The sequence below is a fragment of the Papilio machaon genome, chromosome 2 (genome assembly GCF_912999745.1).
Source record: "Papilio machaon chromosome 2, ilPapMach1.1, whole genome shotgun sequence".
Classification (NCBI taxonomy): domain Eukaryota; kingdom Metazoa; phylum Arthropoda; class Insecta; order Lepidoptera; family Papilionidae; genus Papilio; species Papilio machaon.
In genome coordinates, this window is record NC_059987.1 from 8,359,039 (window position 1) to 8,503,217 (window position 144,179).

A 144,179-nucleotide genomic window follows, 5' to 3' on the forward strand; every position below is an offset into this window, starting at 1 on the left:
CTCGTTATCGCAAAAAAAAATAATTTTTATATAAGTCAACTGATATACATTTCTAGAATGTAAAAAGAATAAATAGTAAAATGCTACATATTACTGCACCGGTCTGCAAAAAAAAAATAGTTTTGATGCTTAATAAGTTTTGATTAGGTGATTTTAAACCAAAATAAAGCATGGAAACAAAAACAGCAGGTAGTTTTTTAAAAATTATGATGGTTTTCTTGTTTGCAAATGAAATATGCGATTTAAATTTTTTGCCATAACTTATATGAAAGAATGGATTTCCCAGACAGTCTTGTTTACTTGGTAATGGGATACGTTTGCAGTGTTTGTAAATGTACTCAGCTGTGTGTGACGCGCGAAGAAATAATCACATTAGTGTAATTGCGATGCAAGGCGGAAAGTTTGTCCATTAGACCATTATTGATGGATTTTAAATTGCATCCAGTCCATCGGGACTTAGCCCTACGCCAGGTTGATATTAACTGGGGTGACACGAATCATATTTTCTTGACGTATCGATTTATAGTTCAAAATAACAATTTTATTCGTATAATATTCAAAGTGTATATTAAATATTTTTAATGATATAAAACTGACAGACTAAAAAAAAAAACACATTAGAAGATTGAAGCATTGCAGTACTGGTTTACTAAATTGAAGATAAAATTTTTAAAAAGCAACCCAAAGCCTTTTTATTGAGATATATCTGAGTCTATCTTTTGGATATTCGGACTCGACCTGCGGCCATATCATTTATATTTGAACCGGTGCCAAGCTCTGCAATCACAGTCGTAAATAGGCCAAGAGGCTGCAGTATCGCCGGGCACAGTTATAAACAAAGCCTCTATGCGGCAATAACAATAATTTTCACTATCGTACATAAATTAGAAAACACCTGATCTCGATAACTTTGAGACTATTATTAACTGGCAATACGCCTCAGTGTCGGGTAATTTTTTCAATCTCTACAATTATTATATAAAATATAATTACAATATAAAATTATTTATTTATTAGATTAAAATATCACGAATCATTTTTATTTAAGTTTTCTCAGTAATTTTTCAATGTAACATACAATTATTTTTCATTCAAACATCAATAAAATGCAAAAATGAAAGCACGCTGTGGCAAGAGAAAATTCCGAGAGGGTCTTAGCGCGCCAAAGCCTTTTTTATTCTCATATTTGTCGGCAAACCTGTCTCGCCGATCAAACAACATATCCGATGGAATATTTGCTCGTGTCGTTCGACATTCTTGTTGAAGATTGGGTCAAGATATGAGCTTTTAATTTACATTTTTAAAGCTATCGCCCTCGTCTGTCCGCGCGGAATTAAAAAAAAAAAACTAAATAGGTAGCCTATGTATTTTCCCAGACTATGTTCTACATCTCTGCCAAATTTCAGTAAGATCCCTTTAGCTTTTTGGAGATATCTTCTAATAAACGTCCATCCATCCATCTAAACATTCGCATTTATAATATTAGTAAGACAATGTTTTTCTTATCAATTCTTGAGCAGTAGAAATCAAAGAAATTAAATAAACCACATGCGCTGTGGATATCTTACCACTGTGGTAACACTAACGTGGTAATTGTGTTAAACCAATGAAGTTTTAATTCACTTTAAGTCTTATTTTTCCGAAAAGGTTTAATGTGAAATAATTCTATTATAATTGTAATAAAAAATCATACTCTTGTTGTCGCTGTAATTGCATCACTTGGACCAACGCTTCAAGGATCGAGTGTAGTGTACAGAATGTTTTCACTTTTCTACGCCGTTGAACCGAATACCATGAATACATACGGAAAACTTAAAAAGTGGAAATCATTTCAAAGACGACGCTTTCAAATTTTAACATTGCACACAGCAAACGAGCTTTCAAGACCAATGAATATCCCGAGAGAATAACTCTGTTGAACGAGCAATAGTTGCACTTCTATATTATTACTCATTCTTAGTATTATAGCGTAAATTATCCTGGAGTAAGTTGCATGGAAGCATGAAGATGTTTTTTAACGTTTTGGCTTCGATATATGACTTCAACTAAAATCTGTTTATAAAAATGATATTTTTACTATTCATACTCTATTAAATAAAATTTCTTCTTGTTCAAAATACTAACTTTTTTATTCTAAAACTCAGATATTCATCAATCTTTAAGTGTGACAGCAAAGAACGCAACTAGGTTAAATAAGTGGAACATGTGAAGATAAAGTAAAAAGTATATGAATTATCAAATATAAAGTTTTAATATTAACTTTAATTGAAAACAATGTTGATGTCACGAAGCTGTAATAAAACTTATAAAAAGTTCCAAGGAGCGACGCCGCGGACAGTATCTTTCCTTACGGACCAATTCTCACACTTTCCAATTAAAGAAGGGAAGAGGAAAATCGCTACGCTTCGCACATAACAAAGGGTAGTTTCTCTCTATTCCAGCCACTTAGTCCCCGCTCACTTTGTACCGCATTTTAAAACGGCATATTGGCGACTTCTATCACACAGAAGTGTAACAAAAATAATATTAAACAGATCACGACTAAGATATTTTTATAAGAAGATTTTTACATTATCGTTATATTTTATTACTAGATACTTAGAAAATCAACCAGAAGAAAGATTTTTACCTCATTTTTTTAACGATACAGCGCTTAAAAATGTTGATTATCCAGTCAAATTTAAGTACTTAAATTGTATTGTGTACCTTTCTACCTTTTTTAAAAACCTGGCTTGACTTTACTGTGGTTTTTCTTATCGGCAATTTAGAATAGGTATTACTTTTTCAAAATGAACTTAAAACTAAATGTATTCATGTCGGTGTGAGTTGCGGACAAAGCGTAGAATGTGCAGCGGTGCGTCTCGACTCTAACAATTATTTTAGTTTAGACCTGGTGGAGTGGAAAACTTCATGGATTGGCAAAGTTTCAGTATCGTTTGAAGATGACGGGGCGCGGAATAGCGATATTATTTCGTTTGTGTAACTGGAAATGTATTCGTGAAACAACATTAAAATTTAACGATAAACAATAATTTCAGTAACTATATATTTGTATGAAATAAGAATGGAATAATTATTTTAAACATCACATAAGTTTCTTATGATTTTGTACATACAAGAAAACATTTCCACCTGAAAAGAAAAAAAACTTACATTTTCATTATTTTGGGTAAGTTTTTTAATGATTTAATATTCCATATGTTTGTTACTTTATCCATACATACGCCTTTCTACGTTTAACTTTGCTACGAATATAATATACTAGACGCTTGGGAAAATTATTGTCAAAAATATGATAAAGTCATAGTAACATTTATGTGAATTATTTGTAAAATGTTATTAAATAACCAAGTATTAAGTAGAAGTACTGTACGGCTTATGTTAGCACATCATGCTACGGTCTTTATTTGCATGACTGAACACCGTTTAATTCTGCTTCGTGTGGTCCAATTACAATTTTTTACAATTACAACAAGTTTTTGTTAATTTTATTTTGTTGTATGCTACATTTAATTTATCTGTGATGGTTCGTAAAATTAAGAGCAAAATGCTTAAATTTATTTAAAGATCATTTGATTCACCAAAAATCATAGTCTTTCATGAAAAAATTTATTTTTTTACTGACACGAGTCATTAAATTATTAGTACGCAGTGAAATGTAAGGTAAAAGAAAACATTTACTAAAACATTTTTAAGAAATATTCAATTGAAAACACCACGAATGTGTGAGACAGTGAGACTTACAATGCAACTTAACTTATTTAGTTTATTATACTTGCTACGAATTGTCTACGTCGGGGTCTACGCGTTACTACGCTTAAGTTTTATAAAATGTACCACACGTCCGCTTCAATATTAAGTACCGCTTTCTAGGTTTACGACTTTATAACGACGCGCTAAACAGTGAATTATGTTGAAGTATATGTGTCGCACGATTATTTTATTCCCAGTTTGTAAAACATAACATAGAAATATACGTAGGACTGTTCTGCATTACTCTAATATGATGTAAATTTAAATTAAAACAATGTAATTTATAAAGTTATTTTCGCTTTTAAATAAAAAGTAAATACACAGTTGTTTTAAATAAAACTATTTTTTCTGTCGCGTTTCATTAATACATGATGATTTCAAAATCCGAAATCACAAAATCAGTGATCTAAAATTCAAATTTGGAACATTTAGATCAAAATGATAAGGAGATCTAACTAAAGTCGTAATTTAAGTTAAAAATATATCTGTATCGTATCATAATGTAATGTAATAACTAAATACAAAGCAGTGAAACAGAAATATAGCTATTAAAGTAAATGAGCAAATAATTATAAATGGCATTTGATATTCTGTTTGGAGCGGGACGTGACCGCAAAATGCAATCTGAATTAGGAAACCGCTAGGTGTGCCGGTGACGGCCTCTTTACCACGACCTACCCCTCTGTATTTACCAACGAAATTTACGATAAATTACAATATAATACATAATGTTTTTGTAATATAACAGCTGTTTAGTTTATTACATCAACCGAAATTTTATTTTGAGCTGTTTATTTTACTCTAGAATAGAGTTATGGATTATTTTAAAAAGTAAGTGTTTCATCGATAGTAACTTTATGAGCATTACATAAGATCCGGAGTCATGTTTTTTTGCATTTTCATATTTTTTATTCTCTACGACACTCGTCAAATGCTTTTGCGCTTGCTACACAGTACTTAAATATCTTAACTATTCCCTTTAACTAAAAGAAAAGATCAGAGCTACATATATTTATTACCAAGTTACAAATACAATTATCTAAACAATTTTTTTAATCCTATATCCCTACCACACTCCTCATAAGATCTTGAACTAAGACCCTTCACGAACGTACGAAAGTTTCCTAACATTGACTTAATCTGAGTCCGCAACAGTGGGAAGCTGCGATAGTTGACTCGGAACTTTGCATCGTAAAGTCGAAGTTGTCACGACCACTCGGGACCTGGTATCGGCGTTAAAGTGGACTTGTCGGATGCAGTTCCCGTGTTAAGGGAGGATATATCTTGAATTACGGACAATACGCGATTGCGAGGCAAGAGTAGAAGTTGCAGTGCAGAAAGCTTTTGACCTAATTTAATTGTAGTCTCCTTTAGACTAGAAAGGTATATTTATTTATAATAATTATGTAATATGTACAATACAATTTTATTATGTGTATTTGTTTTTCTTAAGTTAGAAGCCGTGAGCTACGTGCATATTGAATCCGTAGATGTATGAAGCGATACAGGTACGATCTCTGCTGTCTGCTATACGATACGATACGATACTCTGCTAAGCCCTTCTGATTATATACGTAATTGTTATGTTATGTTCATATCCATATTTCGATCCTTCCGAAAATAGTATTTACGATTTACTTACTTAAGGCATTTAAAGGTTTTATAAAATATAATAAAAATGAAATATATAGGTTTGTTTTGCTATATTTATGCAATCATTTGCAACATATCTTATTAAAATTGGGCACGCATAGAGCATAATTTTAGTTCTGCGCGGATGAAGTCTCGGGTAAAAGCTATATACAGTAAAGATGAAGAACGTAGTTTACATTCAAACATTAAGTGGTACGGAATACGTAATTTGACAAAATATAAGCCTCCATTACAAAGTACGATCGAGAAACCCATTTACCCGGGAACTTGAGACTCACGCTTAGTATCCGGGTAACAAGAGATTTAGGGCTTCAACGACCAATATTTACCCGGGCCCGAAATATGAGATAATGTATTTGGATTGCGATACCCGCGAATACGGATATTTGCGCGTCTAGGCGCGCCGTGATGAGAAATAGTAAATCTGATTGAAGAACACGATTACATGGATTGTGGTTGGAATGAGATCTGTAGATAGGTAAAAACTTACATGTTTTTAAATATTCGATAAAAGACATAAGGCATTTTATAATCGCTTTGTATGGTGACAAGGAATGAACTTTACATATTAATGGTATGAAAATGTAAAATAAACAAAACAAAATATCGATTTGAATGCAGTTATTTCATTTTCTATATGTTTTCTACAAATGATTTAGGTTGTTGCTTTTGAAATATAAATACAGTATTTCGGGCTCATATTAAATTTACTTACAAATATAACCCACTGTGAGTAAATATAGCACTTGAGCCTCACATCCATGGAGAGATTCGAGATTTGTCTGCGCCTCGACATTATCATAAAACACCTTAGTAAACAACCTCTAGGGTATTGTTACAGATCTCTTAATGTTTGCTCGAACTAAGCAGACGCCTCGAGCTTGTAACTAAAGCAAATCTCCGAAGAGGGAACAGATAACAAATGAATCGCGATCGATGTTCTATTGTCTTTAGATAAACATTGCTTAGAAATCAGTTCTTGTAGTCTGTACGTGTTTTATTTCATGAAACAAAAATCTATATATATAAAAGAAAGTCGTGTTAGTTACACTATTTATAACTCAAGATCGGTCGAACTGATTTAGCTGAAAATTGATGGGCAGGTCGCTTAGAACCAGGAAACGGACATAGGATTATTAATAGACATTTATTTAATCAAACATGCTTACAACGAGCATCGGTAGCAAAGAAACAAATGAAAGGAAATTATAAAATATTAGGTACAATTTTAGTTTGAAATCTGCACGTTAGTTGAATAAAGCCTAGAGATAATCCAGTTTGCAGCGGCACTAATAGTTTGAGCGCTGTTTAAATTACACGGGCGCACATTTGCGACAGAGATTCGAGCAAATTCCACGATATATTCCGATTATTGTCCGGGCGAACAAAAAACTGCGTTCATATTGAACAAAACAAAGCCGCAAACCTGAGCAATTTGCTTTTGCAAACGCTACACCATGCAATATTGTGCTTGTTTCATTTTTGCGCACGCCGCGCCGACTCAAAATGTATTTCGCGCGTAGAAAATATTTGGATGTGAAATTGCGTTGTTTTTGAAAGTGGAAATGTGTGAATTGTTGACAAGCAAAGGTTATGTGCGTTTCCAATAACACCGGGAAGCGGATATTTATTATTTCCATATTTTGCACTATACTTGATAACCTAATAAAATAGGTTAAGAAAATTAGAAGCGTGCTTTAAATTGTCATCGAAAACATCTAAACAATAACTTTAAAACAACATCAAATATTTTTAAAGTATCAAAGGTCTTTGTAAAGTATTTTTATAATTGGAACGAAATTTAAAAATTGCAGACCGTTTTAAAACAATGAGTTTCAACGTCTGCGCCGTCAAAACTTCATTATTCACTCGACATTCAAAAATATGAGAGAAAAAAGACGAGCAGAAAGTTCTCTACATAGGATACTGCACGACTGCGTGAGTTTCTAGAATTTTCCACGAGAGCGCACTTTTGAATGCACGTAGGTGCATCCGTCGTCTAACGTCTGGGAATACATAATGCAAATATGGATAATTATTATGCAGACAGTAGTAATATATGTTATTTTAACGACATTATTGCACCCCAGATGGGAAAATGAAAATTATTAACATTCCAATTTATGGAAATGTCCCAGACAATGGGCGTATTGACGATTAATAACGTAGAAGCTATCTGTTGCTATCTTCATATATTATCATCTTGCACTATCTCTTCTCTTGTCTCTTCTTCAGTAAAAAAAAATCCCTTAATTAGCTTTTTCACCATTTCACTGTAATCTTTGGAGTCGCAATATAAGAGATAACTAAATTTAAACCTTCAACAGTTCATAAAAGAGGATGTAATTCTATTAGCGGATCGTGGAATGGCCTAATGCAAAACGGAAACGCCGCTCCCTTGAGACAAACTCAATTAATTCCTCTCACAACACAGGTCACCCTCGATGAAAGCCTTTTAATTTTTTAAGACTTTCTATTGAAAAACCTTTATACTCGTACTAGAGTAAGATAAGATTAATTTACATGGCAACTAAATTACGCCATTGACACGACTAGTACGCTATTTTTTTGAAAATAAATTGAAAATTATTCCATTTCCTGAAATATCTGAGTGAAAGCTTAATAGTTTTTATTATTTTTTAATAAAGATACCCGTCAGTGAACAATCAAACTATATTAGGTTTTTTTTTTAATTATATGATGTCAAACGAACAAGCGACCGCCAGAATTGGCCGAAATACTAAGTGACCGCTGGCCATAGACATCCGCAATTGCAGATGTGTTGCCTACTTACTTAATCAACGGAGAAGGGGACGCACAGAAAGAGAATGTTTCCCCTTCTTATCCGTCCTTATCTTTGCTCAAATCCACTTCCCATCCTTTCCTTATAATAAAAGCATGGGAAGGGAAAGGGGACTAAAATTAGTCCTCCTCGTACTTCCATTTCACGCCTGTCTTCCGCGTGGTCGTTGTATTGCGCCGGGCGAGCCGACCAATTCGCGCAAGAGATGTTGTTGCTGACGTCTACCACTTTTTAGCCGACTTCAAAAAGAAGGAGGTTATCAATTCGACTGTATTTTTTTTATGTGTGTTACCGCGAAACTCCGCCCCTGGTGGTCCGATTTTGATAAAAAATATTTTAATCGAAAGGAAGTGCTTGCAGATGGGTCCCATTTTTTTATTTTTTTTTATTAATGTACATTTCTTACTAAACAAAAAAAAATGTCGTAATTAAAATTTTGTCTTTAAACATAAAACTTTAGTAATTGGTGTTTTCAAGTGTTTGGTAAGATAAGCCGTAGTTTCAGAGATTTATTAATAAATTTGTCGTATAAAAAGTTAGTAGGGTTGGGGCGGAGTGCGCATGACGGCGAGTAACTTGTTGGTCCGCGGCGTGTATCCGAACGGCAGTGCGACGCGGAGACGCGGACCAGCCGCCCCAGCGCATGTCCCGCCATTTTCTAATCGCTACAGATTATCGAAAACGCGTTCCGATTTTCAATAGCACGTTTTAACTATAAACGGATAAATTTTTCATTGTGTATTTTTATTTAATTATAAAGCATTGATTTACTTTGAAGTTTCGTTGTTATGGTTTAGTTAGTTTTGTTGATAAAATAATTAAGAAAAAGTTTTCTTTTAAGATAGGTAATATTTGGCTTCCAAAATTTGATCAAAAGTAATACATTTTTTTTATTTACTAATAATAATATTTTAGGTATAAAATTTGTTACCACACCATGGATACGACATGACAGTTTATTTAAAATGTGAAAATGTACTGTAAAGTGAAATAGAAATGATCGGTGATGAATTTTTGCTAGCGTGATGGCGACTAGAAGGTTTCTTATCGCTTGGACGATCTGGCTTGCGTTGCCATTGACAACTGGCCATCTTAATGTGCTCATCAGTCAGGCGGAAGTGAAAAAGTTATTGGGTAAGTATGAAGTAGCAGTATATTTAAAAACAATAATAAATAAGAATTTTATTGTATAATATTCCTATATTTTCTTTACAAAAATTATTTTCAAAGGCTAACATTGTTCTTAAGTTAAAACTACGCAATTAGTTATAGTATTTAAAATCTAAGGTAATCTTACTTTAAAAGCTAAGAAAATTAAGCAAAATGTTTTGATCAATTGTCGCCATGTCAGGCTAACATGGTTAGCAATATCAATTACTAACGGCTTTTTGAACATTTATCAGTGTAATAAACCGTCCCTTAACTACGCATTATTCAAAAAGTCTTCAAACGAAGAAAAAAAAACTTCTAATTAGAAACTACAGATAATATCCGCAATTGGTGCTATTTTCAAAGATACCTTTTTAAATGAAATAACAGTATTTAGAGTACTTAAGTTACAGGCGCTTTGAAATTTCGACTCTTACTGTTTTAATATGCACAGCTAATGGTTTGTAATAATAGGTGTATTTTGACACTTAATTGTCTTTCACATCATGTTTGGCCTACTTCGATAAAAATAATCGATTTCGAGCGATGTATCAATCGCTGAATTAAAAAAAAGCAATCGAATACAGTCATAAAGTATTTTTTCTTCTTTGTTATTATAAAAAAATGTTCAAGACACAGAAGTAGAAGAAATGCCAGCTCTGCCTTAAAACTACAAAACATTACTTTTTTCTCGATATTATTTACATTGTATCGAGTAGTCTTTTGTCTTTTTAGCCGACTTAAAAAAGAAGGAGGTTATCAATTCGACTGTATTTTTTTATGTGTGTTACTGCGAATCTCCGCCCGTGATGGTCCGATTTTGATAAAAAAAATATTTTAATCGAATGGAAGTGCTTGCAGATGGGTCCCATTTTTTTATTGACTTTAATACACAGATTGGAATGGAATTTCTTGCACTTGTAAATAGAAATATGTGTATGAAGGCCATGGAATAAACTGACATCAGCTTGATAAAAGAAAAACTGATATCTCGCATTACAAATTTACATTCACTGTATTGAAGATTTAATTAGATATATGAATTTTACATATTTATAGGATAAAGTGCTTCCGAGTAATACATATAGAATATTGAATATTTGCATACGGAATATATTACAGGAATTCATAACGATATTCCTTTTACCAGCGCTCGATCGCTCGTCTTCTGGTGAATTTCGTTTTCGTAAGAGTATTCTGTGCTATTTTTAAATGTTTTCATTAATTGATTTTACATGTAATATTTTGTAACATCAACGAGAGAAATATGGTAATCCTGGTAATATTGAAACTGTTTTCAGCATATAAAATGTCTGTTTTAACATTATTTTAGCTAGAGCGCTAGTTACTAAATCTTACTTTTCTTACTAATATTATAAATGCGTATGTTTGGATGGATGGATGGATGATTGTTTGAAGGTATCTCCCGAACGGCTCAACGGATCTAGATGATTTGGCACAGATGTAGAACATAGTCTGGAAGAACTTTTTGTACATTATTTTTAATTTCCGCACGGACGGAGTCGCGGGCGACAGCTAGTATTCTGTAAATTAGACTAAAAGAGTTGTAATATTTAAGGCCATTACTTGAAAATAAAAGTAACTGGAAATGAAAACTGTAAAAGTATATTATTTTTATTTATTTTATTTCACGAATTGATATATCTTATATTTATTTACAAAAAAATAATAATTTAATTTGTAATTGACCTATTTAAGAACTAAAAGATATATAGAAAAGGACATAACTTTTTTAATCTAATTGATAAGCGACTAGTCAAGACAAATTATTACTCGTACGTAGCGTGGCTCACGCACATATTTCTAAAACATTTTTTGGATCAAATAACATTAAAAAACTTCATTCCGTTCACCAATTACGGGATAGAACTTTAATAGATGGAATCTCACTTTTTACAATTACATGCTATAAATATTTTTTACCCAAATCTACCTAACTCGATTGCTTGGCTGTGAAAAAGTTACCACGCGTTTCTACGGTCAAAATACTTGTACCAAAACATATTGCCATTGCTTTCTTTGTCTCGGAAAAAACAGAGATAGAAATGTTTTTGTACAAGTGTTTCGGCAATGTATATGCCACATCGAAGTCCAACCGGCTCTTCGACCCGCTTGATTTATGACTTTGTCCCCTTAAGTTTTTTACTTACAAATAGTTCAACCCGCAGTTTTTGTTCAGGTATAAATCTAACCGTACGACCTTTTGTACTTTATATACTTTTTGCTGGCTTTTTTCTTATTGTGGGATAGATAAAAATGTGTACTTCTAGTTTTTTTATCTTATTTTTCAAAAACAAGAACAATTGTCACCTTACTCATGGAACTATAAATTTCGTATAGTTTCAAAAAGTATAAATGACACGTTGTACTTAATTAAGCTATATTGGTTTATTATAAAAAATAAGTAATTATTTTTAAATTTGTTACTTGCTGGAATACGAAAAAAAAAATTTTTTATTTACAAAACTCTTATCTTTGACACTATCAAAACATGTCGAATACAAAGACCTTACGCCTCCGCAGAATTGAAGTCATCCCCCGCTTCGAAGATCAAAAAAATGTAATTATCTACCCCTGATCTACCCTCAACCATTTATATTTGTTCTACAAATTTAACGTATTTCGTATACGCAATAGGACTTATTTCCATTGCACAATAACAAAATGACGGATAAATATTGATGACGGACATAAAATATGGTAAGATCTCTTAAAAAGTACCAATATTTTTATACAACTGTCAACAATAGCGACTAAACATTTGAAACTAAGCGACAAAGTTTCTTATCTATTTAAGGTTGCACTAAACTAAGCTCACCTACTAAAAACGATTTATGACTCAACCAAAGACCGTAGTTACTACTAAAGCTTACTTACGGAAACCTAAACTAAGAAAGTTATTTATGGATAAGTAGTTTAGCGATAAAGGTCACCGCACGCGTAACGGATTATCCTTACAACTTTTTTTTATCTCAATACATGTTTTATTTGTCACATTTCAGAAATCAAATTTGTTAACAATAATTTAATTAAGAGTGTTTTTGATTTGACATTATAAATACGAGAAAACTATTTCCTTATTTTTAATTATTATTTGAATTTCATAAATTTGTCAAATCTACCACAGTTAAAAAAAATAGTCACATTTTCCGTGTCGTATAACAATGGAGATAAATTAAAGCGCACATCAAGTAGTTTATTACTTTAGGGAGCACACGACATACAGATGCACGAATTGGGATCTTATTCCAGATAAAGAAACTTACCATCGCGAATTGCATACAGATGAATAGTCATTCTAAATTAACTTATCGCGGGAAACTAACACAATATTTAATTATTTCTTAGGTACAGTTTTCATGTAGGTTATTTGTAAAAAGTGCTAACGTTTTTTGACTAACTGTCAAGAACTTGTCTTTCTCTCAAAAATGCACAACGCAAAAAGTAATTAAAATAACTTAATGTTGCATAAAAATGTTGATAATCCAATGAACATCAAGTTATTCCATTTTCGTCAATCAAGTCGAGTAGTGTCAAGTCTTGCTATCTAGGTCAAATTATATTAAACTAAGTCATTTATTCGATTAAAATACTCCTCGCAAAATATAAATCATTTTTACGACAAATGAAAATAGCTTCAGAAGTAATAGAGGAGTGATAGAAGCGACATCTGTCCATAAGGGGAATTAATGATTGTTCAAACATCAATTTGGACGGTGTCTTATCGCCTCGCACCATGGCGTGGGGCGGCAACTGCCAATGGCAACTTAATGCCTGCATACGGCACGAGATAATTGTCAGCTTTTATATTTACTGTTTGCTGTAATTCGAAGCTAAAGTGACTCCGATAAAACTAAACAGTTGATTCATGTGTTAATTTATGTCGGTAAGTGTAGGTGATGTGATTTATTTTGAATTGAATTTTTGGTGCAATTTTTATTAGCTTTCGATCTTACTAACACATATGTTACTAATATCTTACTACTCTTACTAATATCATAAATGCGAACGTTTAGATGTTGGATGGATGGATGTTTGTTTGAAGGTATCTTCAACAGATCTCGATGAAATTTGGCATAATTGTAGATCATAGTCTGGAAGAACACAAAGATAGGGTCGCGGATAGAGTCGCGGGCGACAGCTAGTAATATTTTAAATGCGAAAGTTAAGATAGATGGACGGATGGATATTTGTTAGATAGTATCTTCATAATGCCTTAAGGGATCGCACTGAAACTCGGCGTACACGTAGAACATAGTCTGGAAGAACACACTACAAAATGAGTTTTAATTTTTTATTTCTGCAATGACGGCGTTGAGAGACAGCTAGTTCTTTAATAATCATGATATATTTTTTGTTAATGTAAATTAAAATTAAATTTCTAATTAATTTTTACTTCTAAAAGTTTTATTTAACAGACTAAAAACATTGTGCAGTATATACATTAGTTTGTCAGCGTGTTCTAATCTTAGACATCAGCTAACTATTGCTCTTGCCACTAAAAGCCATAAATCATAGATTATAAATAATAATCCTTCAAGAGTTAAATGTTAAATGATTTAATATTGTGTTGTCATAAATATCAACAGTGTAACGATTTAATGTTCCTCCATTTGGTTGGTATTGCGTTGCTTTTTAATTGGACAGATTGTGTCCCGTTATTTTTCAAACGTTGGCCCGCCGTCGTTCATCACGACCTATGATTTAGTAGGTGCGTAGTAGATACAAATTGCCATTGGTGCCGGAGTTAGTTAACGTCTCGTGTGTTAATAACGTGGCTCGTATTCTTATTGATGGTATTTGCTGCTTTTAGATATATAAGAATTGATATGTTTTAACATTTACGATAAGATGGCTTAAAAATTAAAATTGTGTCGTACTTTACGTAATTGTGATTGAAGAGGTGTTGTCATATTTTAGTGTTTTCTGGCAACAAATTAAGAAAGAATGGATGGTAATTAAAAAGTCTACAATCATTTAGTTTGATAAATTTAAGAAAGGGCATTACACTTTGAAAAGAAATACAATTTTTAAGATAAAATTTTCAATATAAAGTGTAAAAATGTCTATTCCCTGTTGAAATGAATTGATAACTGATAAAAAAGGAGGCTAAGCAAATATCCTACAGATTGAAAATAATCTGGTCCGAATCCAATGGGGGCTATGTTTAGTATGTTTTGTAATAAAATCTGCGCTGTGTTCGTTATCATATTTGGCTAGTGTTTGCATTCCTCGTATCGCTAGGGAGTCATTTGATTGGATATATCGAATTATCGCAGCGTGAGTAAATCATACCTCGAATATGCAACCTGTAAAACATATGACTTCTATTATAAATGCATAACTGAGGAATAATTTCGTCCGTTTTTGTTGCTTAACCATTTTCGATTTGTATCATTCATTTCTTATTCCTTTTAGAGTCTCATAGATTCACGCAAAACTGTTTATCAATCTTTTTTTATTAGTTGTTCCATGCTTAGTAGAATATTGTTTGCAGAAATTAAGATTAAATAAAACAAAAAGAGGTGTCAAGGGACACCCGGATGGAACGAAGTTCCTTTCAATTAATCAGCGAAGGAACCAATGTTTATTATTCTATGAATAAAAAACTTAAGTCTTCACAAGAAGTACATTTTATTTCTATGAATTTTCGTTATATTATATATTGTCACGTCGTTGCCATGGTGAAGTAGCGCTCATTGGTCGTTAACATACTTACAATAGCAAAAAGTGTCGTGACAACTTTTCGTAAGAATTTTTTCCGTCTAGCCCCCTTTCACAACGCGCGATAAGGAACTTCGTTCCAAAAATAAAAGCTCGAAATTAAATTAAAAGTTAAAGTTAAGTGCATGAAGGTCCATGGTTATAAAACCAATTTTACTGTATAGAGGCAGGCTATTACGACTATTCATTACTTATTCATTAAAACAAAGGATATTACATACTTTATATATTAATAGTATAATAGTGGAAGCCTAGTGTAATGGTGGGAAACATTAGGTGTTCGATGGAATAGTCTTCTTCGAGCTTTCTAACCCTAGGTTATTATTAACTGTCGACGAGACTGCAAATTAAATATCATGTTTGTTTCTAGTTTCTACATTTCTGTAATTACTGCATGAAGAAACTTGAAACAATTATGGTAACCTTTTTGCTTTCATCGTGAGGAATGATATGAAATATAGTGCTACACTTTTAAGCACCTCAAAGCATTAAAAATTATACTCTATAATTAATATGTCCATGCAATTGTTTTTTTTGTAAAACTTTGCTGATCAAAATATTTATGAAGCATTTTATAAATAATTATTTGACAGAAATATGTGTCGTCATGCCCCTGGACTAAAAGATAACGGCACGAAGTTAGACATTTAGTACCAACTTGAATCTCTGAAGTTATGCGACAACCATCATTGAGATGTCAAGTTAAATGAATTAAAGATTGTGTGCTAAATGTAGCAAATTTGATACCTACAAAATAAGTTACATATAAAATATAAGGTTCGAAACAAATATATGTAAAATGTAATATGACTTCGCGTTAAACAAAAACAATTTAACCAGCCTTTGTTTAGCGCTCTCTTGCAAACCTCAAGCTCTTTTCTTGCTTCAACGCCTCCATCAAGTTCCCAATTCACAGACTTTAATCTCGAGTAAAAAAGTTTGTAATAAAGTCGCAATACTTTTTTATCTTTGAAAAGGTTAATGTTTTTAATTTTTTTCGTGTATTATTTTTATAAATTTGTTACAAAACATGTTTTCTTAAAAAAAAAGTAAAGTCTTATCTATCCTAACACGAGAGAGGATAGCATAAAATCAATTCATAATTAGTCAAGTCCTGAATTTAGACATTGAAAAAAAAAACAAAACGGGTGAATAAATCAAATAAGTATCTCTTACGGAGATATAAACAAGCAATAAGTCTGTCAAGCGTGAACACTTCAGGACAAGTAAAAGGTGCACTACTCACGCGGCGGTGGCGCGCACGGCCCGCACGGAACGTAAACATTTCGCAGTTCGTTTACCGTGTTATTCTTGCGAGGCCGAGATTGTTTGCCTAATGCCCGCCACTAATGTTTTCGAGTGGGGATGAAATTGTAGACAATCGCTCATGGTTGTTTTTCTTCGCTGTTACGTGTATATGTAAGGAAATTGGTAATTTAAAGGTAGTATCGCCGTATCACAATATCTATAAATTTTAATAAAATTGGAGTGTCTGTTTGCAATATATGAAAAAAAAAACATATTTCCTTTTAAATTTTTTATGCTTTGTCTGTCTGTCCTCAAGGCCACGTTTATTCCGGGTAATCTCCGGATATGCTGGACCAATTTTGACGGTAAGGTAGTTGATACACGCGGCTTTTTTAAGAATTTAGAATTTAGGCATCTAGCCTTTTTTAAATTCCATCTTACGATAATTAAAGATGAAAAGGGACCAAGCATCTGCATTACCTTTGTTTCTAGGCAGGCATAGCTAAAATATGATTATATAATATAGATATAAAGATAACGGACGTCAATTGTTTTGTAATGAAAACTGCTAATTTTTGAAGATTTATCTTGAACGATGCCAATCAACCTTTCAATATCATGTCCCTTCTGACATTCTGGTTTGTTCGAAGTAATGAATTTATTCAACTCTAGGGAATAGAATAAAGTTATATCAGGATGAACAAAAATAGATATAAAATAATTAATAGTGGAGCTTCATGTTAAATAATGTGATACTAGTAATAAACAAAAGCGTCGCCTTAAATTAATTGTAAATAAGCTATCTTTAAAAAATAAAACTCATTTTGCACGTACAGGTATTTAACTGGACATAATCACTTATAAAAGTCTTATAAGTTGAGGTACTGAAATATACATATTTAGCTTTTAGCTGAGTGAGCCATGTATTTGTTGAGAAGTGCCCTTGGATAGAACCTCTTTAAGAGAAAGTTAGCTCAAGAGCTTCCGCAAACATATCGAGGAACGATCCTATTGGCTTATTTCTGCATTAACTTGTATGTCACTTAGAGTTACGTCCATTTCGATGCTAGTCGTATAAGAAAGAAAACCAAAAAATATACAAAGCTAAGTAGCTCGCAAAATTAGATTTGCTTCGAAATGAATAACAAAATCCAATCACGTATAAGCTTTGGGCGTGCTCATTCATACTCGAAAACATTTAAACCGCAATATAAACTTAAGATATAATAAATAATTCAACGCCCGCTGAAACGTTTATGGTTGATTCAACGTTTAATTTATTTACCCGCAAACAATTCCATACTTAAGGCGACGTTCTAATACTGTTTTTGCTCGGTCACAAGATTTGACTAATGGTACGCTTGTCGCGAACACTCCTGGTTTCCCACGGGCTCTTTGTGTACCGGCCCTGGAAGCAATTTAATGTGACTATGTTGCCTGTGTTACGCTTTTGAAGTACATCGCGGCTTTAATTTTACATTTGTGTCATTACATGTTGTTGAATCGTTTCAGAAAATTGGACTTATTACGAGACTTGTCGCTTAAATAAATTAACAGGACGTTTTCTATTCACGATTTCCTTCATCGATGGTTTAATGAATATAAATTATGTCCGAGTGTTATTAAAAACTTTAGGTTTATAGTAACCAGCCAATATTGTAGTACACAGAAACTCAAACTACTCTGATTCAATCGCAACCTCTTTTGTAATTTGTTCTTTTACAACATTCGCACAAATAGAAATACAAGCTTAGTAATTAATTATTTTACAATCTAAATTCAAAACAGAACATTTCTTTTCACTAAAATTATGTAAAAATAGTATCAAATTAAGAGCTTAAAAATATTATTACGCGTTGACTGTTTTAATATCATTATAATTCATGGAAATGTCTAAGTAAACACGGACCTACCGACGAAATTACATTTTCATGAGCATTAACTAATTACTTGCCAACGTGAAATGAAACCTGCCGCTCGGAAAATGATGAGTCATTTAAAAAATGAAAAGAAAGCGTCAAATCCAGCGCGTGGTAACGAGTTTCCATGGAATATTCAAAAGAATGTCGACTGGCACGCGTCGAACTCAACACCTTGTCGGGTTTCCTGGCAGAATTAATGACAGCCTATGAATTTATTAAAGTGTAACAAATTGGAAACCGCACATTGAACGGTGAAAGGATGTAAGATAAAAGTTTATTACAAAATATAGGTTGAAAAAAATTGGCTATAGTTAACCCTCCGACAACTCAAAGGCGAGAATTGTTTCTTTTCTTATTCTGTATTTTTGTATATAGATTACACATTTAACTACTATCAATTTTGGTTTAAATGACTTTTACATCTAAATTAGTTGTTGCCTGCGACTCCATCCGTGTGGAATTAAAAATAAAACTATAAGTATATGTGTAGTGTGTTCTTTCAGATTATGCTCTATCTCTATACCAAATTTCATCGAGATCCTAGTAGCCGTTCCGTAGATACCTTCAAACAAACATCCATCTATCCATCCATCCATCTAAAAAAATTCATTTATAATATTAGTAAGATGTACGAAAATTCACTCGAGACAGATATGTTGAAAAATGAAACTAAAACCATTTAAAATTCTTAAAAGAGGCATTTGCGAAACAAAGCCGAGAACAGACTAGATAGTGTCTTTTTAATTGCCTTTGAAGCTTTGAGAACGGTCGAGCGCACTCCACTCGGAGAGTACTATTTCACTGCTATATCCGCTACCGAAAATATTTTCGCAATGTATGCATTTAAAACAAAAAAAGTTATTTGCATTAGAACATTAAAATAAATAATGCTCTATGATTAAATGAAAAGCTAGCATTCCAATTTTAAATTCATCAAAAAGAAGAAATAAACACCTCAAAATATCTTTAGGTGTTCATACATAAGCTTTTTAAATAAAGACCTCTTCAAAGCAAAAACTCTACAATTTCTTGAATTCGTTACCTATACACTACTTACTTGTTATTACAGTTATCTTTAATTCGTGTATAATACGCCTGAAATGAGAAGGTATTTTTTATGTTTCATTATCTTATTATATGGAGTTAATCTATTTTGAGTCATCACACATATTTAAAAGGACTACAAGTAAAAAAAGACTCAAAAACACTTTTGAGAAAAAAAAAAGATATTTGACAGAAGTCTAAACAAGACTAACTAAATTAAGACGTTCATTACGTTGTTAAACTCGTCAAAGGAATTTTTTCATAAGGAAAAAGTGATAATTGAAAAGAAACTTTAATGAGACCGTCGCTTTTAATTGTTTTCTTTTCGTTACATTTACAAAGAAATATTTTACAAAAGAAATGAGAATTATCAGTGTAGTTATAAACACCTGTAAAGTATTACATTTCGCAGTTAAATTTGTTATGGCATAAAAAACAAGCAACACAAATAAAAAACGAGTAAGTACTATGATTTTTTAGCTATGGTAATAGTAAATAATGAATTTTATCGCCAATCCTAACTTGAACTGTAGAAGTAAACAATCAAGGAAAACAAATGAATATGGAAGCTCAAGGCTATCTTCGACTTTTAAGGTCATGACCTTTCTTTCATACAATATCATCAGTATTGCCATAAAACTTTAGGAGTCAAGAAGCAGCGGTTACATTGATAAACGTCAACTAGTAGAATAAACGTAAAATAAACACCATATTATTTTTGAATCCAATAAAGCTCAAGAAAACTTTTTATAGCGCATTACTTTATTTATATGTATACTTGAGAGAATAAAATAAAATAAATATGTACTCAACTAAAATAAAACAACAGATATTTCTAAGCAAAGCGTAAGGTTTCTTGTTCAATTAATAAAATAGATGAAGTTAAGGCGATAAAATTGATGTTCGTAGTAACTCTCAATTAAAGGCGAAACCATGAAGTTACCAGAATAAGTATTCTCTCTCGCGTGAAAACGAGGCCGCAAACAAATTCAAATTTATTGCGGCGATAACACAACTTCGAGGAGGCGGCATAAATTTCAGTGGCTGGGTATAACATTTTCCCTTCTTAGTATTTCTAAATATTTTGAAAAAACAAACACGCCATTGTAATTTATTTACAAAATTTCCATTTGTTGCAAAGATAACTTTCGATTCTTTAAAATAATTAACTTAATTTTTCTAAACATGAACTTTGATTATGTGTAATATCATCAAGAAACCGTATTAGAAAATTGTTTAATAGGTCTTCTTTGAACACAATATGTAATTGTGTAATTATCAGCTAAACATCTTTATGTGAAATCCCCGAACAAATCAACAGCTCAACCACGTCTCTCTTATTGACGGATTAATAATAAAACTCCAAAAATGCTGCAAATTCAAAAAAAATCGAAGCAAATTTTTCAGTGGTTTGTTTTTTATGTACCAAATCAGTTGAATAATGTCGCTCGCGTGTGCGCGGTTAACTAACAAGACAATAAATACGCTGTTATCACCATTTTAATAAATGCTCATGGAACCACCTCGGAATATAAACTAGCCGACGCGCAAAGTTTTATCTTGAGAATTACCCTCGCGACGACCGGATGTGAAAGTCTTATGGGTTCTATTTGGCTTGATAATTTAGTACCTTTTGCATATTCATTGGAATTAGTTGTAAAATTTCGTAAATTTCTGTATCTATATCATTCTGTATATCATACTAATATTATAAATGCGAATGTTTGGATGAATGTTTGTTTGAAGGTATCTCTGGAAGCTGTACGGATCTTGATGAAATTTAGTACAGATGTAGAACATAGCGTGGAAGAATACATATGCTATTTACTAAGTTTATTTTTTAATTCCGCGCGGATGCAGTCGCGGGTGAAATCTAGTTTTATATATAAACAAAAAAATGTTATGTCGTTATATAAATAATTTTCTGTTTTAAGTAATGTTGTGAAGAGTTTTAAAACAAAATATCAAAATAAATGAACATATTCAGACTTAAACACATCGATTAAAGCGAACTTTAAAATATGTTTTTTTTTAATGTGGTTACGTCACCTTAGCACCTCCTATACATATTTTAGTGAAAGCTTTTCCAGATCTCAAAGCCGTGTACCTTCACTATCACTTCATGAAACTTTAAAACAACCTCCGCTATACAAAGGGCTACGTGTCTTCATTGTTGATTAATGCCCTGGCGAGACAGGAGCATATGTGCATAATGTAAAGAAATAACTTAGAGAAATAACCTTAAACAGTTTGAAACGAGTAAAAAAAACAATCTAAAGTGTCATAATCTATATATATAAAAGAAAGTCGTGTTAGTTATACTACTTATAACTCAAGAACGGCTGAATCGATTTGGCTGAAAATTGGTGGTGGTAGCTTAGAACCAGGAAACGGACATAGGATAATTTTTACCCCGTTTTCTATTTTTTATTCCGCGCGGACGGAGTCGCGGGTAAAAGCTAGTTAGATTATAAAGAAAAGATGTTGATTTTATTTTTGTCTACATTAATAGATTATATTCGACGTGAAAGATAAAATTAAAATATTGTAAAATGTCTTATGACTGTTGTTTACTCAGTTTGATATTTTATAAGCCGGCATATTTTTTGATATGTTTAAATTATTTAAAATTATTATCTGCACAAAGTTTTTTTTAGTAATCAAAAGGGGAAAGGGTGTTATCACGGGAGAAGTATGCTGAGTAAAAAATAAACAGAGCGTCTTGCTAAAAGCAAGTATAGATGAACTTGAGAAGATAAAATATCGCGAGGCATTACGTACAAAGTAGCTCCGGGGCGATTTCTATAGGGTGTCTGAAGTGTAGGGGTGGCTACATACACCTCGTACAAAATAGGGGTAGTGATTCATCAATTGTGCAAAGTGCCACTTCATATTCAGTCCGTTTCACTGTCGCGTTCGCTTTGCCGCCTCCAAATGAACGCTGATTGGATGATCCGCCATTTTAATTTTAACTTTTTTTTATCACATCCCGATAGGCTTTTAGTAATTTCGAAACGGATCCCGTGAGTTAATATTTCGACAAGTGCTTGCGTATTAAGAGAGGATTTATTTGATGAATTTTCATTCGTTTCCATTTTATTTTTTCGCCAATCAAACGTTAGCCGTTTGTTTCAGTTTTAAAAGGATTATAAACATTTTTTTTTCGTTTATACAGCTGTGTAGCAATTGTTTATTATGAAAAAAGCATTTGTTGTTCATTATAAACGTTCTCACTATTCTTTTTTGTGTAAATAAATTAATTATAACAACAAGTAGGATTTTGGACTTAAAGGCTGCGCCGTACAGAGAGAGAGAGATAGAGAGAGAGAGCATGCATTGTGTATATGATTATATTTTTTAAAATATTTAGTAATAAAATTAATTTTTAAGGAGATTAATTTAAAAAAATTATAATGTCTCTTAGCAAACTTCACATGACATACAATTTATGAAAGTAAAGATAAAAGTATCAAAACTATAACATCGTAGTACTTTTTGAAACACTCCTTTTTTGGCTAAGCAAATAGAGTTACTTGGAAAATTTGACGTCGCTGCCCCGCCCCATGGGAACAGAACTAACATCTGGGGTGTACCCATCCATAAGGACATTGTGCAAGCTCCCAACTGTAATTCGAATTAGAATAATAAGATTTTTCTTTCAAATGCACATGAAATATTGACAGGGAAATGGTTAAAAAAACGCAATGTAAATTTTCAACCATGTTCATTATCTTCATGTTTTTTTAAATAAAAATGACATGACATACATAAAAATGACATATAAAAATGTAAAAACAAAAATCCAATAACCTTTAAGCGGCCAGTAACTATAATTTTTTTGGTAAATTTCACGTGTTTGTTAAATTAATGTTTGATCCTGATTAATCTTTTAAACATCTTAATTAAAGAAATTTGAGTAGTAAATAATAATTTCTACATTAATGATGTATGCCTAGTGTATATGAGCGTTAAAGACTTAAGAAAGTAGGAACAGCCCTCATCTTTAGTAACTTATAGATAATGCATGAGTATTGCCTTATTGTGTAACATATATTATTTGCTTGTTGCAGGTCTAGACGCGGAGTTATACTACGTGCGAGAGGGCGTTGTGAACACGTATGCGACGAGCTTCATAGTGCCTGTACCTGCGCACATGACTGACTTAGAGTTCATGTGGCAAGCGCTGGGACGGAAACCGGTTGGTTTGTTTATTGTTTCGTATTTTAATTTTGGTAGTCTTATCTATGTACTCTACACTTAAGATTTTTTCCTACAGAATTGCTTATTTAATATACGTTTATCGCATCGCATACTAGTACTATCTTATAAGCTAACTAGTACCTACTTGACTGGCTTTTTATCATAATGACTGATGCATTTTTTAGTAGGACTAAATAAGAAGGAGCCATCGATATAATTATAATTTAGCTTTAGAAATATCATAGAATATTTTTGAAAAACAGAACTACCGAGTTTATAGTAAAATGTACGTGTAAACAAATTTTTATGTTAACAGAAAAATCCTAACATTTTACATGTTCTATAAAAAAGTTTGTTTTGTGTATGACACGCGTTTAAATAAAACTTTATTCAGTTATGGTATTTGTTTCAGAAAATTACGATGTTTTTAAATTGTACGGACCGTAACAAAACTAACGCGAGCACTGGCCGTGTTGTCAAATTTGTTTTTATTCGACAAACAGCAGTTCAATTACCGAGGCGGTAATTGTATCTGTTGTCGTCCTCGTACTTTCCAATTTGGCTTCGAAGCGATTTAATTTTGGCAGACAAAAGACCCGGGGATTAAGTCTTCATTTTTGAAGCGCGATGAGTACTCTATTTTAATGATTGGTTTATATTATATACCTATACACTCAGCTTAATTTATTATTTTGTTCTCTGGATCTACATAGGTCACTAATATTTGATTATCAAACAACAGAGTGTAAATGTGTTTTAATATTGAACGAATGGAATTTCAGGTGGCTTATTCATAGAGGTAATTAAGTTTTGTGAATTCGAGTTCCGAAACTCATTTAATATGTGCGCTGCGAGAATGTTTTCAACAAAAGCTGTGGCAATTTTTAAACTCCGCCCGTCATGCTGCTAATGAAGTCGGTTCCCTTGTTCTATTGTTTTGACAGCACGAGGTTAAGCTGTTTGTCAACATCTAATAGCATATTAATCGTAGCTTTTGTAATGCAGTGTACGTGACTTTGTGGTAGAGACTTTCTTCTATTAGATGTGATAGGTTTTTAATATATTACGATGGGCCTACGACATTTATATCCTTCCATTACTTTCAAAGCTTAAGGATGTGGACTTAATGCGTGGTTCATTTGTTTTTAAATTCCTAACTAGAGCAATGGCAAGAAATGAATCCCTTTAGACCCTGTTATGCAAAAGAGGGCCTAAAATTATGTAAATTCTAAAAACAGTGGTCGGTTATTTGGTATCTAAAAATTGGCATTAAAACAAACTTTTCTTAAGTGATTATCATATTACGTTATGTTATAAATATTATAGATAAATATTTTAGGGTAGCGTGTTATCATATAATAAATATTTCAACTAAACTAAAAAAAATAATGTGTCTAATATGTATAAAATCTAAAATCATCAATTTGACGACTGATTTGGGTTACTATCCTAGCTTAGGACATAAAAATATCTGATTATGATGAATATCTTGGACCCGTGCATACGTCACAAATGACACGAATGCAATTTTGTGCACGTCTGTACCATTAAAACGTATTGCCGTTGTACAGTTGGAAGTAAATGACGTGTGGTACATTCACGCACTGCGGGATCGTGTAATCGTTGTTTATTATTCCGCACAGTTGCCGTACGTGATGGGTATAGACTACGAGAGCCGCGGCGCCATGCTGCCGCCGCAGGTCAATATATCCGAGCGAGGATATGTGCCTACTACGCTACAGACGTTTAGGTAAGGTTAAACATTTTTCTTACGCAATGTACTATTTAACAAATCACATAACTGTATTTTAAAATACACATTTGTTTAATGATTAATTCGATACTGTTTTGTTCTTAAAAGTCCCTTTCAATGGACTATACGAATGCAATAAACTTTAGATCTTTACAATGTCATTAGCAGGTTACAAAGTTCATAAAGTTAAGAAGATAGCTTAAAATATTTTATTATACAGTTTGTAACGTTGATGTCAGAATTACAAGAACTGATCAGTTCTTCATAGAATTTTGTATTAACTGATAAATATATTTCAGAGTACGACTGCCGTGTACAGGAACCAGAAGTGCGGAAATCTTAGTGACAATGCAACTCAACATCTCTGCTCCCGATCGAGCTCATAAAGACGTAAAATTGCTCTTCAAAAGAAATAAAATCTGCTTAAAAGGTTAGTGTTATTAATTTATATATAATTTTATTTTTTGCACAAGGATTTATTTGGAACATAATATCCAACAAAATATGGACAAAAGGGAAATGGTAAGAAAAGAATGATAAAGAACAAACCTTTAAATAAGTTCTACTGATAAAGGTTTTTTCGTCTTCATGTTTAATATGAACCTTTCTATAAATAAGAATTTGTATGAATAATAATGAAAATCGCACAATTTATTTAATACGTACCTAAAAGTTAAGATTAGTTTCTTACTTAAGGTTTTCCTTAACTCATCGTTAGTTTCTAACAATAAACATTCAAAATATTTGCGAAACTTTGTTAAACTGAAAAGCAAGAGTACAAGTATCTGTTATGAAACATTTCTTTAATATAACTTTAATACTTGGGTGGAAAACTGGCTGCTACTTCAGGTAGAACTAGTTCTTTAGTTAATATTACTCACGCATAGAAAACTCAAAACTTTATCCCGAAGGCATTTCATATTTAAATAAGCCAGAAACCTGGCCAAGTTCCATCCCGACCCCTCAATAAATCACTTTCCAATAGGTATACTAAAATAGCATAAAGCAATAAAAAGACTAACTTCTCCGGCAAACACTTTGTCTGGCAATAATAATAACAATAAATTTCCCAAACCCGCCGACTAACATCGCTTCAATGAGGGTGTTTCTATCACTGAAACGCTTATTCTGAAAAGCTTACGACTAGCAAATCGTGTCATATCTGGATGAAATTATCCGATACCGCAATCGACTTGTTTTATTATTCGTGAGGTTGTATTTGAATAGAGATTACTATAGCAATTTTTATGTTATTTTCAGAATAAATATTTGTTACATATTCTTGATGAGGGAATGAAACAAACTAGTTAATAGTTTTAGTATCTTACTAATACATATTATAAAGGCGAATGTTTAGATGGATGGGTGGATGAATGAATGTTTGTTTGAAGGTATCTCCGGAACGGCTCAACGGATCATGATGAAATTTGGCACAGATGTAGAACATAGTCTGGAAAATCACATAGGCTTATACGTTTATAGGCTAGTTATTACGTTTTTTTTTAAATTCCGTACGGACGAAGTCGCGGTCGACAGCTAATATATTATAATGACTAGATTTAAAGATTATTTGCTCTAAACTACATTTGTAACTTTAAATGAGCTACATGCGTCTTATTTTTAATATTGAATACAAAAATGTAGCAATCCTATCAATAAGAATAGAGTGAAATTCAAAACAGTACACCACAGCTTACTTCAAAAAAGCAATCTTAAATCTGTACCGGAATGATCTTTTGTTCTTTTAAAATAAAGATTGCTGAATTTCAGAACTGAAAGTATACTGGCAATTTTATTCACTCCACAAATCACTCCCTCGCATTCTTTATTAGCATGTAGACGTTTCCGTAGACGCAACAGGATATTTTGCGAGGGATGAAGACGCATTAGGAGGGTCGGCCGCGGAGTACACGGTCCCCTGTTTAATGTGTTTACAAGGAAGTATCGATTGTTCTATTGTACTTTTATTTGACTTGGAAATTTGGCGCTCCCTTTTGTAAGCGTCAGGTTTATTGTGAGACTTATCAAGATTTTGTATCGAATGGTAACTCAAATCTTACTTATCTTTCATCTGAAAGAACATTTACAGTGACTTATTTATTGGTTTTATATTTCGCTGTTTCTATTTATAACATTTTCTGATTTAGTTGATTACTTAGTAATGTCGACACAAAATGTGTACATACACATATGCCCTAAGAACATATTAAGGATATATGAAAATACATAATTACATACATAACTCAATTCGTCTGACTACATCCCTAGAGTCTTTATATTTGTCCTTGATATTTACTCTAATGTTATATTATTATATAACTTTGTATGACATAATATTTCTTACAAAATTCACAAACATTAACTAAAAGTTATATTCATTCGAACGAATTTATTTCTCGACGTCAAAGTTAATTACTTTAGAAGAGTAAATTATATTTCAAAAGTTATTCACTTGAAACTTGTGAATGTTTTAAGCATTCAAAAATAAAGAAAACGTCTTTAATTTTAAATACACCTGAAGAATCGTTAAACTTAAATGAGAACGGGTTACATGACAATCAATAGGTCAAGTTAATTAGAAATTTAGACAGAATATTACATATGATTAAAAATAATAAAGAGCAAGGATCTCATAATGATATGTTGTTTGCAATGTTATAATTACCTCAAAGAAATTACTAGAATTTTTTTGGCCATTGATTGAAAAAGTTGTAAAAATCTATTAAGTGCCAGAGTAACTACAATTTCTTTTAATTTCAATGATTTCCAACTGAAGCATTTAGATTTATAAAATGAAACAATTAGACCTAATTATATTAGGAATGCAAAGGAGTAAACAAGGTAAAATATTTGTTTCACCAATCTGTCTTCTCAAATTTAATCATTGCAACTCGTAATGGTTTCCGCTTCAAGACACTTTAAAGCGGACTATAGGGGGTGGTATTTAATAAAACGTTGAATCCTGAGTGCGTACCTGGGTTTATTGCTGTTATACCGTTCTCGTTCCCTTCGTATTCGCAGATAAGTTTTTCTATTATCCCTAATATTTCATTTAGTGGGTTTCATCTAATATCATTACGTGTGGGGAGTCTTTGGATAAATTCTTTAAAAGCTGCATTGTTATTACGCGCGGTAGGAGACGTGATGAAATTTTCAAACGGGATCGTTTTGTGTTCATTCGTTCTTATTACGCCTGTCGCAGAATTATAGCGTGGGGAGTGATTTGAGGTTTCTTAAAGAGAAGCTACCGGTAAAGTCATTTTATTCGCATGAAGGCATTTCATAAAGAAGCCGGAGTAACTGAACCTTCAAATATTTAATAGAAATAAACATTTTATAAGTCGATTCCTTACTACTTTAAGTACTATGATTTCTACTGAGTTTATTATAAAATCCCATCGTGTGTCCTAAAGATATTGCTTACTTAATTTTTAATACTAGAAATTCAAACAGAATCAAAGAATTATTAGCCTTCCTATTAGTACCAAAATCAAGGTATCTTAAAACAATTACGCATTAGATTTAAAAATGAATAATTAACAGTATGTTATATTTCTAACTATAATTTATATCCAACAGAGCCCAATAACATTTGTACTTGCCAACAGGTTTGTCTACTGTAGTAACACACAACGAAACGGCTCGTTTAGCTGGCGACGCGACACGTAGTTCAGGCGGCGTGCTGTTCGCGGCAGGTGGGTGTGCAGCCGCGGCTCTTGCGCTGTTGGCGGGCGCTGCGGCAGCTGGCACGCTCTACCGACGCGGAAACAAGGCGAGGCATCACGATTCCATACAGTAAGTAAACTTAAACTAGAATAAAATGTTCTTATTGATACAATTCATGTTTTTATTTAGACGAATATGTAGGGGAAATATTCTCTGTCTGTCTTAAAGGTAGGCAGCAACACATCTGATGTCTATAGGCATCGATCACTTCGCTATTTTAACGAAGTCAGTTTGCCGCTTGCTCGTTTGCCATCTTATATCTATCTATATATCTATATATATAAAAGAAAGTCGTGTTAGTTACACTATTTATAACTCAAGAACGGCTGAATCGATTTGACTGAAAATTGGTGGGGAGGTAGCTTAGCACCAGGAAACGGACATAGGATAATTTTTACCCCGTTTTCTATTTTTTATTCCGCGCGGACGGAGTCGCGGGTAAAAGCTAGTATTATAAAACAATTGAGATATTGTGGAAATCTCTTGTAAATTAAGTAATTTATATTACGTTAACTTTACCAAACTTTCTCTTAGTAATGATGACTACGGAAAGATAAATTATACTCCTTTTATTTAATTTTAATAAAATATGTGTTCTTTTGTTTTTTTTTTTTTAATTTTATCATGTTTTATTTATTGAAATACTACTAGTAATTTTTTTTACTCTGGATATCAAAAACTTCGAATAGTATTGGATAATAATTATAAATAATATTAGATTGTGTACGTTCTAACGAATATTATTATTACATCTTACTTTTTACTAATATTATAAATGCCAATGTTTAGATAGATGGATTGATGGATGGATTTTTTTATTCCGCACGGAAGGAGTCGCGTGCATCAGCTAGTCCTCTATAAAACATAATTGTAGCTATACATTAATTATTTAATGCACTTTTAAATTTCTAAAGTAATTATGAATAATTGAATAGGGAATGATTTAGAAGGAGGAAAGAAAAATTACAGTAATTGCACTTTACGGGGCTGAAATAGAGCTGTCGACGATTTTAAAATTGTCCAAAAAGCATTAAATCAGTCGAGTTGTAATTCTTCTGTAAGTGATACAACAACGTGCCTCGATGAAAATAACAATTGAATACTACGATATTGCAGTAATATAATCTATCTTATCTATATATATAAAAGAAAGTCGTGTTAGTTACACTATTTATAACTCAAGAACGGCTGAATAGATTTGACTGAAACTTGGTGGGCAGGTAGCTTAGAACCAGGAATCGGACATAGGATAATTTTTACCCCGTTTTTTATTTTTTTTCCGCGCGGACGGAGTCGCGGGTAAAAGCTAGTAAGTAATATCACAATATCTTAGATGTATTTTCAAATTATATCAACATACCAGCCACACACAGAAACACACTTATGCATACACACACACTTACGCAGCTAAAACATCATAAACACGGGAAAGGAAAATAGAACTTTTTGATGGTTTATTCTAAATTATTGTTTATATTCATTAAATTTACTGTTTTCACTAAGAACAATGTTATTTTACATAAGGGAAAGTCCTTTGCTCATTATGTACAGTTTTCACTAGTTAAGTAGCCAAAGCAACATTGAATATTGTAAACTCAGTGAAGATTTTCATTTTTATTTTTCACTAGCTTTTACCCGCGACTCCGTCCGCGCGGAATAAAAAATAGAAAACGGGGTAAAAATTATCCTATGTCCTTTTCCTGGTTCTAAGCTACCTGCCCACCAATTTTCAGTCAAATCGATTCAGCCGTTCTTGAGTTATAAATAGTGTAACTAACACGACTTTCTTTTATATATAAAGATTTTCATATAAGACTAGTTGTGGCCCGCAACTTCGTACGCGCGGAATTAAAAAAACTTAATAAGTTGTCTATGTGTTCTTCCAGACTATGTTCTACATCTGTACCAAATTTCATCAAGATCCGTTGAGCCATTCCGGAGATATCTTAAAAAACATCCATCCATCCATCCATCTAAACATTCGCAATTATAATATTAGTAAGATTACCGAAAAAAATGTGTTTGCATAAAACTTCAAATTATGTGGAATGAAACTTTGGGTTTTACAACTTGCATATACTTTTGATTATGCTCAAATAACATTAACTCTGAGTTATGTCTGCTATAAATTTATGACAAGTAACGCGAATAGTGAATACTTTTCCTCGAAAAATTCACATAGATTTACGTAAGTTTATTTTATGTCGAAAATAAATTATGCGAAAGACTTTACGAGATAATTATAACCATCTATTTTAATCTTTTACTTTTGGATGGAAAGTAAATAGTCCATAGAAAGAAATAGTCACATGAAATTTTTATATTATAAGGTGGCAAACAACCTTTAAAGAACGGAGGAGGGGACGCACAGAAAGAGAATATTTCCCCTTCCCATCATTTCCTTATAAGAAAAGGGTGGGAAGGTGAAGAGGTTTAAACTTAGGCCTCCTGACCGCATACTCATCAGACGAAACGCGGAATTACTTCTACTTGACGCCTATCTTCTGTATAGAAAATAGAATGATAGTTATAAAGTTTAATAAAGGGGGGAAGTGGGCAAAGTGTGTCACTTGCATGTTACAAAGTATATTGGAAGCTACCCTTGTCTCTGGCGTGGTTGATGGATGACCGCAGGGGAGGGTTTATCGATAGATAATAAATAACCCGGTGCGGTTTAATTGTCCGCCGCCTCTGGTGTTTTACAATAAAATATTGATGCCTTTAATACATTTTTAATTGCTTCAATGTATATTTGTTATTCGTGTTTTCAAACATAAAATGTTTGCTTTGGTTTATTTAAAAAAAAAAAATACACATAATGTTTGAAACAAAACAATATACCTACGGGTATGTTTGAAACTTGTTACGTCTACTAATCCACTTAGAAATTTTACATATAATCTTACAAAATAAATTTCGATGTTTATTCGTGAAATTAACCTTCAAAAAACTACATTTTTAAAGGCTTTTATTTTATTCTTTTATATGAAAATATTGTTGTAGCACCTCATACACGACTGCAGCGTACGGAAGCCATCAGAATGTTCTACTGAGACTAGATACTCTGGGCCGACCGCCCAGCTCTACTGGTTCCTACGCTACAATAGCCAGCTTGCATAAATTTCCATTCGGTAAGTAATGTTTACCTTCATTATAGCGGTTCCTTATTACAAATTTCTTATACTAAATTACACTATGATATTGTTCAAGTAAGTACTAAACAACTCTCAACAGTTAATTGTATTCGTATACGCCATTAAATATAAAAAAGAAAACGACAAGACATATCAATATAAGAGACGTGCAAAACAAGTATTTTAATTTATCTTATAATCGTAGGTACCGAAGTTGAATGTCATAGTCAGACACTTTGTTTTAGAGTTACAAGTGCATAGGTATAAAGTGACAATAGACTCCCCTAATAAAGTCCTTGGTATAGTAAAGTCAATGTTACTTGAATAGCGATAACTATCTGTCTACCTTGCTTTTACAAAAGGGCGACAGCTCTTCTAATTCGTGAAGAGTTAAGCTTGTGCGTTGTTATTCCCTTTTCCCTTAATATAGTGCAAATACCATAGAGATTTAATAAACAAACCATAAAAAATCTGTACGTGTAGAGAATTAGACAATTAAATATCGAAATATAAAATAAGCAATAATTTCCAATTAGGAAAATGTTAATTTATCAAACTTATCTCCTTGAATTACACTCCTTTTGTATGATTTTTATGACAATACTAAAACATACCCATAACTGATGAACATAAATGATTTCGTGGATGAAACGTAAAAGGTGTTAAAATTACTTAATATATTCTGGGAAGTATTTTAACACCCTTTATGATACGGGTGCTTATTGATTTATTTATTATCAGGCAGTCGACGTTCACCATCGCCGTATGCTACAACACACATCGGAGAGCACGTGTACGCGAAGCCGGAGTCACGTGTGTCGTATTACGCTGCCTCAAACCTTACGCACATTTCTCAGGTACGATCATTGTGATTTGAAACTATGGTATGATTTTGTTTTAATTATATTTTAAGGTAGCGAACGAGAAACCATTTCTCCGTCCCATCCTTAATTATAAGAAAAGGGTGGGAAGGGAAATAGGAGTAAATTAGGCCTCAGGCACTCACACTTATCAGACAAAACGTGGAATTACTTTAATTCACGCCTGTCTTTGTGTGTTGGTGGTATTTCACTGGGCGAGCCGTCCAAATTGTGCAACAGAAAATATTGTTACATGTATTTACTACTGTTAAAAAGATCAAATTATAGAAAATTTATCATATCATATTCGGTCACAGTTTTGCTCAACATGTGTGCATTTGTTTTTCTCGATTTTTTTTTTGTTTTATAATTACTTGAATGTTTGTTTTTGGAACGAAGTTCCTTATCGCGAGTTGTGAAAGGGGGCTAGACGGAAAAAAATCTTACGAAAAGTTGTCACGACACTTTTTGCTATAGTAAGTATGTTAACGACGAATGAGCGCTACTTCACCATGGCAACGACGTGACAATATATAACGAAAATTCATAGAAATAAAATGTACTTCTTGTGAAGACTTAAGTTTTTTATTCATAGAATAAACATTGGTTCCTTCACTAATTAATTGAAAGGAACTTCGTTCCATCCGGGTGTCCCTTGACACCTCTCAAGTTTTTTATTATGAACATTTTAACATACCTATACTTCAATAGTTGTATTAAGTATATTTTATTTCAAGATACAAATCTTAGGACTTCAGGAACCATTCAGATGTCTTCTATCGTTCCAGACAACTAAATCTTGCGTTCATAGCCCATATCGGACAAATTAGTTGCCATTACGTGGTCATCCTTGATCCCCGTCGCTATTCCATGTGCAAGTATAGAATTCAATATGTATTTAAATTGTATATATGTAATAAATATAGTCTATACTACATACAATGATAGTTGTATGTATAGTTAATATCAATTGTTAAAATTATCTATGAACCCTGAAAAAATCTGTTACCAATAAAGGGTAAAATTGTTACCTTCTGAACTCATTCTTCGATCTTGTTTATGATAACTATATAAAATATTAACACGTCTAATTTATAATCATTTTAATCATACTAATATTATAAATGCAAATGTTTAGATGGATGGATGGATGTTTGTTTAAAGGTATCTCCAGAACGGTTGCATCTAATGAAATTTGGCATAGATTTAGAATATAGTCTGGAAGAACACATAGGCTTATTTAGGTATTTTTTAATTGCGCGTGGACGGAATCAGGGGCGACAGCTAGTAGGATATAATCAAAGTAACTTTCTTCAAAAAGGGGGGGCATCTTTATTTATTTAAGTTTCCTTGCTGGAGGTTGAATGCGCATGAAATGAGCCCTTTACCTCGTTAGAGATCCAATTTGAGCGGCCTGCAAGACCCCACCCCGTCTCACCCCTCAGGTGATATAGACGTAATGCAATTAGCGATCTGCTACGACACGCAGTAACAACGCACTGGATGAATCCTTGTTACGTGGATCGTTGTTTTATCTTAAAAATAATTAAAAATGAAATAAAAATGGAATAAAAATGGTTAAAATTACTGAACACTACTCTTAAGACATTTATCTAACGATATCGTAACACATTAGTGTAGACTCGAGCGAGGTCATAGTCGGAGTTAAAATGAAATCTTCATTTCAAAGGTCAAAGTTCAAATTTTATTTTAAGGAATGACGCCTTAAACCTTTGTGTCGGTAACTCTAATATGGATAAAAATCAGATGTCACTAAGGTTTCAGTGATAAATATGTTAACCCTATAGTTTAGCAGACTGCAGAATTGGTTCGCAAAACTAAACTAGACAGCTAAGCCTTACTAAATAAATTGAATTTTATTCAATTTACTTTAAGATAACAAAGAGATGGTTAATTTTATTATACTTGGCACGGTTCAGTATTTTTAATTGGTATTCTTCTTCAGTATATAAATTTACAGGATATCTGTCGCAAAGAAAATATGAATTAGTCTTATTTAGTGAGGGAGGCGCGCTAATGGAACCTAGTGAGGTGGTGTAGGAATCGTAACTAAGGGGGAAACATGAAGTGAAAGAGGGCGCTTGTTGACTACTAATAAACGAGCTACAAATGAATGATTTTATTCCTCAATGAATAGTTATTCGTCTGTTAATTTTAATGTTATTGTTGTTTTAATTTGATAATAAAATTTGTAATTTTATTGACATAAACAAAACACTACCCTTAGTTGTTTGATTTGTAAGAGAAAATTAAAAATTTTCCTTATTCTTTTAAAAAGGTCGAGTCGTTTATCTACAATACTTTTACTTGTCAAAAAGGATACATGTGATGGAATGAAAAAAAAATGTCTATCAGTACTTCTTAAGTCTATAAAAGTAAGCATATTTAATTTATATTAACCGACAAAATCAAAATTCTTCGATATTAAACAAGTAGCAGTTTTCAAAGGAAATCGTATTCTTAATTTATTTTGCAGCGTTGCAAAAGCTTCGATAACTTTGCTAGTTATTCCGTAAGCAAAGTTTGTGTTCCTTATTCAACGTCCAATATAAGTTAGAAACAAAATTTAGCTTCAGAACTCGATTAACGATATCGTTCTGCATCTCGCTACGATCGAATTGAATTAGATGCTCGCACCTGACTTTAGTAAAATTCAGCCAAGATAAACTCTACAGTGGTCTATACCATACTTGTTGTTATAAAATTTTGTAGGACCGTAATCATTCTTAAATGTAAAGATGTAATTATAAAGAATTTGATCCGTAATTTGTTAAATCATTGTATCTGTAAAGACAGATCATTTTATCTCACTCTGTTTTCTCATTTCAGTATTTCATCTAATAAGTCATTCGTGTGTTTCGACCCACAACCCATCCATACATTTTTGCTTCCAGCTATCCGTACCTTGGTAGCCATCAAAATTAATTCTCCTCACGTCTTTATGCATGTGCCCAACATTTCTCGTCACAAGTCCATTCTACGCTAACATTTTCCTTTTAAATGTACTGAAACAATTGTATGTTTTACACATATCCTAAAATCTCTGTGTATCTCTTATTTTGATTAGCAAACGGCGAAGGATCGCATAACGGATCCGTCGGAGCAACTGCGTTACCTGTCGGCGCCCCGCTCCAATATACGTCTCGAGATTTTAGTGCACGAAGGGACGTTCGGCAGAGTTTACAAAGGAGTCTACAAACGCGGTGACATTTATGAGGAAGTTATTGTCAAGACTGTTACAGGTATGTCACATTTTGTAAAATCTATTTAGATATTTCATTTTCTGTTTACTGCACATAAGAAAGAATGTTGTTACAATGAAATGTTCGTATATTTATTCCGTAAAATAAATCACTTTTTGAAGCGTAATTAAATGGTATGTTCATTTCATTACTTGCATGCATATCCTTTTATTTCGTAGTATTGTAAAGAAGTAAATGTAATATTATTTAATTATTTGTCTCATAAAATACATTTTTAAATCGGCACTGAAACGGAGCACGAATAAATGATTTACAAATGTCAATTTTTAAGGTAGGAAGAAATTAATACCCGTATAATTCCACCCTGTGGTGGTTTGACTTAGGTTACCAGAGAACATTGTTCTGTTTCAAGTTTTTAAAACAACTTAACTGTTTGTATTATTTTGTTTGAAGTTTTCAACAATTACTGATGTAAACCAAAACACTATGGCCTTATTTTTTTCTTGTTACCTAGAAGTTGCATCAACGATGCAAGCGGCACTGTTCGTGGCGGAAGGCCTGCGACTCTGTGGTCTAGTTCATGCCAACGTGCTTGCACCGATGGCCGCGTGCGCTGAAGAGGCTCGCAAACCACTTCTTGTCTATTGCTGTGTTTCTCATTCTACTAATCTTAAAAGGTGAATATACGTAATATAATATATAATATTCAAAACATTATTTACTTTACAAAAAATTTACAGGATTTTAAATGTTTTAAGGTTATAAAAACGACTTACAAAACAAACTTGATTTTTTAAATTTTACGTTTACAAATTACTAATTGTTGCTATACAAAGAACTATTACGTAATCAACAATGTCTTAGGTTTCTGACGTCATGTCGGTTGGGCCAGCAGTCGACGCCGGCAACGCGCGAGCTAGTAGAGCTGGGCGCGCAGGCGGCATGTGGTCTGGCCTATCTGCACGTGCAGCGGGTCATTCACGCCGACATAGCTGCCAGGAATTGCATGTATGATAACTCCCAATCACTCAAAGATGAATTACTTTTTACTATCTGACAAACGAGCAAGCGGCCACCAGCATTTGCCAAAATAGCGACCGCTGCCTTTCCTGTTAGAAAAGAATATTTCCCCTTCCTGTGCGTCTCCTCCTCCAACAAATATTATCCCATCCTTCCCTTATAATAAATAGGTGGGAAGGGAAAGAGCACTAAAATATGACTTCCAGTCTGTCTTTTGTGTGGTTGTTGTATTACTCCGGTCAAGGAACAGATGTTGGTTACTGGCGTCTACCACTGTTACTTTTTATTTAAAAAAAAGCCAGGAGTTTAAAAAACGTAAGAAAGTATTATTTTTTTAACTTCTGGCTTTTTTGGCTCCTATTTTTCTTGTATTCTTTGTCAATAAGTAATTAAAACGTTTATGTTATTTTGTTTAGACTGGACGAGAAGTTGAGACTGAAGGTGACTGACAATGGTTTGTCAAGAGACCTTTTCCCCGACGACTATCACTGTCTCGGTGACAACGAGAACAGACCCGTCAAGTGGATGGCGCCGGAGTCACTGCTTCATAACCAGTATACCACAGCTTCAGATGTGGTCAGTTGCCAATCCCATAATACACCACATTTTTTCTTTTGCCTCATAAAAAAAATGTTAAAACGCACATTTTAAGTTTTTCAGCTTAAGTTTACAGTACTGTTGACCTTTATCAGTCTTTTGACTTCATGTTCGTGAACTCTCTGTTATTGTCCTTCTCCCAGTGGTCACTAGGCATAACCCTATGGGAGCTAGCAACGCTTGGCGCGGCGCCGCTCGCCGAGCTGGACGCAGCAGATGTGGGCGCCTTCCTCAGCGGTGGCTACAGACCCTCGCAGCCACATAACTGTCCTGATGAGTTGTGAGTATGATGTCTATACAATTATTTTACGCTGAAACCTATTCAGCGTGAAATAATTGCGATGATTGAAATGATACTATAAATTGTCTTGTTACAAATGTTTTAATATTTTAACATTATAATCAGGTACGGCCTCATGTCGTGGTGTTGGACGACACTACCTTCAGGTCGGCCCACTGCTCCCCAACTCCTCGCCGCCCTCCACGATTTTAGACAAGCTCTCAGCACTTATATCTAATGAATTGTTTTTCTTAACAACCTCTCTAAAGCTCTTTTCTATTTTAACAAAACTTTGTAAATTCTTTTCTTATATTAAAACGAAATGAAATTTAACTTCGACTTAGGTATTCGATATTGGAAATTAACTCTTAAATCAAAGTAACTTCTCAGAATATTACATTATCTTTATCTATAGCTGCTTCCACTTCATTTTCTTCTAATACCAAAGTGCCTGCGAAGATAACACGATTAAATGGGTATAAATTTTAAACAACAAAAGTATCGATAACAAACTTTGAATCCGATCTTTTAATTCAACTATTTAAAACAAAATTAATAGAAACTTATCCGTTAAAAAATATTATTCAGTAAAAAACAATCTTTTGTATGTAAATGGTTGATAAGTACATATTAAGTTGGGTACTGACCAACATTACGCGTTATAATGTAACATGTTACACCGAAAGCATTCATGCTGTTAGTACGTAGCGTTACGGCGAAACCTACGAGCAACATACCCCTTGATCAGAATGTTACATTACACCTCGTAGCATCGGTTAGAACCCAGCTAAAATAAAAATCACAATTACTATATAATTAGTGATTACATGAAAATTCATTAAAATAAATAAGCTACATGTCGGTACATAAATTGTATATTTTTAACTTATTTATTAATGTGTGATATTGTAATTTATAAGTGTGGTGATTTATAATTTTATTACATTTATACTGTAACTTATAACTAACACGTATAAAATGGGTGGGAACATAGGGTTTGCACTAAAGAAGGGAATTCATAGAATTCGTATATTTAAATGAATGTAAGTAAGTTGTCTGATCGCCATGTAAATTATTTATCATTAAATTGTATTTATTTTTCATATAACGATAAGACAAACATATTTATTTTATCAACTGTAGTTTTCTGAAATGAAACGTTTTCGAACTTTACAATGCGTGTTGAAACGAAAAAAAAAGTAAGGTCAATGGCATTTTCAAGACAAGGGAAAGTATACTTTATTTAAATGAACAAATGTAAATAAATTGGATGTGAATGAAAACGTGTAATTTAAAATCAATGTAATTTTATTGAGTCGATGTAATTGAATTAAATTTTGGAAATGATAAATGTAATTAGTTTTAACGTATTTAATATTATAAGATAAAGTATGTACGTTTAGAATAGAGTTCCTGAGGACATAAAAGTCCGTCCAGGCCAGAAAAGGATCAACACCAAAACAGTAGTTAGTTGTGGGGTAAGAACTGAAGTGACTTTGAAAATCTTTGAATTGGTTCATATTAAAAGTTCGAGCGATCTCGCGTAAAAACACCAACTGTCATAAGTGTCTACTCTTTCGAGCCTTCCTCATCTTAGCGCTGAATAGCAAATAAGCAAATAACACTGAGAATTTTTAGCAGAATAGTTTTAAAATTAACAGTATTGGCTCGGGTTTGACGTCTTTTGTAAATAAGTTTCAGATCCAAGCTACTTTGTAGTAAAGTGTCGCGCAGCTAAATCATCTTCACTTGGTCCCTCGTTAAGTCGGCACCAAGATATTTGATTACAAAAAGATCGCTTTTATGAGACATCAAAGATTTATCAAACTCAAACTTCAGCAATTCCACGAATAAAATGTGTCTATTATAATCACAAATTATTCATAGAAATAATAGCATAAACATAATTTAAATAATTTATAGTCTTAGTAAAATATTTTGTACATATAAAGATTAAATAGGACTTTACAATTTTAATCTAATAACGCTGTGGATTATATGATTACAGATTCATCGGTCTATGTTAACTTAATTTTTCTATCTTAAATGAACATTTATGTCTATGCAACACTAGGTTTAACGAAATTAATAATAAAATTTCAACAAATGAGAAATAAACTATTCAAACTTTCGTGAGACATTATCATTAACTAAAATAGGAAACGGCTAAACCACTAAGGTACATTTATCCGGTACATTTATTTTAGTAAATGAGAAATAATTTAAGTGATTTACGCAACAAAAGATAATGTTCAAGTTCAAATATAAAATTTTATTGATATTAACAATTGACAGTAGATAACGTAATTTTTGCACTTATACATATATTCCACTGAAGCTAAAAGCTACATTATGTATTTGGCCTCCGGAGGCCTAATTTTATTCTTCTTTCCCTTCCCACCCTTTTCTTATAAGGAAATGATGAGAAGGGGAAGTGGATTTAATGGAGGAAGAGATGCATAGGAAGGGGAAATATTCTCTTTTTATGCGTCTCCTCCACCGACGATTAAAAGTAGGCAACGTAACTGCAATTTCGGATATCTATGGGCAACGGTCGCTTCACCATTCCGGCCAATTTACTTGCTTGTTTGCCACTTTGTAATATAAAAAAATTGTATGATTGCTCACACTCGACACAAAGTTTAATTATGAGTAATAATAAACACACTACGTTTACAAATTGACTTATTATGACTAACTACATACAGATATGTCATTATTTCCTATGATTAAATAAAAGTATGTCGATTAAACAACATTTAGCAATTAAATTGAATGTATTAATGTTTAATGTAAGTGTCCAATTGAATGTTGTTTTATGTAGTCGATTTAAATAAATGTGCTATGTAATACAATATTATAAATGTTTAATGTAACAAAAGTTTGATCTGGTAACTAAATACTCTGTAACGCTTCACATAAGCCTCTCTAGATAATATTGAGGGTGCTACATTAATATTTTTTAAAGTTAACGAAGAAAAAAATTATAAATGCTTTGCATAAACACTTTAATTAATAAATAAAGAATGGGATTAAAAATGATTACAATAAGTTACATATAACTATGTTTCTTTATGCCAGTTAAGTTATTTAAAAGTTAAGTCATATTCTGTTTTTATTTTTTTTTAAATTGTCTTGCCTAATGTAATTGCAAAATAAAAAGAATAATTTTTTTCTTTCGCTGTCTTTTCAAAAATAATATACGACCAATATTTCTGGTCCAATTTGGAAAGTAAAGTAGGCTTTGAAATTTAATGAAACGCATGTAAATGCCGTTTACATGATTGTATTTAAAAGGCGTTATGGATGAAACAGGGTGGTTACCTAATAGGCATTATAATGCATGTAGCGTTCTTACTACTAATTTATTTGATTTGCAATTAATTTAGCGTTAGCTTGTAAGTTTTTTAATAATAATAATAAACAATCAAAGTACCTCTTACAGTTAATGATAATATTAATCATGTAATTCGCCGTACCAAATAAACCTTGCACCACACAGACGTCGATCGATAATGTGCCCAAAGCGAGATTGAAGCGGTTTTTTGTGTAATATTATTTATACATTTATGTAAAGAAATAGATAGGTTCATGTAAGTAGATACTAAAAAAGATACGCATAGATAGGTCCTAATAAAATACCAACAATTAAACCAATATATTCATAACATGGGGAGTTTTCTTTGTCGCCGCTACGTACGTCTTGAAATCGGCGTTTGTGTGGAGAAGGTTTAATGGATAACTTTGTGCAATACATAGGTCGCTAGTCTGCTTGCAAATGGAACGTTTTTATTTTTTTAAATACATTTGTAAAATAACTATCTGTTAACCATGTAAACAAAGAAACGTTTTTTATTTATTTACAGTAAGGAATTTAGTTAATTTGTACCCAATATCTACCTGATTCTTTTGTACATTTGTTTGATTGTTTTTTTTTTTATTTAATGTTTTTCTCATACACTTAAATAAGGATTCGAAAGTAAGATGTGTCATCTTTGTAAGCACATTTGATCAAATATTTGTCCAAACATTGGTAATAAGATAGAAGGATGATGGATCTGAATGGATGTTACTAGAAATGTGTCATATTGTAATGACTTTGTGTGCCAGATGTATGTGATTGTATGTTATATGTTATTGATGTCTTTAAATATTAATAAATACGTATTTGTTTAAATAGTGTAAGTGTATGTTTGTATTATGTATCCAAATATGGCTTCAGTGACGATTATAAAGAACGAAATAAAATGTTATTTTACAGTACACAAAAATCTTTCTCTTATTTAATACCTTTATTAGATACAATTTAACAAACCAGTACAATAATTATAACATTATAAATAACGACCACACAAAAGACAGAAGTGATGAGGAAGTATTTTCACGTTTTAAATGATGAGTGTGTGTGTTGATATACAAAATAATCAAAACTTTGGATAACAAAGTTATTTTAGTACCAAAATGTATTTGAGACTTGAAATATAACAGGTTCATGTTATCTACGTTCTTAAATACTTTCTTCATAGTTTAATATTAAAATTACTACTTTAATTTATAAATGCATTAATTTATCAATAAAACCTCTACATTTTTATAAAAAAAATTGAACATTTTTCTAAGTATATAATACATATCAAGATAAAAAAGATACATAGTATAGCATAGCTTAAGTCGCGACGGGGTGCTAAATAAAATTGTACTTAACTCGTTTCCCGACGCTACACGCTGGACTGTCGTCGACTTAATAGCATTGGCGCCTCCGCGCTAATTTAACTGTATAGAAATGTACGCCTTAGTCTACTTATGACGTAAGCAGCAGCTTTTGGCGCACAAGTCGTATCTAATATATACGTACAGCTAACGTAAGATTCTTTTAAGAATAAGCTTAATGTTTTTATTTAACTATACGTAGTCGTTATATAACTTTAATGTAGTATGCGAGTAGGTAATACTATTTTCTGTACCACAATTTATTTACGTAACAAAGAAGTATCAATCTTAGTTTACGAGTCGTTCGTGAAGTAGAATTAGCAACAGGTTAGATCTATTATGTACAAAATCAACGTTCTCATTTACTAGAAAATAAATCCGGTAGATTTTGTTATCTTACTAATATTTTAAATGCGAATAATTTTATGGATGAATCGATGGATGTTTGTTAGAAGGTAACTCCGAAATGGCTCAAGGATAAAATATCTTGATGAAATTTGGCACAGATGTAGAACATAGTCTGAAATTCCTCGCGAACGGAGTTGCGGGTGACAGCTAGTATAATTTAAAGATGTGTTCTTTTATAAGCCTATAAAATACTATAAAATAGGATAATTATGTTTATTTTTTGTAATTTCTCCTTGATTCATTACAATCCTTTCACCCCTAAGAAATCCCCGATACAGCCTAGCTTGTAATTAAAGCCGTTATGAAAATTTTTCATTAAAACCTGAACAAACGAAGTTCGTTAACCCGCGGCAATTCGCTAAGCCCGAAAGCCATTTTCTTCGCTTTTGTGAAACTTTAAAAAATTTCCAATAGGTATTTCCGTAGCTAGAAAAATTGCAATTTCTCTCTGTATATAAATAGCCCGCGGGAGGCGGCGCGACAAAGTGGCAATATTCTATCTCGACGGGGCTTCTCAAACAAGGGTACACGAGAGAGACATCAATATGCAATTCGAGTGTTGTAAAAAGGGGACAGTAAGGAGATATTAATTGGAGCGAATTGACGGAAGTTCACGCGGAGCCGTGTTTTTGACAAATTTCGCTTTGATACAGCGATTACTCTCACCTCAACGCTTCGAGGGTCGACTCTTAAATGAGCCGACATAAATAATGTCTCAGACCATCTCAGAAAAAAATCTAGATGTTTATTCACCAGATTGAACGACGCATTCACTGAGCCGTGCAAGAAGTTTGTTATTTCTTTTTAACAAGAGCAACAAGCAATCGAGTTCATGTTGTGATTAATATTATTTAATAATAATCATAGTTTATTATACTTTTTAAAGTTTAACATACGTTCCGATTGATATCTCATGCAATCTCAATTACGTAAAATTAGGTCAGTGCTTTTAAATTACAAAATTATTGTACCTACATGACTAGGATTGTAATATAAAATACAGTTACATTGTAAAACGAACATTAAAGCGTGTATCTTTGTAATTTAAAAACAAGTAGACAACATTTTACAATTAAATGAACGATATCAAAAATGGTCTGTGCTTTATTAATTAAAAATTCGTCAACCGTTAAAACGGATTAAATTCCCGTAATCCGATGATTTGATGTGAATTTTTGAAACAACGAATTAAACTAAATGAATAAACATTCGTCACCCTTCCGTTGTTAGTATTCCCATTTAAATAACATGAAATAAAAAACATTTAATTTAACAATATTATTTTATTTTCAGGCAATTTTCAATTCTGCTACCAAAATTACATTGATAAATATTGCACGAAACTAAAAACAAAATGAATTTTAAAGTGGCCTAAACATTATGAGATGTTTTGCTACATTATAGTAGCTGAACGCGGTGTGTAGTTTTTCGATAAACCAAGAAAACCATAAAGCAGCATAGACGAAGTAATGTCCAGCGTTTCGTGCAACAAAACCGCTCGTATTCAGGCTATTAAGCGAACTTTATGAGACTGGCAACAGTGGACTTTATGACCCGTAGTGGACTGCCGGAATTATTTGATAAGTTCCTGAAGAAAATCTTAACACAAAAATGTTTTTATAAACTGATAATAAGTTTAGATATCATATGTGTAAGTGATGAAAATCGCAGGGTTACCTTAATGCATCATATTCAACGACATCCACTCGTTACATTACAATATTGTGCAGTAACATTCCCAGTTCTAGCATCCACACCAAGTAAGTTTTTTAACGCCGCGTTAAAACTCGGCGTTGGCGGCCCTGAAACACCTAACGCTTTAAAATCATTCGTGTTCCGTTCGAACAGCGCAAAATGAAACACTACGCGATAAAAAAACGTCGCGTTTTAAAAGCGCTGCCGTAAGACCAGATCCATTGAAATGCATTTGTTCTAATTGAACGATTTTTTAACTCGCGATATAAAAGCGCCCGTGCGAATAAGTGCTAAGGGTTCTGCATATTTCGTCGGCCGACTACATTTTTTAGTGGCGACGGCAGATTGTAATCCGTGTTTGACCGCCCAACGAAGACATTTTGAAACTTTTGGTATCTTATTGCTAGAATAAGACCGCGTACGTCGGCCATATATTTTTGCTGACTTAACAGCAATTTTCTTAAGCTTCTTTTGTTTTTTTTGCGATATTTTTTTTGTTTTAATTTTCTAATGGACGAAGAAATCGTTATATGCGGATAACAGTGTATTTAATGATCCATTAAAACGCCCGTGGTCGCTAACTTTCTGATTGATTAGACCCATCGATAACGTTTTGAGGAAACTTTGTAATGTTACGAAAATACTTTATTAATTTTACTTATTGCATCATGTGATAAAGAGGCATCCATATTCTTATTTTTTTTTTTATTAAACAAACAAGCGGCCACTTAAATATTTTTGTAGATGCGTTCGTATGCGTCCAATCCTCCGACAAATTCACTTCCCTTTATCATCTGTTATATCCCTATAGAAAAAGATGGAAAGGGAAAGAGGACTACAAGTAGATTGCAGTATTTCCAAACCAGTATGACTTAGGGTCCTTCAAGAAGCAAGCATATCTCTTTTTCACAGGCCGGCAACGCATCTGCAATTCCTCTGGTGTTGCGGATGTCCATGGGTGTCAAGATCGCCTCGGTTTTCCCGCCACGTGTTTGCCCCCTTCTCTTATAAAAAGCACGCGCCCTTGTCAGGCGAAACGCTACGATTCGGTATTGCATCAGACGAAGCCATTTGTGCAATACACATATTGTTGCTGGCGTCGACTACTGTTAAAATAATTATTATAGCATACGGATGGACTTAAATATGTTACTACTATTAATTTTAATTATTTAATAAATGACAACGACAACTTTCCTATAATATTACATGTTACATTTACTCTTTATACAAAAGTGAAAAAATATCTCCATCAGGTCCCAAATCAGATTTACACAAGTAAATTAAAAAATTATAAAGGAAAATCCCAATTCACTAAAAGTTATTAAGCTGTAGCATTCACGATTCTGCCAAGAATGGGCATTGAAGATAACAGCACCGGGAATCGAAATCCCGCTGTAACAAAGCGTCGTCGTCGGGCGGGCGTTTCAGTTCACAAACAATATTTCATTATAGCTTTCGAGTATAATTGTTACAGAACAAACACGACTCGCGCCGAAGTTGACAATTAAAATGTTGGAGTTAGGGAATTTGTTAGTCGACTTGTTTGTTTAGCTTGTTTCCTTTTATTTTGTTTCTGTTCGTTAAAATTCCAAGCGTTAATTAATTAGTATTTGAAAATTCGGCAAAGCTACGAAAAAAATATTTAGGTCAACAAAAATTAAAAAGGACAGGTGTATAAATTAAGTGCTTTCAAGATATCCACAAAAAATTTAAAAATTAATGTAAACTTGAATCTTTTGGCATTTGGAAGAACTCAATGAGAATAGCAAATTTAAACAGTCTCATTCACATTTAAATGGTAAAATATTTTGTGTTTATGATCAGTAAATAGTCAGTATATAATCAGTGATACGAGCATATGTTGCATGAATTGGTCGGTTTGCCCGGTTCAATACCACGACCACAAAGAAGGCAAACGTGAAGTGGAAGCAATTCCGCATTTCGTCTGATCAGTGTGCCTACTGGAGGCCTAATTCTAGTTCAATTTCCTTTCCCACTTTTTTCTAATAAGGAAACGATGGGAAGGGAAATTTGAACGAGGAGGGGATATATGCTTTTTCTCTGTGTCCCTCCTCTGTCGACAATTGCGGATATTGGCAGCGGTCGCCTAGCTATTTGGATGTATTCAGATTGCTCGTTTTTCACCTTATGATATAAAAAAACTATTCATTCTGCACCTTATTGATTTAAAGGATCAAATAAAAAGGGACGTGGAACAAAAACCCTACGCGCTCTTCGAGTTATCATGATTTTTGCTCACCTTCTTGTAACACATGCTCTAAATGTTCATTTTCTAATTGATGGCAAATCTCTTATATAAAATGGATCAATTGATTATAAAGCTTAGCACGTTTGCATTAAGGTTGTTTTTTCTACTAACGTTTTTCAACAGATTACCATTTTGGGTAAAAATACTGTGATTTCCGTACGATAAATGGTTGGAATGATTCTACGCGCAAAAAATTAGTATTAGTATTTTCCAAAGACTAAAAAAAATCGTCAACCACAATTGTAAGGTACAACAATGTAAAAATTATAAAACTGAGTTTGAGCATCAAAAAACCACTATAGATGCTATGTAACCGTGGGAAGGCATTGCCAGAATTGAAGTGGAATTTAATACAGTCGAACCTGGATAAGTCAGTCCAGGTATTAAGATTTTTTTCCTTATGCTGGTTTTTCTTTCACTTGAGTTTCTCGCTGAGAGAGGTCGTCCGTTGGGACCAAACAATGACTCTCGCTTTTAGAGATTTTTTTCTTATCCCGCTCTCGCTTATCCAGGTTCGACTGTCTGTTCATACAACAAATTCATTTACCTAAAAAATAAAAAAATATGTCGTACACATCGAAAAAGATGTTTTGGCAGAAAAAGTAAATAAATTAACTAAAATTAGATATTATTATATATGTGATAATTTTTTATATTTTTATATTTTATTCCATTTCAATATGATACCCATACATGACGACATTGATAACGACGACATATTGTAACTTAATTATTTAAATAAAACACACAATGTAAGTTGTAAAGAATAAAGACTGGTTTATTCTAAGGCCAAATTACATCCAGTACAATTTATGAGTGTAGCCCCGGTACCGCCATCAATCTCGGTTAGCATCTAATAGGTAACTCATTGTGCATTTGTCACTGACTGCGTTATTACAGCCGCCGTAGAACGACGATGAAAAATACAACGACATCGAAAAGATACCTTTAAAAAATATGCCATGATTTGACTTAATAAGTCACTTTTATAATGTGTTACTTACAGTAATCTTTATCCTTTAAGTTTATATATTTTAACCGCTTGAGTTACTTATATCAATCTTGTTTATTGTAAGAATTGGTGTTTGTTGATACTTAAGAAGTACTGAAGTGATTTAAATTATTGATACTTGTAAAATAAATTACTAATTTATTTCACTTATTTATACTAATCAAGATAACTTGAAATTGAGATGTCCAACCAAATGATACTTAGTATCGCTTGTTTGCGATGTAACTTGCTTACATAAATTATATATTTATGGGTTATACGAAAGTCAATGTATATTTTGAGTGTTTGGTTGCGCTGCAATCGTAGTATAAACTTTACTATCGGTCACAGTCGAGTCGGTTCAGGCAGTATCGTAAAATTCAACTCACGGCAATACTACGGGCATGAATTTAAAACGCAACTGAACTCTAAAACGTTACGCTTACTAAAGTTTATATTTCGCGATACACATAAGAAACAAAGTAAATACATCAAAATATCTTTTCACCTTTAACAATTTGGTTTACTCTTATATAAGATAAAATCGCAGATATTGTCAATTCTTTTGCTAATTATATAAAATTAATGTTATTTTATGTCACCTTTTTGCTTGCACTAACTTATTCTATGCTTTATTCTAAACGTGGCAATTCAAAGACTTCATTTAACGCTTAAGATTATAATGTAATATTTTCATCAAAATATATTTAGGTTTATATATTTGTATATCTAAACAATGTAACATGAAGAGTAATCGATGCGTTACTGAATCGGTATTGACGACACTTTAAACAAAGAACGTCTCGATCTTTTAGGATGGGCCATTAAATAAGCGGATCAAGATACTTTAATTACGACCGACACATTTTTTAAATAGCTGTCGCCCACGATTCCGTCCTGGCGGAATTAAAAAAAATCTATGTAAGTAGCATATGAGCTCTTCAGACTATGTTCTACATCTGTGCCAAATCTCAATAGAACGGAACGGCTCAAGATCCGTTGAGCCATTCCGAAGATACCTTCAAACCAAACTTCATCCATGTAAACATTCGCATTTATAATATTAATAAGATTTATTTATTATGTATTACAAAAAATCTTACAATAATCATTTCGTCCCAAAAAACGACATCAGGAATAGTGAGTGACCTGTGGCAATGAAATTGTGGTACAGGCATCGAGTTGGTAAGTTAAAAAATTACATAATGACGTATTGTGCAGCATATATTTTCATGTAGAGCAGTTAATCAAAGCAAGGTAAAAATATAAATACATAAAACATAACGTAGTAAAAATGCTCAAATGCAATGCTCACACTAAGATTAATTATAAGTTTTAAAATTTCTCCTTTTATAAAATTATTAATAATTTAGAACTGAACTAGGGTTTTTTAATTATTATTTAAAAAAAAATTTAGGTAATTGGTTGATTGCACAGGGTTTCGTAAATAAAAAGTAGATCTCTAGTAATTATTATTTGTTCTGAAATAATTTCTCTTAATACTTAGTATTAGTTTTATTGCTTGTTATTGAAGAAAAATATCTATTTTCGTGGCCCTAAGACTTCAACCTTCATTCAATACGAGATCAAACGTTGCTAGGTCACCAACCATTTCGCAACAGACACTCAACCGTCTCAAATTACATCACCGTTGTTCACAATAATAAAATTTGTCTCCCTACAAATATCTCGGAATTTCACAATAAGATATTATTACAATAGGCATTGTCGTATAATAAATATTCACTTGAATTCTGTAAGAAAATATACTTGACATTTTATATACACGATAAATGATTATTTGAGAAGAAATTATATTAAAGTCTGTTGAAAGAAGCACTAGAAATAATATCTAACATGTTTGAACTTATGATTTATTTATATTTTATTTTATTTTCTGCCAGTATTGTGAACGTATTCCAATCAAAAATCTAAATCATAGACTCTATTACCAATTGCGAATTGAAGCACCAAAAATTCTTTAAAGTCCCCGAAGGCCCTTGTCAATTTAGTTGTTTGCCTAAATTCGCCAATACAAAAGATTACTTGATAATTGCCATAGTATTGTCTATCAAGATAAAATAACTCTTATATGTATATAGATGTAGTTGAAATTGGTTTGATGATATGATAATAGTGTTGTTTACGAGGAGTTGGTTAAAGTTTAATTGAATCTGGGGTACTGCCGAACGGGAAGCGAACCAAGACTTGATGAAGATTTAACGACAATGCTATAAGGCTACTTGTTTACAAGTTTCACAATATATTTCATTATCGCTTTACCACTTTGCTACAATGTTATTATACCAAATATAATTTATGACATCCACTTGAAAGTTACGGACTTAATGTTTTTTTTTCATAATAAAACAAATTTTGTCGTCTTGTGTGTTGGAACTTCTCCAAGTTTCGCAAGTTGTTCGGTAACCTTGAACAATTCCTTCTTATCCACGTTGCTTCGTTTTATTATCACTATGGCCATAAATGGCATGAGCAACTTTGTTTTAGTGACATTTGTAATTTTGAAACTTGTTTAGTTATTTCTATGATTTAAGGAACAAATTATAATGCCCCACATGTTGTTACAATAAACATCGTCTTATTTAAAATCTGTTCCGATTACAGTCAAAATATGCAGCAGTGTTTCCGAATATCAAAGTTATACTCTATAAAATTTGTAAAATTAACTTTATTGGATTTTAATCGTAGTTAATGGATATTGAATTGGAAGCTATTAGCAGTCGCGTAATGGCGATTAAAACTGAAGTTATGGAAATAATAATTGCTTGTACAGTGCTGCTATATTTTGCAACTAGCTTACTGACATTTTTGATCGTGGAAAACGGAAAATGTAACATCAACAAAAAGCTATGTGATGTAATTTTCCGAATCATTTTACTTAATGTGATTTCTTATACATCTCATGGTGTTGGTAACATAATTCTAAGCTGTATACAAATTGCTCTATCCGCGACGATTAACGTCTTAATAGAAAATTACATGCAAATTGTGTCCCGATCGAGAATCAAGTCGCTCTCAATGATGGATAAAACCGGATTTAAGCCGGTTTAAACCGGATTACTCCGCACCGAGGAGGCGTTCATTTATTATGTAAATACGCGACAAATTAAATCCAATGGGTATTTCATTTGACAAACGGTTGGGCTGTTAAATATATTGCTCTGTTTGTAGTTTCCTTTTCCGCCCCAATTCCGTCCCGATTCTAGTTTGTATTGTGTTCATCCTCAACTACAGGTGTGGATTCTATAAAAGAAAAATAAACAAAAGATATTTTCAAGGAAATACGAATATAACATGCTGTTTTACTATAATTAAAATGCTGTATTCTACGTAGAATCAAGCAGTTTTGCGGGGCATGGTATAATTGAAAGTGTAACTGTGTTAGTGTAACTTTATTTTAAATAAAAAAGTAGTCCTATTCAAAATGTAATCAAGGTAGATATAGAAAAGAATAGACTGCAAATGGTAAAAGTAAATTGAGAGATAGCCTATGTCGACTCCGAATACATGCCCGTTAAGTCGCGGTTCAATAGATTCAATTGAAATCAAATCAGAAATGTTTGTAGTTGTGTCCGGCTGTATTGCGTTTGTCCTGTCTCTGTTTTCCTATTCGAAACTGTTTGTTCCTGTATACATCAATCTATACTTCTACAAATAACATGACAAATTGAAAATCTTTTTGGTCCAACAAATGAGCTTTGTATGTAATTTTGTAATTTTTTTTAAATAGATGTAAAGAAAATCGATAATACCGTGCAGTAAACTGTTTTTTTTTTTTGTAATTCGTTATCATTTTTGAAAAACATATGCTTACAAAAATTCAATGCTTAAAAATATTTTTTTTAATACAATGAACCTTTCTCAGTAGAAAGTCAATCTTCTTTATAATTTTAATATTAAAAACATTCATAATATGTTATCGTACTTTAGCAATATTATATGAGAACTATCACAGTAACAATGTTCCACATAATTCAAGTTAGCAGCGCTCGTGTAATGCGTGAGGAGGCGGCAGAGAACTTTAAACTTTAGTTTAATGGACTTGTCGAGTTGTGTCACCGAGAGATTAAGTGGTGCCCGCACTGATGAAGCTTACAAATATTCATACCAAACTTTGACAATGAGGTTTACACAAAATGTTTACGTATATTCCTTGCTTAACTAATCTTATTATACTTTGGCATATATGTATAAGAGTGGCATATTTACAATTATATAATTAATAGTTACAACGAACACGTTACAGGCTAAATAAAGTAGTTTACCTCATACATTTTTGTATTACTTGACGATAGGGTAACCCACACTACAACCTAGTGTTAGCCTAGGGTTAGCCTATCCAGAGGAGCTCTCCCGCGCCCGGGAGGCGAGGAGAAAGACGACCGTGGAGCTCTGGGCGAGTGGCCTAGCGCACGCCCAATATGGCGTGCGCACCATAGAGGCCATACGCCCACAGCTCCCGGAGTGGTGTGAGAGGAGCCACGGCTCCCTTACCTTCCGACTGACACAGGTGCTGTCCGGACATGGCTGTTTCGGACGGTACCTGTGTCGGATCGGAAGGGAAGAGACGATGCGCTGCCACGGGTGCGGCGCCGATGAGGATACGGCGCAGCACACACTTGAAGTGTGCTGCGCCTGGACAGAAGAGCGCCGCACCCTGGTGGCGGCGATAGGCGGCGACCTCTCACTTCCCGGCGTTGTACGCGCCATGTTGGGAAGTGAGAGGTCTTGGAACGCGGTCTCCTCCTTCTGCGAAACAGTCATGTCGCAGAAGGAGGAGAAGGAGCGGGAACGCGAAGGGGATCCCCTAGCGCCCCCGCTCCGGCAGAGAAGAGTGGGGAGAAGGAGGCGGCAATTTGCCGCTGCTGCCCTTCTCCCCACGCCTTAGATTTGAGGGCCCGTAGAGGCCAAACGCAGGCGGGGTCACGGAAGTAAGCTAACGCGTTTCCCGTGGCCCCGCCGTAACGCGTGAGAGGGCAGTCTGGTTTTAGTGGGTATTCCGGTCGCCTTCTGCGGCCGGCGAGTCCCACACTCCCCTACGCCATTGCACAGCCCATTTCAATTTTCATTTTTCATTTTCATTTTCATTTCCAGACTTTAAAAAAAAAAAAAAAAAAAAAAAAGGGTTAGCCTATCGTTTTTGAGAGCCTATTGGGAGTTTTTAGCCTGGCGCAAATAAGCAATATTATTGTATTGTTTAGTTAATTGAACAGATTATAAATATTTCCTTGATAAGCTATCCATGAAATCTTACTAACATTATAAATGCGAATGTTCGGATGCATGGATGGATGTTTGTTTGAAGGTATCTCCAGAACAGCTACAAGGATCTCCCTGAAATTTAGCATTGATATAGGACATAGTTTGGAAGAACATGTAGGCTACTAATTTGCTTTTTTTTTAAATTCCGCGCAGACAGAGTCGCAGCTAGTTTAATATAAACGTATTAAAACTGTATTAGTACGACATAGAAAGGTGTATTGGATATACATATTATACGAGTACATACGTCTCGTCTGTAAGCATGATATGCCTTCAGTACGCGCTGAACCCCGCACCTACCCAATGTCTGTGTTTCAATTAAGCGTACTACCGTACACCTCCGGGGTCCATTCTATCCAATTAGGATTAAAGGTGTGGCGCAACTGCAAGCGGATGGATTTCTTGTACGCATTTATGAGATATATCGCGTTAAATAAATAAAGAATGTTGAATACTTCGTAAATTTGAATAAATTCGTTTTTTTGCAAACATTACACTCTTACGTCTAATGTTTTAGTCAGATAAATTGATGACACCTTGACGGTGTAGGATTTGCTGTGCCACCGAATCGGAAAGAGAGGTATTATATGGAAGAGATCTATGATCAGAAATGTCTTGATTAAGATTAATTTAACAATCGGATAAGGTTAATTTAAAGTCTACATAAAAGCACGTGTTCGTGTAGAATAATTGTATTTTTCAAATATTTATACACTCCACTTTTCTTTAAATGACTAGGACCCCACCTTACTAGGATCTGATCAAGGGAATAATGCCTCGTATTAGTGGGCGGCTTTTTGAAAGGTGTCCGTGATGGGTTTTTAATTATTTATCGACGGAAGTTGCGTGAGTCGATTTAAGAAGTAAGCATTTATTTATTCTTTGTAATGTCAGCTAAGTAATTGCTTCCGGAGGGTAGTTTAAGAGATATACGAGGTAAAGATGGAGTGGGTTGTGTTCGGTAATTTGGAAGTTTAAGTTACTTGTGTAGTTTTCCTCGTCTACGGCAAGACCAAATTCTGAGCTTATAAAACTTTTTGTGGAGACTAGATTATAAATATAAGGTTAATTTTTGTGATGCACGAAATGAAGATCTAAAAAGAAATCCACGTAATCAGAAAAAATCGTGCTTTATTTAAAAAAAAAATTACTATGAAATTTAAAATTATCAGTGACTAGACAGCAGACACTTATAAAATCAAACTTCGCCTTAAACGACTCGTCTGAGAACGAAGACAAAAATCGAACTATTGAAGTGTACTTTTCTTGGATAGTTTTATTCATTTCAGTAGATTTCACGGGTGATCGGCTCGCAAATTGCACCTCTCGCTCCCAACACGGCCCGTAATCGATTATACTGCCATCTGTTGGCAAAATAATGACTCCGTCTGGTATGCTTCTCCTTTGTTTGTGGATAGACTATCGAAAAATCTCCCATAAACAGATTTTTTCATTAACATTAATAAACTAAGATGAAAAAAAATTCTATTTAATAGGATAATAAACATCTTCCGAAACTAGAATATTGTTACATGATAAATTCGCACAAAATTATTTATACATACATAAGTATTCCTAAAATTGTAGAGTATGTATGTTATATCAACAAAAAGCATACTTCGATCTCATGATGTAGATATTTATAACGAAAAGTAAATTTTTAATAACTTTGTGTCTATATGATGGGTTATCTCCGAAACGGCTAGACCGATTTTGATGCGATTTTAACTGGATGGTAGATTATGTGTTCGAAGGTAACTTGGGCTATTATTTTATTTCTACCCTAACGAAGTCGCAGTAAGAAGTGTACAATAAACATATTCTTATTAAAAAAAAAAACGTAATTATAATCCGAAAGCTTTGTGTATTAAATCATGAAAGTAAAATCAGCTTCGGGAAATATTAAAAAATAATGTGATTTTTTTAAATATACTACAAGAAAAACCTCGTAGCACACCAAAAGCCGGCCATAATGAAACTATTTATCTCCGAAAGCACTGATCGGGGCACCCGAGCGAGCGAATGCGCCGATACAAAATACACAAACAGCCTGCCATTACATTGACACCTTGAGGAAATTTCACCCTATCACTCAAGAATTCAGGAATTAATGGAAAAGCTTCTTCTATTGTATTAACCCTTAGTTGCGATAATTGTTAACATTTCTCTTATTTTAGAGATTAAATTTAATTACAGTAACTCAACGATAGATTAATATTTATTTTGATAGTCGTTCTACCGTGATATAGTACCAACAGAACAAAAAGGTATTGTTAAGAAAAATCCATGCATCACAATTGTGTAAGAATTTCAACGCGTTTAACACACTCAATGCCACTGTATTTTTTTCTACGACCAATACAGCGAGTCTGTGGCATTGAATGTGTCAAAGGAAGATCCTTGTATATTTACATAGCGCGTCTCTTCAATAACAGGATAACCCCAACCCTACATCGACGCTATATAAAGTAATGATTGCCGTTTGCCGTTTGCCAAACCGTTAAACAGGCGCCGTTCCCTCGACGACGGGCCGTGAAAAGCCCTGACCCCGAAAACATCAAAGCGCTTTGATCTCACAGCGACAGGAATCAAGCAATGAGTTAATTAAACATCAATTTGACAACCTTCGTCGCTACAAACGTATTTGATTTAGGCGTAAATTTGTCAAGGGAGTGTTAAACGTAGGCGTACTTGCGGTGGAATGGGGATGTTGGGTCTACATACTTTGCCACGAATTTATTTCTACCATATTTAAAATCGTAACCTGAACGTATTTTTAGTAATTAAGAGGGATTTATTATCCATCAATTTTATAATTAAACATACCATTAAATAATCTAAGAATAGGTTCTTAAGACGATTTTTGTTATAATTCAATACAGTTTGTAGATTATGCTGGAGGTTTACCGAGAAAAAAACATCTGAATTTTCAGTAGGTACTAAAAATTCTTCTTCCTGATTATCACTAATTACAGCAGGGCGTCGCTCGTTTGTTAAAATTTCAGGGGGTCGTGATACGGTTCAATAAACTTAAATAGGCCGGGCAGGGGGTGGAGGATGACTGCGATACTTTTTACGAAATATGACGAGGGTGTATTTTATATTCATATTTTTTACTTATTTTCTCAAAGTTTTTTTAGGTCAACAATCTTCTGATGTAACTTCCTTATTTGAATAATGATTTAGTGTTTTATGATAATTTGCTTTAATATTATTTAATGTTAATGACACTATCATTTTTAGTAAGATTCGTTTTATTCCATATAAATTTACAGATTATTTCAATGTCGAATCTTAGTCTTGAAAATCGCACCCATTTATCTAAATAATGACTTAATCTACTAGCCTCCGTCAGAATTCGACACATAATCATTGCATTAACAGCCCTCTGTATCTAGTATCAATACAAATACACTGCCGCGGTAGTGTTCAAGGGGTGCCAAAGTGATACATCATAGTGTACACACCTATTTGAACTACAATCATATATATATATTAATTTATTTATAGGAAATAGCTCAGGCGAAACATCACATGTACCATAAATTTATGTATATGTCAAGTGTTCATTGCTATAAAAAAAATAACGAATTGGTCTTGCTTGCCAATTAAAAAAACTTAAAAAAGATAATAATTGTAACGTAACATACGATAATTTTTTTCAATAGTTTATGTGTTGTCTTACAATAAATAAAATGAACTAATATTCACTAGAACTTACTTTTTCATTGTCCAATTCCGAATTTCTACTACCGATCTCACTGTAAATATGTATATTTAAAACTTTAAAAAACTTAAGTTACTAATAACATGCATATACCAATAAACACAAAATATTTTATGCTGTAGTTTATCCCTTGATACCAGAACAGTTTGTTATCCACAATAGACTTCGTAGCTTGTTTTTAATATCGTATATTCGTCTCCGTTCTGGACACGAGCTCCCACTCGGCTTTGAATATGTAATGGAGCTTGGAACATCGCTACGTGACTCAAATGCTGATATTTATCATGTGTCCTTGAATTATTTCCCAACACTCAACGAGCTTACTTTAAGTTCGACTAGTTTGTAACTAGACTTCACGGATGAGCACGTACTGTGAAATTTTTAACTTTAAGAACAAAAAAAAGCTGGTAACTAATATCATTTTCAATAAGTGTATAAGGTCGTGACCTCATCATTATTCATAGGATTTCTTAGAACCTAATTTACACTGCACGATTAAAATGAAATAAAATATATCGAAGGCTTTTCACCGTGTTTGAAAAATAGTTAAAACTTTATTATCTAAAAACTCTTTTAGAATCCAAGCTAACGTTCATGATATCGAATTTTCGTCATCTTAATATATCCGAACCGAATACAGTTTCGCATGTTACAATTGAACAATTTTTTCATCAAGCACAATAATATTGTCTCTGACATTAAATGAACAAATATAGTATTATAAATATGTAAATTGCCGATAGATTGATAGTGACAAATTAAAACCGCATCCAAAGTGCCTTTGTTGATATAACGTAATTATATTTACTGACGAACTTTGTTTAAAGAGCAAACATAATACCGTTAAAGATATAGAACAAAGAGTCTAAATTCAATGTGATAAAGTTCAAATTGTAATAAATTGATTAGTAAAACAAATATAACAATAGCTGCATTGCGCTTTAATGTTAAGATTTTCATGGAAAAGGAATTTCAAAATTTATTTCCAGTTTTAAGTTTCTGTTAAAGTTTAAACTATGAAATGAATTTGAAGTAAATCAATCATCAATTCAAAGTGACACTTAAATTTTACAAGAAAGACGATTTTACTAATATTATAAATGCGAATGTTTATATGGATGGATGGATGTTTGTATGAAGGAACGGTTCAACGGATCTTGATGAAATTTGGCACAGATAACACCGAACATAGTCGGGATGAACACATAGGTTACATATAAGGTTTTTTAATACCACGCGGACAGAGTCACGGGCGACAGCTAGTATTACATAAAATGAGATTACTGCTTAATAAAAGTACAGCGTTTAATACGTATTCGTATTTTAAAGACACACACACATTTAGATTTGAAAGTGCCATTAAAAATATTTTTTTCATTTATTACAGTTGATTCCCACTTTAGAGAGCCTGAGGTACGTTATTTATTAAAACTGAGGGTCGCCTCGTCGTCGTCTTGCCCTCAGATTGCAATTTCATTGATAGCCTCGGGCCAATCCCTTTTCTTTTGAAGACTGATGCAGAAAATATGATGATATTGATATTGTTCCTTACAAAGTTGTCGGTAAAACTCCCGCTTCATCTTACCTTGATGGGACAGGAAGTCTATTACGTCGACGTTGTTTACATTTATCTTCGTTTCAATTTATTTACAGAAAAAATAAAGGAATCAAGTTATTACATATACATAGGTGTGTTGTATATACCTTCTAGTATTTTATGTCATTAACGAGGTCGTTTCAGTTACAGATTATCATTAAGGTCGCATTATCTTGAAGTAGCATAATGTACCCTAATTATAATATGTAAGTTCTAAGAGATTCACGAACGCCATTTGACTTTCTGCGTTCTCCCTTTTATCTACAACAATCATAAAAATTTAAGATAATCTCTACGGAATTACTCTCGTATGTCATCTTTTTTTTGCTTCCTTCAAAACTTTCGAAAAAACAAAAAACGTAAAAAAAATTAAACATACGTGTGTTACTTACTGAAAATATCAATACAAAAAAAAAAAACAATTTATACCATTTTATTTATAAATATTGTTTAAGTCGTTATGAACTACAAGTTTTAAAATGTTGCAATAATGGAAACTTTGTATCCCAGTGTGAAGATTCTTAATACAGAATTTGTGACAAAAATTAACTAGTTAGATGAAAACTTTTGAACTTAGCTGTCGACCCATTGCAAAACTCAACAAACTAAGCAAAGTTTTTTCTTAAGTAAACAACAAAGTAATAATGTAATTTTAAAATTAAATTGATAAATTTTATTTGACACTGGCAACAAAATAAATTATAAAGAGATAAAATCCAATATTAGACTTATTTATTTTTATGATTCTGTGATTTTTTTAAAAACAAATAATATCGTACCGTTTTATTAAAACAAAGACTCCCGGTTCCTTACGCCTCTACACTACGGCTTTGACAATAGCTTCAGGGCATTGATTTCCTTCAACAAGATTGAAATAAAATTGGAAATTTTTATTGGAACAAAGAGATATCCCCCTCACTTCCTATCGCAATTCCAACCGTCTCTCATATTACTGAGTTTATCAAATAAAGAATGTGACTAAGCAGAAAATTGATATCGTAACTCCTTAAAAATATGTTTTATTTTAAAGGCTACAAAGATTACGTGTAAGTTGTTTTTTAACATGGTCATTGATAATGTCAGAATTGAAGTTTTCGATTCTTAGAGTTTAATTTTACTATCAATTTCTTTTAAAATAAAATTGAACATAAATTTTGCATAATTTCTAAGTTTTATTTAAGTGATATTCCTTTAGTTCTTATTTCAAAACACTCTTGTTTGTTTAGGTGATAATACTTTCACTTGATTTACAATTTACACGGCGTGGTATTCCGCATTGCGGCTCGCCAGTTGGCTGGCCGTTTGCCATCAAATAAAGGTGTATTTAACGCGTATATTTTACACTAGATTTTTGTAAGCTTCCTATTCAGTACCACCTCTTCTGTATAAATGCTACAAGAAGTTTTAAGACGAAATTCTTCTCACAATATTTTTCAGAATAATTTTAATCATCACATTTCGATTTCGATTTCTTTACTCAGTATTTATCGCGCTCTACGTCGTAGCCGCAATCTGTTCGCGCTGTAGCCAATCCGTAGCTATTGCGTCGTAGCAGTCTGCATTAGAAACAATAATATATTTACAACGTTAGTATCAGTAAGATTTTATTTTTATGTGACAACTAGCTGTCCCCCGTAACTCCGTCTGCGTGAACTTAAAAAAACGTAATAAGTAGCCTATATGTTCTTCCACACTATGTTCTACATCTGTGCTAAAATTCATAAAGATTGAGCCGTTGAGCCTTTCCATAGATACCTTCAAACAAACATCCATTCGTTCATCCATCCATCCATCCATCTAAACATTCGCATTTATAATATTAGTAGATAGAGTTTCTTAAAATTAATTGTTTCATTGAAAAATAATGAATTATTTTATTTTACGTATTAATAAATTTATCTATAAATGACTTAGATAAAGTTATGTTAGTATATGAAGTTTTAGAGTATAATCATAGACTATTGTTTACAAAATCGGAAATAGTTATTCAAGTTTCGCCTTCGTCAAAGCGTCGTCGTGATCTACGTCAAGAACCTTTAAAGTTAAATTGAGTTGTGTATTTCAATAACCGTTTTCAGTAACCGGAAATCACAATAAAATTATTACATAATAAAACCTTTAGATACTTATATTAGACGAAGTACGAATTGTAATACATAGGGATTCAAAATTAAAGTTAGAATAAAAAGATTTGCATAGGAAAATATTTATTTTTTAGAGAAAATGTACATATATAATACTCGTGTGTAAGTACATATTAAGATACAAATTTTTTAATTGTAAGAAAAGCAGTAATTGAAATATTTGTCTATCGGTAATTAATGTTCAAGTTGTATTTATTTATTTATCCGTAATAATAATTTTAATTCCATTATTTAACTGCTTATGTAAGTGAGTGATTCAAACTTTATTTCAGTTAGTTACGTAATGTAATGATAAAAGCAAATTGTGGGAACACACAGTTAAGACATTACCGCACAACTGGGCGCGTGATCCGCCTCACAACGCGGCACAAGACGAGTGCATGTGATGCTCTTACTCTCATATCGCTATTACATTTTAATCTACCGCATACTCAGAACTACATACCTATAAGCCTTACTCGTATACCTGTATTAATAGATCTTAATATTTATATTAATCATACGTCTTTACCACGTTAATATTTAACAAAATATGTATTTACTTGTAGTTGTATATACATATGCTCTATGTAATCTGTAAAATAATAAGTGACTCTATTCAATCTTATAAAAACTAGTTTCTTGTTCAGTGGGCCTAGTACAAATAATTGTGACAGTCACCATCTTAACGACAAAAGATCACTAAAAATCTCTTACTAATTACGACATAATTGATAATGACGATACGATGGGATTGCTGAAAATATTCGTCTTAAGTTCATAGGTTTTTCATTTGTTTCTAATATTATTGAATAACTTCGATGTTCAGGATTTATTAAGTATTTAAAAATAATTATAATATCTACTTTCTGCCAGTATTTCACTTGTGTATTTCAGCAAAGCGGTATTGCCAAATTCAGAGTGGATGTGCGCCAAATAATTGAGGATGACGTCAATAAGTTAGTGTTAAGTGTTCAAGCATTTACACTAATGAGATAATTCTCACTTACTGGAGAGTTTTCATTCATTTTTGTTTATTTATAACTAAATTGATAAAATGATCTGGACACTTGCATTGACTGAAATAAAGTATGGACTTAAAGAAACTATTGCTGGGAGTTGCATAGACTTTGAATGTTTTTTCGGTTCATGAAATTTAGTTAAAAAAAAATAAGAATTCTGAAAGCACGCCATTGAGATAATAATTCCACCAAATGAAATGAAAATAAAAGGTCAGCTTCAAATCTCAAAATCCCTTCGACGGTAAATTGGGCACGCCTTCGCATTTATGAAACACAGTTTGTGGTTTGTACCAGCAATTTTAATCGTTACGTACATTACACTTAAAGCTCAAATTTCATTACAAATAACAGCATCACTGCACCTTATTTCAAAAGTGTCGACGGTGTCTTGGGATTTTAAAATAATTGGGTTTTATAGACGATCCGTGAGCATATTGTTATGACGTCAATAATGGCATACGTTCAAAATCCAACATAATATTTATTAAAATAAAGAAACAACCTAATTAGGATTTGATTTAACGTTTATAGACAAAAAAACAAATCTATTTAATTAAATACGCGTAAATACTTCAAGCTTGTACATAATGTCCATCCAATTGCTTGAAAAGTATATAAATTTAAGTAATATATAAACTGTGTCTGATTTCTGCAATTTCTGACAATTTAACTCAATTAATCTGACAGTTAATTTTGAAGCATTAATTAAAATAATTCTAATTAATATTTCATGATAACAAGCAACTGAGAGCGAAGTTTGTTCAAACAAATTTGTTAACCGTTCAAGGGTTTCGTTTGAATAATTTATTTAATGAAATTAGTCAACTTTGAATTGCGATTAAAGTTTTCGCTCGTTAAATATAATTCTTTTTGTAACAAAGAAACATAAGTTAGATTGCTGAAGTTAAATATTTTTTTTATATTACAAGGTGGGAAACGAGCAAGTGGCCACATGAATTCTCCGAAATGGCAAAGCGACCGCTGCCCATAGACATTCGCAATTGCAGATGCGTTGCCCACTCTCAATTGACTAAGGAGGAGACGCACAAAAAGAGAATATTTAACCTTCCTATGCATCTTCTCCTATTCCTATCCTTTCCTTATAAGAAAAGGGAAGGGAAAGAGGCCTAAAATTAGGCCTCCGGTACCTCACTCATAAGACGAAACGCGGAATTGCTTCCACTTCACGCCTGTCTTCTGTCGTGGTATTTCACCGGGTGAGCCGGCCAATTCGTGCAACTGATTTTGTTGTTGCTGGCGTCTACCATTGCTATAATATGAACTGACTTGTGATCTTTTATTTGAAATATATTCCTTATTAACTCTGCTAATGATACAAATATAACCAGCAGTATAATATAGGTATATAAAGGTATATATACTCGTAGTGTTCAACTTAAACGTAACGACTAAGGTATTATTAGCACTACTAACCATATTCTAATTAGAAAAATATACTTAAATCACTTATTATCATGTGACGAAATCTTTCAAACTGTGACGTCCCAATTTCCTATTTACGCCGAAATTCCTACCACACTGGATAAAATATGTACATAATTTTCACAGAGCTCTAAGCAAATTAACGCCAGATGTATTCACCCCTCTGAATCGTTGCTAATAACTGAACCTGCTTCCTTCCTTTTCCACCTTATCGTGTATTCCGACATACGTTAGGGGTTGTTTATTAAAAATAACGAAAATATTTTTCGTAATAGTTTTTATAGATTATTTTTAAAACGTTAAGGTTTTTAATTCATAATTAATAGGCTGAAAATCAGGCGTTAAAAAAACAACTGCTTCTGGGAAATAAAAATGTTACTTTGGACAGTTTTATTCTTGAAACAATGAATAGAAAATATTCGCGAATAAATATCACAATAAGAAAACAATTTGTCAGCCATCGTCTAGCGTTAATATTTCCGCAATAGCAATAAAAAAATCTGCGACAAATCCTAAAATCCCTGCGACAACCAACTAGGCACGCCTTCGAAATTATTACTCCTTTTCAATAGCTTGTTCGTTAATCGATGTCGTTGAATTTTCATCTTTATTACGTACAAATATGAGTTATTTTACAAAGTTATACATTACTTTTTATTTGACCTTTTCGTACTTCGAAAAGGTTTTGTGATGTCATGGCATTTTACGTTACAGGGTTTTGTGGACGACGTTGTACAATGTATCGCAATCTGGCCTCTGCGAACATGTGTCCAGTTTAATGGTCAAACTCACAAAGTAAAGTTTTTCAATAATAATATTAATAATACTTCTACCATTGTTACAAAAACGCATCAAATAAGTTGAGAAAAACAAACTGCCTTACTATAAAATACTTCACGTATTAACAGAAGACATCAAACGACCACACAAAAAAAAACACATTCAGTGGCTTTGGCAGTTAGTTTTAGAAACAAAAACTGTACTTAACAATGTTTACGTTCATCGCTTTAAGATAAAGAACACGCTATTCTTAGTAGCATTTTCCAACTTCTTTGTAGACGTAGCGAATGTTTTATTTTTCTACTAACTAGACAAAAGCTATTTAACGTATAAATAATTTTAAGCAAATGCAATGCTGAATGAATCAAAAGAAAAGGTAGATCCTCTTTTCAGATATTACCTTGAAAAATAGGAATATAAAATATAATCGTAACATAAGTAAATGTCAGGCGCCTCAGTGTCGGGAGAAGACTGAGCGAGGCGAAGTAATTTCCGCTTCATAGACTCTGAGTTCCGCAGCTAAGTGTCTTAGATATTAATATTAATGATTTCAAGGCGAATAATTTGAATATTAATTATAGAAAAATTGATTTTCGATACTTTCACTACCGCATTAACATCACTGGGATAATGAGTCTTTAATACAGGAAAAAGTAGAGGTATTTTTTTTATTTTATTCCATTCTCTTCACACCAATAGTTGAGAGAAAAAGGGGCATTATTTCTTTTATCAGATCCCCTAACTTACCAAACGGCGGTCTACCATTTGAAACTGGTTCATGAATACATAAATATAATCTTACTTTATAATAATATTATAAATGCGAATTTTTGGATGTACGCATAGATGGGTGGATAGATGGATGGATGTTTGTTAGAAGGTATCAACGGCTCAACGGATCGACAGTTTGGAAGAACTCATAGACTACTTGTTAAGATTTTTTATTTTTTATTTCGCGCAAATGGAATCGCGGGTGACAGCTAGTTTACAGATAAAATTCTTTCACAATTACATCGAAATATATAATATTTTAAGATTTTTTGTTACCTGAGAAATAGGTTACTGAAATGCACAATATTATCAATATCTATGGCAATTTTTTTATCGCATTATATACCTAGACTGAACAGTGAGTATGAATTATGCGAGTCAATGCGTGGGGTAATGTGTATATGCTAATTTTGCTTATGTGGAGCGGCGGACGCTTCCATGAACTGTGCAGGGGCGATTCCCAAACAATACTGCCTACATCCTACGTTAAGTTGTATAGACAGTTATGTGTCGACTTCGCTACTATATAATAAAACTGTAGTATACCTATTTAATAAACTAGCTGTTGCCTGCGACTCCGTATGCGCGGAATAAAAAAAAACATTAGTAGCCTATGTGTTCTTCCAGCCTCTGCCAAATTTCATTAAGATCCGTTAAGCCGTTCCAAGAATACCTTCAAACAAACATCCACGCCACCAAACATTCGCATTTTTTAATAATAATAAGATTATTTATGACATTTTTTTCTTAATTTTCATGAGACTAGCAAAAAGTTTTAACACTTGGATTAAAGTGAAGCAATGACAATCTTAAATACAGCCCTGAAGTTAACAAACAAAATATTTCACAGTACTCAACTAAATATGTGGTTTATTTAAATCTTTATCAGAATTAAATTAAATATCACTTATTGGGCCTGAAATGTGCATCTTTGTGAAAAAAATAAATGTAATTTTTTTAAAATTCTAAAGTAGTAACATAAAATAAAGTAATTAAAATGACGTTTAAAAGTGGCGCGACGACGCTGGAGTGGGATTACTCTTGAATTAATCCGAATAAGCGGGAAAAGTAGTGCTGCAATTTGTAATGCGAATTGCTAGAACTAACAGTTAACTCATAGGGGAATTAAATAGAGATGAAGTTTTTGTTTGCGCACCGCTTGTTGAATTTAAGTTATTGTGTTCCGGACAACTCAACAAACGAGTTGCATATACTTGTTATTGTTTTACTGCATAATTATATTAGAGCAAGCAGTGTTAGTAGCAGCCTGCAGTGTAATAAAGATTATGGTTTCGGCCTAATATTGTAAATGTTTGTTTTTGGTAGCCGGCCTTCAGTCATGAAGTGATAAGTCACTTCGATCATCATCATCATCATCAACCTGCTGTTATCCCTATGGAGGGTCGGCACAGTATGTACTATTCCTCCATACATCTCTATCAGACGTCATATCTGAATTGACCCCCTTCTTGCGTATATCCTCTTTCATACTATCCATCCATAATCTCTTTGGTCTTCCTCTACCTTTATAGCTATCCACATTCAATCTCATTACTTTTTTGTGTAGGACAAGTCACTTCTTTCGCAATTTTTTATCTCATAATTTTCTGCCATTATTCCGTCCTCATCTTAAGGCGTCCACAGGATTAGGCATTGTAGAATTTGGGTTTTGTGTTTGGTAATCAAAATGTGCCGAAATGTCGAATTTTTTAAGACAAAGAGTCTCTAAGATTTTTGATTGTAAGTCCTTCTGTATTTTACCGTTTTATTCCTTTTAAATAAGACGTTAAATGTTAAGGTATACATAAAAGTAAATGTTTAACTGAAACAAATAAATAAGAGAAAAATGCAAATGTTTCTTTTATAGTGAAATGCAAATGCAATGTTCATTCTTAGTGTGTTGATTTAAGTCCGTCTTTATGAGCTTAGCTCCTGTATTATTTTACTTTAAACTGCGCTAACGAGTTTCTTGGCAAACCAGAAACTCCGACGTGTTCTTTATAGAGGCTATTTAAATATGCATTAAGAAGTCTTCCGCAGATTTTATATTAAAACATAATCTTTCACGACCGTATTATCCTAATGGTTTAGATCAAAACTAAAGTCTTAGCTTATGTTATAACCGCTAATCGTGTAGCTCTAATATTAGAACGTTGTTTAACATGTTCCATGACACTAAAATTTTGTCATGTCAAGAACTAGCCAGGCAAATCAGTGGCACTTAACGTCGTCAGTAACTGATCTAATTCAGCTTTACCTTCCAACGAATTGAAGATACTTCTATATACACTAAAAATAGTGTTCATAAAAACCATTTCTGTCTTGCGGCTTGCATTGGGGCTATTAAATATGTTATTTTTTTTTTTTAATTCCTATTTTTTTTTTAATTTTGCTAAGCATAACATTACATGTAGATTTCCATAAATAAATAAATTTCGTTTTATTACGTCATCTATCAGTTTTAATGCGGCATTGTTTCTTAATTAGATATTTACGTGTAACATAATCCTACGTATCTAATAAATATAAACGAGTAACAAATCAACCATGAAAACGAAGAATTAAAGCAATTTGGCTACAACTCGAAGACATTACGTAGAATCTTAATAAGGAAATTAATTCAAACACGTTTTTTATAATTTAGGTCACGTTCGTTATGACAAAACAAATATTTAAGTAATTGAATACTTTCATTTTTTAACTTATTAATAAGTTTATAACTTACTAGCATTAGCCCGCGACTCCGTCCGCACAGAATTAAAAAAAACTTTATAAATAGCAATGTGTTCTTCCAGAGTGTCTTACATCTTTGCCAAATTTTATCAAGATCAGTTGAGCCCTTCCGGAGATACCACCAAAAAAACATCCATCTATCCATTCATCTTAACGTTCGCATTTATTAGTAAGGTTAATAACATAATAAATCTATACATATAAAAGAAAGTCGTGTTAGTTACACCATTTATAACTCAAGAACGGCTGAATCGATTTGACTGAAAATTGGTGGGCAGGTAGCTTAGAACCAGGAAACGGACATAGGATAATTTTTACCCCGTTTTCTATTTTTTATTCCGCGTGGACGGAGTCGCGGGTAAAAACTAGTAATAATATATTTAGCAAACTTATTTTTATCAAATAAGTTTTTTCCATTTAAAATCTTGTGAAGTAAATATTGACATAACTATATACTAAACATAATCATTATATGAATCTGTTGGAATGTCATTATTGTTACAAATTTTCCTTACATATTGGATATCGATAATTTTCCCCGCTCTAGAAACTCCGCTCTTAATCCCGCCATCGAATGTCACAACACGACTGGATTCTCATCTATGTGTCTTTATCCAAGAATTAAGTTATACAAAACTAGCCTTATAGATTACAATATACTTTACTTTTTACCTTTTGAAAATCGAACATTGTGATCTTGAAAGTTCATGGTAATTAAAACTCTATGGTCGTTATTTATAAATACTGGCAGGCAGAGGAAACGTTATTTTGCGTTGACTTGCCCTCCACTAAAGATCAAGCGCTCTTTTTCATTAATTGATTCGTTGTTTAAGAAGAAAAAGAGTAATCAAATAGTAAGATAAAAGTTGTGACCGATAGTTTTTATAAATAAAGTTGTAAATTTGAACAACATGTAATTCGTGTATTAAGTGACATTTAATTAAGTTTATAAAACGCTACTCGCTTATGAATTACGGTTTGTAGGATGATGAAACGCTGTCGATTGATTTATTACAATGTTAATTATGCAGCGATACTTGTGACAGTGAATTATAGCCAATACATTCATCAGCACGCGATTAGTATTAAGATCCTGAATTTAAATTAGTGTACAATTTTTATTCAATTAAAATTCATAGTCTGATAAAACGTTTAATCATCGGTTTAAATTAAATGACATGAGTAGAAACATAATAAAAAAACCAGTTTCTTTCACAATAGAAAGGTCATTTAAAAATCGTGGATTAAATCTTATTGCTTGAATTTATAGGACTCTCAAAGAGTTAATAAGATCTAATTAAGTTCGTAAATAAATGCAAATATTTGTCGTTCACAAGACGAAATAAACTTGCAATATTTAATTAATACAAACATAAAGAGCATTGATTAAAATTTGGCACGTTGTGTGTTGGCGTAATCCACGCTTGTTTTGGCACTAGGACCAAGTACAGTCTAATCTTCGACGATTTGGCAGCACTCCTCAGCATTACAAGTACACTCGCGTACACATGCTGTTAATTAAATGCTGACACAAACCAGTTGCGAAGTTGTAACCGCAACTAGCTTATGTTGAGAACATAGAGCACTCGTTAATCATTTCGATCATTTTAAGTAGGTATAGTTCCGTGCGATAATTATAAAATTATCGTTGTGTATAATTATGTAATAATAATATGTATGCGTTTTTACTACGGTTATATGTAAATTACTTCTTGCAGACGCGACTTCGTATGCATTGAAAATGAATTTACAAAATTTCCGCAATAGATAATGAATTCAAGTAATTCTGCATAAATTCTCCCAAAGTCGAGTTTTGAGACCCCGATTTACTGCATTCATAAAAGTAACGTATCAAACGTTAATTACAAACTTGGCACAACGACACATGTGTAGAACGATAAAAGAGTTAAAAACCTTTTGTTTTTGGTGTCAGGAAATGAAAGAAAGAAAAATGAAAGTGAAATCGTGCCCTGTTACAGTGTACCGTGTACAGGGTTCAGTTATGTTGTGCCGGCGGCGGCTCTATTGACTGGACAGGGGGAGATTTTCATAACAATCGTGTCTGGATTTGATTTTATATTCAAGTCTTGCTATTGAAATGCCACTGTGTTTACATACTTACGTATTGTAAATAAGTCCTCGTAACACTCGAATAGAAAAATATTATCCTTTTCATCTTTATTTTGGTAACTATTTATAAAAGTAAATAGTGTTCGATGATTGTCTAAACTATGGTTTGTCTTTGGTTTTAGTTCCCATTATATACAAGTAATTTTTGCAACTAGTAGTTTTTGCATTCTGAGATAGTTTTTAAAAGAAATAAGTGCCAAAGTCCTAATATATTAAATTTAAATTAACTTTCAAACATACTCAAAGATGTAATTTATAACCTCTATATATGCTAAAGACAGTCGTGATAGTGTGTATAATAATAAAAACTCCATTAAAATTAATGTTTGAATTGAATAAGCAGCTTACATTGCGTCCAATCATATAATGGAATTCATTTCATAATCCTCGCATCCTGTTTTGTCGGTTTGTTCGTACAAAGGGATTTAGTCCGGCTAAGTAATTGAATAATTACGTATTATATGTTAAATCCCAAACAAGACAACATTATGTTCAGTGGAATGGAATTGAATCGTGTAAAGATAGGTATAAGATGCCAATTAAATACGTATTTGTTTGAACATTGATGCAACGGAGAAAAACTCAGTTAGTAAATATTAATTTTATTAATATCTCAAGGTTTCTTTTAGAAGTAATTATGTACAGGATCTTTTACATATAGAGACTAGAGCTGTGACGAACACGACAACAAAGCTACGCAAAGTAATTTCCGGTTTTTAGTTTCAAAGTCTTCCGCTGCGCGAGTACTTTACATCCGGGACTTTGAACTGAGGTGAATTAATCTTTATTTAAGATATTACATCATTACATATCATAAAATTTACAATATGAAACCATTTATAGTCTATTTGTAACTAATATATTTCCAAGCTTAGCGTAATAATAAACATATAGTCTAATACACAATACACCTATCCCACGGGAACCGTAAGTATTTCCGGGACCAAAGGTAGACTAAGTGTTCTTCCAGACTATGTTCTACATCTGTACCAAATTTCATCAAAATGCGTTGAGCCGTTCCGGGGATACCTTCAAACAAACATCCATCGATCCATCTAAACTTTTGCATTTATAATATTAGTAAGATTATAAGATATTAACTACACATTCATGACTACTTTTTGAGTTTCTCTCGAACCAATTAATTACAGTTTTATTTAGAAGAGTGCAGAAAAACCAGTAGGTATACATAAATTACAAACACAAAACGCGTAGAAAAAAATTCTCAATAAATATCACTTTACTTAAACAAATCGTACAGCCTTTTAACCGCTTAAACGAGATTGCATTCTCTTGCAAATGTAGTTGTCGGAACAGGAAGTAATCCGGCGACTAAACAGCGGAACCAATTCTTAGTTCATCCGTTTGTGCGGCAGTTCGCTCCGGGACTACTAACGGTTCTCGAACTCGAATCACGTTGAAGAAATTCATCGGACATCGTGATTAACATAAGAAATTTTATGGGGTTGTTCGGAAAGTCATTTCATTTTTCTATTTTCTATGTTTATTTCTGTGTTTATTAATGCCTTTATCAGCTCCGACCGACCTTCCAGGATGTGGTGCATCTTCATCGAATATACACGAATTCTAAGTCCATAAAAAAACAAAATGCCTGACCTAATATTTTCAAACTATGCTCTACAAAAATAACTGGTAGCATAGAAACTAAAACAAAATTAAAAGTAAACTAAAATTAGAATAAAATAGTTAAGGGTGTTTTTAGACGTATTTATAGCTACCAATATGTCTTATTTGCCATCAACTATGAACACTAAACAAAATCATAACGACCAAGACTCATAAAATTACTTGGCAATTTTTTTAAGAGAAGAACATCTGATATGAAAAAACTTTACGACTCTGTTTACTAAAATAATATTAGCATATGAGAAGTTGCTAAGAGGGTGGAAAAGTTTAGAAAAAGCGCCATATGTTAACTCTGCCTTTTCTCAAACGTTATTGAGTGCTATCAAAAACATATTTACCCGGTGAAGGATTCCGGACAGTTTCAAGTTATTTGGACAATATTTTTGCAAGTTATTAGTTTACTTTGGCACAAAATAAACAAATATAATCACATAAAAAATACAACAATTACAAACGATACAACATTTTCGAAATTCTGAATACAAACTATATTATTTTAATTCAATTAATATTAATTTATGAAAATATTTTTTTCAGTCTTCGAATTGATTTCGTAGTCTTGTTTACGAGTCATAAATACAAAAAAAAACTTGAGAGGTGTCAAGGGACACCCGGATGGAACGAAGTTCTTTTCGATTAATTAGTGAAGGAACCAATGTTTATTCTATGAATAAAAAACACTTCACAAGGAGTACATTTTATTTCTATAAATTTTCGTTATATATTGTCACGTCTTTGCCATGGTGAAGTAGCGCTCATTCGTCGTTAACATACTTACTAAAGCAAAAAGTATCGTGACAACTTTTCGTAAGAATTTTTTCCGTCTAGCCCCCTTTCACAACACGCGATAAGGAACTTCCTTCCAACGTTCCAAAAATCGAACGGCGTTTTTCATTTTTGAAAAACAATATTCTATGTTTTACAATACACACTTACGAATATATTCATTTAATTAGAGATCGAAATGAGGGATGCATCACATTAGCATAGCCACACTCAATCCGTTGACTCCAAACCACTTTTGCACGGTCTGACGACTTAACGCCAATCAGGGCTTTGTAACACCCAATACGGTCTGGTGGCGGGATTAATAGAATAAATTTGCATTTCATCCACAGCTTCATCTACATTTGTTGGTAATTATTCGAGTAGTGTGCATATTTTAAGCAAATTTTCATTTAATTGTTGACTCTAGGATGGTCTGTCGTATTTTTGTATGTATACAAGCAAATTCTTCATTTAATAAGGTTAACCTTTTAAAGATGATCTTTTCAGTTATCTAGTTAATAATTGTTATCCGAGAAACCTTACTAGGGTTAAATAAATAAACGTTAACACTTTATTAGACATGTAATTTTGGTATTAAAAGTATTCAAGTGTCATGCAACAATTATCATTCCTGCAAAGATGAGAACCTATAAATGCATTTGGATTTTGTTAAAAAGTACTAAAGTGTAACTTCCGTAAATCTACAATCAGGTCCCTTATGGTCCGCAGTACTGCAAATAAAATACTTTAAAATGACCCTCAATTACGACCTGAGACAGTTTAATAGCGCAATACATTGCTTAGCAGAACTTCATTACGCAATATAAGCCCGATTTAAGCGGCACATAAAATGCAATGTACGCTGATAAAAGTTTGTAACCGTGAAACAAAAGCTAGTACATTATTATTAAGTAATAATTAAAAAACAATTTTAAAAACTCATTAACAATAATTATTATAATTACAGCGGTGTTTAGATGCGAATCTAAATTCGACTTCGTCCAAGACTTCGATGCTTCGTAAACACGTAAATCACTTAGAACGTAGCAATATTTTAGCAACTGTTTGACTAATAGCAAATTATATGTAACAGCATCCTGCTAATGGTACATAAATATCATAGAATCGGAAAGCGGGACGTGAAGTGCGCCACAAATTCATTGAAGTGAGGATTTATGAGTAGATTTTAGGTGCATTTCACAGGTCAGGTGCTAAACTAATTGTCATTTATTACTGAAGCAGACAATGAATACGTGTGAAATACAAACGCGGTATGTTGATTTTATAACGCGTTGGGTTCCTTTTAACTATGCAATTTTAAGTTTAGAATTATTAAAGTTTCAAGACATGTTGATTTTTTTTATATGCGAAGGAAGAAAACCAGCGGCGGGAACACCGAGTTCGAAGTCGATTTGTGGGAGATTTTATAACATGCTGATCTTGTTCTTAGACTAAAATTGTTTGAGAGTTACCTTTATAAATTTTCAGTCTTACATTTTATGTCTACGTCAGCCAGTGAGTAAAATGGAATGTTTAAAATATTTAAACGAAAACATAGCTCACGTTTTACAATTTAATAATTTAATTGAACAGTTTTTTTAATGTTGCGTGTTGCTTTAATTTGATATGCGTTCCCAATTCAAAATCCGATGACATGAAAGCGGCTATGGCCTGCGGCTTGTGGCCTGTACTGAAAATTATGTGACATTTCTTTTAAAACTGGCAATAACATTTACGTTTTGAATAAAAAGAAATAAAAACATTTTTTTTGTGCAGAACAGATTCGATATTATTAAGCAAATGTAGGCCCGTAATTTAAATGTGTCTAAGACTTTTAATTAAAGCGACATGGATTTAGTATCTTGTAAGATCAAAATAGGTTGTTTAACACGTTAGCTGCGAGGCCATTTTGGCGGAACTTTCAGCCAGTGCGTTTGAGGTCTGTTCGTGGCAAAGTTGAACTTTTTTCCAGTGCTATTGAGGCCTCTCCTGCCTCACAAAATTATGTTTTCGAAAAACATTTTTAAAAAATCCAAATTAGACGATATTTGCTTGAAACTTCACTATTATGAACTTAAATATGTGCATAATATGAATCTAGCTTCGCCTGGAGTTAGGACGTTTCGTTAATGAATAAAGTAAAATTAAAAATTTGTCATCGGTTCTGCCTCAAAACGCACTGAAAGGAAGGTCAATTAATGCATCGACTAGTGATGGGATTAAAAGAGAGTCGTAGTTACGATAAATGTTTATTGAGTATTAATCACTGAAAATGTTTTTCATTAAAATATGGTAAACAAAAAGATTTGTCACACTGGACACAAAAAGTCACAATTTTTTTAGTTTTCTTAGCAGCTTGCGTGCCATTCAATGTCAATCTTAATTTTTCGTAGCAACCTACGCAGCGCTTTCTTTGACCACCTCTTTGGAACAAATTATCAGCACATCTGCCGATAGGAAATCTTGAAATAAAATATATATTTTAGATCTCTTGTGTGTGTGTGTGTGCGTGCGTGTGTGTGTGTGTGTGTTTGTGCGTGCGCGTGTGTCTGCGTGTGTGTTTGTGTGTGTGTGTGCGTGGCTTTGTCTGTGCGTGTACTTATCCGTTCATCGATTTTAGGCATATATGGTACAAATTATGCCCTAGCGCGTAGTTATTTTACTATACCTGAAAGGAAAGGAAATTTCCTTTTTTTTAATTTGAGTTTTGTTGTTTATTTTGGATTTCGTAAGTCTTTTTGCGTTTACTTCTTTTTTTTTTACTCACAAGTGTGTTGAAAAACATCGTATGAGGGAGCATGATGATTGTTGGTCGCTCGGTTTTCTTGTAGAGGTCGCTTTTGAACAATGCCACCTCGCACGCAATAATCAACTTTGCTACCTAGTAGCATAACATACTAATATATGTCTTGTTTGCGTTTACGTTACCGCGTAGTACATATGTGAGAGTGTGGGTCTGTGTGTATGTATGTATGTACCTAGTCTTACTAATTTCAGTATAGCAGCCGTGGCCACCGAAGAAACAACTCGAACTTTCCAAAAGAAGATAAGACTTCCTACTATTAAGGAATCTGGAATTGTAAACCAGAAATATAAATATAACATTAAAATATATGAGTAATAGGTACATCAAGACCCATGCTGCAGCATTAGCAAAACAATCCACACTTAAAAAAGGGCAAAATTGCAAAGGGGATTTTTGTTATTGAAATATTGGATTTTAGTCATGGTGTGACGAGAGCAAGCTTTTGCTCTCGTCTCAGCGAATAATCAGCAAAAACATTCAACGTTCTCTGTACAAAAACGATGATCAGCACACAATGGTAAAAATTGCCACTATGGACTAAACTTCGAATGGAACTGTGACTTGCTTAAAATAACAGTGAAGAATAATCCACAACTGAGCACACAATTTAAGGCAACACCCATGTGCAAAACAAAATAATGATGATAATTGAGTATTGTTAGTGGTGAATGTGCGTGCGTGCGTGCGTGCGAATATTATATTAAGTATAAGACGTATTAATCGTGCTATTTAAGTAGAATTAGTTAATAGTAGCTTGGCTATTAGTGTTGTGTTTCTGGCTCGTAAATACATTCTGTGTCCGATTTATGCACTTTTGGTTCATCATAGACATAGGCCACCCCCTTAAAATTCAAAGTTGCAGTAATTTAGGTTTTGTATGGTATAAGTAAAATTTTTACCGAGGTCAATATAGTTTCTCATAACTCCAATAAACATTTTCAAATAAGTCAGATGAGTACTTCATCTGACTTATTTGGTATTATTGGTTTAAAACGTTAAGGATTTTAAAATAAAGTTCTACGCTCAATCTTTAATAAATCCTGCCAAAACGTCCTCGAAACTCGAAACGTTATCGAAATTTTTCACAACACTAAGCTAGGATGCGCGGCGCCCGCGCCGCCCGCGCTTCGTGCAGTGCGGCCATGAGGCCTACAAATTTTGAGATAGATTTGACCTCAATCCGCACTAGGCGTAATTAATTTCTTTTCAGTGCGTTTGGGGCCTGTAGGACCTCATTTTTATCTAATTACGCCATTGGGCTAGATATCGCAAGAGAAACATTTCTATATATTTGACTCTGTCGTACTCATAGAAATACTGATCTAGTAGCCTCCCGCACAGAGCGAAACAACTCGATTTTGACTGCCGCACCAGCGAGAAGTCACGCTTTGGGCCTGTTCTGCCTCAATCCGCAGTTAACGTGTTAAACCTGTAATAACAGCATGCATTTCCATTTATATAGCAAGGAGATGGTATATTATGCAGATTGCGCTGCCGTCTTAGTGGCGACGTCTTAGCGCCGCGGATGACGATCTAAAATTAATATAAATGTGCCATCACTAGGTATTACCTCATTTTATATGTATTTAATCGTCCTATTTAGATCCATATTGTTTTATTCGTATAATTTTAGAAAAGCTAGAAAGATTACATTCTCCTACATAGTTCACAATATTTTTACTTTAAAATAAAGAAATTTTCTACTAAATTTTTTACTTAGCAATTATCTGATAATACGCAAAGATTTAACGTCACGAATTCATTTTGTAATGTCGTGCTAGTAAGACTTAAATTAGAGTTTTATGAAAAAAAAAAAACAAATACATGTTTGTAAATAACAAAGTACGGAAATATGAAGAATACGATGGTGAGATGATTTAATTTTAAAAGGGAAATTTATTTAAAGCAAAGTGTATTTGAATTCTCGATATAATGAAAATCAATTTCAATCAGAATTTAAAATAAATAATACAGGATGGCTTAGTTTATACAAGCAAGCGTAAACGATTCAGAACCAAAGGAATAACATCCAACGCCCCGTTTCCCAAACGGTAAATTACTCACGCACGGAAGAGCGATCAAACGCCAATCATGGCTTCCTAACACCCTGTACTATGGAGAGAATTCCTAAATAAATTTTAACTAACCTTCTTTAACAGTTATTTCCTTGAAAGTGTAAAATTTAACAGTGGTAGACGCCAACAACAAGAACCTCTGTTGCACGACTAGGCCGGCTAGCCCGGTGAAATACCACGACCACATAGAAGATAGGCGTAAAGTGGAAGCAATTGCGCGTTTCGTCTGATGAGTGTGGTGCTGGAGGCCCAATTTAAGTCGTCTTCTCCTTCCCACCACTTTCTTATAAAGGAAAAGCCGGAGATGGGATGGGGATTTGTCGGAGCCTGGGGACGTAGAGTAAGGGAAAAATATTATCTTTCTGTGCGTCCCCTCCTCCGATGAATAAAAGTAGGCAACGCATCGCTATTTCAGCGAAACAGGTGGTCGCTTGCTCATTTGCCACCTAATGATATAAAAAAAGTAAAAATATACAATTATCTAAATTATACTGAATGCAACCTAAAACAAAGCATATTAAAACAATATTAACGAATATTATAAACGTTACGTAGCTAAGAAATAAATATTTATAACAGCAATAAGAGTTAATAAATAAAATAAATGAATATCGCCAATTTTATTAATTTATAACTACTGGCATGAAATATTAAATTAAAACACATGCATTATTTATAAGAATTGAATTTATTACATGTGTGGTTTGAACACATGTTTATGCAATTTTGTGGTTCTCGTTCATAAATAACAAGTGTATTTTGTCAAATTAATTTTAGACCCAAATCATCTATAGAAATTGTTTCTAAAATATTTAATGTATTGCATACAAAAATAATAATTAATTGGCTTAAATGCATTATAAAATTGTGTAAAATAATTTGAACGTTTCAATCAAAGAATGAAAAGACATGTATACGACTCATTTTTATAAGAACAACTTAGTTATAAAAACTACAACTTAATCCTTAAGGAAAATAAATATATGAAATATGCGTGCGATATGACAGACTCTGTCAGGCCGTATATACTTATGTAAGCGTCCGGGACATGTTTGCTTACTCCGGTTAACAAGTTTACACAGTGAGACCCCGTTAGACCTAGCCCTACCATGTGGACATCAAAGCTATTTTGTTACATATATGAATATTAAAATAACCTACGCTAGGTAACGAGCAATCATAGCTTGTATCCCTTGTTAGGTAAAAGCGTTATATATTTCTTTTTAAATATTAATAAAACACTGTTTTTATGTTTATCTTTGACCAAAGCCTTGTCAAACATAATTGTCAAAGATACGAATTGTTATCAAACATAGCTGTCTGACTGATGTCTAATGTCTGAAACCTCAAATGAAATATCTTTATTTACCTTAGGCTTATATTTTGCATATAGCAGTATCATGATTGTCAATAATCATAGGGTCTATAGTACTATCTCTCTAGTCCCAGTTATGCTCACTGATATTAAGTGCATTGAACATAAAGTGTACTGGAATCCCATTAAAGTAGGCATATGTCGGATTTTCGGGGCATTTGCAGCACTGCGTAGCTTCGTTACTGTGCGTTTAATGGCCATTCATTAACGTTTCATGCAACTACACCGAGATCAAGTGAAATACTACTGCATGTTATCAATACTGTTCGTTGTTCTATGAACTTCGTAACAGCGTTGGTCTTATATTTTGTGATTGAATACCGATGACTATAATCATTATAGTTTTGTACCCAGTATGTGTGAATGGTCCTTCATTTAAATAGACTATTTAAGAAATATTTTACATTAGCTGTTATAAAAAAAGAATATTTATTGCCTCAAAATGAGGGGAATAAACTCCTGTTTAAATTTGCTCATCGCTAAATTCTTCGGTCAATATATATAGCAATAGATATTATAGATATTGAATATCTACTACCTACTACCAATATTAATGTTCCGTTTGTAAATTCTTAGAGAAATAAAGTTCTTATCCATCTGAGCGTCAAGAAATCTTTAATCACAATTATATACAAATGTATATTTGTTATACAAACAATAGTAGTGGAAGTAATCCTCAAATCTCTTCATTTAAGCTCGTGTGTGTGCATTAGCATTCAGTGAGAGCTGAGTAGTGGTCATTTCAATTTGAATACACCGTTGCAGGTGCCGGTGAGTAGTGCAATGTTGTGGAAAACGACCCTGTTACAAAACGTTACACGGAAATTTTACAAAATAAAATTTAAAATATGTTTAGTCACTAATTATTATCGGCAACAATGGACCTGTTATTATTGTTGAAATGGTTTACATTGCTTTCAATATATGTTGCAGTTTCTATTTTTTTTTTAAGAAACCACGAAATTATAATTAATATTATAGTTGCTGCCTTTATGGCTGTTGGTTATAGTCACTATTACAATACAATTATAAAGTTTTTCTATTTTTAAGATTATTTCGTTTTAATGATATTTGAATTATACGAAAATGGTTACTAAAAATTTCAAGTATACTTTCTCCAATGAATTCATACAAAATGCGAAAACGTTTGTTGCAGATAGAAATTCCAATAACCTGCATTATTCTAGCAATCTGAGACTCGTGGAATTCGTTTTATCGAATTCTTACAATTTACACCTTTAATTTGCGAAATCAAATACTTTTTAAGTAAGTGTGGAGTGTGTCAATTAAAACTAAGTTTCATAGAAGAAACATCAGTCATTAACTTCGAAGTTTTATTATGAACTAGCTTTTACCCGCGACTTCGTCCGCGCGGAATAAAATGCACACAAGATAAAAAAGTTCCTATGCCCGTCTCCTAGTTCTAAACTACCTCCCTATCAATTTTCAGCTAAATCAGTTCGAGCGATCTTGATTTATAAATAGTGTAACACGACTTTCTTTTATGTATATAGATTAGTTTTTAGAAACTAAATAATTAACGTGACGTTTTAAACCATTTATTTAACTTTAACAATACTTTTACAATATTACTATAAATGTTTCTATTCACGCCTTACCTATATTGTTTGATTATCGCGTTGCCAAATTGAATGATCTACGTATGTATTGAATTGTCTAGAGGCGACAGGGCGTTGTTTGCCCTCTCACGGTAACAAGTTTATATTGCCGTGCCATCGTTAGTGCGACGCGCCTCTCTAAATTATATCGACATTGTGTATACAAACAGACAACGTTATACAAAATTAATAGGCAAATAGCAAAAAAAACTCAAAAGAAATATATAAATAAAAAGTAGCTGCTATATTTTCATTTTTGCTAGTTGAAAGGCGAATGTTTCTTGTTATAAAGGCGAACCAGTAACCAACGTGCTTTTGAATAAAGAGTATGTCCCAAGATAATGCCGAAACGAAATCCGTAATCTCTACGAATTGTTTGTAATAGCCACAATCGAAAATTAGCATTACCAATAGTGACATAATATCTATCAAAATTGGGAAACTGCTATCTTACTAATATTATAAATGCGAATGTGTAGATGGATGGATGAATGGATGTTTGTTTGAATGTATCTCCGGAACTGCTCAACGGATTTTGATGAAATTTGGCACAAATGTAGAACATAGTCTGGAAGAACACATAGGAAACTTCTTAAGTTTTTTTTTTAATTCTGGGCGGACGTAGTCGCGGCCAACAGTTAGTATCATATACTTGTTAAAGGTTACTTTACTTTAAAATCATAAAGTTATGGCATAAGGTTAAGGCTCGAGGAGGCATTCAATTTCGTCGTGCAAACATAATGTAAGAGAAAACATCTCACAGCAAATGTCGGAGGTAAACATGACACGGGCGTGAGCAAGCAATTGCCTTGACTTTAAGTAATATAGCATCTTATGTCACCGATCATTTGTGCTCTTCGTCAGTTTACAATCTGACTAGGCATATTATAAACTGATAAAAAAATGAGTTCTATGGCACAATTATAACAAAAACCTAGATAATTTTCTGGTAATGCCTGGTTGTTGTTGTAAAGATGATAAGTTTAAAGGACAAAAATGAGCGGTTGAATTTAATCTAGTAGAACACAACGCTCGGGGAAAAACAATTACAAAAGAATACAAAGCTCACACTTTACTCTTTATAGCTTGCGGGCAGTTTGTACGGACTTACGAGTTGCCTCGTAGCGACTTAATTGTTACTGTGCACCATTTCTGATAATAAAACGACTTAAATAATTTTAATTTTTTATCACGAAATTGCGACAAATTGCCAGTTGAAATAATAATGTTTTTTTTTTTTTTTTAAATATTTAAATAAATCAGTCAACATTGTAATATTTCATTTAAATCTTTAAATCGTAAGAATAAGCGCAAATTGTTATCTCATAATTTAATCTGAATACAATTTGCATATGAAACTATTGACATGACTTGAATCTTACTTCGGAATAGCTACAACTGTTCTAGAATTCCAGGTAATATAGAGGTAATTACAACGCTAACATGCCGACAAAGAGAAAAAGTTTATTCATTTATTCATTAAAAATTATATTATTAATTAAATATGTAATATTTTTTTAATTTGTTTATAACGATTCAAGGTGACTTCAAGTTAAAAAGAACAATAACTATCTTACCTACTTAAACAACAACTACGACCGAAAATTAAAAAAATGCTTAATCATCAGTAAAAACGCAATATTGGCTATGGCAACCAATTTCACCTGAAGTTTCTATAAGATTTAAAAACAAAGCAATACCCGAATTTTCATCTCAATATTTATAAAAATAACACGTATCTAAAAAGCTAATAAAAATAATAGTAAAACCAATTTTCGTATAAAACATAATAAGAAAATAAAGAATTAAAAGAAAAGATGACTTGAGACGGTTCTCCGCGAAAAGACTGATGTCAAAGAATGTTTGAAGCGGTACAAATAGCGCGAGTCAAACAACACGGCAATAAAGATTCATTGCTCAGATATTTTACCGACTACGAACTTGCAAACGACGCAAGGCACAGGCGAACAAGTATCTAAATAATTAATATTATTAAAAAGTCTTCATATTCAAGACAGTTCCCCTGTTATTATACTTGTAAACAACTTATTGCTTTCTCTTTCAGTCTCTTTTAGAAAAACAGAGACAATACTATCTTTCATTAAAGTGTTAAGATAATATAAATCAATTATAAGAGACATTATACGAATGTTTTCAGTGGTCTATGGTGATTTTTTTAACTCAGATTTTGGTATGTACGTAAGATAATTGAGTAATTATGATAGTTTTTAATTAATATTGTAAATAAAATAATTTATGTATGTCTATTAGTAATTTTATAATTAAAATTTGTTAAAATATTTAACTTGGACCACAATCCAAACACACGAATAAGTTTTCATTTCAATGTGAGATAGCGGAGGCGTTGTCATGGTAACAAAGAAGAATGCGAAGTACCGAAAATAAATTAGGTCCCAATTTGTTTTCATCATAATTTCGAGGGAAAGAAATTAAATAAAAGTATTCGGAATGTTCGTCTGCAATTAAAAATACTAATTTGCAGTCGCTATCATGTTCCCTAGATTAAGTTTTTGAGTAATTTAATCTGGTACAGTGTTTATTCTTTTTATTGTTTGTAGAATTCAAAAGTTTCCATTTACATGCGTTTCCACTATCAGTACACCTGTATAAGAACATAATATTTTTTTTTTCAAATAATATTGTTCATTGCTTTTTAGTGCACTAACAAACTAAAGTAAAATTTCAAATTAAGTCGAATTATATTCAAAAACTATACGTCTATCTACAAAAATGACTAGCAAATAGGACATTGCAAAATCAGAATTCAATAACTAGGAAAAGCACTGTTAAAGTTTTAATTAAATTAAGCATCTTTGTGCTGATAGCATGAAAGCTTTTAGCTTATTACTTATTGAATTAAGCTTTTAAAACATTCAACCCTTTTATGCTGCATTTTATGAAAATCTATCATATCAAAAAAATATGTATCAAAGAATATGTCTAGACAGTAATTTAAAAAATCAGTGGTTACAATAAACTAGGGAATGAAAAAAAGCTTTTTAAACTAATTTGTAAGCATACCAATTTTTCTCTTCTCCTCTTCGTAAATCTCTGTTATGTCTATTATTTTATCCTAGAATCAATGTTTAGAAATATAAAGAAACGTAACTTAACAGTAGAATAGTTCTTAGCTTACTTAAAGGCCATGGTTAGGGGTCCATACTGGAGTGGTATACGCTTGTTACATCAAAGAAATAGCCTCAAAGCATACATTTTAATGGAATACTGTACATTCAAGTCCACTCGTATACTAGCAATTCCATCCCGTGATAACTAAACCGTATTTTGAACGGTCAAATGACTTAATTTAAATTACCACTTTGAGACACCGCGCTCGCTCAAACGCACTGATTAATTCAATTAATTTACATTTGAACATATGGACTGTCTATATTCTACTAAGTACCTATATATCCGTTATTTAGATACAGGGCATAATTTGAATGTATTGAACAAAATTTTATTTTAATGTTCATCGTTCCTTGTGCGTACTGCAAAGGATTGGTACAAGTTGCCGGCGTCAGTTTTTCCGTCCAAGTAAGATGTGGAGAAGAAGAAGACCTTCAAGAGTAGAATGAATAGGCATTTACAAAGCTAGGGCGTACCATCTTTAGACCACATCATTACTTCATCAGGTGGGATCGTGGTCGAGCGCTAGCTTATTCAATATAAAAAACATAGCTAGAAAATTATCATCAATTTTGTATGTAAAAAAAACTTTCAAAATGAAAACCTAATGATTTCAATTATGCTTGTCGACATTCAAGTTTCCGTGGTGTAGCGGTTATCACATCTGCCTAACACGCAGAAGGCCCCCGGTTCGATCCCGGGCGGAAACATAATTTTTTCCATTCAAAATACAGCTTGCTGTTGACTTTTTTGATACCCTATTTATTTTTAAGCAATCATATTCTATTTTAAAGTTATATGCAAACAAAAAGTTTAGTGTTTTTTTAATAAAATGAGAGGAATGTGTCTAGACAGTGGAAACTGACTTACAGACAAAACATACAATAAACATTTACTTCTGGTACAAAAGTCCAATAAAGTTACGTCTTAGGGAAATGGCAGAACAATGTTCAAGGTAAACTTGTTATAGTACGTGAAAGCCGTTTTGAACATGGTAGTGCATTCAATTTAAAAGTCTCTCTACAATATAAAAGCTAAGATATTACTAAGAAAATTTTTATACAAGTAAAATAATACTATTTTGTGTATGACGAAAAAAAAAATATTTAAAGTCTACAAACGAATTTTTTATCATTTAAGTTTTGTCGTAGTAGTTAGTAACTTCGTTATTCAATTGGAACGATAAAAATTAGCAAGAATAATATTAGAAAGTTTATGTTAGCTAGTGTTGTACGTATATAAGTAATGTAAGTTCCTTTCACAAGAGAGAATATAGAACCATACAAAATGAATGTTGTAAATTTATATTGAATTCCGTTCGTGCGACCGCACATTTGTAAAGCGTTGCACAGCGTTGAAAGCTTTACGGTTTGTGGTAATTGCCGATGTTGTGCACAACACTATTTTATAAAAAAATATATATTTAAGCTTATAAGCTTATTTGGAATAATATATATTTTACTTGATAAAAAAAATAAAATTAATAATTCGCTTCTAAATTATAATTTTACCACGTTACTTTAAAATCCTGACATTTATGACTGTACTCTATGTCACTCTATATTTTGATTTACCTCAAATATCCTTTGATCGTAATCGGATTAACATAAACTATGAATACACCATAATTGTTATTGTTATGACCACACTCATTATACCATAAATATAGGTTGGCTGGCAGCGATCCAAATTATATGCCATTATTTAAACATATATTGCATCATATTGCTTGACATGGTTATCTGTAATGACCAGTTAAATTGTACGCTATGAAGTAACACTAACATTAAGTTAATAAAACGTGGATGGCCAAATTATATCTTGTTTTAAATTATTATGACAATTAGTAGAAAAAAATATTTTTTTAACACTAAAAATTAAGGTTGCAGGAGTGCACTGGATAAGGGCGGCAAGAGGACCGGGTATTGTGGCAATAAGTGGGGGAGGCCTATGTTCAGCAGTGGACGAACCCAGGCTGATTACGATGATGATGACTAAAAATTAAGCAAATAAATCTATCGTGTCTATTAATAAGCATCTCATTGTATTATTTTACACATAGGTGACTGGCTATTGTGTTGCTCGAATTTCACCTTAGTTTCATTATGCAGGATATGCAAATTTGCTTTAAAGCGTGCTTTGTACTTTGGTCAAACGTGTTCTCAGTCCGCGCAGTTCTAATGTATGCAAACTAAGTTTCTGATTGACATTTCAGACGATACAAAGCACGCCAAACAATCTATGATGCAGTTAGGAAATTTGATTTAGTCGATTAAATATTTATATTTACAGTAGCCCTTGTTAATAAACAACACACTCAAGCTAAAAGCTAGATAATAATGGCTATAGGCATCACTTTTAAATTTGGAACTATTATTTTTCACAAACACTCAAAACAATAACTCCATTTGCAAACACAAAGCGATTTGTTCAAGCCACGGGAAAGTATTCAATTTCGTCAGGCATAATGCAATTGAAAATAAGTTCGCTACTACCGGAAGTGCTGAAAACAAAAGCGGTGTTTACATATAGATTATTGTAGGTTATATATAATATTATATACATATATACTAATATTATAAATGCAAAATTTATATGGATGGGTAGATGTTTGTTTGAAGATATCTCCGGAAGAGCTGAACGGATCTTGATGAAATTTGGTATAGATTAGAACATAGTCTGGAAGAGCACATAGGTTACTTATTAATTTTTTTTTAATCACACGCGGACGGTGTCGCGGTCGACAGCTAGTATATTATAAGGTGGCAAATAACTAAGCGTCCAATTAAATTCTGAATTAGGCTATAGCAGTGAAAATACGTAAATAGTTAATCAGTTGATATATAAATAAATCTAAAATACACTTTACAGACTGCAACTAAATAAAGGAAACAATTATTGTGAATTATGGCACATCTTTCCGGCCTAGACAAGCAGAACAGCATCCAAATTTATATTTTATACGGCACTTTGTGTGAATTTGAATACTTTCCAGCTGCTATCAAGTATCCTGTATTGAAACTTTAGTGTAAATGACACCATTCAAAATGTTTGTCGTTCCAATAAAGTATAAAGGAATGATTTACATAAGAATGGCTAGAGAACCTAACTTAAATAGAATTGGACCTAAAATTATTTTGGCGTATTAAAATTACTTTAGAAATTCAACCCTGTAGGAGTTTCCATTTAAATTAAATTGGAAAAGTTAGAGACGATACTTAAGCTTATAACTAAGGGTAAAAGAGATAAATAAATCAACTTAAAATCTGAATTAACTTAAACATAAGGCAAAATAAGAATGAAAATAATTATTTACTAAAAATTCAATACTAAGACTACATTTCTCATATTGCTGTGTACCTCTTTTTTATGAAACACCCTGTGTAATTGTTTAAAATATTTGTGCTCGTAAAACTGAATACCCATCATTTTCCTTTCAGTAAATTAAATTTTTTAATTTCATTTCCACTGGAAGCATGGCTGTAATTATGCTCGCTAAACAAATAACTCGCATTTAAATTGTATACCAACTCTAAGCAATTGACTTGTATACAAACGCCATTAAAAGCTACAGTTATGAAAAGCGTTAAAGGTATTGACTGACAACGGCCGTCGGAATAACGAATAATAACTCACTCCCTGAATACGGAGACTTGTTAGTGTCCTCCGGTAACAAATTTTCACGCCTGCCTTCATTAGTGCGCACCGGTTGGCCGAAATGTTCTGCCATTGCACGTAACGTGGTATGAAATATTGTTCCTGCTATATAAATATATAAAATATAACCTTAGTACATAAGAACTGTAATTAATTAGTTCATTAATAGATAGTTCTGCATTTGAACAATGTAAGTTTAAGTACAAAGTTATTTAAAATGGGATATTTTTTTACAGTAACAGATTTTTAAAAGAGCAGTTTTTAATAAGAGTAAAGAAAGAATGTTTTCTAGCTGCATGTTTATTAACAGAAAATGACGTTTTTATGTGAATTTTACGTGACATGGTAATATTAATAATATACCTAAATATCCCCTTTTTTATTTAGAAAGTTTATAGAAAGTAAAAAATATTATAGAGAACTAATTAACATCTTCATTTGTATAAGGATAAGACAAAGCAAACGAGATCTGTCGCTTAGGAAGTGTGAATTGATGAAATCTTGTTTGTAGCCTCTTCGTAACGAGTTTACTCCAGACTACCTTCATTAGAGCACGTTTGTTAGCTTTGCCATATACGAAGCATAGCCCAATGGAACATTTATAATTAAATTATTTTAAAATCTCTTTATAGAAATAAATATAAAGAGAGGAATGGTAAAATGTACTTTACGAGAAGTGACATTAGCTTCTAACTACTAACTATAATTATTAGATTGCTTGTAGGCTGATGTAATGTCCGCTCTATAAAATATTTGACTATAGAAAGGCGCACTATTAAAAACTTATTCGTACCTTTGAAACATTTTCGTTGTAAAGTTGATCTGGAGATAAATGTTTATTGGTAGTTATAGAATTGACATCTATATTAAAGGCAAATATATTCAATGAATCAGGCTATCAGAGCTTGTTCGCTGTCTCAAAGCTGTAATTTACGTTGAGCTATTCGACCGTTCAAACGCAATTTAATGGTTGTAGGATTGGGATTACTAGAATAGCGCTTAAATGAAATATATTTGAAACATCTTTTTACCTTTTCAAGCCTTTACAAAACAATGTTATCATTTTATTTATAGTTAAATAAACTTGGATTATTTGGTATTAAAAAATTGTGGAAATATCTTGTCATTAATGTGTTAATAATTTTGCGTTTATATCATTAGAATATGTAAAAGACTATCCTATTACCTAATTTAAATCCGTATTGAAATATAATACATATGTGCTACAACAAAGTTGTTTAATATTAATTAAATATCAAGTTACAATGTTTCTTTGATGTGGCACTTCGTCGCTACTCTACAATTATAACTGATACAATATTTAAGCCGAGCTAAATTGACGTCACATTGATACGCTTCAATAACTATGTTTTAGAATTATAATTTATACTCATATATGGCTGCCATTACAAAGATATGGTATATTGAAATTTTATTAAGTTATATTAAATCTAATAAAAGCTGACGTATAATAATTGTTTTTAGCAGTCAATACCGACGACTTCAAATGTTGTTGGTAGAACTAAGCAGTTGACGTTCGCATTACACGGATCGTAGTTTGCAGAAATGCAGCCGGCTGAGATTGAATACTTCAAGCAATTAGTATATGTCAGCGAAAACGGTTCTTGTTTTATAAAACTGTCCTTTTTCGTTATTTAAGAAATCCTTCTCTACTATCTCTACTCATCTATGTTTATATAATAGAGAATATTCATCGAACAATTTTGTGTCTATTTTATTTTATAACAAGGAACTTTTTCGCGACATGCAATTACCAGTAGTTACCTCGTTAGTGTCGGTTGTTTTAAAGCGTACTTCAATTAATTCAGTATTCATAAATATTCCTCTTTTTTAATTAATCGCAAGGAAACATAATTCAATTTTCAGTTGTACATCGTACATGTATTTTGTACTTCATTCGTAGTTAAACTAAAACACGACTAATTTATAACAGCTCAAATGCACAAACTAATTTTTTTGTTAATAAAAACAAAATTGATGATTGTAACTTTATGATACCCACGTAAAGTCGAATGACAACTCACTTGTCAAAAACTGTTAGGGTCTGTTCACACAGGCTGGAGTTAGATCAGAGTAATTTTCATCGCAAATAAAATTGAGCTTTATAACATTGAAACAAGGTTTAATTTCACTATGCATGTATGTTCAAGCGCAAACGTAAAAAAGAAGTGAAAATAAATTAAAGCCTTATGTCAATCGTTTAGAGCTTAACTTTATTTGCGATAATGATTTGCTCTGCTCTCCGCCCTGGTGTCTCTAAACCTCATACCGATTAGGCCCAAGGCGGTCAAAATTTAATTGACATACATACAAACCTATATAAACACACACACTCACACATTCACTCGGATAATTATTAATACAATTACAATTGATTTGCTATTATGAAAAAATTAAATAAACACACATATTTTGCTCCTCTTATATAACCTTTAATGTAAAAAGACTTTTCGTTGCCAGGAATTTCAGAACAGTCGTTATTAGGAAGTCAAATTCGCGTCGTGTTCGTATTTTCGTATGCAAATTGTATTCAGAGGAAATTATGAGATAATTTTCAAAAACCTTTATAAAGAATAACATACCTATTTCTTATATTAGAATGTAAAGGTGAATATACACTAGAGTATTTTCTCAAACATTTCTATGTAATGTAAAAGCATAGTTTCCAAAGCACGTCTGGTTCGTGAATGTATGATACACTAGAACATATCATAGAGCGGCTTGTTGTTTTGTTATAAGTAAATGCTCAAGTCTATACCCACCTTAAGAGTGTGAAATTGTTGTATGATGTAAATCCGTAAGCACAAAAAAATTATATTTCATGTATGGGTTTCTGTTTGTGGTTCTTAAGTATTTCTATTGAAGGTGCAAATATAGAGTAATAAAGGTGAGGACCATACTTATGTCTTCAGTCTCCATTCACTTAACAGTTGTTAGAACTTGTTTATTTCTGTTGCAAACAAATATAACTCATATGCACGTACGGGTTGGATCAAATTTGCTAAAGTTTCAACATTGACAGGATGTTGCGCTGGTCTCGTGCAAAACAGATGGGAAGTAGCGTTCCGCTTGTTAGGATCTTAATTAAAGCCTAATTGATACCTAAACAGACAGGACGAGAGATAACCAAATTATCCAGCGATGCCTAAGAGCTGCCTGCGTGGAATCAACTGTAAATGTTATTCAATTAAAATTCATATTCATATATAATAGACAAGCATTTTTTCAATAAATAACTTGTATTTGACATAATTGGAAATAGTAAATTACAATTTAGGTTAATAAGTAAAATTAACTTAACTAAAAGAAAAAAAATCTTATAAGCAAAACCAACCGGCTGAGTTGATTTTTGAATCTGATTAACTGAAGTCAAACTGATAAAAATAAAATCTATATACATATATATAAAAGAAAGTCGTGTTAGTTACACTATTTATAACTCAAGAACGGCTGAATCGATTTGACTGAAGCTTAGAACCAGGAAACGGACATAGGGTAATTTTTACCCCGTTTTCTATTTTTTATTCCACGCGGACGGAGTCGCGGGTAAAAGCTAGTAAGAAATATATCGAAAAATAATTATAAAACCAGCATTGGAAATGTAAAGATTAGTCCATTTATTAGAACAGTAAATTCCTTATCAAGTGTTAGTAATGAAACTAATTAGAGTATCGAGTAAATCCGAAGGCGAAAATCTTTGTTAAACTGTTTAACACCACTCAACCCCGGACACCAAACCTTGCGGTCTAAAATCCTTCTTAAGCCGATTACATTCGCTAAGGCTACGAACAATCTACTAATCAAATAAATGCCGTTGTAATTTCAGCTTTACCAGTACAATATTCTACATCCATAGAAATATATAATAGTGTCCGATATTGCCTTGCCGTCTGTTTTCATAGTATTTTTTTTCTTGTCACTTTTTTATGCGATTGATTTATTAAAATTGTATTAGCCTTCAAATTAAATCGTATATTTCATTTTACTTTGAGTCTAGCATCGTAATAAAATTGTGAAAATTTTTCTAAAGTTACTTAATTTAGTCCAACTTGTATTTACTCGAGGAAAACTGCATTTTAAAAACATTTTATTAAAATTTTGAAACGGTGCTCACACCAGTCTCGTGTTTACCTCCGACATTTGCTGCAAGACGTTTTCTCTTACATTATGTTTGCACGACGAAATTGAATGCCTTCCCAGGCAAGACTAGCCTAGCACTTGTGAATTAAGTCAGTATTCTTTTCTGAAACATAAACGAAAGGGAATATTTCGATAACTTTTTCCATGAAGGTACCAGAATATACTGATTTCTATAATTATATAAAATTATTTAAAACATTACGTTTACTCACCTTGAAAACTCAAATTTTTTATAAGGAAAATTGCAGATTATACATTCAAGGTCAAAAAATTTGGTCAACAATCGTTTTTTTTTTTAAAGAATACCATAAAATGTAATTAAGTTTTATTATTGTTGAGATGTTTATAGGTACAAAATAAATAGAATTATAAGGTATGTACGTTAAATCACGTTTGCATGGTTGAGCAAGCTTACTTCAATCAGTGCCCCGTGACACCCGATACAGACTGGCGGCAGGATTAATTGAATAAATTTGCATTTAATCCCAGCAGCATTTCCATTTGTTGCTTATCACTCTAGTCATCCGGAAAATGTGGCGCGAATTGTCTCCTGTTATTTAAAACCGAGGTGTAAGCTCCGACTGCTTCTGCAACATCTATTATTGATATTTTCAGTGAATATTTTTTTTTTTAAATATTTACTGATATCCTTGAATTTCCACTACCGTCTTGTTATCCTTCTCTTTTCAAAGATAATGTTAGAGATGACAATATGGTTTTACAATTGTTTTCCGACTATAGAAATTTACAATTAAATTGGCTGGTATCATTAATGAAGTACCAGGACAACATAAAATAACGTGTAGTGATAACTGGTTATTACAAGATCATGTTGCATTTTCATGCAGACACACAAATTATGATTTATTATCGATTTTGCAACGCTTCTGTATTTTAATTAACAATGTCACAGGGTTATTTGCTCACGTCAACAAAATTAATTAGCTTTGGTTAGTTCGTGGTCACTGCTTCAAATATAATTTCCTTCTATATATGTTTATTAGGGATTTATACATAATCAAATATATATCAGATAAAGCTAATAAAATACTTCGCTATTCATTTCAATACAGTCTTTAAAATATCTAAATCTGGTGTAGTTGGTGTTTCGTAAAATAAAGGTAACTACATAAAGTGCACTTGGAAGCCATTTAAGTACGAATACGCAGGATTTTCCGGCGCACTGCTGCAGTGTTCCGAGCAAATCGGTCCGTTAGTTTAATGGTCATTCATTACTGTTTCAAACGCATTACATTGAGATCTATACTAACCAATGTACATTTCTGAACAAATCTATAAAGTAAAAGCAAAAAGGACTGAATAAAACCGTTTAAAAACCAGCTGACCAACGTATAATATTACTAAAAGGTAAAGAATAGTTTTCAGTATTTATTATTTCCTTTAAAATAAAGCGTATCACCATCTCAAAGGCCGGCAACGCATTTGCGATTCCTCTGGTATTGCAGATGTCCATGGGCGTCGATGAACACCTAGGTGTTCCCGCTGCTCTTTTGCCCCCTTCTCTTATAAAATAAAAATAAAATAAAGCAGTGTTTAATATAAGCCGTTACCCTGAGTAGTATTTCATTGCTGATCCATGCTTTAGTAATTTGGCGTTTGGGAAACATTACGATGATTGTTATTGCTCCTAAGGGAATTTAGAATCTTTCCTCACTTAAACTGGGGCACTGGATAATATTTGTTCATATACAGTTAAATAATAATGTAAGGTTTTCTAAATATAATGTAATTTTCTTTACGAAACTAAAGCTAAACTCTCTTCGTCATAAATTGAAGCTGATTTAACAATCAGTAAGGTTGGCAGAATTTATTAGAAAACTGTGGGACTTATATTAGAAAACAAAACTACATTTATGCAGCGAGCTGCCTTATTATGCAGATTGCGCCTCGTCGCTTTAGTAGTGAGAGTTGAAGACGAAGTATTGTTGTGCAAGTTATTAATACCGAGGTAGCACAACACAAGAATTATATTTTATCAATGTCAATATACAGCAACCCAAATGACGATCACTAAATGAGTTCGAAATAAATGAAATATGTACATATGTTATCATTAGCTATTCATTTTTCTAGTCTCACTAATATTATAAATGCGAAAGTTCAGAAGGATGGATGGATGGATGTTTGTTTGAAGGTATCTCCGTAACCGCCCAACGGATTTTAATGAAATTTGGCACAAATGTAGAAAATAGTCTGTAAGAACACGAGTTTCTTTTTAATTCCGTGCAGACGGAGTCGCGGGCGGTATCTAATTTATAATATTTTTAAATTTTAAATGAATTCAATAGTACATTGAAAATTTTATATCATAAATAGAGTAGTAAAAAAATAAGGTCGAAGTGATGAAGACTTAAACGATGATTTGATGCGACGAATACTTATGTGAATATAATCAATGAACCAAAACTTGAACCAGACGCCGTGCATACGTTTGATAGATTTTATTATAAGAATTAATAATAATATAGGCTACAACGATATTTTATAGAGATTTTTTATAGATAACTATAAGTACTTGATTACAACAAGAATCTCATCTGATTAATCCAAACTTAACTTACATGTCTCAGTAATATTGTATTATTCTATTCTGTAAATTTATATGTTATGTATTGTATGTATTGTATAAATATAATATTACCACAGGACTTAAGATAAGCAAGTTGCCACCATACAACATCCAACTCAGTTGTTTCTGATAATATGACGCATACCCGGCACAAACTTGCCCTCTGGCGTAATATATCTGAAACTTTATTTGCCACAAGCAATATACAAACTAATTTCATTGTAAATTTCATCAACAGCAAACATATTGCGGTTTTTGTGAAATCGCTTTCAACTACCAATTATTGAACTTTTAATATTACAATTTGAATTTTCAGAAATTTACAAATGGCACAGATGAAATTGTTATTATTTGTACTTATCATTTCTAGGCTGAAGTACTACGATTTTAAAAAGTGACATGACTGAGAAGAAATAGGCTCCCTTCCCCTTCCTATGCGCCTTCTCCTCCGTCGATTAAAGAAAGGCCACGCATCTGCAATTGCTGATGTCTAGGGGCAGCGGTCGTTTCGCTATTTCGACTTATTAAAATGACCGGTTGCTCGTTTGCCACCTTATGGATATAAAAAAGTATATTATACTATCGTAGTAACTTTAAAGAAAGTCTTGTGAAATTTTTGTTTGGATAATTTAATTTATTGTAATTGGATATTATTGTAGGGATTTTTATTCTCCCTGGATATCCTGATAGGTGAGATTAGATAACGTAACAGTTGAAAGTGCTCAGGTGCAATTATCGACGTTCCCAGCATTCCTATGTACCTTGGCTGTGCGGCAGGAGACTCTTATTGGATTCCACGAATGTTCCTTTGGCACTTGATTGTAGGGGACCTTTTGATTGTAGATGCTTTGCAGCTTTTATTCAATTTTTTGCTAGCGTTGATTGCAAATAAATGGGTTTAAACGATTCATATTACTAATTCCGATTGTAATTACTATTTCATTTTGTTTTAATTAACCAGTAATGTTTGTACTCATATATTATAAATTCGTTATTCTACAAATTACTGACTTTTATGAAGTAACTAGCTGCCGCCCGCGACTCCGTCCGCGCGAATTTAAAAAATAAATATGTTCTTTCCGACTATGTCTACATCTGTGCCAAATTTTTTTACGATCTGTTGAGCCGTTTCGGATATATGTACCTTCAAACAAACATCCATCCATCCATCTAAACATTCGTATTTATAATATTAGTAAGATATTATTTTACAATATTTAAGACTCAATTTCTTATAGAACAATTTAAATGGTAGTTTTTTTTTTAATTTGAGGCATTTTTGTGCGCTCTTTTTTGTTTATCATATTACGAACAAGAACAAGATCATATTAGAACAAGTGAACAACATTTCTGTAAATACTATTTTTGTTATTTCATTGAAATAAACAATATTGAACTAAACCTTTTTTCCAATAATCGATCAACGTACTTGAGACATAAAACATCCTTACGAACCCACTTCACTTTTTTGCTTTCTCTTTACAAGAAGTACATTTAAAGAAGTCTACTAAAATTAAGTCTAAGGAGAGCACGTCCGAATTTTATTGTACCTTCAACAATGTCGCAAGTATAATAAAATTCAAAGAACAAACTTATGTAAAATATATTTTATGAAGACGTTTCGTGAAGATATTCAATTATGTGAGTTAGTCTTGAAAACAATTTTTATGAAATTATATTGTGGGATAAAGTTTTGGTGACGAAATAGGGTAAACACTATCTGAATTCATCTTACTAATATCCTGAATGCGAATTTTGGATGGATGGATGAATGTTTGTTAGAAGGTATGACAGACAGACTACAGAATGCTTCGTGAATCTTCGTGAAATTTGTTATAGATGTAGAACTTATCCTAGACGAACACATAGGCTACAAATTGAGTTTTTTTTTAATTCCGCGCGAATGGAATCGCGGTCGACAGCTAGTTTATAATAATTTCCATTTTAAGACTATTAGGATTGCTACAACTTAACGGTGAACTGTAAAAGTCTACTAACATGTCTCCTTCTGGAAGTTCAATTAATTAAAGCACCAACCCAAGATTGTTTGACATAAAAATGGAGAGGAAGAACGTAGACTTTACGAAACTGGTCTTAGTACAATTCATTTCTACATAGATAGGTTCAATAATAATAACATGAAATATTTCTTCCTAGAAATGTTGGTTTCCTCGCTGTTTTACCGATAATTAAAGTTATCTATTCAAGTAGATGATGTAGTAAATAATGTAACGGCAGATATTGGCGGTTTCATGAGTACGTGATGAGGTCATTAATTTTCTCATTACCGGCTTCAATCCAGTGTTTATCTATTGCTGTACCAGACAGGTTGACATAGGGGCCGCTTCTGTTTTGTTTCAGAATGTTGCCATAACAATATAGGTTCACTTCAATAGTAAACTTTGTTATGCACGTGATGTGGGTTATTAAGTTCGATTATATTGACAATTTCTATTTTTAAACATTTAGATATTTAACAAAAAAATCTCTACCAAGATTTAAGTCTCTTACCGTGGGTTTCTAAGGCCAATATCTCCGTTCAAAACATATTGTTATCTTTGACAAAACAAAGATAACAATATGTTTTGAACGGAGATATTGTGATTAAAGATTTTTATACGGAGAATTTGGTATCAGAAACTAACGAATAAATAAGTTAATTATCTCGAACTGTTTATGTTCCTATTGGAGGACTCTACCTTTATTTTAAATCTGTTACTTTGCTTCAAAAATATAGACTATATTTTTATTAATATTGTGTCTATACGTGAATACGTGCATAGATTAAATTTAATACTATTCACGTAAAACTAAGTCGATGAAATCGTTTAATATCTCTTTTGTATTCTATGTGAACGTATACCTCATAAGCTTAGGTTAAATCCTGTCATGAGCCGATTACAATACGCAAAGCTCTTTGTTTGGTTTACCAATTTGTTGTACAGAATATGTCGCTATAAAAATATCTGAACAATTAAATGAACCAATAAAATACAACTTCGCTTTACAAACTATTAATTTTAAATACAAAGACGTGTTTTGGTTGTTTTTATTGAAATGGTTTTGTATATACTTTCTGAATTCTCTTCACATACGTTTAAATTGAAACTGTTTAGAAAATTATTGTATTTTCTGTGTTTTTTTTTCAAATAGAATAACAGTGATCACAAAATGGAAAGGTGTTTTTTTATGGAGACCCATGGTTACGTATAAAATACCGTTTGCTAAATTAAAAAAAAAATCATAATTCAGAAACATATAATATGTATTATAACATGTACCATATATACGTATGCGTATTACTTTTCCCCTTGTTACAAATAAAGCAAAAATATTTTGATTTGGTATATGTTACAGGCATAAAGTTGTAACTTATTATACAAACTCAAAGAGTTGAATTTACATACGATACGACAACAAACAGAACCGGTAATTCATATGAGTTCAAAGTACCGGAAGGAAGGCGCTTGTGCGACGGAACTCTTTGAAACTAAAAACCGGAAATTACTTCATGTCACGTTGTTTTCCATACATACCTTAAAAATACTTTGATGTACATATACTTATATGTTTTAAATTTGAAATAAAAACATTTTAACTGCATTAATTGATTGATTTCTTTAAGATAATGAGATGAATAAATGGCTCTGGAAACACACGGGTAAGAAAACATATATTTTCGACAACTTTTAACAGCCAAAAACTTAGATAAAACTAAGTTAATCATGGTTGTTTAATTTAATTTTAATTTATCTTAGTTTTCTATATTTATAAGTTTACTTTCATAACTGTCACTTTGGTATGTTCATTTTGACGTAACGTAATCACGGGAAAAGTAATCTACGTTAGTTGTCAATTTCTACGTAAAGCAGTTAATTAAGGCAAGCTTTGATGTCACCGACTGATGGATCTTTGATGTATGAAACAACTCAATTAAGAGCACACGCTCTCTGTTAGTTTGGTAAATTTTAATATGTTTGCTTCATTAGAAATACAATTTAAAATTATACATTGTTTGGTAAGGAATTTCTAAATTTATTTATATGAAAAAAAAATCTCAAAAAATGTACTATTATCTATATCTTCTTTGTATGTTAAATTGTCATAAATTAAAAAGGCAACAACCGGATACAAATCCATGCTTATTTGAAATTTACCCTCCGGCTAGATATGCCACTAAAACAGTCGTGACAGAATTATTCCTCGCATTATATTGTTAACAATTCGAACGTCATTTTTTTTTGTACATTTCGAATAACATCAGTATATTTTTTTATTTTCCTATAAATACTATAGTGTTTAATTCAAATTATTAATGTGAATCAACTAACACTATTGAATATTACACAAATAGTATGAAGACATTTTTTTTTTCATTTTATCCCATATGTCTGAAATTTTCTACTTTTCTTTGGATAAAGTTTGTATGGATGATATTTTTCTTCAGTAGAATTGCACAAAAACTCTTCATTACAAACTACTCATATACTAAGAGGAAGACGCGGGCAACAGCTATACTGTAATGTTTAACAGACTATTGAAAATCTTATGTTAATGTAATCACTGGCACTTTTTTACGCGGAGTCCTGCTGCAGAAAGTCAGTGGCTAATGCATAAAACATCCTTTTTACATTGAGTTTAAATTTAAAGTTTTTATTAAAATAGACTTCGCAAATTTGTATATTTATTTTACAAATTGGAAAACACATACTACGTAGTATTTACGTAAATTTTACAAGAAAAGAAAGAAGGGACTTGATGATTTCTTTAACGCTACAATGAATAATATATTTGTAAATATTTTATATATAATTGTCAAGTTTCCGTGGTGTAGCGGTTATCACATCTGCCTAACACGCAGAAGGCCCCCGGTTCGATCCCGGGCGGAAACATAATTTTGTTATAAGTTTATTCTTCTTTCATTAACTTACTTAAAATATCAATGTTTTAGATTTAGTAACAGAAGGTCTTAGAAATAACCATGATTTTTAATATAAAAAGTAAAAAATCTTAATCCCTTCCCAATTTACAAAATCTGTTTATTTCATAGAAATAGACGCGGGCTCAAAAAAGTTAATTTGATTTAGTATTTCAAATTACGTTTCAAGTTTAATAAACCCATTAACACTAACAAAGATGCCCAAAAATCTTTATTACAACGAAATTTGTGGTACCCGTTTCGAATTAAGCCTCTACGCAAGCTCTACGCCGTGGCTACGACCGGAGCTCGGCAATTTTCTTTAATTTATCGCCTCTACGGATGATTTATTACAACTTGTTTATCTTTATTAAGGGAGGTGGATAAAGTTACACCTTAAATTTAAATTAAGATTCCAGTCAACAATTAAACTCCATACATCAATAAGGTTGTGGTGTATTTTTATATGAAACAAATGAACTTTAACTTAAAACATTCTTTTTAGGAAAGTATTTGAAGTAATATATAAATTGACAAGTCTTTCAGGAACTGGTCCGATCAACTTAAACACGCACGATTACAATCTTTTCCATAGAGCGGAAAAATGGTAGTAATGTTCGGAAAACCATTATGTGAATCCTGAAAAGTCCCCATCGATCACGTATTTGGAAAAAAAAATAATTCAAGGTATTAATATCAAACTTGTACAACTTGTCAGCTGTACATCATAAAATTACCTATATAAAACTCTACGTACTTTTTCTGATCTAGGTAACCATTTCGCCAAAAAACGCGAATTGAATTTTGACCTTGAATTTCGCTGAGTTTACATATAATTTTATTCATATCAATTTTCACCTCTAGGCTTATAATTGTTGCTTTATTACCTTCATTTCGCATTTCGCTGAACCAGACCTTAATCACACAAATTTACATTTATAAATGTTATAAATTAATTCGCTATAAAATTCTACTTAACATGTTAAATCACGTTTAATAACCAAGTTATACAAGTAATACGATAAACTTAGGAAAGCCTCCACAAACATGGAGACGTGCCGACCCTACTATTGCGGAGATTTTGAGATTTCTAACTGACCCTTTTATTTACTTTACATTTCATGAGTCCATGAGTATTTTCAAAATTTAGATGATTGATGTTTAATTTAGTTATTCGAGTACAATAAAATATTTGTACTGACGAAGTAATAACAATGATTTCTAAAAAATTACAAGCGGCCACATGAATTCGATGACATAGAGAAGCGATCACTGCCCATAGACATCCGCAATTGCAGATACGTTGCCTACCTCAATCGACGGAGCAGGGGAAGCACAGAAAGAGGATAGTGTCCCTTTCTATGCGTCTCTTCAAGTTCATCCTTTAAATCCACTTCCACGTCCCATCCAGAATTATTAGAGAAAATGATTATTAGAGATTTCTTAAAGTAACTTACGATATTTATTTCTATGAAATTAAATTAAATTAAAATTTAATGATAGATAAATAAAAAACATGATAGTTTGATCATCACATGCACTCGACTTGTGGCGCGTTGTTAAGCGGATCAAGGGCTCCGCCAGAGGTAGGCGCCTCAACTATGGATGCGTACAAAATTTGACAACTGAAGTGCGAATATGAAGTACATTTTTTCTAGTAGTAGCTAGTATCTAGTTTGTTACTCAAATTTCAAATTTAAGAGATTTATCTCAATTTAAAAGTAACATTTTAGTCCAATAATGTTATAAATAAAGTCAATAGAAAAAACTTTTAAAGTGTTCCGAGTTCATTATACCTTTTCATCAGTTAAAGTTATAATTAATTGAGACGGTTCAAAAGTTAGACACTGTTAAGTGAATTAATCCAAAGTATGAAGCTAAGAAGCTGCATTAAACAAACCAGATAAAACTTAATGTTTGACATTAACATAAAGTGAAAGCTTTTAAACTGTTGTTAAAAGTACAGCCATGTCTAATGAAAAGTAATAACTTAATTGAAATTCTTTAGAAGAATTTAAATATTCCAATTAATAAAGTTTCTGTAAGTAAGTTTACTTATTTAGTTTAGCAGGTTGAGGAATAAAATTGAAAATTGCAATGTGAATAATAATAGTAAAGAGTTAAGCAAAGATAAAATTAACCTTTTTAAGTTACATTTTGTTAATTGAACTCTACATTTCGGCAAGAAATCTATCTAGAAGAGAAGTGATCAATCATTTTCTTATTGGTGGTTCTTTTATTACTTTTAGATTAGTTGAACTTGTTGCACGCACTAGTTAGAACTGTTATTTTTGTTTGATATTATTTAAGTTCACTTACTATTCTTGATATATTTTTTGACTATATTAAATAAGTACTTAATTTATACATACATCCCATTAAAAAAAATATATATATAGGGAGACATTATTTATTAGTTGATTAGAAAAAAAATGAACTAAAGGTCTATTTCTTGGCTCTAAAGTTTATTGCTTTGAACGCAATGATTTCCAGAAACTTCCCTTCAGACTTAAAAACTATTTTTGCTTTCAACTGTTTATTTATTATGGAAGATTTAACTTTACGCTAAGACTCTTAGGAGTTAAAGACAAGGAAAAGGTAAACAGATATTTAGTTCATTCAGAGAGTTATTTTGTATCTAACAATAGCAGGCAATAAATTAAGCAACTGAATAGCAAACTAAAAGAGGAGTAGTGTCCGCCAATCGTCAATAGGAATTAAATTTATCGTTTTGCTTCCCCTCTTTTCACGAACAAAATGTTAGTCTTTAGAAGTGCCTAGACGTGTGCCTTCTTTTGGTACGACATGGCAAGAAGTTTCTATTCTCTTAAGTCAAAAGAGATAGCGTTAAGATATTGTTTTAGTTTTAATTTTTGTTTAAAGTAGGGGAAAATTTATTAACCCTTGAATATCCACGATTGTGGATATTAGTAAGATTTTACAAATATTATAAATTCAAAAGTTTAGATCCTGCGCCGTCCCGATCCAGTCCCGGACCTGTAGCTCCCGAAGATCTTTATCCACCTCATCCATCTTGTGAAGTTAAAGTGGAGACTTTTGTTGTCGGAGGCCAAGGCCCACTTCGGGTCACTGCATCAACCTAGTTAGTTAGTTAAAAGTTTAGATGTATGGATGTTTGTATGATGGTATCTCCGGAACGGCTGAACGGCTCTTGGTGAATTTTAGCACAGGTGTAGAACATAGTCTGGAAGAATATATAAGATTTTTTTTAAATGCCTCGCGGAAGGAGTCGCGTTCGAAAACTAGTAACATATAAAAATTTGCATATCCTCTGCGTGATTTTAAGAAAAAATATGTTATACCATGAATTGACAAGAAACGATTACGCTACATTTATTTTATTACACAAATAAATTAAGTGATAACTAAAAAAACTGAATAACTCTAATTTTATTGTAACGTATAGTTGGTTATTAACTGTACATATATTTTAGCAAGAGTTTCGTTGGAAAAATATGTAAAATATTCCGCTCTCAGTTTTTGAAACAGTCCAGACGTTTAAAAAAACATCCGGCAGTAAGATCTCGCTCCTGCTATTAGTGGTAACAAAGACGTGAGTGATAGACGGAGTAAACAATGTCATTTCTATGTAAGCTAAGCTAACTTAGTAAGATATTAAGTTAAGTCAAAGGTGAAGAAGAACCTTTATGTACATTTAATAAGTAAAGCAAAGCCAAATATATCTATTTAAATCATTATTTCATTTTGCGACTAACTATGTCTGGTATCCATAAACGTGATATTAAAAATTTGATAAGAAGTTTTACGAAGTAAAGTTCAATTACGTTATATATATTTCAACCATATATACTTATATATTATGTACTAGCTTTTGCCCGCGACTCCGTCCGCGCAGTATTAAAAATACTTTATGAGTAGTCTATGTGTTCTTCAACTATGATCTACATCTCTGCCAAATTTCATCAAAATCCGTAAGTTATATTATGAAGAAAACTAATATTACGTAAGTTTAAAATATTAAATCCTGCTTGCTTTATCTGTTTGCGAAGTATATTTACGAGAAATAATTGCTACCAGTTTCAATGAAGGGTTACAGTTTATAAGGAATCAACATGGCCGCCGCTATTATTTATTCTCTAATAGTTTGCGTTTCCACAGTACACGAAGGATAATTATTATTTGCTATGATTTTGCTTTGTTTCAATGCAAGGGTTATTTGCATAACTAAGACGAGAAGCTACCTTGGGAACAACTCCTTTGGAGCATCATTTCTTTGTTATGAAATTGGAACAACATATGAAAATAACTTTCGTTACATATCTTTATTTAATTTCAGTGTAAGAAATGTTATGTTAAAAAAAATAACCTTTAAAGAACTTCAGTAGTTTTCAAGGGAGAAGATAAATTCCTTTTTTCGTGGAGAAACTTTATTTGTGAAATATAAAACGTCGTATTCAATATCAAACGATCCAGGCTTACGTTAAATTTATCAAACAATCCGTGAAAACATCTAGGCACTCTCAGAAACTTCGCTTTGACAAACACTACCTTGCAAATTGTGGATTATTTTCTTTAAAGCATTTTTTTTAATAAAAAGAAACCATTGAAATAATATGAAAAAGGTTCTAAGAATAAAATGTTTTCTAAAACAATTTCACAAAGCAAAAGTGAAAATTGCATAAAAATCGGAAATTGCATAATACCATTTAAGTATGTGAGAAAATATCTAAAGCCCGCATATGTGCGTTATTCAGGAGTTAAAAAAATTTAATGTATGAAGTGCAAAGTACCACACTTTTAACGAAGTAGAACATATACGATATACTTACCTCATATGTTTGAAAGTTGAACAATAAATAGCAATGAAACAAAATTATGTTTCCGCCCGGGATCGAACCGGGGGCCTTCTGCGTGTTAGGCAGATGTGATAACCGCTACACCACGGAAACTTGACAATTTTGTCTGAAAATAAAAAGAAACACAAGAACTAAGTACGAAAGAAAATTATACATTGAATTTTCTCTAAAATATTCTGAATAAATAAAAAACTCAAAACTTTTCATGAGACATCTTAAAGTACAAAATTCAGAAAGCTCTGTATTTGTTTTAACGACATAATTTAGTAAAAAAAAATCATGAAAATGGTTTCGGCAGTGGTATCTGCTTTCTCATTTTTATTTCAGTAAAAAAGGCTTATTTTCCTTTGTCATGTCTGTAAAAGTGTCTCTTCAATATTATTACAAGCTTTTTGTTACTATAAAGCCGATTAAATTGGATGCGGGAGTTTAATATTTTGCTATTAAATTCAAACAGGCGCAATGATTTCTTTTTATTTTAAAATAGTGATAACTTTCACTTTACTTTACTTTTATTTGAGTGAGATAATTAAAATCTACTATTCAAGTTTCCGTGGTGTAGCGGTTATCACATCTGCCTAACACGCAGAAGGCCCCCGGTTCGATCCCGGGCGGAAACATAATTTTTGCATCGTTACTATAATAGTCTTCTTTCATACATAACATAATATGAGTAAGTAAATAGATATGTTCTACTTCGTTAAAAAGATGGTGTTTTTTAGTACCTAAATATTTTTTTTAACTTCTGAATATTGCAGATATGCATGGACCCTAGATATTTTGTCATTTATTTAAACCGATTTGCCGATTTGGTGCAATTTTCACTATCACTTTGTGAAATAGTTTTTTGAAACATTTCTCATTGTTAGAAACCATTACACACACATCAGTACATAAAAAACTTAACTTTTTATCGGGAAAAGAAAATTTTACTAGATAAAATAACGCGGGAAAGATGAAGAGCGCAGTAAGCCTTTTTCAGCGGAAAATAAATTTGATAAGTTTCAGCAAACTAGATTTAACGTTGATGAGCGGCGCAGCGGAGTGGTGCGATATTACCGCCGTACCGGCTCTTATGGTATTTTAAACGAGGGTAGTACAGAGAGGAAAGCAGTACTGCCATTGTTGAAACGCACACGACGACAACAAACGATACTTTTTAACCGTCAATGTACATTTTAACAATAGCAGTACTCTCCTTATTCTTTGCCTCTATGTTCTACCCGCGTGTGAAATTACCATCATACAGAAATTTTAATGTAATCTACTTTCTTTGTGCCCAGACCGGGATATCAAAGCCTCTCAATTTTAATTCCTCGAGTATGAAAGCGCTAGATTATGAAACAATCTTCGTACTAAGTACTCTTTGTTTTTCATACATTTACTTTTAATCTATTAACGTAAAGTTTTTTTAATTTATTTTCCATATGTAAGAATATCAACTCTACTTCATTTATATAAGGAATTTCATTTCTACCTTCCCTTAAAAACGTTATGGCACTATGAAAAATGTTTCTTAATCAATAAAAATAAATACAGTCAAAATCTGTTATAACGACATCGAAGGGACTACTCATATTGAGTCGTAAAAACCGATAGTTGTAACAACCGGTGACAGGTATTAATAGGAAAGATATGTATATAACGTTCAGCCAGGACCTTTGATTTTGGTCAATTTAACCGGTATGTTGTTCTAAACGATGTCGCCATAAACGGTTTTGACTGTATTACCAAACGCGTTTTGATACCTTATATCGTAAATGTAGCACCTTCCCAGTCTTAGTCTTTCTTTTAAGGAATGGATAGGAAAGGCAAGTGGTTTTGGCGAAGGAGGACGCATAGGAAGGGGAAATTTCCTCTTTCTGTGTCCTCCTACGATGAAAGGTAGGTAACGCATATACAATTACGAATGTCTATGTGCAGCGGTCGCTTCGATATTTCGACGAATTCAGTTGGCCGTTTGCACGTTTGTCACCTTATAACTTAAAAAAAGTTATTTTTTTGCTTGCACTAGCTAACATACATTTTTTGAGATTGTTAAGACTTTTGACATTACTTTGATATTGCATTTCATTACTAGTCGGCTTCAGAGGGTCTAGCACAATTATTTGCGACATGCGCCTTCGTATCGTCACCGGCAAAATCTGAAACCGAACCCGATAGGGGCGCTATAAAAAATTTTAGTACAAGTTTTGTCGATGGTTTTACGAAAATATTCTCACAAATATTCGCGCTAGGCCCACAGCTAGTATTTTGACACACACTGCCATCCATCGGATAAAGCTTACAAGGCATTCATTGAGGGAAGTGCACATTGAAGAATGTGTTGGTATAAAGTGAAGTAGTTACCTATTTTATCCATAGATGTCGTGTTTACAAATAATATTGCACAAATGGAAACTTATATTTGGAATACTTTAATTCAATTAAATTTTCATTGTCTAATTTCATCTAATTTTGATTACCAACAATTAATAACTTCGTTTGTGTTGTAGTTCTATCTTTAGTCTTAGTGAAAATCCGCTAATTTTCTGGGCTAATTTTAATATTTAAATGTAATTTTTAATATTTTTTATTAATTTGATTTTTTAAGCTAAGATTATAATGTTATAATAACTTTTGCTTCGTTTTTAACTAATCTTTTAGTTCATATAAAATAATATCGACAGAGAAATCCATCATGCGATTCAGCAATCTCAAAAACGAAGAACAAGGAACCATGTTGATCTCACGGTTTTTATTTATCCGAAACAAGGCTAACTACTGAACACTTTGCATATCTAACTATCCGTTCTTTCGTGACCCCTCTTTTGTTACATCATGCGTTGAAATGCGGGGTCTACAACAATTTGATCTTTTGATAAAAGAAAAGGCATTTTGCATTTTTTCACGTCTCATGTAATCATAATATCAAATATAATAAATTTTTCAAGGTTTATTTTCCTGATTTCTCTCAAAGATAATTTATGTTTTTGTATTTATATAAAATTTTGGTAGATTAATTAATTTGCTTTAATTAAAATTAAAATCATTGGACATTGAGACAGCAACTTTCAGTGACAATTTATTGTGGAAAGGTTTGTGTGATAGTAATTTTTTGCCTAAATAAACTCCGATAAAGTTTTTTTGATGACCAATCATTTTACTGATCCATAATTATTAATTAATAACTAAATTTAAATTTAAATTTGAATTTAAGTAAGAAAACCCAAATCATATTTGATACTTGTTCTTATTATATACTAGCTGTCGCCCGCGACTCCGTCCGCGTGGAATTAAATAAAAACTTAATAAATAGCCTATATGTTCGTACAGACCATGATCTACATCCATGTCAAAATTCATCGAGATCCGTTGAGTCGTTCTGGAGATACTTTCTAACATCCGTCTATCCACCCATCTATTCAAAAATTCGCACAATGCGAATGTTTGGATGTATGGATGGAATTATTGTTAGGAAGTATCTCCAGAACGGATTTTACTGAAATTATTCTGGAAGAACATATAAGCTGCTTAACAAATCGTAGGTAAAATAATGAATATTTCTCATATTAAACCTTCACTTAGTGACTACTCTGAGATGCGGGAGTAAAACTAACATAACATTAAGGATTAGGTTTCAAAGCGTGTCAAAAGTACACAAATCAAATTGAAAAGTAACTGAGCGGTGGTAAACCGGATTCCATATGTGAAGGGTGACGACAGACAGACGGACAGCGATATTATCACAAATACGTGTTCAAAACACACAGTAAAGCGCAACGACTCGAATATTTGAATGCATCGTAATTGAATGTGCGAAAACCACAGAAAACGTTGTCTATGCAAATTTTTAGTATTTGAAAGAACCAATTAGCAAGTCGTGGCATAGTTATAGGTATAAAGGATGTAACTCAAATCCTTTCTAACTCACAATTGGATGTGGAGAGTAAAAGGATTTGTTAATCCGGTTACTTTGGAAAATGATCAGTCTTAATATAAACAAAGATGACCTAAATCTGCGAACAAGGCAGCTCTCCAATAGATGTAGACCTTTTTAGTAAACTTTTATTTGGTAGAGTTTTAAATTCTTACAATGAAATATTTTTAAATAATGTAAATACGCAACAAACATCGTATACGCTGATACTATGACTATAACTCTAAAAGAGGTTTAAATAAATAATAATTATTAAAATGCATTTATTTTCGTATCTCCTTGTTGATTTCATTCAATATTTGAGTATATTATAAATGATGAAATCGTTTAGAGACGCGGCGGCATCGGCCTCGACCGTGAGGAGATTCAACGCTCACTCGTCGTCGGACCTTGCTGTTATGATTGATGTTCTCGAATTAAATTAAAATGTTTGGTGAGACATTCAAATTTTTATAATTGTTTTTATTACAACCGATCTCCGTCTTCTAACAGCGTGTTGCGATTTATATTCAAAGGTAATAATAATTCAAAAATACTGTTTACCCAAGATATACAAGTAGTAGACAAGTTCTCTGGGATATGGGTTCTCAATATCAAATGTTCTTTGTTCAACTTCTTTAAATTGTTGTTTTATCAACACACATACTATGATACTCTTAGCCATAACACATCGTAAACGAATTTTATTTACGTGATTGGTGATATGAGTTTCAACCAGGAAGACCTTAATTATATCTATAAATTTGGATAGATGTATCCAAAGACACTTAACTACAGACCCCACAGGAATCCATATTAAAAATCGCTTTTTTCCGCTTTGCCAGAATAAGAAATTATCTAAACGAAATATAAAATTCGACCTTAGCGTGACTCCCGCATTTAAGTACCAACAAAACACGTATGACATTGCAAAAAAAACTGAAGTAAAAACAGACAAGCAGACAAGCATTCTTTGTGTACGTCTAGCCGCTGACCTTCGCAGTGATGGACGACTTTTTAGCGAGAAAAAAAATGGCGTCCGGTGAATTTACCTAACTTTTTGTCGACACTTCTAAGAATATCAGACCTAAACCTTAGGTAATGCATTCCAGGTTCGAATTATAGCCCCGATGTAAAACTTTTAGATGCCATAATTTTAGCGAGATAACGATCCCAAGCTATCGGCGGTCGCTTCGCCTACGCAACGATGTCGCCCTCTATGACAGCTCAACTTAAAAATGTCTAATTAATTAAAAATGTTTCTTAGAATCGGTGAAAATATATTTCTGCTAGACTCGATCGGATAATTTATTTAACTCATGGCATGGGTGTTTCGAAATTCATATATAATCGTGTAGAAACAGAATTCGAATCGTGTAGAACAAAAAAGAAACTTTTATTGATCAGTTTTATCGAGGGATTGATTATATTAATTGAGGACTTATATTTGCACCGATATCTTTGTTTGTTATTTAAATTATTTCTTTGTTAAAGCTGATAGACATTTGTTTTTGGTTCTGTGTTTTGAGTGGGCACATTCTCTCTTTCTGTCTCCCTCCTCCTCCCTCCTTTTCTGTCTAACGTTATGAATTATGATATTTCAATTTTTGTGCTGAATTTATGAATATATATTTTCTAAACAGAAGTCAACTTAGTAACATCACGGTTAATATAGGCAACACAAGTAACATTGGCGTCAAAAATTATTAGTGTTTTCGATTTCAGGTCAAGGTTATTGCGGGCGTCATTGATCACACTCTGAGGCAACGTTCTGAACATTTTGTATGCACTCTACAATATATCAAACATATATTTTAACATTATACTAACTTTTTAAAAACATTCGAGTAGGAAATTGAATACAGAACGGTTCAGCGGTTATTTCGTAGTCATCTACTAACAACAGATTAGTTTTGACGGTCGTTTTATAGTATAAGTTCAGTATATGGCGGTTAAAGGGTTAACCATTTTTGTGCTTCTCATCTTTACTTTTTAAGTTACTTTTTAACCTAAATTTCTCAATAGCATAGGTTAGTGTTAATATAATTTGTGCTGTAGATACATTCTAATCTAAATGATCTTATTATTCTGTATTATTCAAAGCATTAGGAACTTATTCAAGCAAAATACATAGCTCTGTCAATTATAGATTTTAATTGCTGAAATACCATTCTACGAGACAAGTATTGGCATAATTTACGTCATTAACATTGTTACTGATAGAAACAGGTTCTAAAACAGTTTCAGTGTATTATTGTTTACCAGATAAATACGCGTTCCACGAGCATCGGTGGCTCAGGACTAAAGCACTTGACTTGTATTCTGCAGGTCCTCGGTTCGAAACCCGCCATGTACCAATGTAATTTTTCGATATTTGATTTACATATGTACATTTATCTGGCGTTCTTACGGTGAAAGAACCTATGAGGTACATCGTGATACAACCTGTAAATATCTGCGAAGAAATTCAAAGATAAGTGTGAAGTCGTAGTTGACTATATATTTTCTAAACAGATGTCAACGCCCAACTTAAGGTTCGCTCAACGCTCAAGCCCCTCATGATGAGATAAATACATGTTTAAACCCGTGTGATTCGGTTCGTATTCTTACCAAAAATACGAGTATCAAAGGATTAAATTCAGTTTACATATTTCATTGTTTGTATAAAAAAGGATCCTAACTACAAGAAAACTTAAGTAATGGATTTATTACTAAGTACTTTTGTTTTATCTCTTAAGTCCTAACTTGCAAATATACCTATAGTATTGATAATTATTTTCACGGTGTCAAGAAGCACCTGTCAAGCCAAGAAATCGCATGTTTTTCTGCATAAATACCTGCATTTGTTTTCTATCATTAATATATTATGCTTCGTTGAAAACACTTACGGTTCTTACTTTTAACTTGTTTACTCGTTTGTATTGATAACAACTTAATGCATTTTATCGCTAATTGATTAGTACAATTGAATACACAAAATATTTTTAAAACACAATTTATTATTGTCATTAAAAATAAAACGATCCTTTTGAATGTAATAAATAAAGTTTATATAAAATTTTGATTAAATGCAACAATGGTAAAGCCAGCAACAACAACATCTGTTACGAATGTGATGGCACGACCGATGAAATACCATGATTACACAGAAAACAGGCATTAAGTGGAAGTTATACCGCGTTTCGTCTAATTAGTGTGAGTCTTCACCACAGATGCCTATGAGCAGCGGTACCTTCGCTAATTCGGCATTCGAATTTAGATATTCGTTTGGTCGTTTGCCAACTTATAATATAAAAAATAAAAACTGAAAGTGGTTATTTAATACGTATCTAATCTTGGACTAGATACTCAACTCTTCAAACTTACCGAGGGTTACCACTATTGGAACACAAAAACAGCATGTAATTACTATCTCTGTTCTTACAAAGAGAACTATAAGGGATGGCACTCACTCTAAAGTGACATGATTGGTTGATGATGGTTCTACATTCACATACATAAAATTAATCCTAAAACGGAGTTCAAGAAACTTTACAAAACATGTCATGTGACAAATAAACCATCAATAAACCAAACCGAAATAAATGTCGTGACTAATTAATCCATAAATCCAATGTTGCGGCGTTAATACGCTAGTATTAACTGGTGGGTTCTATCCTTGCCTCCCACACTAATTACCTCTTAGGGCTGGCGCAAACTAAGATTATGGGTCTTGAGATACTTTTAACAATGATAGACCAAGAAATGGATTCAATAAAAATAAAGATGAATGATCTCATGGTACATTACCGATAATAAGCTCCTAGTGATTAAGATACACGTAAGAAACTGTTTAATGTCTAACAAAAGCGTTAGGACAAATAGAGCTAACAAAATTAAACAAACAATAGTTCTATTGAGTACTGGCTATGTAATGTTTTGGCTTGAAATACAAATCGAATGATACCTACTCTTCAAAACCTTCAACTCACGCCTGTAACCCAGAGGGGTAGGCAGAGATCATGGACCTCCATTAAGTGTGACCAAATGAACCTCCGCAATCCACTTTCAAACTTTTCAAAATCTATTAGGCTAAATAAGATCTTAAAGCTAATCTAAGTTGGACTTGTTGTTTGTACTAAGATCTGCTTGAACGAAAACAAGACTATAAGTAAAACTAGCACATGGATTCTTTATTACTGCAATATGAATGAGCCAGTCATGTTTATCCTATACGAACGTTATAGGCATTTTGTTATTTATCTACATAACATAAAAATAAATAATGTTATTAAAAAATCATCAAAACAAAAATCATAATTAACAAAATAAAGTATATTTGAATATCACATTAAAAAGTCATCTAATCAACATTTGCTAGAACCTCAAAAACTCTAGGAACAGTATTCTTCACTGCGGATAAAAGTATGTTTTCGCCCGGTCACCTCAAGCCCGGTGAAGCCGTGAATGCCTCTTCAACACAGTGACTACTCGGTCACAAAAACAAATTCAGATTGAAAATGTAAACAAATGAATATTCAGGGATAAACAAACGAAAACTACGAGGGACTTCATCTCCAATGAAAATCATTACTTTAAAGTTTTTATCAAGTTTCATCTTCGTAATAATACCTGTGCTTTTGTATTAATTTTCTGTAAATTTAAGCAGAACCTATATATAACAAAATATTCAATGTTTGTAAAGAGCACAAACCAATTAGCATATTACACATAACTTAGGTTGAAGCAAGTCATAAAACTAAAAGGACAAAACATAAAATTGGTACCTTAGTAGCCCTAAAATGTGAACGAGGTGTGAAATTGACAAGTCGGCGTAAGCGCAAGGCGGCAATTAATCGGAACCTTATAACAAGCATCTTCATACATAATTCAGTTAATGTTTTCTGTCAATCACCGCTATTGTTCGTTAGACGTAAATTGCTCGGCGTAGGCCCTCCTAAGGCATAAAATTAAGACGATTAGCGCACAGAGAAATCCGCGAGCGAGGCCGTGTACGGTTGCCATAGTGTGGATGCAATTTAGTTCATGGAAAACCTTTGTATGCACGATTTGAATCCATCATTAGGGCTGTGCTACATGGATACTAGATGGGACGGTTTCAGATAAATATGATTTAAAAATCAATGGATATCACATGCCACTTAAAGTTTAAAAACAACCCTGGATAACGATCACGTTGAAAAATATTACTATATTAAGTTTTATGAAGACAAAAAAGTAAACTGATAATGAAATAATGTAGAAAAACACGTATCATTTCGTAATAAGAAAAACTTTACAATAACATCATCGAGTTACAATAGAGGAAAAAAAATCTAGTCTCTTTGTTAAAGATTTCCGACACTTTCATCATCTTAGATGACAAATGACTATCAATGTTTAATCCTTGAACCGACAACAATGAAGATAGTTCATACGCCGTGTGTTGCGAAAGAATTACATAATGTTCAAAAATTTTGATTAAAAAAAATCTATTTAATATTCTTAATCTTTAGAAATACTGGCTGACATTAGAATACTTATAAAGCTAGCGGTTAACGTGCATGTGTGCGTTACATTGTAGGTGATGTGAGAACCGCTTGGTCCCAAGGTCCCCGTTAACAGCCAACCTTCCAAGAGGTATTTGTGATTAGAACCGCCAATCAACGTTTCCTAACTCAGGCCTCTTATTTATATGTTTTATTATTTTACAGCTAATATCTTCCACGTGGGTAATAAATAATAAAGACGGATGTAGCGACATTATAAAGACTGTATTCGGTAGCGATGCTGTCTAAAATATTATGAAGGAGATTATTATGAACAAGGCTACAAACATTAAGAAAAGATTGTTTAAGTCATGGGAAAAAAATATCTATACGATTGTTTTTAGAACCTTTTATCTTTCTTTTAATTCATAATTTTATCCTGTGGTTTAATTAACTTTCTAAAAAATTTTGCAGTTTTTCATTTCATAAGTTACTTGTGTTATAGGCAGTAAATTTTTAAATAATTATATCCGTTAGATTGCTCTATATTAGTAATTTTTGGCAATTAAATTAAGTCTATTAAGATAGAGAATCTGATAAATAATTTTTTACATTTGTGTCAGCCTAAAGCCGGTAGCTAAGTATACGCTAACGAAAGTCATTAAACTGTTGTTAAAAAGCTGAAAAGTATGGTATCATCATCTTGTATACGAATAAGTTAACAAGTTTAAATATAAAATCAGTATCAGTACATATACTAATGTAAAAATTCCCACAATCCGACCAACACAAAAGATCATTCGTAACAATAAGATTGCAAATCCTTGAAACAGAATGAGTTATTCGGGGAAATAAAATACTCAGTCTGGATTGAAATCACATGGTCATAGACATAGGTACAAACATTGTTTACAGCTGTATTATACGAATAAAATGAATGTAGAGATTTTGTAGTAGAAAATTGGTAGTAAGAAACTATCTTTGTTGCTTGCTATCAGGCTTCTAGTAACACTCCGATACACATAATTTTATCTGAAATAATTTCTGAAATATGCTGTATATTACTTGTAAGGATCAAAAATTACTTGATAAGTTAGTTTAGTTTATATTTAACGCTGAAGTCACATCACTGAACTACCTCAACGTATTTTATCATGAAAACAATCTAAATACGTCACACCTTTATGTATTAAACCTTACCCATTGTTAAGGTTTAATTGCCTAATAGCATCCACTTTTCTCGCCTTATACCGACTTTCAATGGCGAGGAAGTTGCCAGATCTCATTGTATATACATTTGCATGTCATTAATGCAATTCTTTGTTACTATGATAGAAATCTAGCTGCAAGGTCAGAGGCGTAATAATATTAATTGTGCCTACACTACTTACATTTGTAGAGGCTAGACGGATGATTATCGCACTGCGATTACGTTTTTGTTGATAAATCGTGTTAACTTAATATTCACTGTTCTTGTCAGCATATTTAAATGGATTGATTAAGAGTTCATGAAAATATTATTTGCCTTCATAAGTATTCTTTAAAGTACGATCATCAGTAAAACATTAAACAAATAATTACTGTATTAAATCTCCAGTTTAAAAGAGAAAGGTTAGTCTAAATTTTCGGGACTGGTGTCATAGTTGCTTGCTAAAGTCTAACTTAAGTTAAAATTGAGTTAAATCAAGAAATTATGCTATATACTATCTTTATATTTTGTATTACGGACGTTTAGATGGATGGAAAGATGGATGGATGTTTCTTAGAAGATATCTCCTAAGAAAAATCCATCCATCCTATCAAGACATCTTGATGAAATTTGGAACAGACGTAGTCTGATAGAACACATAGGCAATTTTAGTTAACTACGGTGTATTTTTTGTGATTCCACACAGACGAAGACGCGGGCGACATCTAGTTATTTATAAATGAATATCTACAACTGGTATCTTAGTGATATAATTTATAACCAAGTTAACTATTAAACTACAAAGTTACTTATCAACTTCATCTCCATTTCATAATATGCACTAAAAAAATAATTACAACTTTATAGTTTCCTACGTGTCGAGAGCAATATATATGTATGTTTATGAATATATATTAATAATAAAATACTCCTTGTTTTTACATAGTTATATAGCTCTGGTTATAATATTAATACTAAGAATCTATTTAATCATCTTTTTAATAAACGAGTACTTAGATATTAAAAATATATATTAGACTTGGGCTTTACACAGTTTTAAGAGTCCAATTATTTTGTTTCGTAGTGTAACCACGAATTTCAAGTCATAAAACAAATATTGTTTTATCTCTTTTTCTTTCAAAAAGAATGAGAGAGATGGTAACATTGTTCTAAGACACGTCGTCATGATAGACGTAACTGCAGTGTTAATAATTTTTTGTCTGTTTGTTGACATCTAATAATACTTGAGCTTAAAAGCTATAAACTATACTAATCAGCTGACAAAATACAAACAGACGTTCGACCAATTCATACGTAATCCGGGGCACCAAAAATGAGGCGAAAAATGCCTGGAAATTTTGTTGGAGCAAATTCCCTTAGGGTTGACAATTACAATACAATATGAAATTCTCGATTAGACGTTTGAACTTGTATGAAACATTCCAACATACATATATCTATGGTACGAACATTTATCTCAGTCATTATCAGGTATGCTGACAGAGAAACTCTCGAAACGTACATTACAAGTATTTTAAATTTATTGTCTATCGCTGGCAAATCTAACTAGATAATTGTAACTTATAAGGTATGAAGGATAAATACCTTATATGTTCCAACTATCTAGTCAACTGTACCCATGACATTTGAATTTAAGCTACAGATATTATGTTAAGCAATATATTGAAATTAATACAAGCTGAGAAAATGAAAAACCTGCTTCATAGAAAACATTCTTTTTCCAAACGTTTTGGACGTAGTTTACGCACCAATAATCTTTAAATATATTAAACGTAACTCAAGAGGAAAAGATGTCTCCACAAATAATCTACTAAAATACATTTTAAAATTCGAATCTCGGTCAATTTATTCTTGTATCATAAACTTTTTACAAAGCTTACAATAACTTTGCCAATTATAATAATTGCGACGTATTTCGGCAATTTTTTTAACATATTTCCTTCCTAAAAATAAATCAAAATAATTGTAAAAAAAACCAAGTCTTTTTCTAGCTGAATTCGTCACTTTTTAAACTGGAATAAAATATATCATTCTCTAATGCTGATGCTCATTGAAAATATTTATTTAACTTGACAGGCGTGACATCTAGAGGAATTTCAATGAAGGTCGCAAAAAATTAACAAACAATGACAACCGTCAAAGTATATCATAAATCGTATTACCGGATCGGTCTTGAATATGAAGCAATAACGTAACATATGGTGAGTTTTCACTGCTGAAACATGTACACAAAACTTATTGTTCTATATTTTTTAAATAATTATAGGTGTAGGTAGTTAAAATTATACATAGTATTTCCCAGTCTCCTCACGTACAGAGCCCTCTATTGTCTGAAATAGCCAACTTTAAATACATGTTAGTCCCCGAAATAATATACGTATGTTTAATCCTTTAAACTGTCATATTTTTGGCAACGAAATGTGATCTTTCTTGTGGTTAGTCATCTTTTTAGATTGGTGATGATGGAACATGGATCTTTAACATCTTTGCTCCTGATGATAATATCAACAATAGTGATGAATTATCACTATTAAGATCTATTAAACTAGCATAGATTAAGATTTTCTTGATTTAGAGAGCACTTATGTTTTGTAGTAAATAAGTCGTCTCAAAAAAACGTTTGTTTCAATACCATCCAATCAATCACGCTGATCTCAACTCGATCGACAGGCGGTAATATGACAGGAACAATAAATCTAATATGCATTAATCCTATGAAGTACCGTGTATTGAACATTGTAAGATTAATTTGTCATTTGTATACAGTGCTAAAAAATAAAGGTCATTGTTATAAGCCTATTAAAGTATTCTGATAGGTTTTGTTATAATGAAAAATTACATTTGAGACTTGTTTTTTCTTAAACAATACATGAACATAATCATGTTTTCTTTTTCAAATTACTTGCCTCAAAATGTTCTACTATTTCGTTTTTTTTTTTTTTTCAAAATAGTCGAGAGGTATGACTTCTTTTGGTTTTAAACAAGGTTTTAGACAATGTATACTTTATATTTATACTTTAACTAGCTTTTCCCCGCGACTTTGTCTGCCCTGAATTATAGAAAATGGTGAAATGTATTTCATGTGTCTCTCGACACTATATATAATATGTCTTTCTATATGTGTATCAAATTACGATAAAAAATTTTGAACAGTTTCGGCGTTATCGAGTAAATATTTAAATCAAACATATGAGATCATAGGTAACCTATGTATTTTTCCAGACTGTGTTCTATATCTTTACCAAATTTCATCGATATCCACGCAGCCGCTCTAGAGATAACTTCTAACAAACATCTATACATCCAAAAATTCGCATTTATAAGATTAGTAAGATTCTTCAGGCAATTTCTGTCTAGTTCCTTATTGTCAATAGGTACTGTAGTTTACAATTGTCAAAGCTTTATGTAATAAAAAATATATAAGAAAAACTACTACGTGTCTATACTCGGAATTATAAAAATAGCAATTGTTTCTAAACATCTGCTGCAACATGTTTGTCGTTTTCTCTAACTTGGTGTTTTGATGTTAATAAAACAGCTGTTTTCGCTTAATAAGTTTACACGCGAATACAAGATAAATATAACATTAACGTAAAGTTAGGTATACATCGATGTTTCAACATTGGAGGTTGGAGGTGACAGAGTGGGACTATAAAAGTGAAGTATTGTACAATATTTATTCATAGCGGTTAACACACGCCTACTCCTTTAAAAGATATTAGAAACAGAATTCAACACCCGGCCCTTTTGCAAATCAGCAGTGTGCATGTGGCTTCAAAATGCTATTTTCTTTAAAATATTTCTCATACATATTTCCCTGGGAGGTATTCTTTTCGAGCAGGTGGCATACGAACCTTTTAAAATGCAATTAATGAACTACAGTAGCCAAATAGGTATCTATGAAACATAAGCATGCATGCAAAGCATGGAATACCACTAGTATAGCACCAAAATATGACACATGCGTAAGTATATAATTTGTCCTTCTTCACACATTGTGACAGATTTTTTGTCCTCGTGAAACCGTTAGCCTCCCCCATCTTTCCTAGTTCCTGGTAATCAGAAGAATAATAAAATAAAATTGTTAAATTACCATTTTCCATCAAAAATCTTTGTAAACAGCGACTTAATTAGCGATACTAGTATGATAACAGCGTAGAAGCACAAAACAATCCTAATTTTCCAAAATACAGCCAACTTTAGTTTTTTGTTCAACTGTACTTGTAAAATTAACAAATCTAAAACATTAAATATGTACATACAAGTTAATAATTAAACATGTAACCTAGGACTTTTTATTAATTAGCGTAATTTACCTGAAACTAGGAAATCATTAAGTTTGCAAATAATTAATTACATAATAACAGACTATTGAATAAACTCTAGGAAAATTGTAGTTACAATTAACCACTGTATTTTGATACCTTACCAATAAATGTACAAATTTAAATTGTATTGTTGCAATGATTTCTTAATTTTTACGTAGCTCTTATTACAGTGGTTGAATAGAAATTAGATTTTGATTAATGGTTTGCTCGACCTCAGTTTAAGTTATCTTTTGGAATAGAATTTGTCGGATTTGACTTACCTCTAAATTTAGTTCAGTGTTTGTATCACGTGCTTTTGTTTTGGAACAATTAAATGTGAAGAAAAATTAATACTCCAATGATTGTAAATTATGTTTCATATTTTTCATATTATCGGTTCTAAAATCATTTAAAATTGTGATAAAGAATTATCATGTTTTTTTATATATTTTTAATTTGCTAAGTTTATTATTAAGCTAATTTGCTTTTTAATTTAAATCAACATGTCGCTTATCGACTATTATTTCAATTGAAAAAGTATTTACTGTGTAATACTTTATACACTCAAAATACGAAGTCATTTACTAATTATTAAAGGTATGTTTTAAACAAATGTTAACAAAAAAATAAAAGAGAAGGATACCAATTAAGAGTTAGTAACACCAGAGCATCCGTTCCTTAATGATTACTCGCCTGACAAAATCATGTTTTTACAACATTCATTTTGAGTATGGTACAAGTTGAATTACTTGCAAATAACACGATATATGTTATGGATATCTCGCAAGTTTTCAAATATGGTTAAATTATATGAAGAAAATACTTCACACCATACCTTCTTTTGCCAAAATTGGTCATACCTTTACGATCGGTTGCTTATATTTTTTAGTCCTGATGTAAATCTAATATATAAAATTCTCGTGTCACAGTTTTCGTTCCCGTACTCCTCCGAAACGGCTTGATTTTCATGAAATTTTGTGAGCATATTCAGAGTAGGTCTGAGAATCGGCCAACATCTATTTTTCATTTTTTTTTTTACTGCGCGCGGACGGAGTCGCGGGCGACAGCTAGTATGTTATAAAATTCTTTGTCATGTCTATTCTTTAGTGTAAAAGATTTGTGTATGTGTGTATGTTTGTGTTCTAAATAAATACTCTTCTGTAGCTTCTGATTTGAACCAATCCCTATGATAGTTTCCGTCGGCGCAGGAGGCTGGGGTACCGTTACTTCGACTCGCGGCTGGACCGGCTCTAGTTCGTACTGTTCTTATAATTGCAGTTAATGCTGCGGTATAGGCCCGACAAGTTATTTGCAAATAACAAACATACGACCAAAAATGGTGCACTAAATTTTATGTTTATCACCTGAAACCGGCATTACAAAGTTAAACAATGTCTAATATTTAAATAATAAAAATAATCCTTAATATAATAGTGCAGTCAACTTTCATTAAACCAGAAAAATGTTCTATTTCTTATATTGTAATCGTTTCCAGGCATTCTGAGAATACCTTAAAAGATTTCATCAAAATATCTCCACTGGCTAAGAAACTCATAGGGGACATTAAAAACTGATAATTGAAAGTGAGGATGCACTTTACATTGTCGAATGTATCATACTTAGGTCTAGTCCAGTCGCAGGACACAGGTGTTTCGAGCCGTGGGAAGCGTTCTTGATCTTGAACTACGATTGATAAGTTTTTTCACCTCCATTGCCCATTTACCTTTGCATTTATGGGAGATGCTTTCATTGGCGATTCAAAAGAGTAATTTTGATCCAAATTAATGACTGCATTCATGTACTGTTACTGTGTTCTTATATTCTTTTTGTCAACAAACAAATACCGGTCGATTGTCGGATGGAATACTGGCAATATAATTATATCTCAAAAAAATATCGGTTTCTTAAGAAGTACGCTGGGTACTCTGAATAACAGGATTAAAAATAGAGTTAAAAAAAAATTTAGCTTGAATGGAAAATTTTAGTAATGCAAATGAGAAAGGTAGCCCAGGCAAACTTATAAGTTTGAATAATTAACTGACAAGAATATGGTAGAAGCGAAATATCAGGATCACAACAAATCAATCTATACATAATGATAAAAATTAGGATCTGTATGTAATTTAAAAAAAAATCATATATGAATGTATTCACATTTTGACTTCTTTGTCTGTCTAGTATCTGATGTGTAAGAAAATATTAAAGACTACTTTATTAAAATTCTGCACTGACCAAGTCGCAGGCGACCGCTAGTATCATAAATACCTGTGAGTGCTTATTTATTTTGCATCAACTTATGTGTGCAGTACCGTATCTTATAAGATTGTGATGTATATTCCTAATTATTACTATCATCTTTTTCATGTGGAAATCTTGTTTTATTAATATCGTTTTACAAAGGATAGGACTTTAATGAACTATCACCTGCCAAACCGACGTAGATTTAACACCATACTCTCACGCTTGTTTTATGGTGTTCATCGTAATAGATTAATATATCCAGCAACTTTAAATCATTGCGATAAGATTCCAAAGCATGGATATATGGTACTACGACTGTATAAATGTGCTCATTTGTGTAATTGAAATAAATGCTCACTAACTTCTCCTTTCTTCATTGCCTTTTTTATTCGCATTTAACATTTACTGCTATTGCTCCGAGAGGTTTGACGTTAACTAATTTGAATAAAATTACATTGTTTACCCTTATGAAATAACAAACTACACAATTGTAGGTTTGTTACATTTTCCGTACTATATCTTGTTCGCTGCTATTAGTTCAACGATTAATAGGTAATTTAAGTATAGCGATTATCGTAAAAATATTACTTTCAGGCTTTAATTTCTGAATTATTGTTTTTTTGCTAAAAGACAAGTGTATCATCGTTTTTTCCTGCTTAAACTATCTCTAAAAGTAGAAATTACGTAAGAGTCAAGCTGAGGAGTTCAAAAGTCAAGCTACGGCAGTTCTAAGGTTAAAAAAACAAAACACACTCAAAGTGAAAAAAACTCATTTTGCGTCAAAGCTTTTCATTGTTTAAACTTAAATAGTATACATTAAGTTAAAACAACTTTTAGTTAAGTATGTAAGTGATTGTTTTGTTTTTGTATTTAAAAAAACGGAAATGTGAACGGTGTTATAAACATTTACAGTTTGTGTACAGCAAGTATAAGGTGAGATAAGATTTTTTGCATTTAAGTATAAATTCAACTTCTTATCTGATTTCATGAATTCCGCTCCGTTTAAATGTAGAAAATAAAACTTGTCCGAGCATAATCTTACTTCTCACTAATATTACAAATGCTTATGTTCAGATGGATGGATGGATGGATAGATAGAAGGATAGATGGATGGATGTTTATTTGAAGGTATCTCCAGAAACGTTAAACGGATCTTGATGAAATTTGACACAAATGTAGAACATAGTCTGGAAGAACTTATTAAGTTTTTTTTTTTAATACCGCGCGAACGGAGTTGCGGGCGACAGCTAGTACTATTATAATTTTCATACTTATGACACAGTTATAAGCTTGACCTTTCTAAGCGGTACTTTCATGTCACTTTATCTATATTGCTGTTTCAAACATTACCTTTAACCTTTTTATAGGCCATTAAGTACTTCGGTCGCCTAGGGCAGGCGTACATTCTCAAGTCGTGCTTTAGCCCACTGTGGTAGGACACACTATTGCAAATATATAATAAATTACGAACTTTACCAGTTTAATAAATAATCTTTCACATTTACCGTTTGAATTGTGAAAGTTAAGTGACGTACGAAGTTAAATTCAATCTGGTATCAGTTAATTCAAATAAATTTTTCAGCGGCTATTAAAATGTGGAGTCTGTTGAAACATTACATTAATTTGTTCGCATTTAAATATTTTTTTCCTACTATAAAACTATTCATTCAAGTTAGTTACTATTTAAGTATTTGTCAATGAGTATCACGAAATCTCTCTGGCCTTTTCCCACTCACGTGGGGCCGCCACACAAGGTTTTGTACACCTTAAAGTTTTGGCTTAAATTTTTACGGCCGGCCGCCTTTCTGTCGCCAACATTACTTGTGAAGCATTTCTTAAAATTAAATTTAATGTAAATTAAATAATTCAAAATTACTAATGAGTTTTATGAAATGTCACCCCTAAGTTAGAGTAGGCTCTGAGCCTCTCGATGCGGACGAATAGTGAGCTGATGATGATGATGATGATTATGAAGTGTGAATCAAATTATGTTCTACTACATAATAATATTTTATAAGTATTAACCACCATTCTTAACTATCACTTGTATAACTTGCAGCTATCATCGATACAGAAACTACATTGCCTAGATGACCGTTATCGTCTCTTAATTGCAATGAAACTGGTATATAGCCCACCAGCGCCACCTGGCCGAAGTTCTTCTTTTTGATTCGCTTTCGTGGGAAAAATTCGCAACGCCTGTGTTTAATAAATGATGTTAAACCTCATTTAACACCAGTCGTTATAGAATTCAATTAATAATTTTGTTTTAATATAATACGTACCAATTAACAACAAAACTGTAAGATAACATTTAAGCCATAATTGCCCTAATATGATGCTCTTTTTAAGACGGATTAAATTGCTTAAATAGTGTAAACTCGGGATCTTAAATAGTGAAAAGTATTGAAGATTTTTATTATGCAATGAACTGATCCGTACGTTGTATAGCCGTAGATGAATATTGTATTGGATTATAAATTGTTGCAATTAGAAAAGTATAGCTTTGTTGATTTATTGCAATAAATAGAAATATATCAGCGAACCTGGCCACTAATTTATTATTGTCAATGATATGTTTTTAATTGTAGCTTGAGTTATAACCCTACTGATGGCTTAATTTAAACATATACCGTGTAACCGTGTAACTTTGTTTTTTTTCTCTCTAACTAGCTATCAGCTAATAATTAACTCTGGGTTTAAGATCCTTAAGCAGCTCTGTAACTTTTAGATGAAGTTACAATAACTTTAAAATAGACCCCTTTAAAATTTAATTGGATACCAGCTCTACTACTACTCTTCAGAACTTTTTGTTATGGGTGTAACAGTTTATTTATAACTTTTATTTGGAGTTAGAGAGTTGAGGAGTCAAGCAATGAGTTTGCAGCGGTTACACCTGCTAGGTAATCTGCATCCATCAGTAGAAAGAAAACAAAATTAAATTCTGTAATTTTAAACATTTCAAAACGGGAAATAAATAGTTTATTTACTACGAGTATTTCATTAATAATAATTATAAGACATTTAATACTTTCAATGGTATTACAACACATACAATACAATTAAAACACTAAAAATTTCTATAATAACCTAGATAAACCATCAATAACAAAGGATCAATTGAGGAAATTATATTATCCCTTTGTTTAGCATAAAGGTGGTTCGATGAAGAGTACGTGATGTTATTTTCTATTCCATTCTAAAGGTGCGACACACCAGGGTGAACGTGAACAGTTTATAAAACATTAATGAGCATGACGAGTTTTCATAGTTTTTTTTGTTGGAAAAAGACCGGAAACGCAGATGGTCTGTGGCCATCCGGTGATATAACTTCGACGAATGACATGCTTCATTTGAACTTTAACAAAGCTAATGCAATTTTCACAAGCGATAGAGATATATTTATTTGTTGTCCATTTTACTCGTACTACACAAACAACTTTACTTTTACTTACTTTACTTTTATCAAGTTAAAGTACAACCAAAATACAATCAGGGTCAAGGTCACGTGAATGCCAAATCTTAAACAATGACAAATGTTTGTGACTTTTCTTTTGTTATATTATTTAATAAAATATCAATATTTGGTAAAATTTTACATTAAAAAATATAATTAATATACATACATTATTTTGCTTAACAAAATCGCTTTTTTATGCACAATGTTCGCAGCTATGGCAAACAGCTTCTTCGTTTGATAAGATTAAAAAGTGTAGTTGTAACACTAATTACTGACCATATGTATCCAGTTGGCTACCAATATGGCAGCAAGTCTAAGAACACCTGTCCAAGACACACATATAACAACTTGCTATCACTTTTCTAGTACCTAAACAATTGTCCCTTAACAATAGGTCAGGTACTTATTATTATAATCTACTTGCTGTCGCCCGCTGACGTCCGCGCGGAATTAAAAAAAAATTAAGTAACCTTTGTGTTCTTCCAGACTATGTTCTACATGTATGCCAAATTTCATTGAGATCCGTTGAGCCGTTCGGAAGTTACTTTCAAACAAAAATCCATCCATCCATCTAAACATTCGCATTTATAATATTAATATGTAAGATAAGGAAATATTTGCGATTTCTATTAGAAACACATTTTTGCAATTGGAATTTAATTAATGAAAACAGGTGATCAAGTTTAAGTACATGTTATTACTTTGCCTTTGACAAAAGGATTTCATGTTCAGTGGTAGAGTCCACAGCTATATTAGCTGATGTACTAATGATCCGCATGACTGTTGCAACACCGCGACTACATAAAAGCTTGTAGTGAAAGCATCTGAATTAAAATAATTCAATGTAATTTTAAATAGTATATCAACAATTTTTTATTTCAATTTAAAAAAAACGACAAATCACATCTGAGACATCTTACTTAATTTTATTTAAAATAATAGTTGAACTGATTAGGAATTATTTTTTATTAATGTAATACTTAGTAACTAACTACACCCAACTTAACAATGATTGACTCATGATAAATACAAGAATCAATACTTTCGTTTAAAATCAGCTCGCATTGTATTGAAGTATCTTTGCCTCGGTTCAATGATGTTTCACAACGAGTTTCGTTATTCCCAGTAACAACGTTTTGACATTTACTCGGTCGCTTTTTTCTTTTTAGACGTCGGAGAAATGATCTCGGCTCGTTTCCCCCGGGTGTGCGAGAAATGCGGCCTTGACGGGACATCGAACCTACACTCAATGCCGTTCCGACTTTTTCTACACAAAAATAAAAGTAATTAACAACTACCCGAAGACGCATTAAGCCTTTAAAATGTAGACTTCTCAAGATCACGTCTCTCATTTTTTTTCCAAAGAGTATAATTGAAGGACAAAAAAGTTTTACTATCTGAGTGATGAAGTTCGGGATTGTTTTTAATACTCTTGATCGAATTATATTATCTGTTCAGTTTCTGTTATTGCAATTTACAACTAAGCACTCATAATATGTAATAAAACATAATAAGTCTAAGTTTTAAAGGGATTTGTATCACTTATAAGATCATGCTTAGTATTTACTTTTACTATTTAGAATTGCTAACTTCTAATGTTATATTTCCTACTGTATTTTTGTCTCAATACCTTTAGTAACATTTCTCTCATATATACATGACATAAAAAGCATTTTAATACATCACTTAGACCAATTTGCTTGTATGATTTAACGTGAAAGGCCAATTGCTTATAAATTACCAACCAAGTCGATTGAGATGTATATTGTATAGATGTACACTATTGTATTGACACAACATACATACATTGTAGTCGAACGCTCACCTGTTATTAAAGATAGTTTAAGCATATATTTCCATTCTTTATTCCGTGAAAATAGAGCTTTATTATTTTAATCGGAAATTGGATTCACTTGATTCTTATTTTTCTTTCATTGTTTTTCTATAACAGATATCATGAGGGTATTAAGTTTCGTAGACCGTTCCATATTTAAGATTTAATAAGGTTGAATATAGTTTTTTTTTATTGTATGTCAGACTTGTTAAAAATGCTAATCTTTTTCAACAATTATTATTAGAATACGTTATTAATATAGACTGTAATTATAAGGTTGTGAATACACAATGATATAAAACATTTATAACTGTTAACCAATTAAAATTCATTTAATAAATAATTCATAAATAAACAGTGTTATGAATAAATTTTATTTACTTGAAATTTATTCACTACTAATTAATTCATTGGAATACTTGAATGAGGAAACAATGGTGGGTAAATAAGTACAATTTAAATAACGCAAGAGAAAGATAAAAAAGGCGCGAAATAAATAAATCAGGCGCTTATTTTTTTGTGCATGAGTTTAGTATTTTATGTTATTTTCGGATGAGAAGATACAGCTTTTTTATGTGGAACATAGAAGTCTAAAAAACACCTCACCTTTACCTACTCATTTTATAGTCCAGCAAATCTGATTAAGTAGAACTGTAACTACACCAAAGGATGTCTGTTTCGAGCAACAGATTGTTATCTCTGCTTTTGTCAAAGAAAGTGAAAGAAATAATATTATATTTTTGGATGTTTTGAGCAGTGAAGACAAAAGGTCAGATTAAAATCAAATTTCTAACTTGTAAACCAAATTAAACCCTATAACGTCAAAGATACGAATTATTTTGCTTAAATCTATACATATAAAAGAAAGTCGAACTAACAAGTTACACTATTTATAACTCAAGATCGGTCGAACTGATTTACCTGAAAATTGATGGGGTACCTCCCCATCAATTTTTAGCTTAGAACTAGGAGACGGACATAGGAACTTTTTTATCTTGTGCATTTTATTCCGCGCGGACGAAGTCGCGGGTAAAAGCTAGTACACAATAAAAAAAATATATAAAAGAAACGATTACATAAAAATGTTTGTAAAATTGCTATAATAATTAAAGTAGGAACATACAGGAAAAAAACAAGTAACAGTAAAACAATTGGAAAAAACAGCAATTACACGTTTTGGTTTTGATTTTGCTGGCTGATTATTATTAAAAAAATTATGTTTTATTTTTCTTCAATGTCAAAAGTGAAATAAAGTCTGATTATAATCGTATATTAACCTTTTCGGTACGAAATAATAATTTTATTTTTATCATTCCATCGAACCTTACATTCACGTAGTGGAGAGAACGAGTTACTTTGGTCAAATTTGCTATTGTATGTTTTTTCACAATCCTTTGTTATTTATTTTATAACCTTTTTTTACACTTGCCTGTGTTGGATATTAAAATTATAATTTACTTTTGTTTTTCTTTTTCTCTTTATACGGGATACTGGCAGCTTGTTTTTTTTTTTCCTAAGACCGATGTCAGGATTTAATTTTATTAAAACAGGCGTATTTACGTCCTGCAGTTGTCTGGTATTTAAAGTGTTAGAAATATGCATTATTATATACATCAATCACTTGATTATTGTTTTTTTTATATAGTTAAAAGGTGGCAAAAGAGCAAAGACCAAAATACCGAAGATATCGTCGCCCATAGACATCCGAATTTGAAGATGCATTAACCTACCTTTCAGAGCTGGGCATTAACTCGTTAATCCGTTAATCGTTAATTAACGAAGTTAACATTTTGCTTAACGGATTAACTTTTAAGTTAACTTCAAAAAGTGTTAGCGCTTTTGTTAACTTCCGTTAAACTCAACTTCCGTTAATAAAAGTACGTTAATCGTTAAATTAAAAACTTGGAGACGTGCTGTCATTTTGTTTAAATTACGCGCCACGCCACGCTCGTAAGTTCAGCTATGTTGGGCGACTGTCAGCGACTCGAATGGTGAATGAACGAGTTGATAATTGAAGTGTGATGCATCAGAGCGTACGGGAAAGACGTGACCAACAGGACAAAAAGAAGGTTCGAAATAGTATATTTCATTACGAGTAAAAAGCACGAATATGTAATAGCCCACATTCCGAACGCTCTACGTCACTGCAATACGCCACTTTTTTGAGCAACTGTATTAAAACACTTTTTTACTCGTGCTTTTTCTTTAGCTTTTCCAAGCTCGTGCGTTCTCTTTCTCAACTGTCAAAATAATGTCTATTAAAAAAAACCAACCACGAAGTTTTTACAAAAAAAAAGAATCATTGAAGTTTTTATGATTCATGCAAACATTTCTAAAAAGAAGCTCCTAATTTGTTACAATATCAGAGTTAATGATTTGATTTAATGAATTAGGTTAGGTTTAATTTTATTTCATCTTATTAAATTTCATTTTCATTTCATATCAATAAAAATATTCTACTGAAGACTTGGCTGTATGGCCGTAGTTCCCTTTTCCTGCCCAGAATAGGCGAAGAAAACAAAAAAAATCTCTGCTTATATTATTTTACGGTTGGCGCCATTTACCAAAAATGTTAGTTAGTTGAGTTTATTGTGTTTTTATTATTCTATTAAATTGCTTCATTTTTTCGCAACTATATCTGATATATAAAATTCTCGTGTCACAGTTTTCGTCACAGTACTCCTCCGAAACGGCTTGACCGATTCTCATGAAATTTTGTGAGCATATTCAGTAGGTCTGAGAATCGGCCAACATCTATTTTTCATTTTTTTTTCTTTTTTTTAACTGCGCGCGGACGGAGTCGCGGGCGACAGTCTATATATATAAAAGAAAGTCGTGTTAGTTACACTATTTATAACTCAAGAACGGCTGAATCGATTTGACTGAAAATTGGTGGGCAGGTAGCTTAGAACCAGGAAACGGACATAGGATAATTTTTACCCCGTTTCCTATTTTTTATTCCGCGCGGACAGAGTCGCGGGTAAAAGCTAGTTAAAAATAGTTGTTTAGTACACGTGCGGTACCATCATTACAACTTGTTCCTACTGTCAACCCTCACCTTCGGCTGTGCCTCAGCTCGGGTAGACATTTGTCGGAACTCTTTGCAATGACAGGCTTTCCACACTGTATAATGAAATATACTATAATGCATTCATACTTGTCTCTAATACTAATGTGTTATAGAATGTATAGTCAAATTACTATTTTAAACAAGTGTCGCCACAACAAGTGTGAAATTAGTATGTATAATTTTGGTACGGTTAACTGTTAACGATTAACTTTAACTTGCGTTAAATTTTCGAGAATTTAACGCTTTAACGATTAACGAAGTTAATTTTTTAATTAACGAATTAACGATTAACGAAGTTAACTTTTCGTTTAACTGTGCCCACCTGTGCTACCTTTAATCGTAATTGGGCCTCCAGCGCGCACACTCGTTGGTCACTCCCACTCCCACTTTACGCCTATCTTCTGTGTGGCCTTAGTATGTCTCTACCACTGTTAAAATCATACTAAATCTACACTAAGGGCCTCGCTTAGTGAATATTAAAGGATGAGTGCGGTAACAAGACATCTTCTCTGAAGGTAGATGGACGTATTAATTCCGCTTCATATTAATGTTGACCTTTACAATTTACTCAGGCGCATCTGCCGCTATTTTTAAGTCTAAGCTGCATTAGAGGCATATTCCATCTGCGCCTCACCATAAGCACCTGTGCACGTTTAATTAATGTACATTAGCTTTGTTTTCAGTCGTCGGCCATATTTTATAAGTAATTTTCCATTTCCCGTTCAATACTTTTTTTTTTCGTTTCAACCGATCATTTAAACTTTTTTTTATTTGCGCTGTCGCCTGTGAGGTAATTTTTCTTCGACTAGCGGAACAGAAGTTTCCGCTATAGAATATTTTATCAAAGGTGTCCATTGACCACCTTGTGCAAAAAAAAAACTTTTTAATTACATTTGTATGAATAAATTGATATAAAATGTTGCATACTAAATTTTAACATTAAATAATAACAAGTCTTAAACTTAACTAACAAAGTCAAATTAATTTAAGACTTAATTTATTTTTTAATGTACAAAAAATATATTAATCTTAAAATAAAATATCATTCATAACTTTGTTGGTTATTAGATGTCGTATCATTTTTGGCTTTCGTATCCTTACAATTTGAGGTATGTACATAAAGTTAAAATCTGTACATAAGTAATAACCAAGTTGTATTCAGTTATTTGAAAAGGTCTTCGTCATTAGCATGCCAAGTTTGCTTTTCTTATCATGTTCAGTATTTGCAAATAACACGTCAAATGTCACTGGTTACTTTCAAATATGTGCAAAATTCATACAAGCAAAGTAAAAACATATTTTAAGTTAAATAATTTATTTTATATCTTCTCTCTTGATAGGAGGAAAATGGAAAATTGAAAATTTCGGAATGTAAACGGTTTGAAATTTCCAAAACTTATTTGAAATGTTCGTTAATGAAAAACTTTCTAGTCCATTTCTGCTTCCCAATTCTTCCAATGGAAAGGCTGAGAAGGAGATGTGGATTTCCTGAGAGGGGATGAATAGGTAAGAGAAATATATTTATTTCCGTTCCTCTCTTCTGTTTAAAGGATGGCAACGATGGCAAACAAAAGAGAGGCCACCAGAATTCGCTATAATAGCGAAGCAACTAGTGCCCATAGACATTCACAATTGCAAATGCGTAGCCTATCTTCAATCGACGGTGAAAGGTACACACAGAAAAAGGATAATTCCCCTACCTATCTTTTGCCAAAAGTTTAAACATTTAGTAGGTACACAAAAATATTTAGGTACATCTCGTATAAAATTGGTACAGCTGTACGAAGATTTCCTTACAAATATCTTTTTTCCACACGTATACGGCTACTTTGTTCATTGAGATAACGATGGGCACGTAGGAGGCTCGGTTTTAGGTCAGACTATTTCTAGCTCGTAATCAAAGTCTTAGTAATAGTGCAACAATGTATGTAGCTAGACAATCGAACCTATTGCTATTCACACGAGGGCAGTACAGTGATGCAGAGAACTAAGACATAACAGTACTACAATTGTTTTAACGTTCACACTGGTAAAGAACAGTACTTTTTTGTCAGATAATGTGTTAAAACAATTGCAGTACTATCCCGCCCTTGTGTGAAACTAACATGTGTACTTAGTGTAGGGCAAGCAGAACAATGGGGCCGGGCTAGTCGAGATAGCGCACGTTATTACTTTGTAGGGTTGGCGAATTAACAAAACATGTTATAAAGGAGTCGTATGATGTTTATGTAATCTGTACACAGTATATAATATTTTCCCTTGATTCATATTATTATCAACTGTTTCCTTTGTTTTCTTTTCAAAAGGTATTTTATATGTTATTATAAACAAGGACTACTAATTGGAAAAGTTAAACTTTGAAAGAACATTTTATTTAAAATATACATAATTTTAACTTGCTATATATTTCTCTATTTTAATTTAATTCATATATATGTACTATAATTATCAAGTTCATAAAGTTCATTCGATCATATTTAATTTCTCATAAAATATAATAATTTTTAATGTTTCTAATGTTAACAACACGGAACTATTCAGCCTTCAGATTCATTGAATATCGATTTTTAATTGATCGTAATTTAAAAGTTTGAGCAATTTATTCTTTTATCAACATATTTGGCCTTTGTTTGTTACAGACTAGTTAATTCAATTTGTGTTATTGACATATACAAGAATATCTTAGTATTTTAAATGCGAACGTTTACATGGAAGGATGGATGTTTGTTTGAAGGTACATATCTCCGGAACGGCTCAACGGATCTAGATGAAATTTGGCACAGATGTAAAACATAGTCTGAAAGAGCACATACAGTTTTTTTTAAGTAAGCGCAGTTGAAGTTGCGGGCGACAGCTACTTGATGCTGCATGCATGAGACAGAGCAGAAGTGAAAGTAGTAAGTTTGGAACATTACTCTTTTTTTGAAATCCAAGGCGAGAGCTATTGTGCCTTTGCCTTTTTTACTTACTACACTATATCTGTAACAGTTCCTAGAATTATAGTTTTTCCATTTGTTGTGACAACCCTAAATAATTAAAAAGTAGGTTTAATGTCACTGGTCTATTATATTCAAAACAAGCGTCGCGAGTCGCAACCACTCTAGGGTTGTGTCAATCGCGATAGATCTCTATTACGATTGCAGTTAACCCGCATCAGATTAATCTTTATATTAGACAGGCAATTTGATTACTATTTACATTTGCTATGCAACTGATCACAAGATAATTTTGTATAAAGTTATGTCAAAGATACGGCCTGTATTAATAAGGCCCGAGATCGCAATGTGTCACAGAAAGAAAAATCATGGTTTTTAAAGATTTTAGACTTCATTCGATTCTAATTTAATAAATAAAATTTTATAATAAATCAGTTCATTTTTTTATTTTCAATCTGGCCCACATACGAATTCAAAATTTAATATATGGCACTCTGCAAAATTGAGTTTGACACACAGGTTTCGGGTTTTATCGTGAGACTGTATTAATTTAAAGATGTTTTTTTTTTTTTAATAACAGAGTGAAAATCAATATTGATATTCCTTACTTATAATTGATATATTTAATTACGAGCATAAGTTTGATAAAAAAATTACAGCTATTTTAAGTTGTAAAAATAGAAGGATATAAAAATGGTAATGCAATATAATAGGAGATATCTGTCTTCATTTTTAACAACACTTGTTCGCCTACAATTTTCCGCCGGTTTCTCGCGTCGACAGCTCATTGCGTCCAATTTGTTTACAAGTTGATTTGAATACCGTGGGACGGTGTGCACATTGGTCTGTTTTTTTATAATAGAAGCATAATATTTTGCAAGGTTTACCTATATTTTTAAAAAATTTAAAAAATACATTTTATTTCACAATTTCCCGCTTCTGTATCTAGACCATTTGTATGATTACATTTCTACGCTCAAAGAATAATTTTCTACCTCATACAAAAAAGACAATTAAAAAATTCAATACGTAAGTATTTCTTATCTTCAAACTAATATAGGAATTCAAAAGCTTTATATCTACCTTAACATTTATTCATTAAGTTAAAAAAAATATAGGTAATTAATAATGAAAATAGCATATACTATTTAAATATGTAACATAATTATTTACTCCAAAAAACATATAATTAAAGATAATCATAGTTATGAAATAAATTCCTTCACTCATATATTCAATTATCGTTTATTTCAATTAACTTAAAGTTGATAATTTTAAGGTAAAAAGGTTTATATAATCTTAAGATTTATTGTTATTATCAACTATAATTATTTTTGTATTAAGTAATACTGTTTATTGAGACATATTAATCTTTAAACGAGCCGATACAAAAAACAACTTCATTAAGCAGTGCTAATATTTATCGATAGATGGCAGTAGCAGCAGTATACACTGAAACAGAATTTAAACGTTCGCATAAACTTTTGTATTTCCGCGTTTCTTTTCTCGTCTTAATTGTAATCATCACGCGGATTGAGGAATTTGACGTCCTTATATCATATTCTTATATTTACACTGAAACAAAAATATTTTGCATTTAATTAACGTATATATATTAACACGCTGAAAATTGCCTTGTTATATCAATGGTCAATTTAGCCAAGTAGTGTATGGAGAAATATTTAGTTAAAATACAAGGGATATTAAAAGGAATAAAACCTATTAAATGGAGGTTTCAAAGGAATTTTTATATCATTGATGTATACTATTTATAACTTATATAATAAGAAGAGGCAATAGAAAAAAAGGAAAAGAAAAGGAACATAAAAAAATATTTATATCGACTTATAAGAAAAAGATGGAACTGAAAAGATAATAAAAAGGCACATTTAATATTCAAGGAATGTCAAATTGAAAAGGCCAAAGCGCGGCTCGGACGTTCTCAGTGCATTCAGGACATCGATAGATGTCGCTGCGCTGCGCTGGCGCAGCCCGCCGGCCCCATTCTGTGACATTGCGGTCGGCATTATTACGCCATATTGGTTTACGAATTAGGCCAAATGCACATTCTAAGGAAGTTTTAGTTTTACGCTTAAAATGTTTCTTTAAAAAAAATAGCCCATTTTAATTACGAAATTTTATGGGTAATGTTTTTTGCTTTACATGTGGACTTATAAACAAAAATAAAGCAGGCGAAAGGATGTAATAAAAAGCCTTGTTGTTGTAAAATCGTATTAGAAAACATTTCTTCACATCTAGTGAAATATATTTTCATTCGTTTAAAAAGAAACAACGAAATTCTCACGACATTTTCCTTTATTACCAAACATATGAGTCACCATTTAAAATAGACGCAAACAATTTACACCACAATATTGACTCCAATTGTCCATGTTTATAAAAAGTAATGCTTATGAACAAACTTACTCGTTAATTAGAACGGATACAAATATTGTCTGAATATATAACATTTAGAAGTAGTGATTGTGATTCGGTTTCGGAGTCTAGTATACTTTCTTGTTATATTTACAATATATAATATATTAAGTTTAAAAAAATATAAAAAATTCTACATAAAAGGAGGACAATAAAGACACACAGATTGCACAGCGGTCAAGGTTTAACACACTTGTTCCATTTGTGTGTCCGGACTTAAAATGTAAATCAACAGAAAGTAAGCAGGTATACACGTTAAAATAAATAATAAACAACTAAAAAACTTGTAGGTTTTTTATTGCATGTGAAAATAAAACTTTTATGCAGTGTAAAAAGTCAAGCGAAAAATATTTCTCGTGTTGAAAGAGCGTTTGAAAGTCAGTCTGTTTGGTTCGGCCAAAGACCTAAGTTAATTAGAGATAGGACGCGGTAAGGTCGACACCGCGACGAATATAAGTCATTGTAATTGTTTTGGCCATTTTACTTCATAAAACAATAAATCTTGGATACATAATCGTTATGTTTATCGATTTCAATCGCCTATTAATAGATAATATTGGTCGCCTATTGGTTGAAAACATAATTCTCGAAGATTTTTTTATTATTAAAAATAGATTAATTTTTTTTGTTTAATTTCAGGTTCGCATAATTTTCTTAAAAATGGGTAAAAAGTTGTTGCTCGGCATATTTATGATAATGATCACCGGGTAAATAAAGCAAAATACGGAAACAATTGGAATTGGTTCATGTGTTGCAATAAAATTAAAAACTTTGGACATTACGCGGGGTATACCATGTTTAATCTTTAGTAGTTACGTAGTATTTTATGTTTTTTTTATATTATTTCTTGGTCTAGAATCGAACCGGAGAAACTTATGTTTATTTTACTGTAGTTTATTTTTATAGATATAATTTTTAGTAGCTTTATTATTTTATACTTTTACACAGTGTCGATACAAAGTGTTTAAATCATCATTCTTCTCGGTTATACACCAAATATCGCTTCGAATATTGTGATTGTTTGACTTTTTAGGATATTAAGTGCAACGACTTCTTGGAGAGTATATGAATTTAAATTGTTAACTGCTTATAGTTCGATTGATTAACAAGGTTAATGACAGATCCCAATTTACTCTCTTTTTGCTTTACATTTTTCATTTGTTATCTCTTGTCTTCTCAACTCATGTCTTGATTTATTCAAATATGGTTCGGGAATGTTGGTTTAATTTCTCAATTGTTCTTTTAAAACAAATACAAAACTTTACTAGTAATAAAAAAATTGTTAACACTTAATCCCTTAATAGTACCGTAATCCCTTTAACAAATTACTGGTCGAATCAACAAGTACGTAGGTATTTGTTAACTTATTGGAACTTGTTGATTTTATCTGTCCTTGACTCTGAACCTACAACTTCCGACGTTGTTATCAGTCTAGTTATATTTGGGAAGGCGATGTCAATTTTTTATTAATATTCAAGGTTTTGTTATCACAATAGTCAAGGAGGAACATTGTCGATTAGTGCATCAATTCAAATAGTTAAAAGTATATGTACTAACAATGTCTTAATGTACAGAGCGGAGTTTTAGCGTACATTATTAATATAGGACTTTTTCCGTGGACCTAGTACGGTATTTGCGACAATCGCCTTCGTATCGTAATCGTCAATTATGTCAAAATTAGTATAAGTGTACTTTACGATAGGGACACTACACAAACTTTAATACAAATTTTGTCGATGAAGATACGATTGCGCTTGTCACAAATATTCGTGCTAGGCCCAATGATGTGCCTTCAACTACGTAGTAAAAGATAATCTTTTTAGCCGACTTCAAAAAGAAGGAGGTTATCAATTCGACTGAATTTTTTTTTTTTTTTTTTTTATGTGTGTTACCGCGAATCTCCGTCCCTGGTGGTCCGATTTTGATAAAAATTATTTTAATCGAAAGGAAGTGCTTGCAGGTGGGTCCCATTTTTTTGTTTTTTTTTTAAATAACTAGAAGACTAGTAGATTTTGAATATAGCTTCAAAATTAGCTAAAAAATTAGGGACATTTTTGCTTTCAGCGCTTACGTAGGCTAAACTATAAGACCTACATCAAAATGATGTATGGCGAATTGTAGCTCATTAAATGTGCTAAATAAAAGTCCGCGATAGCATATATCTATCTTTTAAAGTTTTCTCACAATAACCATTTTTTTCTTTACGAAACATTAATTAAATTCATGCCCTATTTCCGACGCTATTATTCAAGTTCAGTATTAACCCTTATGTAAATAAACATGTTCATTATCAAGAGAATTTAATGTAGATTATATTTGCAATTAAAACTATATCATTCTGTCTAATAGTTTAGGAGATATCGTAAGAATAAAATTACGCGGAAACGAAAAATGATACATCGCGTTACAATGAATAGCACAAATTTGCTTTCTGGGCTTACGTAGGTCAAACTATATGACCTACATTAAAATGATGTATGGAGTAATTATAGATCCTTAAATTTGCTAAATAAAAGTTTCAGGTGGCATATATCTATCATCTATGGATGTCTCACAAAAACCATGTTATTGTGAACAAACTTCGATTAAAATGCACACGAAAAACAGCGTCGTAAGCTTACGGCGCTATTATATTATATTCGATATGAATCCTTATCCAAATAAATATGTTTGATGGCTAGAGTATTAAATGCAGATTACATTAGCCTTTAAACTATGTAATTCTGATCAATAGTTTGGAAGATATTAAATTATTAAAAACTACGCGCATTAGAAAAATTCTACGGCGGCGCGCGGCTGGACTAAATTAAAGGCACGCTACGATGTATTAGTTCGTTAATTTTCAATTTGTATACCGATTTTGATAATTATTTCACTGTTTAAAGGATAAGTGGTTATCTGCTGCATTCTAAATTAGTTTTTGAATTGAAGTACACACATATTAAATAGGAAAGTCCTTTTCTTTATTTCTTTCCTCATACGTATTAAGGAAATTTGTGATTGAACTTCAAATTCACTAAAAATTGTGAAATAAAACAAAAATTTTAAGAAAAAAAAATAGCCGACTTCAAAAAAAGCAATCTCAAACAAAATGCACTCAAAAGTAACATAAAAAACCAATTTCAAACAAAATGCATTCAAAAGTACCATAAAAAACAATCTCAAACAAAATGCACTCAAAAGTAACATAAAAAAACAATTTCAAACAAAATGCATTCAAAAGTACCATAAAAAACCATCTCAAACAAAATGCACTAAAAAGAAACAAAATAATGACATGAAAACTTCTTTCTTTCTTTCTTCTCTCTTTCAAAAACCCTCTAAACTCTAAAGAAAGTTCTCTTCTTTCTTGTAACATGACTATATTGTATAATTATTGTTATTTTGGAGTCGGTTTCGGCCTAAGTAGGGACATAAACGTAAGTATGTCTCATACATCTCAAATATAAAAGGTATAATATAATATTTGCTTTGGCCGACACCGACTGCGAAATAACAATAATTATACAATATAGACATGTTACAAGAAAGAAGAGAACTTTCTTTAGAGTTTAGAGGGTTTTTGAAAGAGAGAAGAAAGAAAGAAAGAAGTTTTCATGTCATTATTTTGTTTCTTTTTAGTGCATTTTGTTTGAGATGGTTTTTTATGGTACTTTTGAATGCATTTTGTTTGAAATTGTTTTTTTATGTTACTTTTGAGTGCATTTTGTTTGAGATTGTTTTTTATGGTACTTTTGAATGCATTTTGTTTGAAATTGGTTTTTTATGTTACTTTTGAGTGCATTTTGTTTGAGATTGCTTTTTTTTTTTTCATTATAAATGTAATAATATACTGTTAACCGAATTCCTTACCCTTTAAACGATTATAATAACATCTGATAGTACAAAACCAAATACCAGGAGTGAAGCATTCATCAATTGAGCATGACATGTGTGAACTAAATAACGTCATACAGAGCCTATTTCCACTAGGCTGCTAAACGCTCGAGACCTGCCGCATTTTGTCTTCTACTCTGTACATCAGTAACGGTCGACCTAGTAGATATGGGACATGTTACTCCACACTAATGGCGGTTGCGCACGGGCAGTGTCGAACCGCTAAGTGGAAACAGGGACTAAATACTCCGTGTTACTATCCCGCGAGGTTGGGCGAGGGGAAGGCACGCTGACCCATATCCCGGATCCAGCACAAAGGCCCTCTTGTCCACACGTGCTCACGCACACTATGCCAGCGCTCCAAAGAGTACCTATTATAGACTTCGTTCAATCTATGTGTGCCTAGTACTGTTTAGTGTAATCGTAAGATATAGATTATTCGTATTACTCAAGGGAACGTACTGAATACAGCTATCATCTATCTATCTATAAAATACCTGAAACGGAAGACTCTGCATGTAACATTGAAAAAATGAACATATTCCGCGAACATGATTATTTGCGAACGTTACTTAAATAAAAACAAATTTCAAAATGTTTCTGTCTGTCAGTGTGTCTGTCTGTCTGCAAGTCCGCGTTTTTTCCGGGTTATCCCCGAAACAGCTGGATGTGATTAGTACGTGACAGTAACTGGAAGATTATTTTTGCGAGAGTCACTTAGGCTATTTTTTCTGCGCTGACAAAGTCACGGGCAACAGCTAGTTATTAAATTAGATTTGTTTGTGTACAGTAAAAACTGTTATTAATGACCACCATATCAAAAGGGTTGAAAACAAATGACTAACAAACGATATTAAATTGTTTTAATACTTCATAAAACACATTTGATTAATAACATCACTTCTAAAGTATTTATTAAATAATTTTGACAGTTTATGATGTTAAATTGCAACAAATTTATTTCAGCAATATAACATGCATTTAAAAATATATAATTTGAATGATTTGTTAAGGTTCGGTTGGACTTTTTATCTTATGAATCATAACCCGCAAGTCAATTGATGGAAAATAGATTCGTCTTTTAAAATTGTGATGTAGATTTGAAACAAAACACCTTGTTAAGGGTAGCTAAACTACTCTATGAGTACCTAGAGTCGAAAGGAGATGATCCCTAACTGTAACCAAATCCATTTCAAGGAAAATGTTCAAATTCATTCAATAGTAAGAACAAAAATATTATAAAAAGCTAAAAGTCTATTGACTAATTATCAAAAGTAATTTTATAAATAGAAAAGATTTGTTTTTTCTTTTGCATAAAAATTCTCCAAAAGTAGGTACTCAACTGATTTAAAAAATTCCTTCACTGTTGGGAAGCTACACTATCCCTGAGTGACATAGTCTATATTTATTACTAGTTTTTTCCCCGCGCGGACGAAATCGAGGGCAACAGCTAATAAAAAATATCTATATATATAAAAGAAAGTCGTGTTAGTTACACTATTTATAACTCAAGATCGGTCGAACTGATTTAGCTGAAAATTGATGGGGAGGTAGCTTAGAAACAGGAGACGGACATAGGAACTTTTTTATCTTGTGTGCATTTTTTTTATTCCGCGCGGACGAAGTCGCGGGTAAAAGCTAGTTTACAAATAAAACGATAAAAGATTAATGAACTTAAAAGATAAGTTAATCAATTAACATTGTAACCAATTAATTTTATTTGCCTTTAATAAACTTAAGAAAACGAACACTGCATAGTATTCTAAAGTCGTTTTCTAAAGTGCATATAATATGCCATATGGCAAATGACCAATAGCAGGGAAAACATAATCGCAAATAACACTTTGCTAAGTTGCCACGGACCGTATTAGGTCCATACTAATGGCATACATTTCCATTCAGATAGCAAATTGTGTAAAGAAAAAGGATAGGATCAACGGATTAATATGTAAATCGTTTAGTTGCATTTAAAATGTCACAGCAATAAAACATAGTTGCAACTAAAATATGTGCCGACGGACCGTAGAAAAAAAAATACATAAAAAGACACTTCCAAGTCTTAATTTAATCAGTCTATGTCCCCCCGTAAAGTATCCATCTAGGGTACTAAATGACAGCAGAACAAAATATGTCATACGAATATGTTATGCCACGATAAAACAAACGTGATGTTTAAACCTGGTCGAAGTAAGTCGAAGTAGAACTTACAACAATAAATATTTAATAAAAACAAACGTAAATTAAATATTAAAAACCATAATTATACTTAGTACTCGTTAATATCAGATATTTATACCAAATGAGTAAACATTGGTATAATACTTGATTAAAATGGGTACTGCAGTTATTGAGTTAAACGGTACAACTTAAGCGTTTTTCCTACAACGTTAGTACCTAGATAGTATATAGTAATAAGAAGATAAGTAAAATGGGTACAATTTCATCAAAAAACATCTACCTGTTTCGGAGACACTGATCCCAACAGATGGCGCAAGATGCGGAGAACATTTAACCACTTAGGAATCAACGTATTGTCTTTAGCAATGTACTGAGGTAAAAGCGATGACATTCAAACGATCCCACGAACAAACGCCCCATCCTAACTTAACCCCTATTAGAAATTAAACTTTCTTAAAATGTTTACTGCTCCCAGCTGATGAAATTGCAAATAACAAACCTAAGTTTTCAGTGGAACTTTTAAATATTATGTTATACAATATCATACAAATTCGATAGCTTCTCGTAAATTTCTCTATTGCGAAACAGTTCGAAGTGCAAACCCACACGTGTTGCACAAGCTATTGTCCGAGCTTTTGTTATTCGATCACAATCGATATCTTTTTTCTCCTACTTTTTACAAAAACAATCCCAAACATAAGAATGCTTTTACTTTCTTCATTTTTTTGCCTCTGCTTCTGATCCGAGGAATAGGGTTGTTCAAATAATCACTCTATCGATAAACCCAACTAAACATCGTAAAGTTAAATATGACACTTGTTTATATTTTCTACGCATTTAATACAAAAATAAAAAAATAATTTCACACGATCACAGTCTGTTTACATCATATTTAAGAAAACATAATACATATGAATTATAACTACATACACTAGATACTATATCTTGTAATAATGTCAAGGAATTTTCAGGCATATATATGTAGGCAAAAATTATGTATTTTTTCTTTTTTACTTTTACTATAACAATGTCATTTAATAGATCTAAAAATTACTTTCTTCGCTGGTATTCATATTGATCATAATTTATTATTCATATTTAAATTACTTCATAAATAAACGTTTATAAAGAACATCACTATAAAATCTATGCTTTCGAGCAAAAATTGCATAGTTACCTGAATGTATTCCCACACACTTCATAACGTTACCTTTAAGGCAATGCGCTATCTCTCTCTGTCTCTCCTACGGACAAGGCATTGCCTCTCGCTCTTCATGTATCAACTACCGACGTCATCTTTCACTCTCACTTTCGATATACGTAGTATATGCAAAATTTACAGATACATATTGTTTTTTTTTAAGTAAAAAATACTGACGTTAAAATTAGTTAAGAATCGATTGAATTTCAGAATTGATTGTGGTTCAAAATTTTATAGTTTTGGAAAAAGGTTTTTGTAAAATCAAATTCTTTGGAAGTGAGCAAGTGCCTTAACGATGATAAAATGTATTGTAATGAATCTAACTTTTTTTTTTAATTACATACATCATCAAAAAACTACATCTTATTCATGTTTCTTAATATTCTTGTACAATTTTTCATTGTTTAAGCTTGCATAAAAAATAATTCTAGACACTTGTAAAATATTTTGAACATTTATGAAATCAAATGAAATAAAAATTAAATTTACAGAAATATACATAAATTTAAGAAATAAGTATTGCATCTTAATTTTTTAACCTACTACATATGACGTAAAAATTGTTCTGGCGTGAGCGTGTGAGCACTTTCTTTAGAGCGGGACAGCAAGCATCCGTTTTACCTGTTAGGAAAAGAGATAGAACTACAAAACAATGGTCGGTAAGTTTTTTGCACGATAGTCTGTCGTAATAACACTTTCTTTCAGTTTTTACCTCGAGCTCGAAACGTTGACTCCAATTAATTGGTGAAAGAGAGAGTGATGTCACTGCGCACGCGACTTTCGACTCCCAATGACTGATGTTTTTTCTCTGCTCTTCTATTAATACTGTTATGTTTCAAATGATACGAAAGAAAAACGCTCCTCTGTGATCGCTTTCTATTGCATATTTCACTAAATGGAACTCTATTTCTTTGGCCCCAATATTATATTGAGGAATTTACTTGCGAGTATGTTAATAAATATTATCTATTAATTACGTTGTATTCTACATAAAACGGCAGACCTAAAAAAACTTACGCTATGATTTTATTGTGCAAGACACGCGCAACCTGCGAATTATATTAAACTGTGCGATTTTTTGTATTACCATTGTATTCCTTTTGAAACGTGTTCACACAAAAACCATCAGATATATCGGAATTTCTAAGGGACGATGGATTAAAAAAATATAGAGCGCGAGGAGAAATCGAGATTTTTTGTACAAAGGTCTTTCACATAACTTTCCCTGTAATATAATGGAGCCAGGTAGATCGGATCTAAAAAATAGACCCTTCCCCGGGCACCCAGGTCCTTTGATTGTGACATTTTTATAAATGTCGACCGAAGACCGAGGTCATGCTTTCTGCTTTTATAATTGGATTCATAAAGTGATTTTATTCACAATATCTGTGTTCAATCATACTAATGCTGACCTAACTGCATTCATTCGTTGTAGGCGGAGTTCTAGAGTAGGACTATTTAATTCGGTATTGAAACTCAATGTTTAAGTTTCAGATTTGTCGTAGTTGCACTCATTATATATTAATTGATGCTCAAATCATTAACAAATTTGATTGTATTTATTTAATTTGTGATTCAGTGTGAACGTTTTTATTTTAGACCAGCCGGAGACTCCTTGCGCCCATGACTTCATGTACCTTGTTTTAAACATGTGTCAAATTTCATCAAGAATCGTTGAACCGTTACGGAGATACCTCTTAATATACATCGATCCATCCATCCAAGCATCCATGCATCTAAGCTTTCGCATTTATCATATAAGTAAACGGTGTTACGATAGTTATACAACACATAAAGCAGGAGCACACGTGTACTACCTGCACTTCTATAATGCTTAAGTCTATAATGCTCTCCCTATATTAAAACTACCAGGTAAATCGCGCTGTAAGCGATCGGTTTTTAGAAGCATTTGTTTTATCAAGGTGTTAATCAATTATTTCTAGTAAAGTCATACATAGTAAAGTAATCTTACTTCTTATCTTACTAATATTATAAATGCGAATGTTTGGATGGATGGATGGATGTTTGCTTGAAGGTATCTTCAGAACGACTCGACGGAAATCAATGAAATTTGGCCGTTGAGGTGAAGATGTCTAAAGATGGTACGCGCTAGCTTTGTAGATGCCTATTCAATCTACTCTTGAAGGCATAGATGTAGATCATAGTCTGGAAGAACACTTACTTATTATGATTTTTAATTCCGCGCAAACGAAGTCACGGGCGACAGCTAGTGTCAAATAAGCCAAATTATTTTGACAAACACAAGAAATTAAAATGATAAAACGGTACTAAAAATCACATCAAACATATTGATACAAAAGATAATCTAATTTCGTAGTGCAAGATTATTCATACTTTGAAAATATTTACACAAGTTCGTTTCGCTATTTACAAGTACGAACACGGGTCAAAGTTAGTTAGTGCCATTAAAGGCCGTCATACAAAGGGTCGCTGATAACAAGGGCCTTTTGTATTTAACACGCTTCATTGTGATGATCTTTCTACTATTATTGTTTGTTTGTAACGCGGAAATGATGGCAGTAAACGGGTTAAAAGGTTAACGTTATAAGTGATAAGAACATTGTTACTTTAACTAAATATCTTCACTAGATATTCGGGGTTATTAGAAGTACTACTCTTGACCTTGGTTGAAAGAATACTCCA

General features: G+C 32.3%; 2 protein-coding genes and 4 non-coding genes across 6 annotated transcripts; 5 read left to right on the plus strand and 1 right to left on the minus strand.

Moving 5' to 3' along the window:
• Positions 1-9,134: 9,134 nt before the first annotated feature.
• On the plus strand, positions 9,135-38,374 carry LOC106716905 (tyrosine-protein kinase Dnt). The gene is made up of 13 exons (XM_014510557.2): positions 9,135-9,343; positions 23,388-23,515; positions 25,161-25,267; positions 25,570-25,700; positions 28,879-29,065; positions 32,000-32,127; positions 32,872-32,987; positions 36,079-36,253; positions 36,729-36,891; positions 37,079-37,222; positions 37,651-37,810; positions 37,975-38,111; positions 38,238-38,374. The coding sequence occupies exons 1-13, from the start codon at positions 9,235-9,237 to the stop codon at positions 38,347-38,349; spliced, it is 1,797 nt and encodes a 598-aa protein (XP_014366043.2). The 5' UTR covers positions 9,135-9,234; the 3' UTR covers positions 38,350-38,374.
• Positions 38,375-52,688: 14,314 nt separating this feature from the next.
• Positions 52,689-53,175, plus strand: LOC123722592 (the record flags this gene model as incomplete). Its single annotated transcript, XM_045684863.1, has 1 exon — positions 52,689-53,175. A coding segment is annotated over one exon (408 nt), but the record flags the coding sequence as incomplete, so codon positions are not given.
• A 30,698-nt stretch (positions 53,176-83,873) lies between these two features.
• Positions 83,874-83,946, plus strand: Trnav-aac. Its single transcript has one exon. It is a non-coding gene; the product is annotated as a tRNA-Val (tRNA).
• A 14,517-nt stretch (positions 83,947-98,463) lies between these two features.
• On the plus strand, positions 98,464-98,536 carry Trnav-aac. The gene has a single exon. It is a non-coding gene; the product is annotated as a tRNA-Val (tRNA).
• A 4,884-nt stretch (positions 98,537-103,420) lies between these two features.
• Positions 103,421-103,493, minus strand: Trnav-aac. Its single transcript has one exon. It is a non-coding gene; the product is annotated as a tRNA-Val (tRNA).
• Positions 103,494-103,947: 454 nt separating this feature from the next.
• Trnav-aac lies at positions 103,948-104,020 on the plus strand. The gene has a single exon. It is a non-coding gene; the product is annotated as a tRNA-Val (tRNA).
• Positions 104,021-144,179: the final 40,159 nt, after the last annotated feature.

Bases quoted from the DNA above. Each gene is read 5' to 3' on its own strand.
- LOC106716905 (XM_014510557.2), top strand. From the start codon at position 9,235: ATGGCGACTAGAAGGTTTCTTATCGCTTGGACGATCTGGCTTGCGTTG. The intron at 29,066-31,999 runs GTAAGTAAACTT...ATATTGTTGTAG, and splicing joins AGGCATCACGATTCCATACA to CACCTCATACACGACTGCAG. The intron at 37,811-37,974 runs GTCAGTTGCCAA...TCCTTCTCCCAG, and splicing joins ATACCACAGCTTCAGATGTG to TGGTCACTAGGCATAACCCT.